This window comes from Thermobia domestica, chromosome 6, assembly GCF_964235325.1.
Source record: "Thermobia domestica chromosome 6, izTheDome1.hap1.1, whole genome shotgun sequence".
In the NCBI taxonomy this organism is placed as follows: Eukaryota; Metazoa; Arthropoda; class Insecta; order Zygentoma; family Lepismatidae; genus Thermobia; species Thermobia domestica.
In genome coordinates, this window is record NC_137459.1 from 98,567,243 (window position 1) to 98,711,421 (window position 144,179).

At 36.9% G+C, this 144,179-nt stretch overlaps 1 protein-coding gene across 5 annotated transcripts; it reads right to left on the reverse strand.

Annotated features, from left to right (window-relative positions):
• Window positions 1-4,470: 4,470 nt before the first annotated feature.
• LOC145688122 (protein ST7 homolog) lies at window positions 4,471-115,494 on the reverse strand. Of its 5 annotated transcripts, none has more exons than XM_081761887.1 (12): window positions 115,282-115,494; window positions 68,810-68,892; window positions 65,778-65,940; window positions 62,563-62,733; window positions 59,343-59,576; window positions 52,059-52,156; window positions 35,251-35,441; window positions 33,439-33,541; window positions 24,473-24,716; window positions 23,745-23,884; window positions 15,071-15,180; window positions 4,471-7,253 (listed from the first exon to the last, which is right to left on the reverse strand). In XM_081761887.1, the coding sequence occupies exons 1-11, from the start codon at window positions 115,421-115,423 to the stop codon at window positions 15,085-15,087; spliced, it is 1,665 nt and encodes a 554-aa protein (XP_081618013.1). In that variant the 5' UTR covers window positions 115,424-115,494; the 3' UTR covers window positions 4,471-7,253; window positions 15,071-15,084. The 5 variants fall into 5 exon arrangements, with proteins under 5 accessions (XP_081618013.1, XP_081618015.1, XP_081618016.1 ...); XM_081761889.1 differs by having other exon boundaries at window positions 115,207-115,344; XM_081761890.1 differs by lacking the exon at window positions 115,282-115,494 and adding an exon at window positions 115,239-115,277.
• Window positions 115,495-144,179: the final 28,685 nt, after the last annotated feature.

Below are 144,179 nucleotides of genomic sequence, written 5' to 3' on the forward strand. Positions count from 1 at the left end.
GAAAAAAAAAACTATTTATTTAAATTAACAAAGAATTGGTTACTTACCAATAAATCCATCTGACACTCTCCACAGGTTTCGGGACCAACAAGCTTGTTCTGTCTTCAGTGGAAAGGTAACAAGGATAAAAACGGATGAGAGAAGAAAAGGTGTAGAGAAAGGAATACATACCATACAATGAATAAATATAACATGAAGGATACTAAAATACCACGAGCAGAGCACAGTGCGAAAGAATGGGCTGAGTTGAAGAAAGCACGATGTTGCGTCACTATTGCGAGATCCAAAATATACATCGAAGGTAGGTAACCAAATTCTATGTTACCAAAATCCAAATTTAAAGTTGGTTTATATTTATGAATAAAGAAAGATTCTTTAATCTCCCATTGTTTGTTTGTTTCTGCTGAACTTATTACATTAACCTGCTTTATACTATATGTTATTTTAAGTGAAGTGCCAATCCCAACATGCCCTCTTCTTGTGACATTTTTGATCGTCTAATATGTTCTTTAATTCGGGTGTTAATATTGCGTTTCGTTTGACCTATATATGAGGAGTCACATTCGTATTGAGCACGAGAAATACCTGACTTATTTAGTGGATCAAGATGTTTTTCTAAACTTTTCGGGGGGATACTGGAAGTAGATACACTGCTCCACAAAACTTAAGCAACTCGAAGAAAGTGTCAGAAAATAAAACGACACGATCACTGTACCAAGTATAATGAACCAACAGACGGTCCAGATGCATCATAACAAGCGAAGACAAACAATACCGTTAGGATGTACAGAGTGACCAAAAAGTTTAGCAGAACGATACCTCAACAGGTGAAGCTGGATTGTGCGGGGGCATAGGCAGTCAATATGGCGTATGACCACCACGAACAGCTATACAGGCACGACATCTGGCCTCCATGCTGCAAATTGGAGTGTTGATCAAGTCTTGTGGCAGATGGCGCCACTCTTCGAGGAGAGCTGTTTGCAGGTCAGGGAGAATGCGTGCTGGTGGACTGCGCTGCGCTATTCGCCGCCCAAGAGCATCTCACACATGCTCGATTGGATTCAAGTCCGGCGAATATGCAGGCCATGCAATACGCGTAAGGTCTTCACTCTCCAGATACTCGGACACAAGATGTGCACGGTGTGGGCGGACATTGTCATCCATGAACAGGAAGTCTAGGCCAAATGCTCCGCGGAAATTGCGCATATGTGTATTGAGAATTTCATCCCGGTACCGTTGTGCTGTCAAAGTGCCATGCTGCACAACATGGAGGTCCGTTTTCACATCCAGCATAATTCCACCCCACACCATAATGGAACCACCGCCATAGGAGGGCCGTTCGGCAATGAAATTTGGATGATATCGTGTTTCTGGCTCTCTCCACACTAAAGTCCGACCAGAATCTGACGACAGGTTGAATCTCGACTCATCGGAGAACATCACACACGCCCACTGGTGTTCCCCCATGCAACATGTTCCTGACACCATGTGTAACGCGCACATTTGTGCTCCAGTTTCAATGGCACACACAGCACAGGCCTTCTTGCATACAGTCCTGCTCTATTGAGCCGCCGACGAACAGTTTCACGACTCACGCGTTGTCCTGTAGCCTGAAACAACTCATTAGAAAGTTGAAAGCATGAAGCTTGACGGTTACGTTTGGCAGAAATTGAGAGAAATCGGTCATCGACGGCCGACGGCTTCCTTCATGACGTCTACTGACTTCACCTCCATTTTGGAAGCGACTCCACAGCCTCGACACAACACTTATGTTCTCGTTGAATTCCTGCGCCACTTTCACTTGCGATCGGCCCAATTACAACCGCCCAATCATTCGCCCGCGGTCAAAGTCACTCAAATGTCGTCTACCAGCCATAGCAAGGTGTTTACCCCACACAAGAACCACTAACTCAATGCTTGGAGCCTCGGACACTACTGGGCTGTGGTGTACGGCTCATGGCATAAGTTGTTCACCGCGCTTGCAACGGTGCTGCTAATGCGATAGAGTGGGTGTTTGCCTTGCCTGTGTGTCTCTGTGTATGTGCATGCCACTAACCAGTGTTGAATGGGCCCCGCACGTCACTTATACCACGTTCTTTCGGGTTGCTTAAGTTTTGTGGAGCAGTGTATGTTATGCTTGGCAAGAATACCTTGAATTTTTGTCGATAATTGTGAACAATAAGTACCAGTGTGTCCATGTTTCTGCTTCTTTGGGAATAACTGTTTTAGAGGCTTGCACCGATCTGCGTGTTTGATTAAACCACTTTGCAAGGTACGCAATTTATATCCCCCCCTTTTTTGTCCTATTTGATATAAAAATAGTATTTCGTCCTTACGATCATTTGGATGATCACAAATTATTATTTATTTAAATTTACTATTGCAGTAAAATATATGTTAGTTATCTTACTAACACAGGTAAATGTAATAAAGCGTTTTAGAATATGCATTATGAAAATTACAATCAATTCTTTATATGTGTTTATATACCTCCACGTGCGGATTTGATAGTGGAAAAGAGGAAAACAAAAGAAGAGAAAACGCGAGCGTTGCGGAGAGAAAACTTCTTGTTTATCAGATTACCTGGAATAAACGTTAATTGCACACCACAGTGTTCAACGGTTCAAAACAGCCGTTTAGTACTTATAAGATTGCACTTCTTTCCTCAACCTTTTAGTGTGGAATTTCTACAATTCCTATAGATAAATGAGCTATTCATATTTTGTGTCAGAAAACACCCATATACCAAATTTTGTACCTGTATGTCGAGTGCTTCAGCAAAACCACGTAATAATATTGAACACTTTTTAGCCTTCCTACTACAATTTTTCGGGGTGGAATTTTTCAAAACCTTATTCCACCTATTGTCTAGGGTTTAAGATCAATTGTATAAAATTTTAAGGTTCTACACTCGATGGTTTTAGAGATCTGTAATGAGAGAATCAGTGGGTTTGTTCTTTAAACGGACATATCTTTACTACATAATACAGAATCATGGGCCTGGATATTACTCTTTTAAAATAACGTCGTAGTTTTTACCCTTAGACCTATTTTCTTCAAAAATGGAACTTAGAATCCTCAGTAGTCTTTCCATAGTTACTTATTGCTTTGAACAACGATTCTCGTTATAATCAACTTTCGCAAGAATAAAATACGAACAATGTGTGCGTTTCGCAGAAAGCTAAGATGAACCCCATTAAATTCAAGTCAAGAAGTTGTATCGTCGGAAGTGTGACTGTTTCCTGTTAGAAATTGGAGAAGTTAAGAAAATTACATACGTCGGTAGCTAACAATGTTTAAGAAAAATCGTTTTCCTCTTCTACCATCGGATGTTTCATTGTATGATCTTCATAAAACAAGAAACTTTAAAACTTATTCACAATTCCATTAAACATAGCTTGACGGCTTTTGTTTCATTTAAGCAATACTTCCTTTCAGTTTATTAGTGTTTGAAACACAAATCATGAAAACAGGTGACGCAATATGATAGCCTACCCTGTTACTGAACTGGCATGAAAAAAAGACATTGCCAGCTACAGAAACATAGTTCATATCATGATACTTTCTCAATTTACGTAAGAGATTGTTTTTGCAATCAACCAAATATTCCTACGTTCCCCTCAATTTTTGTATACATTCAATATAAAAGACTCATTCTGCAGTTATTACGGAAACATTTATGATATACAAACAAAATTATAAGAGGAATTATCGGAGAGCCTCGTCAGAAGAGAACTCATCTCAAAAGTAAACTACTCGTTGTTGGGATTTCTTCATGACAAATAACCTATGCCATATCCTACATGAATGAAACGATTATTTATGAAATGTGAACTTTTTTTGGGGTTGAAAATTTTCCAGAAATAACACCTTCAAGAGTAAACTACTTCTTGCGGATGTTCCTGTAACTAATGGATTATTTCATATTGTAGGGTCGTTAATGAAACATTTATTTATGATACAAGAACAAAATTGCCTGAGTTGTTCTAGAAAAAAGTGCCCAAAGTACAAGTGATCCTCAAGAATAAAACTCGTTCTGGATTTCTCCGAGAAAAATAAATTATGACATACCATATTATACGGTCGAAATATTGATTTATGAAAAATAAAGCAATTTTTGAGAAAATAGCAAACTTTGATTTTCACCCTACAGCAAACCCTTATTTTTAGAGATGGAAAGAAAATTCAATTTTTCCCCCCTAGAAAATCTTACAAACACCTAGTTTAAAATTTGATCTGAATAAGTCGAACAGTATGGTTTCTAGGCGAATGTACATACATTGAGACGAACGGACACACATTAAAAAAAAAAAAAAAAGTTTTCAATATGTAGGGGTAATGAAATATATGCCCCTACTATCTAAGATTTTTTTTTTTTTTTTTAAAGATAATGATACTTTCTTCTCTCTTATCGTCGCCCGAAAGTAAAATAAGGTAAGGGAATTATGAATGAATAATAATATGACAACATTAAATTATTTCAGTCTATTTTATTGCATCAAAAGTAGGGAATTTGGTCATGAGACATCTCGTTAATGTTGTACTTTTATAATTTGATCAGCTTTCACTTTCAAATATACCATTAAAGGATCCACTCTTAGACACACGCATATGAATTTATAGGTTTACATTACATGGAAACAAATTTAAAGGAAATAATGACAATCGTAAGCTTCAAAGTAAAAATGCTGGTAGATTACTTTAGTATCTTGCATCCCAGGCCTATAAAGTTCTGCCGTTTTTGTGAAAATTTTTTCGGAGATATTCCAAACAAATGATGGAATACATTTAGACGAATTATACAGTGATATATTTAAGTTCAAAAAGCCACAAAGAGCGTTCAAACTGTTCAAAACTTAGACAAAACATTTAATTTTTTTGTGAATGAGAGACGGGACTTCTGTGGAAAACTGTACAATTAAAATTTCCTAAATTTATGTGTATATTCGAAAATATAATCCAATATTTTATTTCTTTTAGTTGCAGAAAACTGAGCCAGTTACAATCTTATTAACTGATATTCTTATGAACTAGAAATAGTTTGAAGTTGAAGTGGCTCTAATGACAACAATTCTTCTTATGGTTGTATACGAAAAAAGAAACGCATATATAAGATCAATATGTAGTGTTTAATTAAATACATAAAATTTGGCCACGAAGCATCTGATTCTCTTCAACTTTTTGCTTCAAAGATCTCAAATGAACATAAATTTATACATGAGTATGCAAAACATATTATGTTTAAGAAAGTAAGAAAGAAAATAATAATAATAATAAAAATTATAATAATAAAAGAAGAACATTTGAAAATACCTTTAAAAGGAATATGCTACCCAAATTTTCAGTTCTTCATAATATCTGCACTGTTTCCTTTAAAAGGAAATGAACTGCAGAAGTCCTCGCAGCCAAATACAGGGTGGCGCAGAACCTACCTACTAAATTTTCTCTGCAATCAAGTTGTAAAATTTGACGAAACTTATATAATCATTATGTACACCTGGCGATTTTTAAATTACTTTTAAATAAATAAAGTGTAGAACGTGAATTTTTCACCATTTCAACGAATATTCTTCAGAAAGCAATATCGAATTTTGAGATAAGATCTGTGTAAAATCGTTGAAGTTTACAGAAAACGTACTGAATGCGTTGCATTATAAATCGCAGGGTATGTAGTCGAAAGAAAACTTTAAATGATTAAATGAGAACTTTATTGTTTTATTTTTATTTTTATTTTTTTTTTTTTTGATTCAGTAGTTATTTACAATTAAAATTTGTAGCTAGGCTTTGCGCTATCCTGTGGCACTACGGCAGCATGTGGCTGATTTTGAAGTAAAAACTACAAATTTGTCATGAAATCTCTCTTTCATTAACTTTTGTTACACTTTTAAAGAAAATGAACGTTTTCATTTAGTCATATAACCTAAAATCAAAGAACAAGTACAATCACATATATACGTGTCTCTGTGTGTGTGTGTGTATGTGTTTGTGTGCAGTCATATACAACTGTAAGGATATCTAGAAACTGCAAGCTACGTTACAAAGTTAAAATTGCAGGACTATAAATTTGGTTTTTATTATTAATCCAAATTTCCAATACTAAATAAGTTTGAATACCAACAAGTTTCACTTTTTAAGAATTAGAAAATCAAATTTAAGTACTTTACTCTTCGTACTCATTACATGAATTTGTTCAGTCAAAGCATGTAACTATTGTAAACAGTTGTATTCGATCTGATATAGTATTTGGACAATCAAGTAATTCTCGTATGTTTGCCATTCTAATGTTCTGCTATGCTACATACAGATCTTAGTACACACACACAGATATACGCATATATGGCTACATTCATACATAGTTATAAAAATTCAACTGAAAAACTGAATCATATAACCAAATAAACAAACGTCAAACTCTAAAACAATGGAAATGCATCCGATTGAACATTCTTATTTCTGAACCAAAATTATGACTTCGTTTAGTTAACTTTTATGGTCAATCATCATATATATTAACTATAGAATACAATTTTATGTTCAGTTTAGAAAGGATGCTTTTGTTTAAAACAAGATATGTTCAGTCAACGTATAATAATATACCATTATATAGTTATATTATTTTTATACTCAAAGTGAGAAATTTAATCATAAAACTTTTTTTTTTTTTGGTGATTATGTACTTCTAACATAACCTCTTGTTCTTTCACTTACCAGATGATAACAGCAAAGAACATCTCAAGTTACGTACACACACATACATGAACAGACAATACTAAAATAATATACAACGTATGTATGTGTGTATACTTAGGTACACAAACATAACATAAAACATATTTAGAAAGTGAAAGCAACATCTTTAAATGTACTGTGCTGTAAATAATCTTGCTTACAGCATTTGAAGCATTTTAAATGTCTTAAGTACAGACAATTTTCAAAGGGATCTGAATGTCGTACCCCTTGGAGTCACAGTTCATGTTAATTTTATTACAAAATGCACGTTACTTACTTGCATGACTGTTTGGAATGGCATTGTTTAACAACGAGTTACGTTGAAATAATATTTGTTGGTTCAACTAACCTTCTTAAACTTAAAATATTTAATTGATGGCTCATTGCCACGAAACAGAACTTACAGAAACATAAATTACAATACGAAAAACAAAAAAAGAACTAACACACAAATGTTCAGATCACTTAACGTTTGCACAAAGTACACTGGTTTCGATTGCATAGTAACTGAGCTCTCTTGTGTCCTGAAATCAAAAAGAAATCAATATGTTACGCACATACAATATTCAACTAGGCACATACTATTATATTACCATTCCAACTGTTCGTCTGACTACAATTTATAGACGATATTTTCCTAATACAGACCCACGACCAACCAACATGAAGTATTTCTACAGTGCCTGAAAAATTGCCCAGCCTAATCATACAGTAACTATCTTAGACGTAAATGTCAAAAATCGATTTCTCGAAACCGACGCATACCAACAGTAAGCAATACCTTCACTTTAAGAGCTCCCACCTGCACCACGTCAAACGTTTCCTACCAAATATACCTTGCATGTTCAGAAAACCCTCCATCTTCCACTACATTATCCATGAACCATACGAAGATCCACGTTGGTACTCCAAACATTCTCAATTTTATTAGCAAACAACATCGTGCCAAAGTTCCCAACGAAACAATAAACCCTTCACTGTAAAATAAACTCATTGAAATTTCCTTACGTAATACAATCTCAGTTTGCATTCCTTAGAGAAACGAATGAATTTTGCTTATTCTATCTATTACTTCACCCAAAATCGAAAACATTTCCCCGGACTTCGTTAACCTGAGGTTATCACCTGATTTTTTTCGAACAGGGTTAGTCACCTGGAAATAAATTCGTTTTGTTGGTTATGATATACCGTATTTGCGCGAATATAGGCCGCACTTTTTCCCCTAATGTTTGGCTTGAAAACTCATGGTGTGGCCTATAATTGAGATTTTCTCCCTCAGATCATCAATCGTCAATTTCAAAATGACATGTATATGTATGTTGTGGGTTGAAATGAATACCATTACAAGTTATTGCACTTTTGTAAACCATTAAAAACTTAAGAAGAAAACAGCAGAAAAAATTACCTTGTTTGCAAAAATTGTCACCTACAATGGGTACCGGTAACACCTTATACAGGCACAAAAAACATTTGTATACTTAATACTTTTATTAACAGGAATATTTATCTTTATTATGCAATATATATAATATATATACGGAATATTTATATATAGTAGCTGTTCTTGAAGAAAGAAAAGCAACTTTGTTTCGCAGAACTGTGTCAGCTTGTTTGTACCCACTTCCCACCATTTCAGCATCTGATTGTTCACTCTCGCTAGACGATTCAGAATGCTGCTCAGAGTCACTATTACAAAGAAGGTCATCTTCACGAGTCACTCTTAGTTATGCGGGAGTTAATGAAGGACAGGGAGAGAGATGCATCTCAAGGTACTGTATAACTGAACTTTCTGGAAAATTTAATACTGCGGCCTATATTTGAGATTTATTTTTTCTATAATCTCGTGTCACAAGTTTAGGTGCGGCCTATATTCGCGCAAATACGGTATCTGCAATCCCTGCTTAATAGTTTAAAGTCCCATGTAATAATAATCATAATAATAATAATACAATAAGACAAATTATAGTATCAACAAAAAATTACAAAAACTTCGATTCAGATCACAATGAGTTTTAATATATACCTATCTACAGTACACCGTTTTGTAGACTTCTTTTTTCTAATTATCTATGACGAATATTAAGATTCGAAAAATAATAGACAATCCCTTTACAATATGCAGATTTAGAAAATATGTCTGTATTAGTCACGTGAGATGACTGGACACCCAAGAAGACAAAAACGGCGTCTACTTCCTATGGCAACTGAGCTACGACTGCGTCGCACCACATGAGGTACACCCTTATTTAGAAGAGTATTCGGAGGGAGCAAAACAATAACTTGCCAACTAGAAACTACAAACACTATAATTAAAAAAAAAAAAAAAAAAAAAAAAAAAAAAAAAAAAAAAAAAAAAAAAAAAAAATAACACAGTGTTAAGTTGAAAGCGCACAATATTTACTCTCTCATTGCGAGAACTGACCCTTGAAACATCTCTATCTCCAACGAAGAAATGTGAGGAGCCAAGGTGTAAAAATTGTCCTATAATTGACATCACCTTATGTTCCAAAATCCAGCCCGCAGATAACACACACTTTTCACTATTTGGGCATTTGCAATTATTCCATCCCATTCACATACTTGAATGAATCACTGTATAACCTTCTATGATGGCAAAACTAACTTCTCTTTGGATCCCCATCAATGAAGACTGATACACTTGCAACGCTCTAACTTTCCATCTACCTCTCCCAGAACACAACCCATTACAACAATACAACTTACGCGTATTCTGAAAATTCTTCCTCCACACTTTTTCATGTCTTTCAGAAAGAGGTGGAACGACACTTAAGGTGGCCATACATGTGGCGAATTGGTCGCCGAGCGACCAGCAATTTGGTCGATGGACGATCAAATTGCCGGTCGAGTTTTTTTTTTCCCCTCTAGAAATCAAGTAGGTAATCTGTACGGCAACCTCTACCTTTCCAATTGTGAATTAGAACACAGAACAATTTGTGCTCACTCATAAGACGTCTGCTACTGCGCAGAACATGTGCCTTGGGCTGCTTTGTGTGTGCGCAGGCACTCAGTGATTGCTCGATATCACTACTTGCACATGCCATTTTTCTGGCAACCCCATCACCCGGCGATGCCAAGTTCGCTGTGCAATCTAGTGGTTTGATTCAATTTTTCAGTCGATCAAGCCATCACCAAGTGATGACGAGCTTGCCTGAAATCTGATCGAAACGGCTCCATACACGGGGCGATATTCGCGTAATCTTATTGCCAATCGACCAAATTTTCGATCACTAGACGACCAACTCACCACGTGTATGGCCGCCTTTAGATCCTCATCCTAGCCGTGGATCTCCCACTGGTCTGAACCATCTATAATACCATACCGCAATATACTCAGGCCCTTTTTCATATAGCTATTTTATTTTTGCTAATTTCATTTGTAGTTTTTACTGTGTTTCCTATATATTTTTCCTCCTGCATTATCTCCCATTATATTTTTTGTTACACTAGTCTAGATTTTCGCAGAGAAATGAAAATACCTGATTCTAATAGTATAATTCGAATCTGCAATCAGTTTTTCCCAATTACCCTCAGTTTCCCCGTGACAGAGAGATTTTTGGGAAATTTTGGAATTTTTGGGAATAAACACACAAATTATATTGTATGTTAGCTTGATTTATACTTAGTAAGCCCTCTAAGTTTCATGAGAATCGCATTATTCTTTCTAGAGAAATAAACATATTTATATAAAAATATGCTATGTGTACTATTCATTTTACCATATTCATTACTGCAGATAAAATCACATATAACTTCCACGAAAATTACAATATAAGCACGGTTTATACCTCATTGGATTTGAAATAAAACATATTTTCAATGATGTATACACCGTGTCAACATTTTTTGTATGAGAGAATTTAGAGAGGGATTTTGTGGGAAATTCCCTCCAAAAAGTAGTTTATAAGATTTTTTTTTGTCTCAACTTGCTATTTGTATATAGTGATACAGAAACAGGAACTGCACTAAAACATAATTTTATGTCTACTTAATAAATAATGTTAATTTCATGTGAATCGCATTATTCTGTCTAGAGATATAAACTATTGTGTCTATTTATAGGTAATAAAGAATATAGTATGCAAGACTTTAATCAAACACAAAAACCTAACGTTGACCTATTATTGTCGGCACATAGATGGATACTCAAATACAAGCATGCTTTCTGTGGAAAATAAGTCACTTTTAAATATTTTAATCTGGCAACAATGCATAAAAAAATTGATGACTCACGTAGCCTGATGACTGTTCATAGCGTTGAGTGACGGTCCAAGCTGGACGTGTTTAAGATGTGGCCGCGTGTAAGTTGAAGTGTTTGTGCATTGTGGAGTTCGAATAGATTGTGTTGTGTGGTGATGCACTGAGTTAGATTACGTTTGTGCTGCTTCATGATTGATGGAGTGTAGATTCGTGTGTGTATGTGTGTGTGATACTTTACAGAATACAAGATGCCGAGGAAGTGTGTAAATCACCCGGACAATTTCTGTTATGTATGTGGGGAGCTGACATTTAAATCGCAACGTCGATGTTTCACTCCATTTGTGAGGAAGTGTTATCAGTTATATTTTGGTTGCTGTGTAGGAGACCAAGATAAGAATTGGGCTCCTCACTACATTTGTTGTACTTGCGTGAAACGTCTGACTGGGTGGGCAAATGGTGAACGAAACATGAATTTCGCAGTACCGATGATCTGGAGGGTACCAAAAGATCATTCTTCAGACTGCTACTTTTGTATGACACAGATAAAAGGAATAACCAGTAAATCTAAGCACACAGTACAGTACCCTAATTTGCCATAAGCAATTAGGCCAGTTCCGCACAGTGCAGAATTACCTGTACCAGTACCTCCTGCTCATCTTACGGTAAATGAGGATTACGTACTTGAGGCAACTACTGAAGTTCCAAATGAAGAAGATGATCCTACTTATGTACGAAGCACATCTACATTGGATACCCATCTGATAACTCAGGGTGAACTAAATGACCTCGTACGGGATTTAAAACTCTCCAAGATACAGACAGAACTTCTTGCTTCTAGACTTAAAGGCTGGAATCTGCTCCATCGTGACACTAAAGTGTATGTTTTTCGAAACCGTCATACAGAGTTTCAAAACTACTATTCTCAAGAAAATGATTTAGTGTCTGTGCTGTGGTGGATACACTCGGACATGCACATATAAGTACAGAGTGGAGATTGTTTATTGACTCTTCCAAACTAGTTTGAAGGCTGTCCTTTTGCACAATGGCAACAAGATTCCTTCAGTGCCTTTGGCTTATGCAACTAATATGAAGGAAACCAATGAAAAGATCAAAATAGTGTTAGAGAAAATTCAGTATGAGAAATACAAGTGGACCGTTTGCTGTGATTTAAAAATTATTTCTTTGTTAGTGGGTTTGCAGCTTGGTTATACGAAATATTGTTGTTTCCTCTGCGAATAGGACAGCAGGAACAAAGCGGAAAATTACATCAAGAATTATTAATTCCTGGACAGAAGAATGTTGTTTATTTCTCACTGGTGAGCCCTGATAAGATAATTTCTACCTCCTTTTCACATAAAGTTGGGGCTCTTCAAAAACTTTGTTAAGGCAATGGACAAAAGTAATGCAGGACTTTGTTACCTCAAGGAAAAACTTCCTCGCTAAAATCAAGGAAGGGATTTTTGTAGGTCCCCAAATAAGATGTTTGATTCGTGACCAAAAATTTGAGTATCTCTTAACTCCGGTTGAGAAAGGAGCTTGGTGTTTATCTAAATGTTTAATAGAAATTTTTTTGGGAAACCAGAAAGCCCCAAATTACCGTGAAATTGTGAGTGATTTCTTGTAATCATTCAAAGAAATGGGTTGCAACATGTCCCTTAAAGTTCACTTTCTAGACTCCCACCTGGATTTCTTTCCTGAAAACCTTGGTGCTGTTAGTGATGAGCATGGGGAACGTTTTCATCAGGACATTTCCTCCATGGAGAAGAGATACCAGGGACAGTGGAGTTCACAAATGCTAGCTGATTACTGTTGGACACTCAAAAGAGATGTTCCAGAAGCCAAACACAGAAGAAAGTGGACAACTAAAACATTTTAGTTAAGGTAAGTAAGTGTTCATTTATTAAGAAGATACCACTCGCTTCTTTTGTATTATTTATTAAGTAGACATAAAATTATGTTTTAGTGCAGTTTCTGTTTCTGTATCACTATATACAAATAGCAATTTAAGACAAAAAAATCTTATAAACTACTTTTTGGAGGGAATTTCCCACAAAATCCCTCTAGAAATTCCCTCATACAAAAAATGGTGAGACGGTGTATACATCATTGAAAATATGTTTTATTTCAAATCCGATGAGGTATAAACCGTGCTTATATTGTGATTTTCGTGGAAGTTATATGTGATTTTATCTGCAGTAATGAATATGGTAAAATGAACAGTACACAAAGCATATTTTTACGTAAATATGTTGATTTCTCTAGAAAGAATAATGCGATTCTTATGAAACTTAGAGGACTTACTAAGTATAAATCAAGCTAACATACAATATAATTGGTGTGTTTATATACCTAAGGGTACCCGAGCTACAGGTAAAAAAAACGGAAATTTCCCGAAAATCACTCTGTCACGGGAAAATTGAGGGTGATAGAGAAAAACTGATTGAAGATTCGAATTCTACGTGAAAAGTTCTATTAGAATCAGGTATTTTCTTCCGTGTGCCAGAGAAAAAGTATTCTTTTGTCGACTAGTGTTATTGTTCATTAAGTTCATATATTATTTTCTTCCTATATTATACATTGATATTTTTTTTTTCTGCACTCTACTTACGCCGCAGTGTAATGTTATTTTTTAATAAAACATGCATTTGTGAAATATGAACGAAATCACCTGAGTCGTTTCTAAGAAAATTGTCCCGAAAGAGAACCAACCCAGAAAAGTGATCTACTCCTCCTGGATTTTTCGTACAAAAATGATCTATACCATATTATAGGATTGTTAATGAAACAATTATTTATGAAATACATAAATATATTCATAAATACATAAATACGTAAGTATAAACAAATTCGTTAGAACTGTTTTTGAGAAAATAGCAAACTGATTTTCATCCTTCAGTAACTACCCTACTTTTTGGGGATAGAAAGAAAATGCGAAAGAGGCCCCTAGAGAATCTTATGGAAACCTTAAGTTTAAAAACTGGTCTTGATAAAGCTGAATGGTATGGCCTCTAGGCGAGTGAACATATTTACATCGGAAAGAACGGATATCCAAAAATCCGTTTTCCGACAAGTAGGGGCCATGAAACGTGTAAATCAGTTGACACCTCCATTTCAACTTTCTCTCCATCACAACCACTCGGAAGTAAAAATGACTAGAGAGCTCGCAGTTTTTGAACTTCAGAAAAAGAAAAGGCCCCGATGTGGTCAACCTTTGCGTACTGGCAGATAAAAACATTGCCTATTTCCATAATTAGATAATATATTAACTCCCTGTACTTCTAAAATATGATTTTTATTACAAATATATGATTTTATCTTCGTACTGCAATAACTTTCAAGTATAACCTTTTTCCCCCACATGCTTCCCTGAGAAGTGCTTTTGAAGAAAGTCATGCAGCATTGGCTTAAGGAGTTTGGGTAGATTAGCTAGGAGCATAAATGAAATGTGTGACACAAAACTGTCTTCTTCAGACTATAATTATTTAATTTTGGTCATTAACAGTACATAGATTTATTTTTATCTTAATCTGTCATCAGAACGACCGCGATTGATTACATTCACAGTGCAGTTTAGAATAGGATTAGTTTAGCGTCCCTTTCAGCAGCTAGGCGATACGTGACGTGAACCCATAGCTTAATGTGGGATCCAAACTACATCTGCTCCCGCCAGGAATCAAACCCGGGTCTCTCGCGCCGAAAATGCGTACGCTAATCATATTGCCACGAGGGAGCTCTGTAATTTAGAAACTTGCAATGATCAGACAATACAAAATACTCATATTTTTCTTAACACATCAAGCTTATGTGTGTCCTTAGTATAATTTTCTTCGTTTCTATCTATGGGACACACAACATGAATATTATTTTAGGATTCTCACTTGCAGGAAACTTTCTGTTACTGTAGTCATGGACTCTAAAATCAAGCTAGATATCTTTTAATTGCGAAGCAAACTTACTAACAGCACTGAGGGTTTAATTAATAATTTGAATTTCTTCCGAATTGAAAAAAAAAAAAAAAAGTGCGGGTAACTCATACGAAATTCAAACTATTTGACAAGAAAAATTTCTAAGTGATCGTAAATAACTTACATAAACTGATTCTGATAGAACAAATAATGTTTACCTTTCGGCTGACTCTTAAATCCTAGAAAGCTGTTGTAAAAGGTTGGAAGGCAAAATGGCTTCCAGTTTATCCATCACATAATGAAACGGCAATGACACCCAGGCCAACATCTGTAATTCAAATATTAAATTAAATTTAACATGGTGTAGATCAATTCAGGCAAGCAAACAAGTCTTACTTTGATAGTCTCAGACGTTATTGAATTTAACAGATGTTAGAATTCAAGAAAGAAAAAAAAGTTTTGTCAAAGAAACTAGCCCGAAATACAGGCCGCCAAAGATGGCGCTATTTCTCACGTGCGAATTTCGGCGAAATATTAAAATGAGCCATTTTTTTGCAATACGTTTATTGATCTTCAAGTTGCATATTTGTTGGATAAAAAAACAACTTTCTGGTCAGAGTAATACACTTATTTACTTAAACTAAAATAATATTTAATTTTAGTTTTAATAAATAAGTGTATTACTCTGATCAGAAAGTTTTTATCCAGAGTCATAATGGACAGTTACTTTTTTTTGGAATATACGATACTTTTCTACTCCATTTAACGCAAAAATTTCCGAAAGAGAAATTGTTTTAGCTTAGCTTTTTTCAAAACAGACAGATAAACAAGCGAACGACAATAATAATAACTACCATAATCATCATTATTATTATTATTATTGATTATATGCATTTATAGTATGGCTTTTCTGACAGAGTGAGGTTAGATTTTTTTAGGGAAGGAATCTTGCTGGGGCTTTTATAATGCATCTTCATAATGCACGTCTCATCAAAAACAGGATGGGTTCTGCTCTTTCGCCCAGCAGGTAATTATTAATTTTTCAAGATCCACGAGAGAATATCCTTGTGTTTCTATTAATTGTTTTTAATAATTATTCTAGGAGCAAATATTGATGGCAGAAATTTGGTTATTTAAGAAAATTCTTATCATTAGTTGATTTTTAGTGTCTATTTAATTCATCATGAAAAACTAACATGTCGATAAATAACATTTACTTAATCCGTTTTAATGTTAATCATCTTCCTACAACATTAAGTTTACTACAGCGTTAATAAAATGTACCGCTTTCAACCTTGACAGTACGTTAAGAGAAACCATTTCACATGAACAGAAAGTTAAATTTGAGACTTTCTAATCTAGTCTTTCTAGGCCATTTTCTTATTCCCTTACTGATTTTACATAGTGTTATCGAAGTACTATATCTCATGAATTTTGAACGCCACAAGCTACCCGTTTGTAATACTTATAGATAAAAGAAGATAATACTTATAGATATCTAATACACTACCCTGAGACAAGTGAATAAACACCCGGAAGACACCACGATTTCATAGAAGCACCGAACAGCCGATTAAGTATGATGTAGATGATTCTGTGAATACATGTGGTACCATGGCGCGCGGACGTCGCTGTGAGAAACTTAAGTAGTTTAAGCGAGGTTGAGCATTAGGAGTGTGGTGGAATTCAACGCACCACCAGTGCTGTGTTACGGGTACAGTTGGTAACTTTTAACAAGATTATAGAGCAGATCAACCGCCATGGAAAGCATCCATAGACAAGATCGGGTCGACCAGGGTCAACGTCACATCTGAAAAATACAACCGTCAGGAACACAAGAACCCGTATCTACTAATGACATCGCAACAATGGTTGACAGACCAGTATGAACAGTCAAGCGGCATTTACATATTGCGAGAGTGTACCGATGAGTTCAAAAGTCTCTGCTTACAAAACTACAAATGACACGAAAACATTGGAGAGGACCTTGGGCCACCGGATGTACCCACGCTACAACACTTTTGGAACCACGCTACATTCTCTGACGAAAGTTGATTTTGCCAACTCCAGGCCAGAAATAGGCAGTGGGCGTGGAAACGGTCGACGGACTACGATTCACCAGAACTCAACCATCCTGCGACGAAATATAGTGGTGATAATCAGTGTTGGGTAAATTTCAATTGAATTAACAATTAACTGGGTAAATTCATTGGGTAACTTTAATTGTTAATTGCAATTAGCAATTGAAGTAAGTAATGGTTAATTGTTAATTGCAGTTAGCCATTAATAAAGGAGAATCAATTGCAATTAATCAATCGATTGAAAGTAATTGCAGTGGAAAGTAACTGCAATTGAATTCAGTCATTCAATTGCAATTGGAATTAATTGGCAATTAATTCAATTGCAATCGATCTCCACAATTACTTTCAATTGATTGATCAATTGCAATTGATTTTCACTGATTAATTTTCAACACTGTAGTTCAGAGGGGGCGGTGGGGCAATGAAAACTTTAGCCACGACCATTTGACCCACCACCCACCATGAACTATTCTCACCCACTGTGACCCAAAGACCCACCAAAACCCGTCATCAACTCTGATCCATGATTCACGCCCTCTTCTCTACTGACTAAAGAGTTTAAACTTGTAATAAAACAAGGTTATGAAATTATCACTCATCGGAGTTTGAATTTCTACGATCAATTGTTCAGGCACCGCTCTATTATAATAACGGTGGATCTGACCTTTCTAATATAAATAAAGAGTTTGCTTGTGTGTCTGTCTGTCTATCTGTATGCAAACGAGTGGACCGAAAGCTTTCAAAATTTGGTGACGGGTAGCTTGGTCTAGACTCCAGATCAAGACGAAGAATTTTTTCAAATTTCGAACTAGAGGGGTCTCAGGGGGACGCTTACCAGGACCGGCCTGGGGACCAGACAAGTTGACCGAGAGTTACCAAATTTTGGTCAAAGATACCTTGGTCCAGGTCCCAGACCAAGGGGAAGCGTTTTTGACAAAATTCGAACCAGGGGGTCTCAGGGGGGTGTTTACCGGGACATGTAAAAGTAGTAGAAAATGACCGATATTAGTGTCGATTTCAAAGCTTTCGCGGTCGCTGAGATCAATGGTAAAACTCCGATCGCATTCACTTCCAAATTCACCCTATTCGGCTGCGGGCCGGGGGTCAACGGGGAGGGATACCGAAACGTAAAAGTAATTAAAAATGACCGATATTAGTGTCAAATCCATAGTTTTCGCGGTCGCTGAGATCTATGGTGACACTACCATTAGCGATGACTTTCAAATTCATCCAACATTGTGTGAAGTACCTGTGTATTAGATGTGAAGTGACCATGTGATAATTGTGTAAACTCTTGACTTAATTCGCTAAATTCAATTATTTTATCAAATTACATTTATCAATGACAGAACTAAAATCTATGGGAACAAAACTTTTATTAATGTTGTACATTGCCAGACAGTTTGAATAAGTATGTATTTGTCAATTGTCACTTTCGAAATTGTCAATAAACAGGGTTCCTTCTTCATTTTCCGCATACCTTACGCACAGTCTGATACTTCTTCGTTCATTGAACGCCAGAGTCATCACTTTACAGCCAGACAAAACCACGGAGGACACATCGACAAGGGGTATTCGACACACAGTTAGGATAGGTGCAGGATCGATGAGAGAAGCGGAACACACCAATGGAGAACAGCCAGCTCCATAACTCAAGAATACCATTCTGTTGGTTTATCACCGCAGATACATCGAGCTTAAGTTGAGACTAGTGGAATGAAGGTGTAGGAGAACATCATCGCAAAGACGCATTGTCAAGAGAGAACTCGACGCCCCTTGCAGATCAACAGGATAAAGATCCAGATGTTGACTGACTCCAGTTTATCCAGGCTCCTCCAGAGAAAGACATTCATCGATCAAGATGACCAGAACGACGCCAGTCTTGCTGGAATATCAGGCTAGTGCTCATTTCTTTATCTTGGTTAAAACCTTTATCTCTCTCTCTCTCACCTGTTTCCCACAACTAGTCATTTTTTCAAAATTAAAACATTTGAATTTCATTTAAATTCAACCATAATTTTACAGTTAAGTACCGTGTTGTGCATCAGTTTCATTCCCATTTTGTTGCATTCATTTAATAAGTATTTTGAGCTACGACTGATGGCACAGCACCGGCACAATTGTATGCGGGCTTGGGTCACCAGAGGGGTGTATTCCGAGACATGTAAAAATGATCGAAAATGACCGATATTAATTCAAATCCATAGTTTTTGGGGTCGCTGAGCTCAATCGTGAAACTCAAGACCGCATACACATTTAGCCCCACCAGCTAAGGAACGGGGGCATTATAAGGGGATCACGAGACATGCAAAAATACTCTACAATGACCAATATTAGTGTCAAATCCATATTTATCTGGGTTGCTCAGATGTATAGTGACACTCCCGATAGCGTTTACGTTCAAATTCAGCCCCCTTCGGCCTTCTCAATGAAACCACATGTACGTTGTTGGATATATATTCACAAAATATATCCAATTTTAGAAATGTTTCTTAATTGTTCTCCCGTTGTTCAGTTTGTTTACATTGATATTTTATCTGATCCGTGCGAAGAACGGGCATAACAGCTAGTACGAAATGGTAAAGTGTTTCTCATGGACAAAATTACAATGAATTCAATTATATAGATAATTATTATAATTATCATTGATAATTATATCCTTGTTGAATTATAGATACATTTCAGTGGAAAAAAGAATATAATTTGAAAGTCCCAAATTACTTAAAGTAGACCAACGTAAAGGAAAAAAAGAATAAAATTTTCCATATAATTAAGCGTACCGTACAAACTTGAAATTTCCATGTAATTAAGCTTACAGTACAAATTTTATGTCTCTATTCCTCACAACTTGATTTCCTTGTGCTCTAAACGCTAAACACAAGCTTCAGCAATTATTATAATAGAAAGCAGTGGATATATAATGCGAAGCACTGTATTTTTTGTTTCTCAATTTGTTTCTAAACTAATATCGATAGTTTTCGATTTTTTTTTTCAAATCAACCCATTACCAATTTCCTATACGTAGAAAGTCCTCCTTCCATAAGAGATTTGTTTAAAAAATGCAAGAATACGTTCTGTTTATTTTTAGCTCCATAAATTGATGTCGAGTTTCGTGTCGAGCCGAGTTTGACAAATAGCTCCCTCGTTCAGTTCGTTTTAACTCGTTTTGAAATCATGATCTGATTATACTAGAAAGCGAAAGCCATTATAAATGTAAGCAGTAATGTGGAATACTTTTAGTAGTGCTCACGACAAGGTTGCATTTTGTCTCGTACTTTTAGTGCATCTCGAGGGGTACTTTTAGTGCATCTCGTCTCGTCTCGATAGCGAAACGACTATAGATTTTTATAACAAGACAGCGTCAAATGCCGTGAGCACTGGCGTCATTAACTTGTTCCGCCACCAACGAATTTCGAGGTGGTTTCTTTGGCATGGTTTTGTGCTATTTTGTACGCCTATTCTCACTTTTTGTGCGTCACCGCAAGTGGGTCAAAATGGTCCTACAAATATGGCGGAACAAATTAATGCTGTTCCGCCACCAACGAATTTCGAGGTCGTTTCTTTCGCATCGTTTACTGCCTATTTCGTACGTTTTGTGCGTCACCGGAAATGGGTCAATATGGAGGAACAAGTTAATGCTGTTCCGTCAGGAACGATTTCGAGGTCGTTTCCTTCACACCATCTTGTGCGTGTTTTCTACCGTTTTGTAAGCATATTTCCACGTTTTGTGTGTCATCGGAAGTGGATCAAAATGGGGCACCATGGTGAAACAATAATGACCCACTGTTCCGCCACCAACGAATTTCAAGGTGCATTCTTTCGCACCGCTTTGTGCGCCTATTCCCACGTTTTGTGCGTCACCGGAACTGAGTCAAAATGGGCCTACAAGTATTTCGGAACAAGTTAATGCTGTTCCGCCACCAACTAATTTCGAGGTCGGGGTTCCCTTCAAATCACCTAGTGTCTGTTTTGTGCGTCACCAGAAGTGGGTCAAAATGTGCTTCCAAGATGGGACGAAAATGACCATCAGTTCCGCCACTATCGAATTTCGAGGTCGTTAATTTCACTTCCTTTCATGCTTGTTTTGTGCGCCTATTTTCACGTTTTGTGAGTCACTGGAAAAGGGTCAAAATGGGCCTCCAAGGTGGGACGAAAATGACCCACTGTTGCGCCACTATCGAATTTCGAGAGAGTTTCTTTCGCAACGTTTAGTGCCATTTTTGAGTCGTTTTGTGCGCCTATTTCCACGTTTTGTGCGTCACCGGAAATGGATCAATGTTATCCTACAAATATGGTGGAATAAGTTAATGCTGTTCCGTCAGGAACGATTTCGAGGTCGTTTCCTTTACATTGCCTTGTGCGTGTATTCTACCGTTTTGTAAGCCTATTTCCACGTTTTGTGAATCAATGGCAGTGGGTCAAAATGGGCATTCAATGTGTGAAGAAAAATGACCCACTGTACCACCAGTATCGAATTTCGAGGTCGCTTCTTTCGCATTGTTTAATGCATGTTTTGTACCGTTTCTGCGCATATTTTCACGTTTTGTGCGCCACCGAAAGTGGGTCAAAGAGTAACTACAAATATGTCAGAATAATACATATTTATCGTACTTTCAAGGCTCATTTTGACCCACTTCCACTGATGCACAAAGCGACACAAATCACGCACAGAAGATGCAATACAAAGCACCTCGAAATTCGTTGGTGGCGGAACAAGTTAATGACGCAGTGAGCACCAATATAAGTATATACTGTAGTTCTTACCATCAAGGCTGAGAACTGCACGGTCCAATTTTTTAGCCAAAGCAGAAACCCAACAGGGATAGTGATATCAACCGGCTCGGCTCGGTTCAACTGAGTGAACAGCTTGAGCTGGCTTGGTTGGGATGACCCATCGACTGGGCTCAATTGAGCCGATGGTTTGAGCCAGCTCGGTAGGGACAAGTCATCGACTCGGCTCGATTGGAGCCAATGGCTCGAACCAACTTGGTTGAAACGAGCCCATCGACTGGGTTCGAGTCAGTTCAACTGAGCCGATGGCTCGAACCGGCTCGGTTGGGGTAAGCAATCAGCTCGGTTCGGTTCGGCTCGAGCTGGCTTGGTTGGGTAAGCTGTTGGCTCGGTTCACTTCTCGGTTCGGCTCGACAAGTGAATGAGCTGTGAGCGAGCCGCTTGAGTCGTTGACAACCCTAAACCCGAGTCGAGCAGTTTTGAATATGTTTGGCTGAAGCCCTATAACTTTCAACAATTTTTGGCTCGAGCCCGAATACTTGCTCCTCCTGAACTCAAACCTAGAACCTCATGACTGATGTCCTTGCCTCTTGAAGATTTCTTAACGACCGAGATCGACAGTCAACTAATTTTTAGTATTCAGATACATACCGCCTATATTCCATGTTTATACACGGTGTTATAATAATAATTAGTTATAGTAGAAGTAGTAGCATCATTGATAATTATATTGTCTATGTAGGATACTTGAAGAGAGTAGTACTTGGAACTACACAAAGGATTTAGCTCGAATTGGCTCGTTTTGGCTCGACTCGAGTCGAAACTCGATCCGAATTCGAGTCGAGTTGCGGAAATTTTTTGAGCCGAGTTCTCGAGTCGAGCTCAAAGATGCGTGCTTCGAGTCGAGTTTTAAAGAAAACTCGCTCGAACTCGCTCGTGCCCATCCCTATTGTATGCATGACGGGCATATAGAGTTCTTTTAAGAGGGATAATACCATAAACATAATATATTTAAAAATACTGAGTTTCACGGCTTTCTTCCCAGGGGGGCGAAGGGATGGTAGTCATCCAGCATTTCTTATAAGTACCTTATTTGAAATATGTAAAACAATAACAAGTGGACAACACAATATACACACATCATCTTACCTTCAGTTTTAATTGCTGATTTCAATTGTCAATGCTGATTAACAATTACAATTAACAATTAGAAGTTTCAATTGTCAATTGCAATTAACAATTAAATGTTTCAATTGCATTCTTTGCGATTGACAATTAACAATTAAAAGTTTCAATTGCCTGGTGACTAATTAACAATTGACGAAAATTTAATTGCAAATTTTATGATTGAATTCAATTGCAATTAATTTTCAGAGCAATTACTTTCAACTGATTTCAATTGAGTTTGTCCAACACTGGTGATAATGTCAAGGTGTGGGGTTGCAACAGGAAAATGTAGCAATTTCATTTCTTGTGAATGGTTTATCAATGCTGTGAAATCTGTGGAGGTATTGAAAGATGGATTATTGCTCTTTCCTAAAAGGCAAAATGTGTTACTATTTGCAATCAATGGATGATAGAACACCTTACAATAGGGCAAAGTTGATCACCCTCTGGAGGGGTCAAGATGGGGTTCAAACAAACACGAGTCCTATAGAAAATAAGTGACATAATCTACAATAAAATGACACGGGAATCCATACACATCTGCAAACAAAGTTATTTGTGTCATACACGAATGGTACCATCAGTCACAGGACGTCACTGATAATTAATTGGATACCACGCCACATATGGTTGAAGCTTTACGTGTTGCCAAAAAGGGCTCCACCAAGAACTTACCCCTGCTCCAGGAATGGTTCAATATGTACATTGGTACGTGGCAATAGCCACAGGATTAGTTTTCGGGTGTCGATTTACTTATTCCGGGTAGTAAGTATTTTAAATAAATAAAGGACGAAAAACTACGAAAGTTGAATAAAGTGTTATTGATATCTTAGTTGAATAAGTAACTACTTGACTTATTTCTTATTCGAAATTCGTTCAATTGTTACTATACGGAAGGTAAATAGGTACTTACGGTTTTGGCAATGACTCCCATTGGTTCTGGATATTGATGAGTTAAGAGAGCCAGAAGAGCAGTAAATGAACACAAACCAGCAGTGAAGAGTATGAAAAATGGAAGTTCTTTTTTGGGGTATACACTTACTTCATGGAATGCTTTAAAAATAAAATTTAAAAAAATCTTAATTAGAATTTGCACACATAAAGACATGCTATTACGCATCTTAAATTTTACAGTAAAGTGGAGTATTCACACTCCATTAAACTTCCTTCACTTAACGAACTCGAAATTATTTCATCCTATTGTGTGTTAGCTGTTGCGTTTAAGACTATAAGTTAATTAGAAAGCTCTAATTGTTTACATTTAATACCTTTCTTTTTCTTTTCTTTCTTTCTTTTTTTTTCGATTTTAGTTTGTCCAACTAACTTGGGCTCAAATCTAAATACGCTAAATGTCCTTGTAATAATAAACTGCAAAGCACTTTCATGTTCAGTATCATTACTCTCCATTTTGAAACAATTAAATTGAAACAATACGGTTTAAGTAGCAAAACTAAATTGTTTCAACATATTACTGTAGAAATACACAAATATTAATTCTAAAATCTAAATATGGTTACGACCCTTGTTCTATTTTGAAATAATTAAACTGAAACAACATAGTTTTAGAGTGCACTAAATCATCACAACAGCAAATGTTGTGAACATTATACTATTATTCGATAAATGATACAAATTACTTACCTGGAAGGAGCTCTCTGTCTGCACATTCTGTGCACGTTGGATACGGATAAAAAAGGTGACCCCTTTCAAGGGGATAAGGCAACATACGGAATGTACCTTCCCATGTACAATGAAGTAAATGCAATGCACCTTCAATCTGTTTCCAGTGAGGAAGGTGAAAAAAAGCGTAAGCGATTGCCTCCGAGTCCCCTCGTTTTAGCACATGTTCTGGAGGCAATATAAGAGGTTTCATTTCCAGCAAATACTAAACAAAAAGGAAGAAAAATCGAACTGTAACATAATTAAAATATAGTAAAAGCAGTGTTGTATGCATTAAACTAGAAAAAATCAGCAAGCAAAATAATGATATAGCCACGAGGGAGCTCCTCTAGCTCTATAGCCCAGCAGCTCACTTCATATATATACACACATATCTCTAGAAATCTACTGACTGACTTACTCATCAACAAATCTCATAAACTACTAGGTGTAGAGCCTTGACATTTTGTAGAATTGTTCCTCTTGAACCCTATGTTGCAGATAAGACAGGGCTCTGTCCAGAACGACCTCCTAAAGGGAAGTTCGGAAGTTGAATAATTTTTTGCCATTTACCGGACCTACCAAGTCGTCAGGTATAGAACCTAGAAAACTTGTATAAATATTCTTCTTGTATCCTAGTTCTGGATTAGGTGGGATTTCGTAAATGCGAACCCTAAGTGGGGAATGGACTTTTTTTTTTTTTTTTTTTTTTTATCAGATCACTGAAATTATTGAGCACAGAACTATGAAATTGTGTTATTCTTTTTTATTCATTATCGAAGACGAAAATGAATGGAACGCATGGAGAGGAAGACATGAAAACTATTGTCCGCGGTAACATGCGGGGGCATAGGACAGTTATATATAAAATATCCTTATCAGCAAATCACACATTTTAGGAGAAAGAACTACGTCATATTAAAGGATATCATACATCATAAATTAGCAACTGGCACTATGAACGCAAAACAACGCTTGAGAGACTGCTATAACGGGATTCACATCACTGTTTATACTTTACATCAGATAATATTCCCAAATCTACTGAAGAAGAAGGAAACTGAGGTATTTAAGAATATCCCTTCTATAAACATGTAATAATGATATTATCACTAGATTTTGTTAGAAGGCAAAAAGGAGAGAGAGACAAAACATAATAAAAGTAGACACATGATTTTGGAAGTAGGTGCTTGCCGACAGGAAGTTGTATAAATTTAGCATTCGCTGACAATAAGTAAAAGACTGGTTATGTATTTATAAGCATGGTGGTCACCTAGTAATGCGCTGAACGATTTTGTACATGACAAGAGATAGTCAAAATTACAATTTATATCACTTTAATTTTAAAGATATTGAAAATTAGCTCCTTCTTATATCCCTGTCATGCAAGAATCGAATTCACTATTATGGAGAAAATCTTTACCGAGCTTGGAGTTCTGAATGTTAAATTCTTATGACTCCTTTTATTTATTTGTTTATTTACTTAATTAAATTTTCCGCCAAAAAGAAGCAGAGGACTTAAAACAGTTCACAAAGAATTGACTTTTATTCTCTACAAGAAATGACAATTCAAAGCAGTTTGATGAAAACTATATATATATATATATATATATATATATATATATATATATATATATATATATATATATATATATATATATATATATATATATATATATATATATATATATGTGTGTGTGTGTGTGTGATTCTTTATAGGGTTTACAACTTCAATTTTTTATTGGAACCACATACATACTTGGTTTATATGTCATTATACTGCAAAACACTTAAAGTTTTTGTGATAAATCCATTATGGTCGATGTGTGCACCTGCGGTCATCCTGGACATATCCCAACGAAAGTTGATTTGCTGCCAAACAGTAGCCAGCATTCGGGGGTGACGTCCGCAATGGATGTTGTGACGCAATGTTTCACTTCATTAACATTATCAGGTAGGGGAGGAATGTACACTTTTTTCACAAGCTTCCACAGAAAGAAGCCAAGTGGCGTGTAATCTGGAAAACGTGGCGGTCAGGCAATTGGTCCACCACGACCTATCCACTTATCTGGGAAACGCTGATCAAGAAAGTCCCTTACGTCTATCATATAGTGCGGCGTGGCGCCATCTTGCTGCCATCATAAGCGGCCATCGTGGTAATCTCCATCTAACTGCAGAACAAGGAAGTTGTGGAGCATATCAAGATAGGCGATGCCGGTGATGGTGCTCTCAGCAAAGAAGAATGGTCTATATACCTTTGCTCTGAAGAAAGCGCAAAACACGTTCACTTTGGGGCTGTCACGAACCAGCTCCACGTACGCATTTGGATTTTCCGTCCCCAAATACGACAATTGTGTGTGTTGACTCAGACGGAAAGGTGAAAAGTTGATTCGTCACTGAATACCACATTGTTCAAGAGTGACTAATCACCACTAATGCGATCCAACATCTTATACCGGGTATGTTTATCCGCTTTACTTAGTGCTTGAACCAAGGACAGTCTATATGGCTTCGTGGACAAACGTCTATGCAATACACGAATAAAAGTGGTCTGAGGGATACCAGTTTCTTGTGATGCACGTCGTGTAGATTTTCGAGGTCTGCGGACAAAAGTCTCCCTAACTGCTTCCACCTCATCGTCAGTCACGGGTGAGCGCTCTGGAACCTTTGTGTGTCGCACAGAACAACCTGTTTTAACAAATGTCTGGTGCCATTTGTACACTATAGGTCTGCTGGGTCGTTCCTTGCCGTATTGTGTACGAAACTTAAGCTGTACACTCGTTGCTAACTTTGTTTCTTCAAACCAAAATGCACCTAGCTCTTTTCGCACCAGAGAAAGTCTCCATTTTCAACGACTGACCTGTGGCGACGCGTATGGTCAACTTCGCAACTACTCACTACGGGACTCGAAGTGTTTTGCAGTATAATTACACATAAACCAAGTCTGTATGTGGTTCCAATAAAGAATTATAACTGATTGAAGTTGTAAACCCCATAAAGAATCACCCTATATATATATGTATATATCATACCCCAGTTTCTCTCTCCTTATAAAAATTACGTTAAAGGCATATCGCAGCTACAGTTTACAAAACCAATGCAATATTTCGCCAATGGATTGGAAAATTATATGATTAATTACTCATGTTAATTATATACTGTTAAGTTGGAAGTTCTTTGGTATAAAACAAAATGATACTTCTGATGGTCACTGAAATATCGGAAGGTTTGTAAAGATATAGTGAATTCATGAAACTATCTTTTCCAGCATCGGGTATAGAAGATGGTTTTGCCAATTTATAGGCAGCGTTATAGACTCGTGAAGGAACACGGACTTATGCATCGCTAAACTACCCAAATAAGTTATCCACTTAAGAGCAGTCTCTAACCCCATGAGCTTTGCGTGTTCCCTATCTAAACCATATAAAATTTCACGATAAATATTTCAAAGACCAATCTGAAGATAATGACTGTTCAGTTTCACAGATATCCCGCTTTGTTTTTTAACTAAACATCGTGAATTAAATCTAACAACAGCACAATTAAGGTTCGCTGCTTCTCGAACGGGCAACAAGAAAAGAATTGTTTTTCTCTCCCCGTCTCTTCCATTTTTTCTTTCTTATTGTATTTAAGTTCAATGAAACTCAAGAAGTCTTTCAGAGCCTCGGTGGACTTTTTAAGCCACCCTCAATGAGATTTTTTCTGGGTTTTCCATATTCACACCAAGCAAATGCAGCGATGGTATCTAACATAAAGGTCCCAACTCGCTTCCTTCCTTCTGCACTTTCCCAGATAGTGTGATCACCAAGGGACGTCATCCCTCATACATGAGAAAAGAAATAAAACCAATTTCAAATAATTTCCTTACGTTATTGTAGTACTTGGAAGTGAGTATATGTCAACACCCTCGCATTATATATCCACATTTTGTTTATGTAGTCTGAAAAGTGCCAACTCGTAGCTAGTAATTAAAACATGTGCTTTCTGTGAGAATGATGCGGGGTTGGGTCCCTGGTGAGATAACCTCTATTGAGAAAAAATCCGAGTAGTGATTTGGCCGACCGTATATTGATCAAATGACAGGACAGCCGAGCCGACGTTCAGTACTGTGCATCAAAGCCTCGTATCGCATATTTGCTCGAGCACGTGCTAGACAAAAGCTTTTCCAATGTTGTGACTAAGATATACAATCAATGTACTCAGGTCTCCCTCCGCATCCTCTCCTACTCCTCTCTGCCTCGGCTTAATTCGCCTTCCTCTGGTCAACATGTGGCCGTTCTAAAGAATAGGTTTCGTCTCATGGTAGTCTCGAACTGAAAAGAAAGGTTAAGCTCCAACTAAATGTAGTTCTCACTACAAGGAGCTTCTCTGTACACATTTCAAGCGCCAAACTAAGCTACATTTTTCAACGGATGTTAGAAGCCTGTCATTTATTAGGTTTATACAACTGTTATACGTGTCTTTACCCATATTATACATGGTGGACCATTTATCTTGAAACGCCCTTGTAACTTTTAAACTAATAGGAAAAAAAAAAAAAAAATGTACCATGCAAACGTCGGCTGGGGAACATTTGACATATTCTGTGATATCATTAGATTAACAGTCTGTCCAATTCAATATGTTTCTTCAAATGGCACTATGTCAGGTTATTACACATTTCAAATCTACATGTCAAATGAAAACTTACAATATCACATTTGTTATTTAGTGTTACAAAACTGAGGACGCTACAGCATCACAAACATACACATTTTGGTGACCTTTACAGCTTAAACACAAGTGAGACGGACGGAGCAATGCACATCCAAAATATGTCTAATTCGATAATCATTGTATGATGGATTTCGAAAGAATAGGAACAGAGCTACAAGGAATTAAAAATTTGACTTTTTTCAAAAGGCTTTATTTCAAAATATTTCTAAGATAAGTACCTCATCCAATTACAGAGATGATTTTCAATAGATGTAACGATGATAATGTCGTTCAGAGTAATTTTTGATATCTCAAATCGTTCAGAAGACATGGTAAAGTTTGCTTACTTGCATACACACAGAACACGAACACACACGTATAAATCACTCATAAGGGTACAAGGTAACCAAAAAAGTTCATGCCGTATTTCACGTCCTATTAATCATGCGCTCACAGAGAGGAAATGAAATGTCGCACGTGCCTACCAAGCGATCAAGAGTTAGTCTGATCATCCACCTTCCGTAATACAGTCATGTTATGCACACACAGCAGTCATAGCTCGGTTCAGTATCGAAGAGAAATGGAGGTATCGAAGTAGCCTGTTCGCGTGTGTTTGTTGTATAACTTTAAAGTGGTCCTCTCAGCTGCCTCATCAAGTTGATGCATATGCCAGGTATTTGGGGAGAATGTTGTGAATGAACGCACCGCCAGGCATTGGTTCCAAAAATTCCGTTCGGGAGATGTAAGCCTTTTGGGTGAATCTGGCAGCAAACGAGCACATGTGTTGAATGACGAGTCCCTGAAAGCAGCCATCGTGGAGGACAATGGTCTAGCGTGTGATTAACTTCGAGAAAGGTCCCATGTTTCCACTGAAACAATCACTGAAGTTTAACTTAGGTGCTAGGAGCTAGAGTAGGCCTGCTAATCTTTAAGAAATTAAACATGGATGACTGAAAAAGAAATGACGTAGAGAAGAAGAAAATGTCGATAACTCAGAAGTTAAAATAAAGTTAAATATCCTCTGCAATTGCCCTCAAATACTACATACTGTATGTTTACTTTAATTCATAAAACATGTGCTCCATCCATCATGATGGTGAATTCCAGAGCGAAATATGGTATTTAGGTCATGAAATCTTATTTAAGTTTAGAGTATACTATAAGAAAGCTATTCAAATAGACATATCATGAAAATGAAAAAAGCCAAAATTTCCAAAATTCTCGTTTTTTTTTCTCCAAAAAGCCAGCTTTTTATGTGCAAAAAAACCATCGATTCAAAAAAGCCGGCTTTTTTGCATCTCTAATTTAGAGTAATCCATACACAATAGTTGTATACATGTTTATGTATATTTTTAAAACTGACGTCCAATTTTGTTATATTGACGATGAATGGATGCAATAAATGAATGAATGGACCAAGCTTAATCCTATTTTGAGGTCCAAGAAAGAGCTGACAATACACTTCTTAGGAGGGAACTAAAATGACATTCGATAAGCGTTGTTAGCAGACAGAAGAACCACATAACGAAAGGGGAGGGAAAAAGAAAATCAATTTAATACTTCTCATCTGTTACCAGCAACAAGCCTTACTGCGTTGTTGTTAAATTTAACTGAGAAAAACCAACTTCAAAATACAACGGGATATCTCTGAAACTGAATATTCATTATCTCGAGGTTGGTCTTTGAAATATTTATCTAAAATTTCAACTTAGTGTGTGCAATAGTTCTTGAAATATTCATGATCAACTTTGTTCGGTTTTAGATAGGGAGACTAGCCTTTGGTTAGCTGGGGGCTCCGTCCATAGCCCCCGTATTTGCTCGGCCTACGGCCTCGCATCTCTTATGTATCAGCCTTTGCATCAACAGTGAATTTCGTGCATTTACTGTTAATATCTCTTCAATTTGGCTAGCTGGGGACTTTGCCCCTAAACTCCCGCTTTTGCTCTGCCTCGCACTTCTTAAACCCACAATGCTATCAATTTTCAAGTTTTTATTTTTTAACTATTTCAGCTATCTGAAAGATAAGATTTTGTGTCCGAAGAAAACGATCATTTAATTAACATGGGAATTTTTTCATCTTCCTCTAGACCCCTTAAAAATTAAAAATATTCACTTTTGGCAATTTTCCTGTCGGTTTGTCGCGGAAGGCCATAATTATGCCAAATTTTATCATTCTAATCCTGCGGAAAGTGCCTAAATATTTTGGGGTGTAGAAGACGTCCCATATAAATAACATGGGAAAGATTTTTCAGTTCCCCATAAAACCATTCTGAAGTTGGAATTTTTAATTTTTACTGGTTTACTTAGGTAACGCTAACAAAAACGTACAAGGATACCGAATTTCAAGTTTGTGTTCCAATTCTAAGTACCTAAAATATGAGATTATAGGTTAAAAAAAAAAAAAAAAAAAAAAAAAAGCCAATTTAAATAACATGGGGAATTTCTTCATCTCACCTTTCAGACCCCGTTAAAATTAAAAATATTCAGTTTTGGCAATTTTCCTGTAGGTTAGTCCCCGAAAAGCTACAACCATGTCTAATTTAATCATTGTAGCCCTACAGGAAGTGCCCAATAATTTTGGGGTGTAACAGATGTCCCATATAAATAACATGGGAAAGATTTTTCACTCCTTATAAAACTACTTTAAAGTTGGAAATTTTTATATTTACTGATTTACTTTGGTAATGCTAATGAAAGCATATAAGCATTCCGAATTTCACGTTTTTATACCACTTCCAAGTATTTAAAACATGAGATTATAGGTCCAAAAAAAGACCAATTTAAATAACATGGGGGAGTTCATCTTCTTTTTAGACCCCCTAAAATTAAAAATATTCACTTCTGACAATTTTCCTGTCGGTTAGTCCCGGAAAGCTACAATCATGCCAAATTTTAACTATCCACGTCAAGCAGAAGTACCCCTTTAATTTATGTCAGCTCATGTAGTTTTATATATAGTTAAGATACGCCGAGTTCTCAGGGGGTTGGAGATCTCCTTAATCGTAGAAAACAAGCACACAAGATCTACTAATATATGAACAAAATGAATTACGACACATTACACTAAAATTACACTAACATTACTCTCTGTGATGCTCAAACCTAAGGAACGGGGGCTCCTCAGGTCCCCGTAAATGAAAGTACCCGAAAAATAATAGCGTATTACAAAACAACAATAGTTACATGTCCAGGCAGTGTGCATTTCGAAAATTATTTTAATATTTCACGTAGTGATTCAGTGTCATTTACCAACGTCATCAAAATGCCAATTAAGAAATTCGGGGAAACATGTTTTACACTGAAGAAAAGCGCTGGCAGTGTAAAGCGTGTTATGTGCGATGAAAATTACTGCCGGAGTGGAGGGTGCTCTACAGAGAAGTTGTATCCGGTCAGCATTTCGGCACCCGATGTCACCTGGCACTTCTGATCGCAGCATGAGGATGATTTTACCAGCCTTATAAAATTCAGATAGTACACACTGAATGTGGTCCATGCGACCGATTCGCTCTTTACCAGCTGTCACTGAATATGTGTGAATGCAGACCCTGTACAGATCCTGTTGATGAACGATAAGGGTCATTTCCACCCTTCATCTTCTAGATGTAATTTTTAAACCCAGACGAGATTATTTTTATATCGCAACATATTGGTGTTAAAATTTTAGGGATTCTATTTTTATTTAGTGAGAGTTTTATGAATATAGTAATAAATGTGTGCTTTGTGAAGTTGTATATTACATATTGTAACTTTGGGAATATACAACATATATTAATAAAATAGAACTGATCAAAGCACTAAATATATTAATAGCATTTGTGTAACAGTTTCAGCAATGTAACATTCTCTGATGAAGCAAACGTCACACTGCCGAAATTATTACACAAGTGTTATTAATATATTTAGTGCTCTGGTCAGTTCTGTTCCTTAGGCTGCATTCATAATTGTCCGATTCACTGCCTCACTCTGTATAGACCAAACTTAACACGGATCACAGAATAAAAAATCATTATTCATTACTTTAGTTAGAATTACCATACAGCTTTATATTGAACTGAAGTCTGGCCAGAGTTTTTTTTTTTTTTTTTTTTTTTTTTTTTTTTTTTTTTAATATCAATAGAATGTTGTTATTATTTGTCATTACTTTAACAGTAACTTCATTCACTACAAATTTGGTTATTCAGAATTTTTTACATATTCAGATTATTAACTAAGGCGCTTGATTACTAGATCAACTCCTGTTCACTGATACTTACTTTGGGAACATGAGGATTAAATTCTACTGCTCTGTGAATAGCCTCTACAGCTGTCATTTCGGCTGTTGTTAAACCTCTTTTGCTAGCAATATCAGGTGAGAATCTGCAAGAAAGAAAGAAAGAAAAAAAAAAACTTTTGATTTTTCTAACTCTTTATTTGGCCTTTTTGCTTACAATCAAAATCGCTTTCTATTGCCCTACATGCACGAATGATAACTTAAGTGATCGCTTAACTAACATTATTGCTTTCATACAATATTCATATACGCGATTTGCGGTTCTCGATTTCTGCGGTAGTTTGTGCTATTTGTTGTTTCTCGCTCTGTAGAGAAGCATTTCAATAAAACTGCTCCTAATTAGTACTGAGAAATATTCCTAATTATAATTAACCATATTACGGGCAATGCTGCTCACTAGGAACACATGATTAGCTATTTTAGGTCAATGTTGCTCGGACATGAACATCCTGTACTTTGTATCCAAATTACAAAAATACTTAAAAATTACGAAATCATGGTCAGGAATACGAGTTTTAACCATAATAACAAACCGAAACATTACTGCGGGAATTTCTCGATGATTGCCAATTTAAGGATTAAATAAACAAATAAATAATAATGTGTTCTGCGATTCCAGACATGCAATTGTATATAAGCGATAACCATATCATAGGAACTCGCGCTTTTAAAAGTGTAGCTTCTTTCTCTACTTTGTTATTACGAATAGGAATATATATAACACTATTTGGAGAAACCAGCTGTTGTAGTCAAGCCTTCTTCCTACTTCGAACTATAAGTAAGAATCGTACTTAATTAAAAATTCCAATTGCTGCCCATCAACTACAAATATTAGTACATAAATCAAATCTGGATAAGGTCCATGTCTTAATAATAAATATAGCAAAGCACGTTCATGTTTTATATCATCATTATCCACTCTGAAATAAGTAAATTGAAACAACAGCGTTTAAGATGCAATAATATCGTCACAATATATTACTGCAGAAATACTCAAATATTAATGCTCAACTCTAAATATGGTTAAACCTTTGTTCTAAAACCATTTTTAAAAATAATTAAATTCAAACAATATACTTCAAAAAAATGAAATGAAATCTTTGAGTTTTACGTTCCACGGTTATGCCGGTTAGGCTAAAGAAGACGGTGATTATGGGGAATGGATGAAAATGGTGGAATGAAGAAAGTGGGAGGAAACGGAAGAACCCCGAGAAAACCCACGAGCGCGGTGTTTGTCCACCACAAAGTTCACACGGCGCGAGCCGCGATTGAACCAATGACCCCAAGCACCGGAGGTGAATATACTTCAAACTGCAATTAAATCGTCATAATAGTTTTAAATTTTCAAACTACCTGCACGCTAGCGGCATCTATGAATGCAGATAGGTAGGCAACTATACCTATTAGCATGACTACTATTAGGGTTTTTCAACGTCCCACGATTATGCTCTTAGAACGCGGGAGGAAACAGAAGAACCGCCAGGAAACCAAAATACACGGTATTTGTGCACCACAAAACTTACTTGCCATTATTAGAAATTAGTGTGACGTAAAGAAAGAACGGAGAATTCTTCCTTTTGTAATTACGACATTATGTATGTATTTTTTCTTAGCGACAAAATTTGGTTTCAGCTGTCTCTGTATTTCTAGAGAAGGGGAAAATGCACAAAATCGGGAAAAACCTGTATATTAACATATAAAGGGGACTATAAATTTTAACAGAAAAGGCTATTTAACTTACTAATTTCCTTTTTACCTAAAAGCCTAAAATTTCCGAGTGAATTATGAAACTTACTTGTCCGCTACAGCTCTTGCTTTTAGTAGTGCTGCTGTATAGCATATTGTTGCAGATTTTGGAAGGCTAATATCATCATACTTCGCTAAAACTGCCTGAACATCAGCGTATGCTTGCATTTCTAATAACGCTTCTATTAAATTTTCATGAATATTTAGAACATTCATTATTGGAGGAACTTCTTTTGTTAGCTGGAAAGTAAATAAAACAAAAAAATTAGCATGTTTTTTAAATTTGAAGATAACAAGTTAGCATTACATGAAAGAAACTGAGCGACACTGAATAAATAAGAGGATATAAATAGGATGTAGGAATAAAGGGATATGACGGATTCTATACCCACTTCAGCTATATATCGTGTCTCTCCTTCAGCATCTCTTCATTTCTTATTTGTTATATGAAATATAAAATGTTTTGCCAAGTATTCAACGGAGTTTATATATATATAAATAAGTACTGTATATATAGGGTAGACCATTTATTTTGACATGCCCTTGTATTTTTTTTTATCGGCAAGGGGATATTGTTTGACATACTCTGTGATACCATCAGGTTAACAATGTTGTCAACCCAACATCAAGTTATATCTCTGCAATTGGCAGTACATCCACATTATTCAGTGTTGCAAACTCGGGACGCTACAGTATCACAAACATTCGAATTTTGATGGCCTCTATAGCAGTAACAATGCAAATGAGACGGATTTCGATTGAATAGAATAAGTTAATTTTTCAATTCCTTGTAACTTTGTCTCTACTTGTTCGGAATACATCATACGTTGACTGTAGTATTCGACACTATAATACTTTGGATGTGCATTACCCGTCCGTGCCACTTGTGTAATCACTGTTGTAGAACCTTTCAATATCTGGTTGTTTTTCAATGTTTGTGATAATGTAGCGTCCTTAGTTTGCAACACTACATAACAAGTGTGGAATTGTAAGTTTTTGTTTCATATGTAGATTTAAGATGTCATAACTTGACGTAGTGCCATTTGACAAAAATACAACTTAATGTTGAGTTGACAATACTCAGTCTAGTGGTAAGTTTTCAGGAGAAGCGTTTGAAAGTTTCGAAACGCAGTGAAAATACATGGGGCGCAAGAACGACACAAAGTGCTCTAGCGCCGTTTTGGAAGCACATCTGTAAAATTTTTACAGATAGGTATTGAGATAGGTATCGAGATTAGCTTTCATTTTCTGCCCATTAGTCAACAAGGGCGATTTTTGAGTTATGTCACTTTTGAAATAAACGGGATATATATATATATATATATATATATATATATATATATATATATATATATATATATCCCATTACAATAAGACAAAAGTATTTTCCATTTAGCTAGGAGTAACTTAGTTAACAAGGTACGGCTGTGCCATCAGCTAATATACAAAATAATATCCGCAATGGGACTCCATAGGCAATTTTCAGAAATACATTATTTTCTCGGATCAAATCCTCATTGAGAAGTAATTAATAACATAATTAACGTGATAACGTTGTCCCACGGATACAATTCACTTTCTCTGTCCTCTTCTGAGTACTAACGCATGTTATTTAATTGTTTGCATTCGTTATGAATACTTAATTTAGTAGGGAAGAATTCGTACTGATCGTATCAAGTGGCGCAATTATGAGTTTATCTGTCAAAATTTTATTCTATACATGATGCAATCTAGGATTGAACTCGCGATTGATCAGAGGAGACAATCGTATTACTGACTCACGTAATATGAGTATATTTGATAACATGAACTCATTAGCAAAGTGACATAACGTTTTGTCCTACTATGATGGAAAAAGTCTAAATACAGAGTTAAGTGTGTGGTGGAATATAAACACGCGTAACTCAAGAATATAGGACACCCAAGGAGAATAATAATGTAAAAAGAAATTAACACAACCAACAAAAAAAAATTCATTAACTGACATTTTCCAAGCATGAAAAGGTTGAAGAAACAACGATTTGATATTACAAAGCGGGTATCTATAACAGCGATAAAATTTGTACCAATTCATTCTTCGTATTTCTTTACTACTTCCACTGAAACTGTGTACATTTTAAACTTCGACTGCCCCCATTCCTTTAAACTATATGCGAGAAGAACGACCAAGTGTTGCTCTTTCCAGCACCCACTCACGGAAGACAACGAGAGCTTAATTCAATTTAATATAGATCAAGTAATATGTGATAACTATGATCAACTTCTGAACGTATCATATCCCTCGAAAGGCCTAGATATATGATATCTTTCACCCCTTCTCCTAAAAAAAAAAAAGTACATAGTATAAAACAAGCTACAATAGTGACTGATATTCTAAAATGACACTGATTGTACATGGCTTAAAATCAAATTGAATATCGTAAATTATTATGTCGTAATAGCAAAAGCTACTATTTATTAAGTTTAATTTTTCTAAAATATATTTATGCTCATTTGAAATCTCTTGTAATTAAACATTTAGTTAATGTTCCACAATTGTACTCTATAGGGCAGAAGTATGATCAATCACAAACGAGTTGGTGGCATAAAGAAGTGGAAAGTAATGGAAGACATCCACTTACACAATGCTGTACATACATTCACAACCATATCAAAGTCCCTTGGCACCAAAGATAAGCGATCTACCACCGAGGTATCGTGTCCCATTAATGTGTTTCCATAAAAATAAAAACATGTACTCACTTATTAGAAATAATTCAAATGCAGCTTCGTTCCCCCCCCTGGTCTAGTAGCTAGTGTGTGCCTTTGGTGCACGTGGTTCCGGCTTCGATCCCTGTGGAGGAGCACAAATATTTAATTTCATAATCATTCACTGTCATTAATCATCCTCTCCTTTAGCCTAAAGGGCAAGAAATGTGACGCTAAACTTTTTAAAAAAAAAAAAAAAAAAAGCCTCATTCAATTTATATATCATGTAATGACAAGACAAAATGTCGTAATATATTTACCAATACTAATGTAACCGGTTAGATACCATTAAATGCGTAAACAGCGGAGGAAGTTGGTCAATGTAACAGTCTTAACAAAATTAGTCGATCAATCTAATAAAATTTTAACAGAATCTCAGCGGTATATAAAGGAAATCATAACGCATCCTCATGTGTATTAGTGATTTTATGGATTAAAGGGATGCTAGGACTGATTATTTGCCTAACATATTCTCTAGTATTTTGTATTATCAATGATGATCTGAAATTGAATCCTGCAGTAACAATTGTATTTCAAAAGCATAAGCAAATCAAAATTAACGTTTTCCGATAACTCAGCACATTAACGATGTGCCGTATCAACCTACCTCAAAAATGAAGATAATATTTGTGAAAGACTTTCTCCAATCTTGTCCTTCAGTCTCTCTGAGATGGTACAAATTTTGATTCCACAACATGAAATTCGAGATTGTTCGTTGGGAAGTTGAACATCAGCTTGATAAGTTGAAACATGTCCCAATATATATATATAGATAATTAATATCCAGAAAACAAATGCTTATGATGTAATTTTGTACAAGAATCAACAAATCAATATGCGACGAACATATTTTGTGTGCAAAAAATATTAGAATGTGTAGCTGTCTCTTTAATATTGAAGAATTGTGGAAATAATCTTACTGTCCGCACATGGAAATTTTTTAGAGAACGTGCTTATTACGTGTAATGTACGTGTAACCTGAAAGTTCCATTATATTAAGAGAGAGAGAGAAAAATGTATTATTTCATTGTAGGCACTATTCTGAAGATAATGTGTGTCAATTATAAAGGTGAAGTTTCCTAGTAGACTCATCGTGTACCAGCTGGAAAGCGGGCACACTGACAACCAAAAATCATTGTACGGAGAGGAACAATCACAACACTACTAGAATCAGAATGTATTTCTTGGTGACCTGCAAAGAAAAAGAGAGAATTCTTTACAGATTGTCAAGAAATATTACCGTATCGAAAGAACGAGACACAAACAGAAACGTATTCTTTACAGGTCATCAAGAAAACACCTACCGACTCTTACCAACATGTCGTGATTGGACTTAGGAAATTATGTTGACCGACTCATTAGTGTGATACTCAAAAGACCTTACTCTAGTACAACCATTTTATACATTATTTCCAACCTCGTTGCAGCTAATGTCTACAAGCAGTCCAGTCCGTGTATTTCGAACAATAAAAGCGTTGTAAAAAAATCTTAGTCAATAATCCAACTACTGAAGATATGTGAAAGTTTTGGAACGAGTAAAATCTTCGTAGGTAACATCTGCAAAGTCAATATGTTCCAGTTTCTCTGCAGCTGACATATTTTCAAAGCGAAATAATACACAAAGAATCATTGTCAAACAATTTTCGTTTGTCCCTAAAATATGTAACAGGATGTTACAAATAAATGAAAAGAGCGTAATAATTTTTATGAAGCAGTACGCAACGTTACTCAAAATACTGCCTCTCTTGTAGGTTATTTTTTGTGCTACTCTTTTCTTATAATCCCAATACTAGAACAGCTACTCGCCTTTAGTACTTAACCTTGAATATACACTTACCTAAACCTGAATTTTCCTTCTTTACTTCTTTTCTTACTTTCATAATGAATTGACCAATGAGAATCCAGCCATTTGTGCCTTCAATCGAAACTTTTTATTATTATTATTATTATTTTGCTTAGTGAAAATGTACTGAAATTGTAGTCCCACTCGCAGCACGCTTAAAAGTTTGAAAGTTTGTTTCACTTTTTTTTTTTTTTTTTTTTTTTTAAATTGTATTGAACAGTATAACTGCTTCTAAACAATACATACAAGAAAATATTTCGTTCAAGCATAAAATACAATTTTCGAGTCATCATTTCATATAAGTAAATTCAATTAGTAATAGTAAGACCGAACCACATCTTGTTGCTCTTTGTAATGTCATTGTCACTGCGTAGAACATGTTTTAAATTACGACCAACTAAAGATATTTAAAGAAATTGTTACTCGGAATTCCTCGAGTGAACTATTAGTTTTTACACTCATAATACCTGTATAAACTTCGAACAAATTCAAAATTAATGTTTCCTAAAAGTCAGACATTCGTTACATTTATTTCTTTGATATTCCTTAATACAGTTTTTACAACATCGTGAGGACAAACTGGGAAACTACTTGAAAAATTGAAGTAGCAGACTCGGTCACGAGAACCAACAACGGTAATGGGAATCGTGATGTTCTGACCGCACATTTCTGAACTTAAAAGTCACCGGTTGCTCGGGGTTTTCATGCCCATTGATATGACGGTCATTTCATAAGTAATGTACACTATAGCAACACTGCGGAGTGAATAATGAAATCAAGGTAAACATTTCGTCAGTTGAAGCTGAGGTCTTGAGGCAGCAGGACATGTGCTTCTACTTACATGAAGCAAAGTACAGTAACACTGGGGTTGCTACGTCATATGCGTTCGAAATGGCCGACAATCAAACGTCGAAAAGAATTCTGTTGAGGCGTAGAAGTACTGATGACGAGACGAAATTGTGATAGAGCAATATCTTGTGAATGGGCTTTGCTGGTTTAAGGAGAACATTTGTGCACAATTTTAAGGTTCTGGGTATCTGGTGATGAGTGGGTCAAACGGTTTACTATATATATTAGGGTGTCCCTTATTTTGGGTAATTTCGTGTTGCGATACGCACACCCCCCAAATGTATTCTATGTGACCATAAACACGCATTAGTGAAATAGCAGCTCTCTACGAGAACGTTAACCCGTGCCGACTTGACGACAAAGTCATGAAATGGCGTTTCCACATTATAATATAATTTATAATTTCCAACCGTGATAACGGAGAAACTAAGAGACAGGGAAACGAAATTTTGCACGAAGCAACTAGAGAAAGGGCGACATCTGTTCGTGTATTGACAAACAGCACCGGATGAACAGTATTGCCAACCCAAGACAAAGTTGTGTTTTTGTAAATGGAATGACCTAAACTGAATATCATCATTGGAAGCAGCAATGAAAACAAAGACAAAAGAGATTGTAAAGGCAGTTCAGTGTTGCAAACTGTTCGAGAAATAATGTGTAATATGTGTTGGCGCACACAGGGAGTGAGGCACTAACGTTTTGTAGGCCTCAAATCAGCTATTGATAGGAATTGTTTGCGTTGACTCTTAAGTCTAAAAGGATCCGCTGAACAGTGTTGCCATCAACAGAACGGAGGAATTGAGTTTGGAAGAGATACAATAACTCGGAATAGGTCACTAGTGCTGTATGATTTAAAACCTATAATGCAAGGCAGAAGAGCACGTGGAGTAGCGCCGTGGTTATGAGAGATTGAGAACTCACGTACTGACAGATATATTCGGTATCTTGTTAAAGTAGAGAACTAAGGCTTGTAAAAGATGACAATGCTGCACAACAGCGGCTTTTTCACTCTTCATTTCATCATGGTTATCAGCGTCCTCAAAAGCCCACGAGTACATAAACCCATGCAAATTGAACGCTGTTTTCATATTTTAACCAGGTTGTTGAGATTCTAACCCGCTGTGCAGCGTTGCCACCTATCACAAACCCTACTTGTCAGCTTTTACAAGATATCGTATATCTCGGTCAGTTATCGATCTCGCATAACCATGGTTCTACTCCTCATGCTCTACCACCTTGCATTATAGGCTTTAAAGCATATAGAACTAGTGACCTTTTCCGAGTTATTGTATCTCTTCCAAACTCAATTTCTCCCTTCTGTTGATGGCAACACTGTTCAGCAGATCCTTCTAGACTTAAGAGTCAACGCAAATTCTTATCAATAGCTGATTTAAGGCCTACAAAACATTAGTGCCTCACTCCCTGTGTGCGCCAACACATATTACACATTGTTTCTCGAACAGTTTGCAACACTGAACTGCCTTTACAATCTCTTTTATCTTTGTTTTCATTGCTGCTTCCAATGATGATATTCAATTTGGGTCATTCCATTTACAAAAACACAACTTTGTCTTGGGTTGGCAACACTGTTCATCCGGTGCTGTTTGTCAATATACGAACAGATGTCGCCCTTTCTCTAGTTGCTTCGTGCAAAGTTTCGTTTCTCTGCCTCTTTTAGTTTCTCCGTTATCACGGTTGGAAATTCTAAGTTATATTATAATGTGGAAACGCCATTTCATGACTTTGTCGTCAAATCGGCACGGGTTAACGTTCTCGTAGAGAGCTACTATTTCACTAATGCGTGTTTATGGTCACATAGAATACATTTGGGGGGTGTGCGTATCGCAACACGAAATTACCCAAAATAAGGGACACCCTAATATATATATACAGATATCTGAGTGGGAATTCTCGAGAATGAAAGCTACAGGTATTAGTTATCTTGATAGGTTTTCTACTCTTTTTTTACTCAGTTATATCAGACAAGTGTCGCCTTTAAAAAAATAAAAATAAATAACAAAGTGACTGAGGTAAGAGGCATGTTTCTAGATGATAAGTACATTAAAGTATCATTCAGAAGAAAAAATAGGTATATTGCTTGAATGCTTATCTATTGATTAGTTTTACTAATAATGTTCTTTAACTTGCTGTACCCTTAGAATCTGTATAATTTAAACAAAACTTTAACAATGTCCTGCCGCCAGCAAAGCAACCCGACCGCGAATGTTCAGATTATGGAACTCCCGTCGGACTGTGAATGTCGCAATAGGCTGTACCAGATTCTGATTTGCTTTGGCAGTCACTTTTTGCTGCATTTGCTCCACAGTCCTTGGTGACAATCCTCTTAAATGTTCTGCAATTTCTGCCACTGAGACTTCTGTTCCGTCCACTATTACATTCCGTTCACGTTGTTTCCACGAGAGGTCTCTAGGTCATCACCTCCTTGGACACTGTTCCTCACGACCCAATGGCTACCTTGGATCCACTTGGAACAACTAACCGGGCATCCATTTGACCTATTTGAAACAGAGAGGTCTCCTATTTTGCAACACCACCATTTACCGCCTTCAACACGCATCTTCGTTATACCCTGTTTAACACACTACAGATGCCCGCAGAAACAAGAACACAGAAGTCTCCCATTTTGCATCACCACCGTTTGCCCGCTTTAATACACACACACTTCCGTTCTACCAAGCCTGGCATACTACAAACGTCCACAAAAACTCATCACCTATGACAGCACTAACGGTCAAGCACTGTACACGCATCCTCAGTGTTACACCTTACATATCGCAAACGACAGGCGTTTCCACTATATAACATCTTTGGAGAAAGGGCATTAAGTGGAGACCGTATTGAAGAACGCTTCTTAGAGATAAAGCGTGTTTTTTGTATTCCATTCCGTAAAAGTTTTAATGTGATATATAATATCCCATTAAAACGTTTACGGAATGGAGTGCAAAAAACACGCCCTATCTCTAAGAAGCGTTCTTCAATATGGTCTTCACTTAATGTCCTTTCTCCAAAGATGTTCTAAGATATTTACACAATCATGGAAATTACATTTTTGCTGCAAAATACTCTTGCCTTCATTTGATGAAAATCAAATCACGAAGAAATTCTGTTTTTGAAAGAGAAGACGATCTGATGGAACAAATTCAGGTGGATATAGCAGCATATCATATCCCAATTCACTGATTCCTTTCCATTGCAACGACACACATTTGAGGCTTATCATTATCTTCAAGGATTACAATAATTTCTTGTTTCTTTGATTAACCCAGAGTTTTCTCACATACTTCTTCCTTTAGTTGGTTCACAATGTTCTCTGGTAATGGTTGTACCAGTTGGAACATGTCAATCAATAAGATACCCTTCCATCCCACAAGAAAGAAAGAATGCTAAAGCCTTTATATTTTCAGCCGAATTCACACATTTGGCGTTCTTTGGAGGTGAAGTATCGTCTTGTTTCCATCGTTTTGAGTCTCTGTATTTTTCAACTTTTAACCTGGCAAGGCAATCACGTGACCCTGGAAGGTGATATGGTGTTGGAGATCTCAATCCTCACTTACCGCTTTCCAAAAATATTTTCTGTCACTTTTCCGCTTCGTGATGTGTTGGCAAAGGTGCCTATTCATAATTTACTTTTATTTAACATTCATATTTCGTAAATAACGCTAAACCGGAACGAATCAATTTTCGTACAGTTTTCAGTAACTTACAGACAATGGCTTCTCTCTACTTAAAAGAGACTGAACAAAACTGTCCATTACTTCCGAAGTTTTATATATATATATATATATATATATATATATATATATATATATATATAAAATAGGTACACTATTCTGCTGGCAGTTTTACATTCTAATGAAAATAATTATAGAAACAAACCTTTGACAGTATTACTTAACACTATTGACATTTACACATTGATATTGAGGTTGAGATTGCGTAGAAGGTAATAAAACAAATAAGCAGACACTCAGTTTTCCTCGTCCCCAGTGATTCAGTGAAATAAGTTGATTTTGAGTTTAACGTTCCGTTCAGCAGCGAGGCTATGTGAGACGTGGATCTACTGATTAAAGTGGAATCCGAACCACATGAGCTCCCATCGGGAATCGAACTTAAGTCTTGCACGCCACAGGAGCATATGCTAACCGCTTAGCCGCTAAGGAGCTCAGACAGTGAAATGAGATCCATATGTAAGTATAGGGTGTATACTGAGTGTTTTCCTTTAATGGATGTTCCTCGTATTATTACTAGTATAATATTTATGGACTTATTTAAAGAAATGAAGAGAGAAGATTTATCTTCCAAAATGCTGAAGAATGACACTGTAAAGTGGGCTTTTACTGTAGTACTTTGCAGATAAACACTAGCTTCTACGGAACAGGAACAACTCTCGCTAAGCTACTACTTACTGAATGCGATACCCGTTTTACCACCAATGGTTTCAGCAATTGTCTTGACATTTGTCTTTGTCTTTGCCTTTTGCGAATCGCTGTCTTGGTTCTTGAATACAAGCGTTCCGTCTGGTTGAGGAAGTAGTAGGAGATAAGGTACAAAAATAAGGAAGTTTGGTAAAGGTGTTACATGAAATAAATAAAAAGAAATGAATCACAACTTAAAGTAACAAGGAAACAAAACAAAAACAAGGGAACAATAAACACGTCGTTCTGCGCATAATTAATATATATTTAAAATACTTCCCACCATGTAAAAAAAAAAAAAAAAAAAAAAGAGAGAAATCAACAATTTTTCGGCATAATCAGGAAGTTTAGTTATATTTTGTCGATAATTGAACAGTAACAAAAAAAAAGCACACCGCTCCACTGCATATCTTACAGTAAGCTTCATTAGACTCTTCTGAAGTTTCATTACAAATCTTGAAGATATAAAACTGTGAAATTTGTTTTGAGAAGGTATGAGGCGTTCCGGGTAGGAAGGGCGACTTAATGAAAGTTACGTGCAGTATGTACACTCGTAAATTCATCTGAGATGTTCGAGCACATAAACTTAACTGCTCTATGGAAGCAAGTTCTCGTGGCTATGTGTATAGTTTGTGGAAGTCTTTATTCTTGTTCGTAGAAAATACAGCTGCAAAATATACTGATGATTGTTTTAATTGTTCAGAGTGCATTTTGAGGAAACAAACCTTTGTTGAGTTCGCCACCTTTACTACCCTGAACGCTTCACATATTCCATAGTTCACATGTCAGTTTCACTGTTTAGCTTTAACAGTCATTATGTGAATTTTCTGCCGAAAGACAAGTTCTAGATCGTTAATGTAAACTAAGTGGGGCCACTAAACCAAAAGAGCAGGAATAGAGGAATAGAGTAATTCTCTTTTCCGTGCTTTGGACAGGAACATGGGGAGGAACCACTACACAAGAACTAAATAATTATGGCTTCGTTACACAGATATTTAGTTACACACGTTAATATTCCTCTGATACCAGTGGCGCAACAAAAACCGGTCCGTTGGCCTACGAGCTCGCCTTTTGATAATCGGAAATTAAAGGAGTAGGTTTGTATGTTTATTCGCAGCGTTCTGCCTTCAACAATGGAAATGCAGCAAACATATACCTTGCCTGCGATTATTGCAAACTATCTAGTACAAAAGCTGGGAAGTCTTCGTGCAGACGTATATGATGGAACGCGCCGAAATATATTCCACTGAACACAGAATCGCAATAGTGGAAGGACACATATGAACCAGTTTCATTAAGGAAACGCGGGATATATTTTAAAACAAGGATCCTGGTGTTAGTGTACCAGCAGAGAGCAGCATCAAGGTTTGGTTAAAAAGTTGCACTTGACAGGTCAGCTGCAAACATGAAAAAGAATCAAGCCCCGTCAGTCCGCACACTTGTTTTGGTTGTGAATATTCAAGCACTCAAGCATAAATCAAATAGAACTACGAAATCGATACATAAATTGTAGCAACAGGAAAACATTGCGCATAACGTATTTTACACAATCTACGTATGCAGCCCTACAATATGATGTGTTCAAGAACTGAAGCCGGGAGACACGGCAAAACGTGTTCATTACTGCACGTGACTACTTGAAATAATTGTCAGTGGACTGTTGGATCTGCTGCTAGATTTCATAAATGATGAAACCTAGCTCCATCTGTCAGGGCATGTAAATTTCCAGAACGCCAGTGCACAATCCTCATATCATTCATGAGGAACCTATCCACGATTGAAACCTAGGAGTCTGGTGTGCTGTGTTTGCAACGGGAATTGTAGGTTCAATATTTTTCAAGGCAACAATGAACACTATTGAGTATATGGGAATCCTTGAGAAATTTTACGTACAATTGACGCCTCGTGAACGCGAGTACGCAGTCTTTGAACAGAATGGAACGACCTCTTCACCATTCGGAACGATCAGAACGACCAGAAGGAAGGACTGGGCAGCAAAGGACTGTTGCCACCTCGATCTGCAGACCTACTTATTTGTGACTTATCTGTGGGTACATTTGAAAGAAAAGGCATACACAAAGATACCGAGAACATCAGAAGACTTGAGGGATAGTATTCGTAATGAAATTAGAAGAACTGGCGCAGTAGAGTTGCGTCGAGTGAATGAGTACATTAAGGTATGCGCAAACGTGCATTGACTCAAGGAGAATTTCTGCATCTTCCGTAAACAATGTATGCGTATATGTGCATCATGTGAGTAAACTCATAGGTGCAGGTGATATGCTCAAAGGTGCAGGTTTTCCGTGCGCCATCCAGAAGACACGTTGACCTTTCACGGTCTCAAGAAAGCAAATACTTAAATCAGTTTTAAAAGTAAGTAAGGTAAATTATGTGAACAGAATGGTAGTATGTATTAATTCTCAAATTACTATTGTTTGTTTTCAAATAAATAGTTGTCAAAAAGTTTGAACACTAAATACTTTTCATTTAAAGACAATCGTCTACAGGCCAATTTGCATAGAACTAGCACACAGTTAATTACTTGCTCAACTATATCACTTGAGTTAAATGAAGAAGAAAAAGATATAGATGTTACAGGAAAGCTGAACGTCTATGCAGTAGGGAGAAAACTACGGCTGTTATACACTGGTTGTCAAAAACCTAATTATTTAAATTTATGTAGGAAATGCAGAGTTACATTAGCATTTTTTAAAAGGCATTTTCCGATTCCGTTTCCATTACGTCTGTATCACAAACGAACTGCTCAGGAAGCTCGAGATTAGTTGACAACGTTAGTACAGTATTTCTGATTTTTATCACTAAATCTTAACTAATTCGTTAACTTAACTAAATTCATGAACTTTAAATTTGGTTATATGGATTATTACCTAATTCAAGATTACTAATTTGTATTCTTTTTTAATCCTTGTTCTCATAATCAGAATGTATATTTTTCCTTAAAACTAAGGAACGTTTTTCACATGTTCTTCATATAGTTTTCCAATATTTAAAAGACCAAGTTTTGCTTGGTGAGACAAAACAGTAGTTTTGTTTTCTCACAGTTGTCCCCAAAATGGGTTTCTGCGAAGCCGAAACTAGCTAAATCGCTTTTCCATACTCAAAAACGACGAATTCGCTCTATTTTACAAAAATAGGCTAGTATTCAAAATTTTGTAAGTATGAATTAACAGTTGCTCGCTGTAGAGTATCTGCTTGATAGATATACGGATAGATCACACTATGGAGTTTTAAAACAGTTCGTTTCAATCCGAAACACAAAATTTTTTGATATATTGCGCAAGTCTACACATCGCTCTAGAGTTGTTCCTATTTCTCAACTGGCGCAAAGTGCCGGTTTCCTCCAAGAATTTACGAACAGGAGAGAGAGAATATCTTATAGGGATATGCAATGCAGAACCGAAAATGCGTAGGTGTACAGTTAGTATTCTTCAACAGTAATTGAAATATTGTGAGTACGACTTCTACGAAAGCCATCCTAGTTAGGTCTTTTGCAAGTTTTCTCTTTAGTCTCACTGAATAAATACCGGAATAGCAGTTTTAAATACAGATTCTTGGTTCGTTTCGATCTTCCATGTTAATGTTTCCAGTGTACAATGGCTTTTATTCCATCTTTTTTTTAGAACGTTGTTAATAAATAAACGACTAAAAAATAAAAATAAATAAATTAAGAACAAGTGGAAACAAGTGAAAATTTTATTCTCAGAAAAAACAAAGAAAACACGGGTTATTCCGTTAAGTGACCAAATATTTTACTTTCAGCAAGAGGTGAATACACATTTCCTACCCCCCCCCCCTTTTTTTTTTTTGTCAATAACTTCGCAACAAATGGCGTAATACTGTTCGGTATTCGTTAACTTACAGAGATATACGATATCAGGACAAAGTACCCAGAAGAAAGTAAATTTATTTTGTGCCAAAAGGAAACAATGACAAACACTTAATTTTGGTGAAGCTGTAACTTGATCTACCAGTTAATGGAGATAATGAAAAATACAAATGCATAAGAGTGAAATCACATGTAGAACAACAAATATCATAATTGTAACAAGAGGATTTAGCTACATCCACTGAAAGAAATTTACAGTAGACGTACTGGGTTCAGAAGTAAGAAGAGATTACTTAAAAAGCCTTGAAAGCTACATCTACAATGTAACTCACTTGTCATAATTTAACTACTACTATTGGCTTATAGCTGTTATTGATTCAGTATTTAGGAAGAAAACATAAGAGGTATGTTCTTTATATTCTGTCTTCTCAAATACAATGAATACAAATTTATCTATGCATCGGAATGATTTCTAATTTACATCTCTTTAAACTAGTCAAAAAAAACTTATAGTAAAACAGTTTCAAGTGGAAAGTTTTGACGTGACACATCAAAACACTTTTAGCTTAATTATGTTTAGTGTTAATGCGTTCAAGACAAATATAAATCTTCAAATTTTAAACCAGATCTTACACAGAATCACTCTTTGAATTTCTAAAGGAGATTAGGGGGAACATGCTTATTACACTTGCTTTCAATTTATAGTCGTGGCAATAATCCTACCATACATTGAACATTTGACACACACACCAACGTTTACATTTCATCGTATACCCCAGTCATATTTATCACTTGCTTGCACAACCTTGACGATCTAGCATTCTGCATGGCCAATTGGCTTGATGATCTGGATAGACCACTGAATAACACGAATTACTTTCAATTTTGGAAATCCTATTCTCGTCCTTTCCTTTCTGTGCTACGAATATGGAGAATATTATAGGTGTCTTAGTACCATTTCCGCAAGAGTTCAGCTATAGATGTAGTAACACGACAATGTGCATTATTAAGAATAGATTACATTCTGGAATAGAGTATAGGTAAAGTCATGGCTCGTCCATTGTCAGTCCAAATGTAACTGCCCATTCATGGTCGCGTCAAATTTGTCTGGTCTCTCATGTGGAATGTTTGAAGTAATCGCGCTGCCGTCTATAGGACAAAAGTCAGTTCCCATATGCTTAGCGTAAAGTGCTGTCCATCGGTGAAAATTTGATCCTGAGACACCACAATATGAATCTCGATTTTTTCAACTAACATTATTTTAGCCTTCATTTAATGACCAGAACTTCAAAATGCATGCTTCACAAATATACATTCATGATTACACAACATTCTCGTGCCCATTAGCCAGTCACTTGTTATAAGAAAACCAGTTCATTCATCCAGAATACAGGGGAACACGGCAGCAGTGATGCCACTATTCAAAATCAAGCCAATGTAACTGCAATAACAGTTAAATTTACAGATATGTCAGATACACAACGTATATTGTAAGATCACAACAATGATTTTTTTTTCGTATTTAAATTAATAAACATATTCTATACAAGCTTATATCCTTCTTTACGATCATCAGGTGGTTCATTCGCCAAGCAGTAACTAGCATGGCTGGCATAGCATTGTCAATGTGGAATCTTTCCCATGCACGATAAAACACATTCTGTGAAAGGCACACTCGACTATATAATACCTGAGATAATATATTTTCATGGAAGAAAATTCTTGACACTTATGAAAAATTATAAAGTAAACTTGCACATTTCCATTATCGCAAGCTCATTATATCAATCATCAGATAATTATCAATCTCTGCTTCGTGACAAAAGCAGCCGAGGAATTGTTCGCCTGTAAACTGTGTGAAAAAATTAACATGAGATTTATCACACTTATATGGTCAAAAACTGAACTCGCATTACTAAATGATAACACAGTATCCAGAGGTTTGTATTTGTTTACTGGTGGTAGGTTTCAGACATAACAAATCAGCGTATAAGTTCGTCAATTTAACATTAAAACCCTCCAGAGAACATGCCAAAAATCAATTATCTATCTTTCTTATGCATGCTATCACAAATGACAAACTTAGTTAACAGCTATAATAGGTTATCAATTTTAATATGCACTTATCATTCCAGTAAAAGAGAAACGCCTTAGTATGCTACTGCTGCAATATTTTAATCTACAAATTTATCGTTCATTTAGTAGCTCTTTACACAAACTTCATCAGATTCATAACAAAGGGTGCAAGGTGTATATTTGACGTCCCTTTTCAGCATCACGGCTAAATAAGATATGGCCATGCAATTCAGCGTGGGACCCGAACTGCATGCATTCCCATCAGGAATCAAACCAAGACTGTAAGGAAAAGCTGAAAATTAAAGTAATAATTCTCGGCCTTAACTGGCATCGATTCTTTAAATGTAGAGCACTTAAGTTTTTACTTTCGAAATAATTTAAGCTATATAATTTTATTTCAAGTCCATTCTTCAACATTCCAAACTTGAATGAACGTTATTCTGCGACTGACAATTTTTTTAATACGAAAAATTTGTACTGTTTCTGTTGAACACGGGAAATATAATAAATAATTACATATAGAATGAAATGAAATGGGTGATAATAATAAGCTTAAAAAGTTTTCTACTCTTACATACAATTATAAACGAACCAAGCTTGCTCTGAAACATTCAGAAAGATTAATGAGTGTCTTTATATAACAACACGACTGGAAAGTCGAATGAGTTTTTGCGTCATTTTGGTACGAAAACCAATGAATTGATGCAATAAATGCTTTCTACGTATATATTAAGAAACTTCTGTTTTCTTTTTTGCAATGAATTTGCTTTCCTAACTAATTTTCATACAATGATGGCTTGTTCCTGAATTCTTCGAATTTTTTCGCCATATTTCAAAATAAAACCAACTGGATAGAACACGTTCTGCTCTATTGTGTTTCTTCAAACGTATTTTATGAAAAGTTTTATGTAAATTTTTCAATAACGAAACGCAAATGTATACATATTTTCCTTGTTTTCCCAAGATTAACATGATAAAAGGTTACAAAATAACTAACACATTATATTAATTCTTCATAATAGGCGGAACGAAATATAAATGAAAGGGTATATACTTACATCCCTGAACATTTTCATTGCTTCTTTCAATTTACCTAACTTCCTCGCACACATAGCTAATCTTCTTTTTATATATATTAACACATTTGTGTCCCTCCCTACAAAAAAGAAGAAAATGTATTCATATGAAACACGAGCAATATCTCTAATAACTTGCAAAAAGAGAGGAACTGTGATGTTTTAAACAATAAAAATATATATTTCTATTAGATTATACAGATACTCTGGATATACGCTTGTCATTCCAGCAAAACAGAAACGCTTTAATATGTTATTGGTCCAAGAAACGACTTAATGCTGTGATTGGTATCGATTTTATTATTATTATATATATATATAAAAAAAAAAAAAAAAAAAATGCATGAGCATCTGAATGTTTTGAATTCAACAATAGAGCCGTTCCAGGTCAAATCAACACCAATTTGAAGACAATATTTACCTTACCATCTCAGATTGTCATGAAATTTTGCACAGGGTACCATTCATATAGACTAAGAAAAATATCAAATTTCATCTTTATATATCAATCGGTATTGTAGATAAGGATATAAAGTTTCAAAAAATTGCCCAAAATAGTATGTTCAATGTGGTTTGAAATTGGAATTGCGGCTCTCCTAATTGAACTAGAGAGCTGGTTGAGGTATCATTTTATAGTATATTTCGTGCCCTTTCCTGTGATGTACAACAATTTTTCAGAAAGTACATATTTTACAATTTCGAAATTAATTCCATGACTAGATAGTATTTTTGTAAAGCACCTAGCAAAGTATAAATTTGGGATGACAATGGGTTCATTGTTTAAAAATTCAAAAGTAACAGTAAAGTTTTCATTAATACCCTGTACCTAGCTAAAAAATAGAAGTATGCAACGTTTTTTAAGTTTACTTGTAGGAATAAATATGAAGAATAGAGTAATGGTTTTAAAACATATCATACAGACTTGTAATCTGCTGATTAGCTCATGCTCTAAGAGTTTTAACTTAAACCGAAGTTAAAGTTATGATACTTTTCAACTTCAGTTTTATAAAAGTTAATAAAATGATATCAATGCAAGTTTCAAGAAAATGTTACTGTAAATAAACCTGGTTTGTAAAAAATGTACATCTAGCACTGGTAGAACAGCAGGGTTGACTGATTTAAACCAGGTGTTTTTTTTTTTTTTTTTTTTTTTTAATTGTATAAACAAAAAATGCCTCAAATCGTGTGAATTTCATAGTGACGTTTTCACAAATCTCGAATCATCTGTGCTAGTTGAATCTAATTTTCGCCTTGTAATTAAGGAGTCCCGATGAGCCCACAAAATTTATCCCACCTGGAAACCGACTAGTGATTCATATGCTTCTTCCAGTAATATGTTCAATTCTTCATAACCTCGCTGTTACATATGGACGTTACGCCTAAACAAACCAAACGAACTGAAGCAGCTTTATGGGGTAGGCTCGAGCCAATCCAAAAATTTTGAAAAATATAAACATCTAAAAGATAATAAATATATATTTACTGCAAAGGAACAAATTCTACATATTTATATTTTTTAAAAAATAAAACAGAAAACATTGGTCTACTCAAAATTAAAATCCTGAAGCTGAGCCTGCTAACGAAACAAATTCTATCTTATCTATCTGCTTGCCTGAATGTCTGTTTCATAGTTACCATTATTTTTAACTTTGCTTAAATATATTGACAAAAAGTAGGCAAACTTTATCGACTATATTTGTAGCTTATCAACTGGACTTTTTAATTTTCTTGAATGATATCTCATACTAAATTTTTAATGTGAGCTAAACATTCCAGCATTCGTTGTTTGTATAAACGTCATTTTAGCGCACTGGATATCAGGGACGTACGCAGAATTTATTTCGGGAAATCCACAACTTTTTTTTTTTTTTTTTTGGGGGGGGGGGTCAAATTCAATATGAGGGCAAATTGTATTAAAATTTTCAGATGGTTTGCCGGGTTGGGAAAAGCAAGTGTCAAATTCTCCAAATAAACCTCAATTAGAAGACATATCAGGCTATGTCACCGCTGTATATGAAGGAAATTGGTGGCTCAGGTATGTTTTACAAAAAAGAACTTGATGAAGTTAAAATAACTTTTTCATCCACCTGAGCTATCTCCATCATTCTCATATCCAAGAAATGCTTATATTCTGTGGATGTTAGTAGTGGACGTTCTGATAAAGTGAATCCTGTAACTCCCACTGGAAGAAGTTATGCTCTCCTTGAAAGTGACGTATACTGAACGAATGTATCTTTCTCAAACTTCAAATGATAAACATATCCTACTACTCATTGAAAAGTTTTACTATTGACTCATCTATACTCTTTCTTTCTTCAAGTAACTGTTCATTTTTATTTCCACAGAAGTGTAAAACTTAGCATTCTTGTGTTATTAACCTGTTAGTTAATCAAGTGTTAGTTCTGAATTGTTTTAACAATGAACCCATCATCATCCCAAATTCATATTTTGTCAGGTGCTTTACATCAATACTATCTATTCATGAAATTAATTTCAAAATATGTATTTTTTGAAAAATTTTGAAAAACAAATTCTGTATTATCGTACATAATATTGTATACCACAGGAAAGACCATTTAAAATGCTGTAAAATAACACCTCAACCAGCTCTCTAGTTCAATTAGGAGAGCTGCAATTCCAATTTCAAAATTTATTGAACATGCTATTTTGGTTATTTTTTCAAACTTTACGTAGCCCTATCTTCAATACTGGTTGATATATAAAGTTGAAATTTGATATTTTTTTTTAGTCTATATAAAGGGCATCAATGTACAAAATTTCATTAAAATCTGGGATGGTGAGGTAAAGTCACTGTGTTGAATTGATATGGAATGACCCAATACTAAAATTTATTTCTTTGCGATAGATGTACAGTGAACTTTATATTAGGGTTTAAATTAAACTAGTAAAATTGTCAAGTATAAACACATTATACTCCTACACAATTTCCATACTTGACTTTATTTTTCTAATTTGACATCGAATTATCTGTCAAACCAACTCAACAAGAAACGGAACAAGCTTTAGGTGGACTGTCTGATCTTTGAACTTGTTCCAATTACACTTAAAAGTACTCTACCATAATAAAATTACGCATTAATTTGGATTTTTTTTTTTTTTTTTTTTTTTTTAAATAGCTAGCAACAGAATTCTATATTTTCCAACGAAAGTTTTACTGTAAATAACATTTCAGTTATTGGGATAATTTCAAACGTTCTCGCACCTTGTCGACAGATGCGCATCCAATAACCATTCGCAAATTACTTATCTGGCAATACCTTTTGGCGTCACTTCATATGTTATACTATTGTCGGCCTAAAAGACATTGCACGACCGACAGTCATTCACAAATTGCGTTTACGTTAAAGCTTACGAACATTACAACGGAGATCAATTTCATTTTATTTTACTTTCAGTTTGAAAGTTAGTACTTTAACCATATTGCAATCTCTGTTACCAAATATACAGAAGGCTGTTTCAGCCTTATGGAGGGCGTAAAACCCCGTTTTCACCAGCGATCGTGTTCGATGTGAGCCCCCCGTTGGTGAACGATTCCACAACATCGTAGTTTCTACTGAAGGAGACCTCTATTGAGCACTGCCTGATCCAATTTCGCCCACTCCTCCTTGCGCACTTTCCAAAGGCCACCAAGTGTGGTCGGACGACTCTTATTGATGTTCCGTTTGAGGAGGCCGAAAGCACGGAAGTCCATAGGAGATGCATCTGGTGACTTGACGGGGATGTCTCGAAATGGGATAGCCTTTACATCTGTCTCCTGTTCATACGTGTCATGTAGGCCACCGTTCGTTTGGCAGTATGGCTGCTGGCCTTGTCCTGGTGGATGAACACTCTGTCAGCCGGGGCATGTTGGCGATAGATGGGTTCCAGTACATGCTCGATATAATACGCTGCATTCACTTTGACATTTGATGACAGCCGGCGTATCGGATGCTTTCCTTTTGCACATAAACCCATCACTACCATAAATTCCTTTGAAAAACTCTCCTCGCAGGAGCGAACCCACTTTGCATGATCGGTTCCATCACTGTGACGGTAGTAAATTGCACGCATCTGCTGGGATCCTGTCAAATAGACCCATGCTTCAACTAAGGTGATCACATAACGCCATTTGTCACCTGCCAGGTAACCTTCATACAGCCTTTTGCATGTCACCCGCCGTTCTACGATGTGCGTTGGCTTCAGAACATGGACCCGCCGCTTGTGTGCACTTCTGAGTCCCAAATTGTCGCGTATGATTCGGTGTACAGTTGCAGTTGACCGTCCAACACGCCTCGCTATATCACGTTGTGTGGGTGGATTCTCCTGGATCACAATGACGTCGGCGGACGTTGGTAATGACGTCTTGACTGCGTTGTGGAGCCAGTTGCTTATTTTGCCCCTTTTGACGACGCATGGCAATGGTTTGCTCTGGGTTTGCATTGCGATGGATGACTGCATTAATTCCCTTGTTAGACACTGTGAAACCTTTCTTCTTGCACTGTGTTCTTATTCGGCTATAGCTGTAGCCTATATCAGAAAGTGCTATGATGTAGCCCTCCTGAAAAGGGTCGATTTTCGGCGGCATTCTGCTCACACACGTCTCTCCTCTGCACGGCTTGTACACAAGTGTCTGGCTACTCCGTACTGCGTGCGTTACGTTGCTGACGCGAAACTAGCGCCTCTGGTGGCTACTGCAAATTTCTACCATAAGTATGAAACAGCCTTTTGTAATTCCACTCTTGTGGACGAAACAAGTTTAGAATTTTACAAGTTTACAACACAAATTAAACAAACAACATCAGAAGTTCAGAAACATCTATCTATTAGGTTGTCGAAAAAGTCATGATTTATTTTTTCTGTTTTCAGAGATTATTAATTTACATAAACAACCAAGAGCAATCAATGATATATTGTCCATTTTGTTCGATATCCTCTTGTCATCTTTCGTTCACTCGAACTATCCAAATGCCGACAGTACTTTCCAATTTATTGTTTGGTTCTTTGGTAGCAACTCCAAAAACACGACACCTTTACAATCTTACCACAGTGAGAGCAACCATTACCAGCGGCTTCAAAAAAGAATAGTTTTTCTCACTTGTAATGAACATATCGCAAATATTTATAATCATTGTCAAATGAACTGCTTTGAGTTCATGAGGAAGTCAAACATAGAGCTTGCTTACGTATCTAGACTTCTTATATAGAATGTGAACGCTACAATGAGTGATGTTCAATGTTTCTGCAATGTTTCGTGTCTTGTAACGTAGATTTAACTCCATAAATATATTTATTTTATCATAATCAATGTCGGTGGGCCTTCCTGTCCAAGGAGCGTAGCTGAGATCAAAATCACCGACATGAAAATTCGGGAACCATCGTTATCACTGACGTTCTTTACTTTATGGAAGTAAAATAGTAAAATGTGGCATAAACTCAGTTTGGTTATCCGTCTTGTACTTGTAAAGTCTGCAAAACTCAACCAAATCTATTGATGTTTTAAAGAACAAAGCTACCACACAGCTGTCAGTTGTCAAATTACATACCAATAACATTAATGTAAATGAATCTAATACTTACAAAAATGAAGTAGCGCCATCTGTTGCAACAATAAGTCGTGATTTTTTTTCGACAACCTAATAATTTCAAAATTTCGAGGTACATTCACATTATCTTGGAACAAATACTTCTCATAAATAATATTAACATAATTGAGTTTTAAGTTTCTTGCAGGAGCACAGTTTTATTACTTTAATAATTTCTGAAATAATTACGACCACTCAGACTTTCTAAAAATAACCTGTTCATACCTCTTTGCCCAAAGCAGAGGGGAAAATGAAAGTTAGTTTACTATTGCAAATATAAGTACTATTTTATTAATCGCATCACTTATCAAACCTGGTAGAACGTATTCACGATACAAGTCTTAGTTTTGACAAAAAGCTTTATATTTGAATAGATTGTCATTATTTTTAAAAAAATTAATAACTTATATTACAAGTAAATAAAATGAATGGGTTAAATAAATAGAATAGCTTCTGTCTATCGATTATAAAAAGAAATATATACAGAAAGCTAGCTTGGGAATTGCAATTCTAGAGTTTTTAGTTTGTTTTGCATCGGTATGCAGCACCAAGGTTATGAAGGCAGAGATCTCCTAGCGTGATCTCCGAAGCATGACTGAGGCTTGACTCGTGTACACTGGCAGGCACACAGACCTATTTCCCCAACACACTATTTCACCTCCAAGAGAGTTGAATTACAAAACTACTCTACCGGTTCCGAACTTCAATTCTTAATGCGATTTTTGAATTATTCACGTAATCAAAGGAGTAACATTTACTAACATATCACTTATTGAACTGCAATTACCATACTCCATGATTTTTCAACGTGCGAATTGGCAACGAGTAATAGCTGGCTAAGAAAGTTGATTTCCATCTCTCTCTTTTCACAAAACTACACACACTAGAAGAATATGCAATTCTGATCAAGGTGTACAACAGTGACTGTTCCAGAGAGAAGAATGATAAAAAGGGTGTTCCAGGAATGAACCAACAAACTTGACATACGTGTTAAAGGCCTCAATCTGCGACTTCGGTCGCAAACACTTAATTACGGAGATGGGGCTAATTTAATGTAAGCACCCTACAACCAATTCCACTGATTGCAATATATTGATCCAATTTCAGTAATTAGGCATTTCCAATCGAAGCCACAGATAAAAACTTTTTTCTTGTATTGAGGTCCTAAACATGTATAGAAAGTTTGTCGGTTGTTTCATTCAGTTTAGCCACCCTACGAATAATTCCACTAATTACCTTAAATTGGCTCCATATTTGTAGTTAGGAGTTTCCAATCAAAGTCACAGATAAACTTTTTTTCTTGTATTTAGGTTCTGAACACGTATGGAAAGTTTGTCGATTGTTTTACTCAGTGTAGCCATTGTACGACAAATTCCACTAATTACGATAAATTGGTCCTATTTTCATAATTACGCATTTGCGACCAAAGCAGCAGATAAACTTATTTCTTGTATTGAAGTCCTGAACACGTATGCGAAGTTTGTCGGTTTATTCCCGGAACAAAATGTATAACCTATGTTATCAATAGCTGAAAACTTTTTTGTATGAAGAAATTTGAATATTATAAGACGGACTTATTATATCGTAAACATTACCATTCAAGCCACTATCTTCTACAATTACCTAAGACAGTGTGATAAATTAATAATCTTGAGTGTACATAAACATGAAATTCAAATCTTACTGTGTAATCCTTCCAAGCTAGGACTCTGATGTTGTGTTTGCTGCGACTTTTTGTAATTTGTTTCTGCTACTTTTAAACCTTGTTTTAAAACTCTTTCTGCTTCTACTATTGTTGTCGCTTCTTCTTCCGCTAATAAAATATACGCTGGGGCACACTCTGGATTCTTTTCTAAAGCTTCGTGCGCTGCTTTTATTCTTGCTGCTGGATTTCGTTCCCTCCATGCAGTCTGCATAACTAAACAAAAATACACTATTATTAGGCAAGCAATTTCATAGGTATCAAAGGGAATATTTCTACATGAATAAAAGGTACGAACTACCGCACTAAACTTTCTCGCTCCAGTTTCTTAAATTAAATCGTCATGCTGCAGTTATCACTGAAACATTTATTTATGAAATATGAACAAGAGCTCACCTCAACGCTTTGTCGACTTTTTTCAGGAAAAAAAGCTTATATCACATTATAGCGTTGTTAATGAAATATTTATTTGTGAAATATGACCGAAAGCACCTGAGTAGTGTTAAAATCGTTCAAAAACATCTCCACGTGCAAAATGCCCGTTGTAGATATCTTTCGGAAAAATGGCTTATATCATATAACAGGGTTGTTAATGAAACATGAACAAATTTGCATCAGCACTCTTTGAGAAAGTTGTCGGAAAATAACTCATCCTTCAAGAATAAGCAACCTCTTGGGAATATCTTCAGGTGAAACGGCTTACGCCATATTGTAGAAATGAAACATTTATTTATGAAATCTGAACAAAATCACCTGATTAAGAAAACGGTCTGAAGAAATAAACTACTCCTTATGGGCTCTTCTAGGAGAAATAGCTTAAGTCATATTATACAATTATTAATAAAATATTTATGAAACGGAAACAAAATTGGCTCAGCAGTATTTGACGAAACGATCTTAATAATTACTATCCCTTCTGGATTTATTCTAGAAAATTAAACTTATACCATATTATAGGGTTGTTAACAGTATATTGATTTTTAAAATATAAATAAAATCGGTAGAACCATTTTAGGGAAAAGAGCAAATTTTGATTTTCATTTTCTTCTAAACTACCCTTATCTTTCGCGTAGTAGGCAGAAAATTCGAACTCCCCCCCTTCTCTGATAATTTTATGAAAACCTTATGTTTAAAATTTGGTCTGTATACACTGAACAGTATGGCTTCTAGATGAGTGAACATACCAGTACATCTGGACGAACAGCCCGCGAGGTATTTAAGAATCGAGTTTTTAAAGCATGTGGAGGCCTTCAAACATGTGAATGCGTCGAAATCTGGAATTCTATTATTTCATGATCACTATAGTTTCTTCTCTGCTATCGTCATTCGACAGTAAAGAAGAACGGTAGCTGAATTGAACTATTGATGTACTTCTTTAAAAAAATCGTTATAAGTAAATATTAAATATACCTATTAAATATTAGATACAGCCTTTAAAATATTACTTTGCTATTTACCACACTACAAACGAAATTATAATTACAACTCTCACAACTGCAATATAAATATGAAGGCTAATTCAATCAGAAAACTATATAGCTTGCAACTGAACTACTAATTAGTATTAGAGAAACTTGAGATATATTGCCCATTTAGACACTAAAGTAAAGAATTTAAAGGTTTAACAAATACAAGAACTAGTGAAAGTACCAAATGATATTACTCTAGCACTATTTGTTCCTGTATTCCTTGAACTATTTGCAAGGTAGGTAACAGGTAACTTCTTACCATAATATCCAAATCGACGACGTGCCTTAGCTTTCTGTATAGAACTGTAATTTATCTTAATAAACTGAAAATTAGAGTTCATACTATATATACGAAGGTCAGTCAAAAAGTTGCTTTCCTAAAGAAAATAAAACAGGATAAAAATTTTATACTAACTTTATCTGTATCCTACAGTTTCATTCATACGTAATTACCTCCGTTATTTAAGCATTTGTTGAGGCGTGGTACAAGTTTTAGTATGCCTTCTGCAAAGAAATCTCTTCCAATGCCCGATAACCCCAATAATGTTATGCACACTATCATGAGAAATGCCCAGTTCATTTGCAATTTCGTCTATTGTTATGCGTCTGTTTGCAAGAATGCATTCATTCGCGCGAGTAGCGATTTACTGATTTGTCGCAGTTGATGGTCTTCCCTCGCGCTCAGCATCGTCAATATCTGTCCGTCCGTTCTCAAACATGCTGAATCACTTTGCGAGAGCTTAACGTGACATTCCATTACACCATACACTTCAAGCAACTGCCAATAAATTTCAGTGCAGTTACACCTTTTCGTCCACAAAAAACGAAAATGAAATGAAATGAAATTTTTGAGTTTTACGTCCCACGATTATGTCGGCTAGGCTAAAGGGGAAGGTGATGATAAGAAATGAATGAAATGGTGGAAGGAAGAAAGTGGGAGAAAACGGAAGAACCCCAAGGAAATCCACGGACACGGTGTTTGTCCACCACAAAGTTCACTTGGCGGGAGCAGGGTTTGAACCTGAGACCTCATGCACCAGAGGTGAACGCTCTACCACTGAGCCATTGCAACCCCCCCCCTCCCCACAAAAAACGAATCACTGTACGCATTTCCAATTTGGACGCCACTTGCAGCTGTCAAAACATGTTTACGATGATTATCAGAACACTTACATATGCCTCGTGAAAACCGCTAAGTCTCACGATATAGTTACATGTCTGCAGTGTTGCCACATAGTTCATCAGAATAGCCTTTGACTGAAAATTTTACGAAGGAGTGCAACTAACTTTCTGACGGACTCACGTATATATATATATATATATATATATATATATATATATGTGTGTGTGTGTGTGTGTGTGTGTATGTGTGTGTGTGTGTGTGGCTGGTTCCAGTGAATAACCCACTAAGTTAGGAAAAATAAATTCTACAGGAGAACAGTTTAAAAGTAAATTTTACAGTAGTTACCTGGTTATTTTTGACATAACCAAATGCTCTAATTCCTCAATCTTATGAATTCGCCTTAGCCGCTTTTTCACAATGTAGATCTCACCAAAAGAAGCTTATACCTGTAAAATCTCAATTTTCAAAAAAAAAGTCGACTTAGCCGGTTATTCACTGGAACCAGTCATATATATATATATATATATATATATATATATATATATATATATATATATATATATATAAAAGAAAGAAAAGAAAAAGATTAAGACAAGTTGACGCGACTTACTTTCATATTCTGCTTTTCCTGCATCCGCTTCGCAAGTAAAAAAGGTTTGGTGGTCCTGAGCTGACAGATTCATATCATAGTAAGTCAATGGCTCTTTATTTGTAGCCCAATAAAACCGCTGATACTCTGCTCCCCGAAAAAGATTGAGTGGATTTCGCCAAACTTTGCACTCTGAAAACAGATAATGGTATTAACAATTATGAAATTTACAGTATATGAAGTAAGTTTGAAATTAGTGATGTTTTTCCATCTAATATGACACTTAACATAAGCATATATTCTAGGAGCAAATCGGTAACTTCCATACATTACAAAGTTATCGAGTACCATCTAGTTCCGTACGACAGATTTTTAATCTAGTCTCACTCGACAAGTTTTAAACTCATTCATACAAGGAGCTATCCATTATAAGTAATTTTTGTTTCAATGCATGTGGCTATTGTATATTCGAATGAAATTTTCCACAAATTCTGAAACGATTTCGAAAAAGGAATGGAGATATCACATTAAACTACGTAACTAGTGTTATTTCTTTAATTTATTTATTAAGGTAGTCGCAGTTACAGCCGTAAAACCGTTTTACGCTGAGAACACCACTGGAATACGGGAAGGAAAACTGAAAGTAGCAGGCCAGAGAGTAGATACAAAGTTTACAAACCCAGCACTTCCGTAGTGAGACTGTGAATAAGCTCCCCCGATTTCGATCCCGGGCAAATCTGAGTGCAGAGCAAGAATAATAACAATAAATTTAAAATAATTCATGCATGAAATGATTACATAATAATAAATATGATATGTACTAACTAGTAACCATTCAGACGTTAAATTTTGTAACTTCCTGCAATTATCCTTGTTTAAAATAAAAGCCTGAGAACACTGTAGGTAAGATGAGGTTTTGCGAAAGTAATCTGTTAAAGAGGCAAAATTTTAATTACTATATTATTCTTTTGAACAGTCGGACGTATAGGCACTAGTAATTTGATATATTGCTAAAACAGGGAGTTGATTAATAGATTACAACTATTTCATTTATTTGCACGAATTTTGGAAAGTCTCTCCCGAAAGGACAGAAGGAAAGGTAGAATTTTAAATTATTATATTTGTTCTTCGAACATTGATCACAAAGAAATGAACTTCGGTATTATGAGAACTTCTTGCTTCAGAACACGTACCATTCGTCCATTCTTACCTATTTAATATGGATGACGCAAACAAAGAGGTCGCATAATACTGATTGTTACGGTGACATGTAGTAAATAAATAAACTATACAATTAGCTAAGTCAAACAAATTTGTATTCGTTGATGGTATTCAACAGCATGTCGAGAACGTTCATTATTTATCACAGTATAGAAGAACATATGATATGAAAAGATGCAGCTACGAGGGTGACTCAAAAAGTAAACTAAGAAGAGCTCGATTGGACATAGTTTATTCCACAAGCAGATACAAATTGAAATGAAAGGAAATCATTCAGTTTTACGTCCCATGCTTATGCCGGCGAGGCTAAAGGAGACAGTGGTAATGAGAAATGAATGGAAGGTAGAATGAAGAAAGTGGGAGGAAACGGGAGATCACAAGAAAACCCACGCATACGGTGTTTGTCCACCACAAAGCTCACCTGACGCGAGCTGGGATCGAACCAAGGACTCCATACACCAGAGGTGAGCGCTCTACCACTGAGCCACCACGGCCCCCACAAGCAGATAACAATTCACACACATTACCTTCCAACAAACGTTTGTTCAACTATTTGTGCCACCGGTACATGAACGCATCGATGCTAGAATAAAAAAATCTATGGCCAACTCCCTGAAACTACGTCATCATGATTCGCTGAACGCTCATAGCGGTTGTGAATCGTATACTATCCAGGAGCGATGCTTCGAAGACGGTTCCAGGTGGGGACGATGCTTGGGCGTCCAGTTCGTTGCTCATGGTGTACATTTGTCCTGCTGTGCACCAAACTGACATTATTTCCATGACATGACATTAGCACCAAGTCATGATTACACTTGAACAAGCTGGCAATGAATTTTTCACAGTGAGGTGCTCTTTCGACGCAAAAATATGACCATACTACACATTTCAAGGTTTGGTCATGTCTCTGTGAGCGCAGTCATCTTCCAACTGCTATTTCAAGGGTCTGACGCAACATATGAACCGTTTAATGTCTGTGACAAAGTAGTGGTCACCTGCTGCGACCTGGAGGGAAATTCGAACAGAAGGAGAAATATGACATCGTAAGAGGTTTTCTTTTTGTACTTCTTGAATCACTCCTGTATCAACAAAATAGTTTACATCAAGTATAACTCAGCAGAAGATATTACGATATAGGAGGAAACAATTCATAATAAATACACCCAATAAAGAGAATGTTCATGAAAAAGTAGAATCGTACAGACTATACTGATATGTGCACGTATAAAGAATGAAAGACGTTTCTGTGCAGAACAAAACAAAGAAACTACCACAGGAAGACCACGGAACAGATGCCGACGCAAAGTACAAAATACTGTGGGCTACAACGAAGGGAAATAAGGTTAGAAAAGGCATAGAATAAAGAACAGTGGAGTGAAAGAAATCGTTGGAGAGGTGATGCACAAAGACCAAGTCGGTAGAATATTGAAATCAGAAATTTGTTACAATGATTACACTACCATACATAAACTTGAAAACAATATATGTATTCTATTACATTTTGTCCCCTGCTAATTTTGCCAGTTCTTTCAAGAACGTTGTAGTGAGAAAATAGTTAATTACACGGGTTAAAAAACATCGTTGTAGAATCAAAAGCTTACTAATGAATCCTATCCTCTGCCAAACCAATACTGACTGGATTCATGCTATTTACCTACCTAAAAATTCTGTTTTATGTTATACTCCCATCTTTTTCCTGTTTTATCCAAAGCTCTTTTTTCCCGACTGGTTTCCAAATTAATTTTGCGGTTCACAACTGGTCTTGTGAACACCCATCTTAAATATCTCTGGAGAATTACTAGTATGATATTCGATGACGAGTACAAATTGTAAAGTTCAACATTATATTTATTTCTCCACTCATCTGGTTGATTGTTTCCGTGTGATGAATTACTATGATGAACTACTTAACACAGCATACAATTTCTTTGTTTCTTTTTTTAAAAAAGAATCTATTGTATAACTCTAAAAATTAAAATCATATTTCCATTTCGTTTTTCTCTCTATTCAATTACCTGGAACAGGTTGTTGATTTGAAGTGCTACTGTTGTTACTGTTGTTTCCATTATTACTTTCGTTTGTGTTATCTCCACCTCCAATCCAAGGGCTGATATGATTTAGTGACACCTGTTCGATAAATGACGTGCCATATTTTCTGAAGTACCACCATTCAAAAATCTGTAAAATAAAATAAAATATTTAATGTATTTCATGTTTAGATTCGGAGAACCAGAACTAGACAAATTATATCGGACAAGAAATACAAGATTTTGAAGTTACTAGGCACTCTACGCAGACCTTATGATTATCTTCAAGAGTTCCTTGTATTATTTTAGGACTTGATACTCATAATAAAAGAGTTTATCGTCACCTTTGTTTGCTTGTTTTATTAGATACCCATAAAAGGTCTGTGGGATTTTCACCTTTCAAAGAGAAAGGCGAGATAGTGAAGTAAAACTATGTGGAAAACCAGAAAAAGTCCCCCATCAGCAGTAATAACCTGTTCTCAACTCTTGGGAAGACTGTGGATCTCACGATGGTTGAGTTCAGCGAAACATGAACCAAAGCAGTAGTTCAGTATGTGTGTCATCTTGTCAAGGATTGGGAACCACTGTCCCCGTCGATGGGTGTATATTAAATGGAACAAATGTTAATCCGATGGTGCAATGACCAGGAAATATGAGGAATACATTAGTTTCGCAACAAAGCTGGGTGACCTTATCAACGTGTTTCGCGTTGTTCTAACATCTCTACGATTAACAACTACTGGCTCCAAGGTTTTCTATTTCTCATGCACACGTTTCAATTTCAACGAGTACGTAGTTGCATTAATAGTGTACCTGGGTGGCAGCACTTCGTGATCCACGATACTCACGGCAATCCACCCAACACAGAGCACAAACTTCCGTTGATGTTGATGCAAAATGGACTCGCATGTCATCACATGTTGACGCTGTCGTGTAATATCAAAAAGAATCTCGTTGCACTTCAGCAACCAGTCTACAAACGAATACTTCCCTCACGAGACAATGAAAAGCTACATACATGTCCTTTCCTGAGCTGCAGTTACCTCATGTGAGACTTACAGCCCAACTTTATACCGTTTCCACATTGGTAGAAGTAAAGAAAAAACGAGATTTTTTAGTTTTATGTCCTATGCACAGGCACTGTAGACTAAGGGACACGAATAACTAATGGGGGCACAGTCGCTCAGTGGTAGAGTGCTGGTACGTGGGGACCCTACGGTGGACAACATCGTGTCCGCGGATTTTCTAGGGGTACTCCCACTTCCTCATTACACCTATTATTCCATCATCATTCACTTGAATTAATCATCTGTCTCCTTAGCCTAACGGACATAACAGTGGGATGTTAAATTGAAAGATCTCTCGAATGACCAATGAAAGTGAACGCTTATGAAAAAATTGGTGAAATGAGTAAACAAAAGATTCCTGAGAAAATCCACGAACACGACGTTGTCCACCATAAACTCACATACCTTGGGGTCAAATCAAAGGATCCTTTGCATCAAAGGTATGCGTTCTTCCATTGAGCCACAGGCTCCATACGTTGGTGGTGGTGTTGGCGATTGTTTCTACACTGCGATCGAATGCCTCTAGCAATACCTCACATATTTGGCCATTATCAGTCTTAGCAGCGTTGAGTGCCTTGGTATCTATGGCTTGTGAATGTCTGTAAGTGGCGAATTGCTAAACCACAGTTATACTGTCCGCTCATTTACAACATCCCTGTCGAAAGCCTGGTAAATTTTTCTCCCCCCCCCCCACTTGCCATCATCCTCATGTCTGACCTTCTCTCAATGACATCTCCGATTAACTGTAGCAAACGCAACCAATAGGCCACAACAGAAAACACTTACTAATATGATATCTCTATCTTCTTTTTCCCTTAAGGGAAGTACGGAAGTACGTGCAATATCACCACGTGAAAATACAACACAATATCTTTTTGGGGGGAGAGGGGTATCTAATATTTACGGAGTCCAAGTTCCAGCCATGAGGATATTTTACACCGAAAACATTCAGAATGCGAAGCAACAAGAAAATTTTAGAAGCATGTAGGTCAGAGAGACAGGTGCCATTTCAGGATTCACCTAGTGGGACTGAAAACAATCTATCCAGAACACATCGTGCGGGATTCGGACTCGCACTCTCCTAATTGTGAAACATGATTGCTAATATTTTTTCTAAACTTGACATCTTTGGTCTATTTTCGTCTTGTTCATATAATTTTCAACATTTACGTAACCACAGTTCCTATATTTGTACCGCATATGTCTTCTTTCAAACAAGATTTATAATACAATGTCAGTTTGTGAAAAATAGTGTTTCCGTAAACATTAGTTTTAGCAAAATATACAGAATTTTGCGCTGGCTCTTACGAAACTGAGTGATGGACTGAATGCGGAATAGTGTAATATTTCATTTTCTACCATTCACAAACTCTACGACTTCATTCCACGTCGCATCAGAGATGTTCTGAAGGCGAAAGTTTTTCCAACGCCATATTAATCTGGCAAGATGCACCTTTTTCATGTTCTATTACGAAATTGATAAGTATTTGTGTATATATATAAAAAAAAGTCTCTTGCAAAGTTACGTGAATTTTACAACCAACATCACATGATCATTTGCTGCAAATGCAGTGACAATAAATCTTTTACTCCAAATACTTATTGCCTATGTGCTATTATAATGTGATTTACTGATTACATGATTATATTTAGCCGAAAAATGAGTACACGATAAGTTAGTATTCATAAAACTAATGTACCCTAAAACTTAAAAACTAAATTTCCATCACTGCAAACCAAAGGGTTACGACCAGCCAGATGGCGTACGCTCTCTTTGATGATACACAGTCGCACATCATCTCTCAATGCTACTATTCTTTGTTTTCTAGACCATAGTTTGCTACCTTTACTTTAATACGGCCACGATACCAAAATTACAAGAGCCAACCATTTCACTAGATGGGAGCATAATTCCACTAATTAGAAAAATAGATAAATCTCACTGAAACTTACCAAAATCAATCCTGAAATAAGGGACGAAGTTCCCGTAAGCGCAACGTAAAATTTTGGAGTCAATGTGCTCAGGAACATTGTGGCTGAAATGAAAATAAAAAAATAAAGCTTGAAAACAAGTTTTGCATCCATAACACTCAATACATATATAAACTGCACAGAAGTACAAATTGTGCTCTACACAATACATAATGTTAATGCTGATAGTTTTGTAAGAACAAACACAAGCCGATGGGAGCTGAACTTGGACTTAGTATCGACAGTGTGACTATTCACATCAGCAACACCAAAAATTATGGATTCGACACTAATATCAGTCGTTCTCCATTACTTTTACATGTCGTTTATGTGCATATTTTTATATGTTACCCATCCCCCCTAAAGGATTGGGGGTTAAACTTTGACTTAAACGGAATCGAGGTGTCAATATTCATTACTGCGACCCCGAAACCTGTGGATTCAGTACTAATATCGTTCTCCCGTAGGTTCATGTCTCATATAGCCTTGCTACTGAAAGAGATGCTAAACTCAAATCAACTAATATATATTTTCGATCATTTTTTGTCACATCTTGAACACTTCCAGCTAGGTATGCTAGGGGGGAGGTCTTACCTCCACAATATTCTTTTTCAGGTTGCAAATAGTAGGTGTACGAAGTTTGGTTAAAATTGGTTCAGGTGTTCCAGTTATGCAGAAAAAAAAAACATTTTCATCTCTCTCTCTCCAGATATATATATATATATATATATATATATATATATATATATATATACAGGGTGTCCCAGGAGGAATGGGCAATATTTTGGGAAATGGTAGTATGAGTGATTCTAAGCAAAAAAGTTCATATGAACATAGGTCTTAATCTCAACGGTTTGAGAGCTACAGGTTGTGAACAATTTTTTACTTTATATTGCGTATTGCTCACCATGTAGTTATTCTACAGAGGTGCAACATAGCGGATTTGAAAGGTGATGCAATGACCTTTCCAACGATATGCAATATGTGGCAGTGGTATCTTTGGAAGAAAAGTTATTGAGGGATATTTGGAATCAGTGTTGCCATACAATTTCTTTAGATAACCTTAACTTTCTCAAATTTCCGTCAACAGCTTCCCTTCTAAAGACAACACTGCCACATGTTGCATATCACAGGAAAGGTTATTCCATCACCTTTCAAATTCACTGTCTTACCTCTGTAAAATATTTACAGGGTGAACAATACGCAACAAAGTCAAAAATGGTTCACAACCTGTAGCTCTCAAATCGCTGATGTTAGGACCTATGTTCATACAAAAAAACACATCTCGCTATCTTCGAGTTTCATTCTATAACATCAATGTTAAAACTGGAAGCGGTTGATTTCTACCATTTCCGATTTGAATAGGCGTTAAGCGAGAAAATGGTATATATATTCTAAGAATGCTAAAGCGGACCCATAAAACCGCTTCTCGCTATCTGTTAGTATTTCTGCTCTATGTAGATCAATACTGAAACCGGAAGTCGTAGTAATTTCTACCATGAGGATGGAAATCAAATATATTTTTGAGACGCTTAATCGATTACGGGAAACCCTTCTATCTATTACCGTTTATACTCCATATTGATCAACGTTAAAACCGGAAGTGGTTGATTTTCTGCCACTTCCGGTTTAAATACAGAGATGGAATATATTCTCTCAGGACGCGTAATTGATTACAGAAAATCGCTTCTCGCTATCCATCACTATTTTCACCCAATAATGATCGATGTTAAAATTGAAGTCGTTGATATCTTTCACTTCCGATTCTAATACATAAATTAGAGTGGAAATGGAATATATTCTTAGGACGCTTATTTGATTACAGAAAATCGCTTCTCACTATTTTCACTCAATAATGATCGAAGTTAAAACACGAAGTGGTTGGTTTCAACCACATCCGGTTTGAAAGAAGAGAGGATAGTACCTATTATTAGAACGAAGAATCAATTCAATAAAACCGCTTCTCGCTATCTCCTAGCATTTTTGCTTCATATAGATTTATACTGAAACCAGAAGTTGTAGTGCATTTCTACCATTTCCAGGTTTAGTAGACACTTAAGGATGGAAACGAAATATAATGTTGAGATGCTTAATCAATTGCAGGAAACAGTTTCTCTCTACCTATTACAGTTTCTACTCCATAACTATCAACATTAAAACCGGAAGTGGTTGATTTGTGCAACTTTCGGTTTCAGTAGAAATATTACAAATGGAATATATTTTTGGGGACGCTTAATTAATTACAAAACATTGCTTCTAGCTATATTGTTACGATTGTATTCTACGGCGATGAATGTTAAATCCGAAAGTGATTGGTTTCAACCACTTCCGGTTTGAATAGGCGTTAAGTGAGAAGGTGAAATATATTTTTAGAACGCTAAATCGATTCCAGAAAACCGCTTCTCGTTCTCTGTTATCGCTTTTGTTCTATGTAAACCAATATTGAAAGTAGAAGTTGTTCTGTTTTAGTAGAGTGGAGGTATACTGCATTCTTGGGACGCTTAACCGATTGCAGAAAACCACATATCTACCTATTTCCGTCTTCAATTAATAGTGATCAACGTTAAAACCGGAAATGAATAATTTCTACCACTTATGGTTTGAGTTGAGTTGATTGAGTATTTAACGTCCTGTTCAGCAGCAACACTATATGAGACGTGTACCTACTGATTAACGTAGAATCCAAACTTGAGCTCTCGCCGGGAATCGAATCCGGGTCTCCGACGTCAAAGACGCATACGCCACTTATGGTTTGAATATCGGCTTCAAGGAAGAACGCGGTTCCCATCTTCTGACCCTCTACATTTTCACCAAATTTGGTGACAGTCAAATAGGGCTAGTTCTTGAGATTTTTTGTCTTTCGGGCAGGGTAAATAGATGGAGTTTTGGTAACCTGAACCTCTTAATGACCGTAACGACGTTTGTCCCTCAACTACTTCTAAATTGCGGGATCGATTTTCATGATTTTTGGCAAATTGCTGGACCTATTTTGATGATTTTTGGTAAATGACTGAACAATAGACTGACATAGGTTGAAATTTTATGTGAAAGATTGAATATCTCACAATCCTCTCGATTTTAAGATGATGAAATGTGGTACCTAAATTCTTCATTTAAAATAATAGGACCCGTGTCATAGCGATCTTGAAAATTTCCGTTTTAAGGGGAGACAAAGGGGCTTCTTTATGTATATAGAAAATAATATAAGGATGCTTGTCCACGAACTCCTCCTAGTTGTACCGATTTTGATTATTTTTGGTATGTGAGCGAACCCTGGACAAACTTAGATTTTAGTATATTTTCGGTAAGGAGAGAAGGGGTGAGGATATTACATAGAATAGTGACATTGCAAATGCCGTTTACGATTAAATTAATTTTCCATGAGTATCCTAAGAGGAAGTAGGAGTTCCAAGACTTTACATGAACCTATTCTTCCCGTGTGAAGAACGGGCATTTCAGCTATCAGATTAATAAAATACTCAAAAAGTGTGTTGTTACAATGTCATGGGTGTTCAGTAAAGTGTGTTAACAATAATAAAAAAAAAAAGGAACCACTGTTATACATTATAACTGCCACCATACTCGTCTGTGACGGGCCAAAGGGAAGATAAAGAGTGCGTGTCCTCGCAGTGGCAACGCTTGCCCCTCAGACGTGATGTAGTAAGTAAGGTAATATAAAAGTATCCTTTTAGTATGTATATATTTATGGAAAGTGTCCACAAAGTCTGGCCTCAGGCCGCTTTCTTAGAAACGGTTCGGAGTTGATTTCTGCTAACATGTAATGTATGTAGGACTGTGGTAGCCCACTGTTTCAATGCTCGTGATAAGTGAGTGACACCCGGGGGCCAGGAGGCAAGGTTCAACTGAAATATTTCAAATTGAAAAGTACGTTAAATTGGATGATATTCGAAAGTTCGACGAAGAAAATTGGTGCAAGAAACCACACAGTACATTCCTAACCAGCAGCAAGCTCTAGTCACGAGGTAGTGAACGAATCGGTCCCGTGTAAGCACCAACGGAATGATACCTACCAAGTGCAGGAATGTGTTCGTCGAAATATGTTGCCGACACACACACATGCGCGACGTTGCCGGCATACTCATACTAATGTCAAATCGAATTTATTTGTGCATTGGTAGTTTTCAGAGGTACAGCAGAAGAATCCGAATCAGGTCGTAAATTTAGTATAATTTCGGGCTGAATTCTTCTGTCGATCTTGAATTTTTTTTTTATAGTATAGGCTTCTAACAAACGTAAAAATTACTAGGAATATTCGGCCCATATCGAAAGGCCAAATAAGTCGTGAAAGCCGGAAGATCAAATTGTGGGTTCAATACTGCATCTGTCTGTACGAAAGTGATCCATACAGAAATTCCCGTTCACTTTCGTTCGTAAGTGCGAAATGTAAGGAGCCCCCAGGACTTTGTGGACGCCCTATATATATATATATATATATATATATATATATATATATATATATGCAACCCTGAATAATAAATGTGGTATTTTAAGTTTCTGTTTGACATGTTGATTTGAAAAATATAATAACCTGGCGTAATGCAATTTAAAAAGAAACAAACGTAACTTTATCTTGGGTTAGCAATACTGTTCATTCGGTGATGTTACAAAATACCTAGGACGCCCCCTCTCTGTAATTTCTTGGTGCAAAATTTCGCTTCTCTATCTTTTACGATTTCTGAGATATTTACAACTATAATTATAAAGGGACCACCCGGTACATAGGTATCCCTAAACGTCAACCTCCCAAGAAATGAAACCTGGATTAGTCACTTATCTTCGTGCATTAGAATAATCATTGAACTGAAAATCTTATTGACGATTCATGTTTCGTCAACATACTGTACCTTTAGGAAACTGAAGCGCTACACAACGACATAGGCTATAAACACAACTGTCACGCTAACTGCATTCTACATCTAACAACGGAACAACTACTAGCCATCTGCAGAATACACGCATTGTTATGTTCCAATTATTTTTTGTATAATCTCGTATTTAGCTGATACAGTGTTACGATAAACGAACTCATAAGTTATCAACTGACGTAGGATTTAACATTTCCACAACGAATAAAGTAATCCATCAACATTTAAATATTTTCAATGGTTTTTAAAGAGGGTTTATCAATAATTCTTTATATATTTACCATTTCTGTCCGTTCGCCTGGGAGAAAAAAAAAATCTCGAGAAATACTTGATCAATCCACCAAATTCGGTCAAAATATAGTGTGTCAAAAGTTAGGAATCGATAGTTAGTTTTTTGGAGTCTATATTCAAATCAGAAGTGGCAGAAATTAACTATTTCTGGTTTTAACGTTGATCGCTATAGAGCAAAAACGGTAGAAAATAAGATCGACGCAAGTGGTTTTCTGCTTTCGATTAAAGGTTACAAGAATACTTCACACCTCTATTCTTAACTTTCTACTAAAACCGAAAATACTTGAAATCCGTACAACTTCTGGTTTCAATAGTGAGGAAGTGTTCTGCAATCAATTAGGCCTCCCACGAGCATTTTCCATATCAACTCTAATCTTTGTATTAAAACCGAAAGTGGGAGAAATCAGTCACTTCCAGTTTTAACGCTAATCGCTATAGAGTAAACACGGTAATAGAGAGAATTGATTATGCTTCCCAAATATACATCAAATTTCCATCCTTAACTCTCTACTAAAACCGTAAGTGGTAGAAATCCACTACGACTTCCAGTATTGTTCTATATAGAGCAAAAATGGTAAGAGTCTGCACCAAACAGTGAGAATGGATTAAGCATCCCAAGAATATATTTCATGTTAATCTCTCTCTACTAAAACCAGAAGTGGTATAAATACAGGGTGGCCCAAAAGTAGGTATACGCCCCTGCATTGATCAAGTAGTTGAGTTGATTTTAGTTTAGCGTCCCGTTCAGCAGCGAGGCTATATGAGACGTGGACCTACTGATTAACGTGGAATCCGAACCACATGAGCTCCAGCCGGGAATCGAGCCCGTGTCTCCCGCGCCAAAGGCGCGTACGCTAACCGCTTAGCCACGAGGGAACTCCATTGATCAAGTATAACATCCTAGCTTATAGGTTTATTTGCTTCGGCTGTTCCGAGCTTAAGATATAAGTAAGAACAAGTTTAAATCATTAACAACAAACAATAAAGAAACCAAGTCTACCTGATGGATAACAATAAAAAATAATATAAAAAGCAATGAGTTGATCAGTACGGGACTGTATACCTACTTTTGGGCCACCCTGTACACTAACTACAACTTACGATTTCAATATTAGAAAATATCATGCCATAAAAAAGAAACCCTTTACGCGATGTACACATGACACTGCTATTTGTCTTTTTTTTTTTTAAAGAAAAGACACAGTAAACCTCTCTTCATACCAAGGGGAGAAGATATAATAATTACCGCTAGCGTTTACCATAAGTATACACCGGAAATGAAAATAGCACGTTTTACAATATTCAATCGTAATGCATTAATGGATTATCACACACTAGCAGTGAGCTTTTTGTTTTCTTTCTTCACTAAAGCAATATTGGTATAATGGCCTTAACACAAACTGATGTGTTTTCAACTTGTTTCACCTGCAAATTTTGTCAAGTCTAGAACATATTTATTCTGTATATAGGGTGGCCACAAAATCCCGTTACCCCTTGATACATACTAATTTAAGTTTTCCCGTTACCCGCAATGTGGTCTTTTGGTACAAGGACAAACCACACTTTTATGAAGAGTTGGAACAGAATCCTCCGCATGTGATGATATGGACAAGAGTGGACAACAAACGCGTAATTGGGCTGTTCGTTTTCAACAGTGTTGTGAATCACCAGCGATACCTGGACATGTTAGAGAACTGGTCTGTTCCACTCTTGAAGGAGCACGAAATTAAAGAAACGTGTTGGTTTCAGCATGATGGGGTACCTGCTTATTATGCCCTCGCCGTACGCGAATATCTTATGGAAGTCTTTCCTGGGTGTTGGATTGGCCGTGGTAGTCTGGACCTGCCTGCACCATTTGCCTGACCACACGAAGCTCAGATTTCAACACCTGTGATAATGCACTACGGGAGTTCATAAAGGGCATCGTTGCACAAAACTGTTACGATGCCACTGCCGAACTGACAGAAGCTGTAGAAGAAGCTTTCACTCAAGCTACACTTGTAATGCTCCGCAAAATGTCACACAGAACCTGGCGGCGTATTAACCTTTCTCATGATAATGATGGTCGACAGACTGATTTTTTGGACACTTAATGTTTCCTATCTCAATAAAATTTCTCGAAGACATTGTTGTTCATGTCATTCAGCTCTTTCGGTGTAGTTATTTACGTAAGTTGAGTGGTTTATGTTATTTTCAGGGGTAACGGGACTTTGTGGCCACCCTGTACAAGTGTACACATAAATGCAGCGTGGACCATTTATCTTGATACGTCATTATAACTTTTAACTAATAGATACAAAAAGCAGAAATTTCATACTCTGCAAACGGTAGACTGGGGAGCATTGGCATAATCCGCAATACCATTAGACTAACAGAGTTGCCAACCCAGCAAAAAGTTGTGTACATATTTTTAAAATGGCATTGTATCAGCTTAGGGGCAGCGGTGGCTCCGTGGTAGAACGCTCATCTCTGGTGCATAGGGTCCTTGGTTCGATCCCAGCTCGCGCCAAGTGAGCATTTGTGGTGTACAAACACTGTGTGCGTGGGTTTTCTCAGGGTTCTCTCGTTTCCTCCTACTTTCTTGAATCCTCCATTTCATTCATTTCTCATCGTCACCGTCTCCTTTAACTTAACCGGCATAATCGTCGGACGTAAAACTCAGAGATTTTTAATTTTCACTATATCAGGTTATTACATACTGTATTTCAAATCTGCATGTTAAAAGAAAACTTACAATACTACACTTATTATTCAATGTTACAAACTAAGGAAGCTACACTATCACAAACATCTAAAAACAACCAAACCTTGAAGGATTCTACAGCAGTAATAACGCAAATGAGACAAGTGTGTCAGTACACATTCAAAGTATCTTATGTTAGTGTTGAATACTACGATAATCAGACGCATTTCGAACAAGTAGAAACACAATTACAAGAAATGAAAATTTGACTTAAAAAATACTTCATACGTAAGTGGATGTAGATATGCATTACATCAATTACGTAGGTGGTTTTCAATAGACAGATATCATAGTTTCGTTAATAGCAATTTGACATTTCAAACCGTTCTGCATATATGAACAAATACTGGTAAGGATTGCTATAAATGACACGTTTGTGGGAAATTTCCAAAACAATTGTTGGTTTTTCTTTGCTTCAATAACGTTAGAACAATAGTTTTTAGTACATGTAATTACAACATGTTCTCGTCGAAATTACATAATTTAATGTAGTGTTGCAAACTTTATCAGTGCATATTATATCTTAAGAACAGTTTGATATCAAACTGCTGGAAACAAACATTATGATTTTTACAACTACTGAAAATCATGTATGCACTTATCTAAGAAATTTTACGAAAATCTTTGAAAGCTTTTCAGTTTAACTTCCCACAAATATGCCCTTTAGGCTAAAGAAAACGGATGATTAATTCAAGTGAAAATGAAAGAATTGGTGGAATGAGAATGTGGGAGAAAACGGGAGAACCTCGAGAAATCTCACGGACGCGGTATTGTTCACCACAAACTTACTTGTGCGGGAATGGAACTAGGAATCCCCGCACCAGAGTTATGCGCTCTACCACTGTGCCAACGTCCTCCCCCTCCAAGTAAATTTACGAAATAAAGGTTTTTGGGGAAAAGGTGAAATTTTCAATCCCTTCTAACTTCGTTCCTATTCAGTTGGAATACGCCATAATATTCATGATCATAATATTACACAATATGACACTTTGTACGTGCAATGACATGTCAGTCTCACTTCCGTTATTGCTGCTCTAGAGGTCTCCAGCACCTCGGTATGATACTGTTGCGACCTTTGTTTGCATCAATGAATAACAAATGTAACATTGTAACTTTTTGTTTAATATGTATATTTGAGATACGTAATAACCTGACGTAGTGCCAGTTGCAAAAAAACACTATGATGAGTAGGCAACACTGTTACTTCGGTGGTATCGCAGAATACGCCACACAATGTCTTCCTGTTGATGTCTGATGGCCAAAATGTTAGCGTTTTTTATATATTAAGCTTAAAAATTACAAGGGCATATCGAAATAAATGGGCCACCTTAAGTATATATATATATATATATATATATATATATATATATATACTACTCGCATACACGTGCATACACACATAAAACAACAAAATGAAACAAACTTAATTCCAGTTTCACTGACAAATACAGACTGTAGATCATGAATATTATTGAAGGAAAACAGAGGAGCATGATTAGTTACTTGATTATATACACATAGCGCAAATACTATCAACATGCTTTCCTTACATAATGTACGTACTAACCGGTAACAGCCGAGCACTTTGAATTTTCCCATTATAAATACTGAACAAAGAACTTGCTCTTTTAGTTAAGGATCAGATTCTAGATTATAATTTGTTGTCCGCACTATGCAAACATCTTCAGTTGCCGGCACAAGAAAAACACGCGATTTGTCACACATAATCCTTTAAATATGTATAGTATAACTGTGACAGAGTACTTTCTTTAAAAATATGTTGTATTATATTTGTGTAACTCGAAGATATATTAAACTATCTTCAAATTATATTTTAATAAAATGTATAAAACGATGAAAAATACATAATCGGAATTCTAACATACAGAAATTGAACATATCCCTGACGTATTATCTATTAAAAAGAAAAGGGAGCTTTTTATTGTGTACTGTAGTCCCTTTAACGGACAATTATTATTCAGGTTCCTACTTACAATCCCACATGTTTTAGTTTCCTCTCTTTTTCTTCCCCTCCTGTCAACCACCGTGAATAAGCCAGGCAGACAACAAACAACTGATTCCTGTCTCTCGCAAACCAAGATGGCTGGCTGCCTAAGTATTGATTTTTCTTCATTGAGCCAAAAATAGTCAACTTCCCTGGCAAGTTGCGTGTGGGAGGGAAATTTAACAGGAAGTACTACAACAGATTGATAAGAACATTCCATAGGGTATGTCAGTATCAACAAGCGCAATATCAACAGTACAAATTCGTACATTTTAATTTAATGAGACGCGAAAGAAGAGCACTATTCAAAGAGCAACGCTGTTGCGACTCTCTTTATTCCAGAGATCCCAGTATTCGTTTCGTGAACTGAATATGACTTTCGATTTAAAATCGTAGGAACTAAATAGCATGCAAAGAATTCGGGCTTCATTTTTTTCTCGCTCTCATTTTTGCTAGTTTTGCCCTAACGCACGGAATACGTAAGAAAACGGGCTTGGCCTTTGCTCAGGTTACCGTTACAACAAATTCTATGACTCGTAAAAGAAAAACCGTCTGACATAATTCAAGTATCATGCTTCCTAAGCTAAAATGTTAACAACGAAATGCTCAATAGAGGCCAATAATATTACTATATTAATTGTATTTAAGCCTCATGACTGTATGGTCAAGGTACGCGCCTTTGGCACAGAAGATTCGCGTTCAATTTTCGGTAGTTACTAATGTAGTTTGGATCCCACATTCAACTGTAGGTCCATGTCTCATATACCGTCGGTGCTGAATGGGACGCTAAACTCTAAGTCAACCAATCAAGCATTATGGGAATTCAGCACGTGAACAGAACTGACATTTTTCTATGCCTGAAATCAATCCGGATAAATTAACATGCACTGGTAAATATATATATATATAGGGGAGACACCGTAGTGTAGTGGTTACACCGTTGCACTCACGTCCCCGTGGGCCCGGGTTCGACTCCCGAACAGTGCTTCAAAATTTTCGGTGTCCACTCAGCGTCGTGAGGCAAACTCGGGAGCCACGTGGATGAAAGATGTGACGTCACTAGGTCTAGAAAGCTCCCGATACGCGGTTAGTGATAGGGCGACGCGGCCCGCTGACCATGTGTTCGAGTCTAGGCTGGACGTAGTTAAGCCAATTGCTAATACATGGCGTAGAGCGGCTCAGGCCCACAAATCGGGCCGTTACGCCAAGTGTGTTCTTTTTGACAAAAAAATATAAAAATCAACACTAAATGTTAAGTGACTTCATGAGAAGCATAGAGAAGATGAGACTTGTATTATGTCAAGTATTGCATTCTACAGCAGTAATTCCGAGCGTATCACATACTTTACAGAACCCTCACAACATCGTGACACACTTATTATGTTTTCTTTTCTATTGATGATAATATAAATTGTAATGGGCAGGCCAGGCCTAGACATATTATTACGTTTAGTCAGTTATTTGCAAGTTTCTTGTTTGTTTGTAACTATCTGCAGGGCAGCTGGTGGCCAGCTACGTATTGACACCGTCAGTATCAAAATGAAATGAAAGTTTTTACGTCGCATGGTTACGCCGGCTAGGCTAAAGGAGACGGTGATAATGAGAACTGAATGAAATGGTGCAATGAAGAAAGTGGAAGGAAACGAAAGAACCCCGACAAAAACCACGCACACGGCGTTTGTCAACCGCAAAGTTCACTTGTCGAGAGCTGGGATCGAACCAAGGACCCCAAGCACGAGAGGTCAACGTTAATGCCGTCAGTGTTGCCATAGTACGCCATAACGACAGAAAACAAGTGTTTTACTACACGATATTATCACGGCCGTGGGATGTCTACACTTGGTGTCAATGTGTCGTTTTCGTTTCAAAATGATACATTCCTACCTAGCCTACCTATTAACATTCTAATTTGTCCACACACACGCAAAGAAGCCACAGTGTTTTAAATTCTTGATTTTTCACGATTTATGCAAAGAAAAATCTTTACCTTTGTCTATTTCTGGCATTCGTGAGGAAAATTGTTGAACCCTCAACCTAATGTTTTGTATCTCAAAAATATCTACAAAGACAGGCCTTCCATGGGTGGGAGTTTCATTCCATTCGCACTAACGGTTCAAAAGTTCTGATGATCGATCGGGTTGAACGACTTTATGGGCACACTGTAGTATAAGACTAATTTTTTTTATAGTATCTAAGTATCCACAAGTAGAACAGCATCCTTGCTGCCGTTGACTGATACAATCTATGTCAAAACAATTTTAACTCATTATTATAAAGGTTTCACGGTAAAAATAAAATGTGTCGTATAAAGTCTACAGACTGCCAGCTAAATGATAGAATTAATCCTAAAATGTCACGACACACTCCATGGGGTTGTGCGATTTCGCGACACACCTGTTAGGAATTACTGCTTTACGTTGCAGAAAACTAACTCTATGGCCTATGGAACCCGGAAGGTCAATGGTAAGTTCAGAAACTCTCTCCACTGACTTCTGTCTTTAGCCATCTGGATCCAGTTTCCACTTTGTATTTCTATTTCTACGAGATCCGTCTTAATATTGTCATCCCATCTGCGTTTGGATCTTTCTAATGGTCGTTTTTCGATTGGATTTCCAGTTAAAATTTTCAAAGCGTTCCTATTTTCTTCCATAATGGCTACATGGCCTGCCCACCTGAGCCTCTTAGACTTGATTACCCAATTATGCAGTTCCTCATTAGGAAATTTCCACCATTCCGCATTCCTCTTGGGTCCGAATATTCGTCTCAAGATTTTATTCTCAAATACTTTCAGTCTGCGTTCTTCCCTCAGAGTAAGCAACCATGTTTCGCAATCACACAGCACAACATGCATGATCATCGTTTTAAATACTTTAAGCTTCAAATCCCCGACAAAATTCGCGAAGACAAAAGATTTTGAACTGAATAACAACACGAATTCCCTGCTTTCAGTCAACATTTAATTTCTCAGTGGATATGGTTTGGGTCTGTTAATACTGATCCTAGATATTTCAAATTATCTGCTTTGTCGAAAGTATTATTTGATATTTTGACATATCCCATCCGTAATTCACAGCATTACGATCCCGGTGAATTTCCATATATTCATTTTTTTTCTGCATTTCTTTCTAGGTTCTCCTATCAGATATGCATCATCAGCATACATCATTATCTGGTGAATACTATTTACCTCTAGGCCCAGGTTGCTATCTTCGATTTTCCTTATAGCTACCCCAGAACTAAATTGAATAATAATGGCGACAACGCATCTAGCTGTTTCAGGTCATTTTCGACGCGAAAGCTTGTGGACAAGTATTTTTCTACTCGGATTTTACTTTAGGATTCATTTGAACACATTTTATTCTAACTAGCTATTAATTTAAACACATCTCAATTACTCTAACTAGCTTTCTCGGTATTCCAAATTCTGTAAGAACGTTGTAACAATGCTTCCGTCATAACCGAGTCGTAGGCCTTTCTAGTATCAATAAACAATTGATGTGACGGAGTATTGTATTTCCATTTCGTTTCGAGTATTTGTCGAATAGCAAATATCTGCTCCATAGTTGATCAATTTCGCATCAATCTTCACTGAAAATAATTCCATCTGCGTATGGGATCAATCTTGCTGATCTGTTGGCAGAAGGGAGATGCCTCGATAATTATTACCCTCAATTTTGTCCCCTTTCTTGTGAACTGGAATAATGAGTTTTCCACTCTTGTGGCAATTCCTCCTTGTTCCAGATAATGAGTTTGTATATCTTGTTCCCCAATTTTCCCCTTCCAGCTAAAGTTAGCTCAACCGGAATTTCTTTTACACTCGGAGATTTGTGTTTCTTTAATATTCTTTATAGCAATTTTTATTTCTGGTTGTTTAGGTTCTGAAATATAAGGTTCTCCTGTGTGCATTTCTTTTTCCGCATGAACATTAGTTTTTCGCTGAGTTTTAAGCAAATCGTCAAAGAAATCTTTCCATCTATACAAAATGCTATCTGTATCAGTGATAATTGTTTTGTCGCCCTTCTTTAATATATAAACGCGAGGTTGATAGCCTTTCTTAAATTCGTTGATGCTTTTATACATGTCTCGGATGTTTTTGCTTTTACTTTTACCTTCAAGTTTATTAATTTAAGCTTTCAAAAAACCGCGTTTTTTTTTGTTCTAAAAGTTTTGAAAGTTTCCCGCCCGATGTCAATGAAATTTTGTGTAGTTATATCGATCGGATTTTGCAGCCAACGCAGTTTTGCCTGTTTTCTCTTCTCTGCTGGTTTAGTGCATTTCAGGAGTATAGAAGCATAACCTACTAAATCCATTTTTCAATTTTGTCAGGAGTCGAACCAAAAGTGACTCCCTTATGTTTCAGAATGTTGAACAATTATTTTGTATAGTGGTCACTACTTAATGAAGATGAGTGAAATATACCACTAAAGAAAAACTATTGTTCAACAATTGAAGACGCTGTAGAACACAACGTAAGCGCCAAAAGCAATAGTTAGTGTAACAGTAAAGACAAAAGATAGTAAATTGTGCCCAAGCATCACAAAATAGGAAATGCTACTGCTTAGAAATACAACCTATCATATAACGAAAAAAATGAAATTTTGAGTTTTACGCCCCACCGTTATGCCGGTTAGGCTAAAGGAGACGGTGATAATGAGTAATGAATGAAATGGTGGAATGAAGAAAGTGGGAGGAAACGGGAGAACCCCGAGAAAACCCACGCACACGGTGTTTGTCCACCACAAAGTTCACTTGGCGGGAGCAGGGTTTGAACCCGAGACCCCAAGCACCAGAGGTGAACGCTCTACCACTGAGCCACCGCGGCCCCTATCATATAACGAAGTATGAAAATCTAACTAACAAAGGCTAAAACGTATTAAAAAAATAAAAATAAATAAAAATTTCAAGGTGGCACTTACATTGTTTTCTACAGTGTCTTCAATTCTGAAACATAAGGGAGTCACCTTTTTTTTTTTTTTTTTTTTTTTTCGTTTCCTGACAAAATTGAAAAATGGATTTAGCAGGTTTTGCTTCTATACCCCTGATTTCTAGCCGAACCATAGTATGTTCCTATATATTTCTGCGTGTTCTAATTTTTCTTTTGCTAAAATTCTAATGCTATCCCTAATTTCAACCCAAGTATCCTCAACACTCGTACATTCTAAACCTTTTAAAACCAAAAATCTATCCGACATTTAAATCAGAAATTCCTCTAAGGCCTGGTCTTCCTCTAATTTCTTTAAATTAAAGCCCTCCGTTTTCACATCTTGATTATTTCCTAACGATAAGCTCCCTTTTATTATTGCTACTACCAGATGATTATTTCCTGACGACCGAACATCAATTATGCTAGAATGTATTCTTCTATCTACTAAGACGTGACCAATTTGATTATGTGTTTTTCTATCTAGTGAAGTCCAAGTGTATTTATGAACGTCGCGATGTGGGAATTTTGTACTCTTCACGATAAGGTTTCTGCATGTTGTAAAGTTCACGAGTCTAACACGCCGTTGTCATTTCCTATAGTCGGTTTGAAAAAATCCTCCCGTCCTACCTTCGCATTGAAATTCCCTAATAGAATTTTCACACGGCATCGCGGGAGTTGGTCAAATACACGTTCTACTTCTTTATAGAAACTGTCTTTTATATAGTCATCCTTATCTTCTCTTGGAAGATGTACATGTAAACCAATACCACTAAATCGATATTATTAGAAACTTAAACACGACGCAAAAAGAATAGGGTTTCAAAGTATGGGTGTAGAGAAGAATAAAGAAAACGAACTTGGTCGAACAGAATAAAAATGATGAAGTAGAGAATAGTAGTAGTGGAGAGAAGACTAATTTTAGATGTGACTAAAACAGAAAGAACAACTTGTTGGGACATTGGCTAAGAAGAAATTGTATCATAAGGACGAAAGAGGCTACAATTGATGGAAGGATTAAAACAGGAAAGTGCTATGTCAAGACGAAGAGTTTATCTAAGGACCGTGGTATATGAAACCTTCTGAGTCGGCAGCAAGTGACCTGTCAGTAATAGCAAAATACCCATCATGATTCATTTAAAAGACAAAGTAACATACCATATATATGGTGTCTCAAAACAACACTGACAACGTTTGGGAGGTGATTCCTGACACCACGATAAAACAAAAAGTATAGACTAACCTGGTGCACAAATGCTTCCTTTCGGAGTTATAGGCTGCCGAAAACATGAAAAATTGAACTTCAAAGGCCCACAGCTCCAAATCTATGGGACCTACTATAGTCAGGTCAATACATCATATAGAAACCAATTCGTGTTTTATTCAAAAATCCACGTTTCAGAATCCTAGGGTACTTACGCAACAATTTTTATAGAGGAAGTTTGGCTTCGGGCATATATTTTGAAGTACTCACCAACTACCTCTATAAAAATTATTGCGGAAGTACCACAGGATTATGAAACTTATCAGAAAACGTCCTAAATGATCAACATACATGGTGTCCTAATGTTGCACAAAAATGCATGCACAAAAGACAGTGCAGATTCGCCACAAAATAGCATGAAATCCGTCCTTACCCATATCGCAATCTGACGGTTCTCCTGCTGACTACCACCTCTTCCGTTATCTCAATCACTTTTTGAAAGGAAGAACTTATCTGATGAAAGGGTGGTGTAAGGCGCGATTGAGGACTACTTCTGTCATGAAGCCTAATCTTTTGCAAACATATGTGCATCAACCGGAGACTAGTTTGATCAACTAGTATTCTAGTTTTCATTCTTTTCTTTGACAATGTAACATGTCGGTTGGACATTTCAATCGCACCAACACAATATATATACAAAATAATTCAAAAGTCTAGATACACCCTTGTAAGTTTGAAATAAATAGAGTGATTAGGATGAAATCTGCACTGTCGCTACTGAGGATAGGCTCCATCTGAAAGGGCATATGACCGTTGCAGTGCCCATCTTGAATTTAACTCCGTCTCCGTTAGCCTCAAAGGGCATAATTGTGGAACGTTAAACTGAAAGATTTTCATTTTTATAAATTCTACTGCTTTTATACATATATATATATATAAGGAGGGGGTTATACCGTACGTCATTTGAGGCTGGAAAATAACCAAAACACGATTCTGATACTGGTTTCCACCTAAGTTTATTTCAGTAAGAGTTATTTACATGTCAATGTCGTAGATTAGCATGCTGAAGTCTTCCATGTTTTTTCCTTGGTACAGCCTTCCAGCTAAAATGGTTCTAACATTTCAGGATTGCATTGAGATTGTATTACTGAAAGGTGGATGAAGTATCAAGTGGCTGTGGTCGAGTTCAGTGCACTGGGTCCAGAACACTTGCATATATTAAACTGTATCATGAGAACAATTTTGTCCAAATCGCAGGAAACAGGTTCTACGGAAGGACAAGTCACACAGCAGATTTCTACGAACAAGAAGACATTAACTTCTGTCTTGGCAGCATTTGTCAAGAGCCCATCACAGCACGTGTCAGAGATACCACGAGTAAAATTAAATCGTACGAACTATGCGATACAACCAACTGCACCCTCACAAACTGCAATTACAGCAACACCAATCGAGGACGACAGCGACAGGCGATTGGAGTTTTGTCAAATGGGCTCTGTAACAATGCCACGTTAATCCACAGTATACGTATGTGCTCTTCAGTGACGTGGAACTTTTCTTCCTGAATGGCGAGGTAAATACATAGAACCATTGATACTCGTCACATGAGAACAGACACTGGACAGATTCGTGTAAATGTGTGACTGGATAGAAACTTATGGCGGGGTGCGGTTTGGAATGTAGGATACTTCCATTTGGAACCAGTCTTCATTGAAGGCACATTGAATAGTAACCAATTTGATAATCTGTTACGCGAGGTGTTTCCCTCATTTCTGAAACCAGAAGGTGAGTTTCCAACGCACTTTTAGCACTTTATGGTGCGCCTCGGAGCTATGAGGTGCAGGTCCAATGAATCAACAGTTCTTTCACCATTAAACCAAAGACGAGGGTCAGTGAAATGACCATACTAATCCCAGACTTCATGCCCCTGATCTTTTATCTGTGAGAACACGTAACATCGATTGTGTACCAGTTCAAAATCAACAGTGACCGTGAACTGAAGCAACGGATAGCACACACCTATGCCAGCCAGAAATGACCACTTTGCAATCGGGGTTGACTCGGACTCAGGCTCATTATCCTCAGTGAGGAACGCACTGGCTCGATCTCGTGTCCATTTACCTCACTGAGCTTGCGCTAGCTCGATATTCATTTCTAGCGCTCGTGCTAAATCACTGAACTCGATACTGATTAAGTTTCATAGTCAATCTCGCGATTTTGGGACATCTCTGGTACACTTCTGGTCACGAGAACCTAGCCTGTCTTCCAGAGTCTCCAAAAAACTGAACCTAGATCCTTACTTCCCTTGGATATCCTTATAAGGGAAATATATTTTCCCTCCACTCTGTTACAGAGCAACATGCATATTCTCTAATAGAAATAGATCATATGGACATTGTCTTGAAGTAAATATTCAGGTGGTATGTAGAAAACAATCATAAAATATGACAAATAAATAAAATAATAAAAGTAAAAACTTGCATTCTACATGAGATTACGCACTTTGTGGATGATTCACCAATATAATTTTCCACTGCACAAGCGAAAGCAAAAGATAATGCGCACATCTACAGAACATAAGTTTATTACACGTAGTTAGTGGAAAACATAGTTTGAAGTTGTCCATTAAAGAACAAGCACTCAACCACATCGGAAATCGTCTTAAAATTTCATTTCAAATGTATTTAAAATCTCATTCTTAAATTGATATTTCCTGACTATTCCAGATCTTCCCCAATTCCCTGACTTTACCCAGTTTTCCAGGTTTGTCGCCACCGTGCACAGGGAATGTAGATAGGGTAACGTCGGAAAGCTGTAGGATACTTATATTGCTAATATGTTGATAAATATTATTGAAATACGTATACGGTATATATATACTAGCAAATAGTCATTACTCTAAATGTGAATTACCAATCGGTCATACTTTGAGACATTAAGTGCATCTGTGGGAGTATTGTAGACCTATTTGTGTCCTATGTAGATCAGCAGGCAAACAGAAAAAGTTAGATTGGCATGACGATTGTATTTTTATATGACATTTTCTACATTTTAACACAATGGATCAGTGCAAGGTTCCAAAACTTACATTATCACTTCCAAACAATACGTCTGCTAGGTAAAGAGAGAACTGACCGCTGTGTGTTTTACTTTTATTTTCATATAAATAAATTTCCTTACTTGGTTTATCTGTAATTCATTTGCTCTTTAAAGTGCTTTCTTTCGGAGTGCAAAAAATGCAACTCCCTCTTTCGTTATAATATTTATGTCATCGCAAAACCTAACTATTGTTCCATATGTAGCTCATATCCTTGGAGGGAGGAGCACGGTTGCTGAGTGGTATAGCGCTTACCTCTGGTGCGTGGGATCTCTGGTTTGATCCCAACAAAGTAAGTTTGTGGAGGACAACATCATGTCCGTGTGTTTTCTCCGGCTACCCCCGTTTCCATCCACATTCTAATTCCGCCAATTCTTCCATTATTGTTCACTTGCTTATAATCATCTGTCTCCTTTAACCTAAAGAGCATTATAGTGGGACGTTAATCTGAAATATTTCTTATATATATCACTTTGGAAGCCACTGAAAACAAATAAGTGGTTCAAATTCACTATTACTTACAATTTCAATATTGATTACCACAGATTAAAAATAGTAAGAGATAACGACGCGTTTTTTTTTTTTTACTTATTTTTTCAAACAATTCATTCTCCCAAGAATATATTACATGTTACCTGTTATTTCTGTATTCAAACCGTAAGTCGTTCAAATTAACAATTCCGGGTTTAACACTTATCCTCATAGAACAAAAATGGTAATGAGTAGAGAGAAGCTATTGTTCACAATCGATTAAGGGTCTCTAAAGAACACAATCACAACACTACTACAATCGTAAGTGGTTGACATTTACTACTACTTCTGGTTTCAATACTGATTTCTGTAGGCACAAATTACAAGAGATATCGAAGCTGTTTCTACAATTTATTAAGCTTCCCAAGAGCAGATTCTATCTCTTCTTCATCATCTATGCAAACCGGAAGTGGTTCAAATTAACGAATTCAAGTTTCAGCTTTTATCGTCATAGAAAAAAAAAAAAAAGGAGATAGCGAGTAGTGGCTTTTTTGATATGAATTCAGCATCTGAGGAACAGATTCTATCTTCGATCTTACTACTCTATTGAAATCAGTAATTATAGGTGTACTACTTCAAATTTAAGTATTGAATTACCATAGTTTTGAAGTACACTGTAGTTTCACTCTGCGAAACGAAACTTACTTGTTTATTTAATCTTATGTCTCATAAACTTCTGTACGCGCATTTATTTGTTAATACATACATTTTACATTGTATGCATTTTCATTAAATAGCTCAAAGGCTAGCAATCTTTCAAACAGAGCTACACCCTCGGTCTTGGTTTCAAAGAGACCTTCAAAGAGGGATTGGTCGCGGGTAAGCTTGCTTGAATTTTCCCCACTCCAAAAATCCCCAATGCTTTTTACTTGGGGGGGGGGGCAGGGAGGGGAGATACACGAAAAACAACAAAAAACACCTCCAAGAATACACTTCAAAACTTGGATTAAAATAATAACCTTAATGTGTTTGTAATAACGTTCTTCTATTGTGTTTCTTCGTACACGTCTAGTTTCAGAATTGGCTTAAAACACGCACTTATCAAGACATCATCATCAGAACAGAATACCATTGAAAAAATGTCTGAAAATCATGCATTACGAATTTTGTTCGCGCTCGATCAATTTCACAGTAACAGTGTTTAACTATATCTGTGGTCGTATTACGCGCAAACGGCTCAACCGTTTCAACTAATTTTTTTGGATGTAGTTATCACGTACTTCGGACTGGGTTCTTATTTCCTTTGATTAAAATGTGTATTCTAAGGGAGAGAGTGGAAGGGTCAAATCTGCGAAAAATTTGGTATCTCACGATTCAGTCATGTAGGAAAATGAAACTTGGTACATAAACTCCTTATTAAAAATAAGCGGACCAGTGTCCCAGCGTTTCTGAGATTCCTGTTTTAGCAGGGAAAGGGGCATTTTCTACTTCTGTCTTTACACTGAAAATGATACTGGCTGTTGTTTGTGATCGTACCATAGAGAAACAGTTGAACAGTTTGAAGTTAATTTTTGAAAACAGTTAGTACCCATCTCGAGCTGAGTTTTTTTATCATATTACATTAATCCAAGGGTACATCCTGGGAGGGGGTACAATTTTGTCAGGAGTCCGCCAAGATAGGAAGAGGAAACTCAATATATAAGTTCCTCGTTAAAAGTAAGTGGACATGTGTTCCAACTTTTTTGAACATTTCCGTTTTGAGGGAAAGGGGGATTTTCTATAATTCCTTTTTTCACATTTAAATCGATGTTGCCCGTGGTTTGTGATCATGTCACGGAGAAACGGTTGAAATCAATTTTTGAACATAGTATCTACCTCAATCTGGAATTATATTATGTAACTTTGCTTAAAAGGAGTATCCTAAGGGAGAAGGGGGTTTAAAATTTAAGCCAAAAATAAAATGTCTTATGGAGTTGATATTACTGATATGCGTATCCTAAGGGAGAGAGGAGGCTCAAATACTTCCCATGAATCTAGTTTTCCTTGTACAAAGAACGGGTATTTCAGATAGTCTGGACTAAAAAACAATGTGACTACAGTCCCTCGTTTGCTTTGTTCTTGCAGTACAACTTTCATATTAGTACAAACAAATAAAATGTTTTCCTCCATGTGTCAGTTAATTAAAAAGCGAAAACCCAGCACTTAGAAAAGGATATTACTAAATATATACCTCGATCATCCCAACACAAACTGCAATCAAATCTTGAAAATCTTGACTTCTTCTTATGTATCTGTTGGAGTATATGACGTATGTTACAAAGGCCCCTTAATCGTAAAATCTATTGTAAGAAAATAAATTGGCAACTAGAAATGAGAAAATAAAGAAAAAAGATCATTTCCAATTTTTCACTTCTCAAAATAATTCTTTTTATTGTTTTAAGGAAACACAATCCATTTAATGAAGTCGCTTTCTATCTCTCATTCTGAGTCGCTTTTTATCCCACTATTTGCGTAGCGTGTTTTGAGGAAAACTAAAGAAATCTTCAGTCAGGATGACTGGCTCAGGGATTTCAATCCTCAGTGTAATTAGGGGATTTTATTTCTATTCTACATTATATAAAATTAGAAGGAGTTGAGCATCAGTCTTATATTTCATTTTTATTTATATAGAAAATGGCCTCTTCCTCTTGAAAAGGAAATTTTCGAGAACTGTAGGACTCATGTTATTTTTAATGAGTACTTTATATACCAAGTTTAGTGTTCCTAACTTGACGGACTCGTGAGATACTCAATTATTCGCATAAATAATAACCCCCTCGCCCCTCCCACTTTCCTCCTCTACATATGCATTTCAATCTAAGTGACATGACAAGAACCAGTTCGAGGTAGCTGATAACTATATCCATAATTTCATTTCAAACGGTTCAGTCGTTTTCCTGTGATTAGATCACAAACATGATAACTTTCTCTTTTATATATCAATTTCTGTTTCCTATTTACTTACGAATGACTTAAAAGTGCACTATTTAAGCCAATATAAATTACTTCTTTTTATTTACAAAATAACTTTGTCAATAATCTTCTGAACAATAATAAATTTCGTTATAAAATTTTCCCTTCTTCGTTCGTACTACACTAGTGGAAAATTGTATGCAGTTAATTATGGTATCGACTTGGAAAGTCATTGTTGCTAGCTCGGTGACTTTTTTAAATACATTTTTTGTACAAAATTTCGGAACGCATTTCCGTATAATAAAATTCCGGTTTACTTACACCTATCTTTGACTTTATTGGTGAAATCTGTAATGTTTTCATTAACCTTATAAGTACAGAATTACAAATGTATTTCAAAATAATAATAATAAAAAAAAAGCCCCTTACAACGTAGGCTGTTTGATAATATAATTTTCGTTAATGAATGATTAATAATGTAATACGTACCAGTTTTTGTCCAGATTTACTTTTTCTGTATTAAGACGGGTTCTTGGCTCTGATGTAATATGTTTTAAGAACACTTCTTTCAATTTGAGAGATTAACAATGCAAAATGGTGACATCCTGGACAGTATCTACTGATTTTTGTAGATATTTAGAAAGTCCTGCAATGGCTTCTTTCTCTTCCCCAGGTTTCCTATTATACTCTTTCCCTCTAGTATTAATATTTTCAGCAGTGAGATTTTGGCCGCGCTGCAAGCTAACTTTACACGAACGACTACATAGACCGAAATTATAATTTTCATGACATCACTGTTGAGTAACTAATGTTAGTAACGACAAATCACAGTTACTATAAATGACATGTTGTACAAAAGTGCCAAATGTTAACATGTGGGGGACCATCGGGGATTGAGGTAATGAACCCCTCTCAGAATGCGCTTTTCGTCGCTGACACACACTGACTGACATAATTTTTGAAATGTTCACGCCTAGCAAGAAATAAAAATTTCGCGCACTGATAGAGTAACATTTAAATCTCCAAAAAATTATAGTATTTCGGGTACCACTGCTGTGTGTGTCAAGTTGTGACGGGGACAAATAGCCTCGATGCTGACGTCCCCATTAACTCTTACTTAATCAATCAATCAATCAAATAGGCCAAGCAGCTCCATCAACCTCCCACATTACCCCTGTTATAGAAAAAAAAAATGATCACTTTTAATAAGACATGACTGCTGACTATAATGATATAAGCAACACCAACTAAGAGACAGTTACTAACAAGCCCGTATTAAGGGCTGAGCAATCGTAATGAAATGAAATCTTTGAATAGAATGTCCCACGGTTATGGCGGCTAGGCTAAAGAAGACGGTGATGATGAGAAATGAATGAAATGGTGGAATGAAGAAAGTGGGAGAACCCCAAGAAAACCCACGTACACGGTGTTTGTCTACCACAAAATTCACTTGGCGCGAGCTGGGATCGAACCAGAGACCCTATCACCAGAGGTGAACGCTCTACACTGACGAAGCAATCGTTTCAGGGCCTCGCAACTAGGGGGGGGGGGGGGTACGAATATTTTCAAAAATTATTGAAAACGTATTTTCAAACACCGAGAAAATCTGCTCTCTGCCATTGAGTCCCTGTGGCCCTCCACTTCCTAATACCATGTTCTACAAAACCACTATTTTTCATGTAAACTGTGGCCAACATTGAATCGATCATTTTCAAGAGATTACTGCTGACTAAAGAAAAAACTGCACAACTGTAGAATATTTTTATGTTATCTTTTTCCAGACTATTTACTGAAAACATTTAAGTTCACAACTAACTAGAAATACAAAGTTTAGCAAACTGACATATCAAGAAAATTTCAACATTTCGAGTACCACTGTTAAAGGGGGGAAGAACGGCGTCACCAACCACCCCGAATACCTCTTTAGTAGAGCCAAAATAAAAACGAAGGTGGAACTAATTCCCACAAAAATGACTTACTTTAAAATGAAGCCAACACTCTTGCAATGAACATGTTAAAAATATACATAAGCATAGTGATGTGAAATATATTTTTCGGACGCCATCTTGAATAAATGGCGCCAAAATATGAAAAAAAAATCATAAAAATCATGTGGGGGTACCACACTACAGGAAATTTAAATGCTGAATATGATTTTTTAAACCTTGTCTTTTCTTACACTATTTACTGGAAAATATACTGAAGTAAGCTATATGGAGTGAACAACAAGTCAAATTAAATCTACAAAATGTTCTGATACCCCAATCCAAAACACTTTGTGTCAAAAACAAAACCAAGTTCAAAACTAATACAAAAAAAGTAATGTTGTCAATACAGCAAAATTCTTCAGCCGAGGCAAGTTATATCGATTTTGCCAAGTTCATGAAATACATTTGATTATTTGAAATTACTTGAAAAACTGGTCCAACTGGTTACAACAGATAATAACTTACCTTGGCTGAAAAATTTGGCTGTATTGATAACATAACTTATTTGTACGAGTTTGAAAGTTAGCTTTCTTTTTGACACGGAGTGTTTTGGATTGGGATCTTCTTGTCATGCCAATGCAAGAATCTTTAAAATATATGTACTTGATAAATGCCGTCTAACGACAGTTTGTCAACAAAATAACTTTTGCTCTCTCTGCTGGTCAAGTGATGGTTTCTAACATATATTCAAGTGTTTTTCTTTCTTTCTTCTTTTAATCATCACCATTACTTACACCAGTATTGGAAATGTTATGTAATTCCTCTACACACCTGAAGGCGATGTCACTTAATCTACAATCTCTCAAATATACATTGATTTTTACCTGCCAAGGATGAGCCAATTTTTTATGTACCTAGATGTTACGAGAGGTGGACTTTTTGCATATTTTTGAATGGAATTTACTCTTGGTCCTATGAAATATGAGAGCTAAAAGATTAATTCTAAAAGATTAATAGTTGTCTTTTTCCCATTCCATCGTAAATTTAACTTTGAATGAATTTGTTCCAACTTTTTAAATAAAGTTTGTAACTGTTCTTCAGACCGTAAAACTATTATTGTATCATCAACGCAACAGAAATACTTAATGTACCTCAATTCTTGTTTTTTTCAGGAATTTGGATGCAAAATGATCAACTGCCATGTTGGCTAACAGTGGCGAAAGAGACTTCTCTCCCTGAACTTGTTTTTTGCAAATATACATTGTCTTGAAACTTAAACTATTTTCAAGGCACACATGGGTCAATTCATACGAATTGGTCCAGAGGTGGTTGTTTGACCATCGCCGAAAATTATAAAACTTTGAGTGCGATGAACCTTGTGTATGAGAAGGTCAATAACATTATTCAAGTTGACGTATGTACAAGTGTTCCTGAATGACGGCCATCTTTGTTGTCGGTGGATTGTCATTTTTTGCATTTGCAAGCGTTTACGAAAACCACAGTTGCTCAGGACGTACATATCATCATATCACACGAATTCAAAACAAAAACGAATGTTTAGAGGAGAGACTAAGGTACACGGAGAACATACAATCTTGTTTCTAAATAAATATGCAGGGTAAACCACTACATGAAATTACCAGAAAAGGTACAGAAAATTACATTTTTAAAGGGGCTGTATTTATGAACTGAGGGGTTCATAAGTTTTGTGTTTAATACTATTGCATGTAAAGAGTCTGCAGAAATATCCACAGCTATGATACTACTGGTATCGTAGATTTATGGGGATCCGAAAGTTGAAGTTTGTGATTTTGATGCCATGTTTGGGATGTAATATCTCAGGAGGGCAAAGTGGTAAAAATTGCTGTTTAGGCCACAAAGTAATTCTGTATGTGAATAGACTATTGCAAAAAATCATGACTGATATTACATGGAGAAAAAAGTGAGGACATGGTAAAAATGCGAAAAAAGCACGCGCGTCACGATGGTCGTAGCCCGGAAAAATTTAAATACTTTGATATGTTTCATGCTAGATCTCAAAAACTACGCATGGTTCAAACTACGCATGGCCCGTTTTTGGTTGTGTTCAGTTGTGCATCCATTTCAGCAGCGAAGCTATACGAGAATTGGACCTACAGCTTAGCTTAACGTGGAATCCGAACCACGTGAACTCCGCCAGGAATCGAACACGGTTGAGTTGAGTTGATTTTAACGTCCCTTTCAGCAGCGAGGCTATATGAGACGGGACAAACTGATTAACGTGGAATCCGAACCGTATGAGCTCCAGCCGGGAATCGAACACATGCCAAAGACGCGTACGGTAACCGCTTAGGCACGAGGAAACTCACGCCTTTTCGTATGTTCACTGCCTGAACAAGGAACAAGTTTTACATGTAAGTGTCTCCATTCATACTTTGTATCCACTTGCTGTGAACATGTCTTTCCATGTTTTAAATGCAGGCGATGTACAGCGGATATTTAAAACTGCTCTCCATAGGAAAACAATCTGCATGGAAATTACCTTTCCCCTCTTTGAAAACATGCTGTTTATAGCACCTGTAAATGCCTTCTTTCATCTTTGTACCCATTTGCCGGGAACATGCCTTTCCATGTTATACTTACAGGCCATGTATAGTGCATGTTTACAACTCCTCTTCATAGTAGATTAAAAAGGTACATTTTCGTCCTTGAGAATATGCTATATACCGCACCTGTAAATGTTATACTTTATCCATTGTACGTATTTACCGGGATCATGGCTTTACACGTTGTCAATACAGCGCATGGCTAAAAGTATTTACACCTGAAGAAATGTCATACCTGTATCTAACATGTACCTAGGTATTTTACCTAAAACACGCGTAGTTGAGCCCAAGTTTTGAAAATCTCACACACATGCGCAACATGAATGTAACAGGTGATGAACAGATAATTTTTCACGTAAAACTACATGTTTCTGTGTAAAAACATGTAGTTTTTATCCGAATCATATCGTACATACACTTCCCGGCAATGCACATTTACTTTTTTTTTTCTTTCTTCAAAATTCTCATAAGAGGCGACAATATTGGATTATTGAAAATTTTTCTTCGTTATATTACTAAATACATACATTTAATGTGTTTCGACATATATGTACAACACCACGGTAATTGAGAAAACTTTTCAGTGCTGTATGTACGTTGATATAAGAGTTAAAGTGGACCGTATATATAAATACATTCCTTAAACGTCACTTTTACTTTGTGAATTACCCAGATTTTACCTGCAATTTTTCCAAAAAGTGGTCCTTATATTCTTGATCTGCATGCAATATTAACATTACTTGCAATATCTCAGGAAAAAAAAAAAATCAAATAGTCCATTAAAGTTACAAATCACGGCATGACAGAAGCTTACACAATGTTTAAAAATAGTACCTACATTCTAATTACCATCAAGAAAATATCACTTGCATTTATGTTTATTTGTTAACTTAAGTATCCTTAATACAATACTTTAAAGCGATGAAAAGTCTAATTTCATCTGCAAATTAAGAAGAAAGTGATGCATTTCAAATTTTGCACTAAGTCACAGTATTCCCTTACAATTCTGTAAGACATTATCTTTGAAAAATTACTTCACAAGGCAAGGATTTCTTTGGTTAAGGTTCCGCTGATGACAGTCTCGGATGACACCCACACGAACCTGTTTTCAGCGTTGTATACTAATCATTTGCTGTTATTTTAATATACCTTATCCACAATTTCTCTTATTTCACTCCTAAATGTTAACTACAATACCGTATTTATTATTTTCATTCTATTTTTGCTCTTCCCAAAATACGTATACATGTATATTGCATTACTGCGCAAAATTAGTACTTTTAAACCGGTAAGTGTCGCAAGCTACGCACTATTGACTACTAACAAGGACAATGAAACCTTACCTTCTCAGTGCTATGGAGGACGTAGCTTCGAAACTGCTCCTAAAAATTCGTGAATGATGTCGGTCCTTCTTGTTGTATATTTAAACAAATATTCTGCCAAATATCAACTCTTACCGAATTAGAATGTATTCCTTAAGGAAGGAGTTGGATTGATGGGTGCATATTAACTTTAACAGGGCTGACTAAGAATACAGCGTGTGGATACATAGCATAAGAACTACAGTGCATAAAATACAGAACTACCTTGCGCTAAGCAGGGTTGGCAAAAACCATGGTTTTTATTGAAAAAAAAAAAAAAAAAACAGGCTTTTTGGTTTAAACCCGTTTTTTTTTTTTTTTATTTGTTTAAATAATTTGCTATATGTATTTATATCACATATGGACAGAAATAAGTTTGTTTCGCCTTGGTGTTATTATGCAACATCCGGGTTATACTGGAAGGGGTTACATAACGCTTAAAGCGGAATCCAACCGCTTCTCGGCTTACATTCGAGGGAAATTGTCCTTCATTTGGACTCGAAACCGGGACTAATTGGCCACAACTGCTATACGTCTGCCGACTCACTCACGAAGGACTCCTGATAAAAATACGTTGTACTGATCTTTACATACTTGTTAATATAATTGTCAAGAGTCATTTCAGAAGGACAAAAACATAAATAGTTGAACAAGTGAAACCATTATACAGATTTACACATGGACAATTTCAAAATACTGCAGAGTACAGAACTAATTTAGTCCAAGTTAGTTTCCTACGACTTTTATTAGTTCAAGTTAAAGAAATACAAGGACTTAATTGGCGTATCAGTACGAAAATTGAATAAAGATACGAATTATTTGAGTCCACTTTGACCCATTTATACATAAATAGATATCAAAGATACTTCTGATTTCAATAAATGCCTCTCGTGCGGTTTGTATGACCCCCCCCCCCAAAAAAAAAGTACGGCATTTCGATGTATTTTATCAATAGTAAACATTATTAGAACGAAACAATGTTTAGAATTTTTCTTTGACTGCAAATGCATAATAATAATAATAAACTATTTAAAATATTAATAATAAAATATTAAAAAAATCACATAAGAAACATTCATAAACTTATACAAAAAACATAAGTTCCTTTTGTAGTATAATCCCTTTGAGTAATGAATGGGGAATTTAGATCTGAATATAATACGAATAATATAAGGGAGTGAAACGTGATAACCCACAAATGTGTGTCCATCAAGATTTTACGAACACACACTTTTACGAACATTCCCCGCTTTTTGGTTTAAACCAGTTTTTTTTTTTTTTGAAAAAAAAAACAGCTGGTTTAAACCAGCCAACCCTGGCGCTAAGCGGCCAATAGAAAGCACGACTTGTATCAAACCGAGTCAGGCAGGAGTGAAGCAGGGCACCACGCGCGGTACTATAGGGAGAAGGCGCATTAGCGACGGTGGATATACCAATCAATGAGTACTGAAAAAATACTTTATATGGCATAAAACAAATGCCTTGCGTATGTGTGTAAGGGGAGGGGGTTAATGGTTCGTTCAAGAAAATTAATCCCAGAAAGGCTTTTTTGACATCAATATATTGTCCCCTTCAGGCACATTAAACTACATTCACAACGTAAATTATTTTAATCATAGCTATTTTGTTAAGATGCAATTTCGGTTTCATTCCATTTTGCGGTACATTTCTGTTTTTTCCTCCATTATTGTGGCATACTCGTCTTAGGTTAGTTATTAAGACAGTGATTTGAAACACGAACACATTACGTTCTATTGCTTGTTTACCTGATATCGCTTTAATACGCGAATTTATACACTTCACAATTTAACTTTGTTTTTGTCAATTAGTATTCACACCACAGTGATGACGTATATTACATTTTCTTCTTTGTCTCATGCTGACATTTCCTCTAATCCTCATCATTTCTCCGTATCTTTTGTTTTACTTCAGGGCTGCCATGTGCAGAAGGACTCACTCCACGTCAAATCACCCAAAAAATGTCACCCACCGATTCAGATTTTAATGAAACTTCGTGTACTTGTTAACACTACTAAGGTATGAAGACCTGTAAAATTTTGTTCCGAAATCGTAATAGTTTGTGGGAAATACGAGACCAAAGTTTTAGAATTTCAGGCATCCCGGTCACTCTCGAGGCGATTTAATATTTCGTAGAGCTTAATACAAAAATTCATATCTCAGTATCTAAGCAATGTATCACTTGGAAATTTCTACGCGAGGTTTACGTAAGAAGAAAAAAAAAGTAAGGAAAAAAAAAAAACATCAAAATTGTTGTACATTAAGGTTGAAAAATGTACCCTTGCACTTCAAAATAGTTAATTTTTTGTGTAAATTTCTAATTTTACGTAATGCGCATAATCGTTGTGAGGCGGACCAATTACCTTGCCACTCTTTTTTTAAAATTGAACCTTAAGGTATGTTCTAAGATTGTAAACTGTAAAATAAAATTAGTGGTTTTTTGAATGCTTCGGTTAGTAATTCTCGTTTAACCCTTCAAGGCCAACGCGCCAGCTTTTCGTGTCATCTGTAAAGTGTTATTGCCATTGATGCAAGCAAGGTTTTGACACATTATTGCTCGATTCACTCACACAGGTCTGAAGTAATTACTAAGTATACGTATTGTTTGTGCTGAAATGTGTGGGGGTTCAGAGAAGCGGGATAACCAGGCTAGAAACATTCATGTTCGATTTTTTTTTTTCTGTTTGCCGAAAATATAATCAAAGTAAATTTAACGTTAAAATTGAATTAATGTTACAAATCTACAGTCCATTATCTTTCAAATAAAGTAGAAATGAAGATTATATAACAGTCAAGGGGAAGCCAGTGCCAGATAAAAGTCCTGCCAACCAAACTTAACCTAACCGTACAAGCTTTTAGTCATAATGCAAAGTTTTGTATGAAAAATGAAATGAAATCTTTAAGTTTTACGTCCCACGCTTATGCCGGTTAGGCTAAAGGAGATGGTGATGATGAGAGATAAGTGAAATGGTGGAATGAAGAAAGTGGGAGGAAACGGGAGAACCCCGAGAAAATCCACGAGCACGGTGTTTGGCCACCAGAAAGTCTACACGGCGCGAGCTGGGATCGAACCAGGGATCCCAAGCACCGGAGGTGAACGCTCTACAACTGAGCCACCGTGCCCCCCTAAGTTTTGTATGACTTGAAGAGTATACATTTATTTATTATATCTGTTGATATATGTACCTATTGTGTCAAACATCTTACGTTCGTAGTTGTTAAATATACAGAGTGTCTCAAAAATCCTCTGACATAGGGTAACAGTTATCATCATAGGTACAACAAAATGTAAGAGGAAAAAAAGTTTCCAAATACGATGTTTTCAATGTAAAGTGAAGGATTTTTTAAAAGTATGGTGAATAGGGGTCATGTTTTAAATGGGGACTGGCTATCGACACGTTAGCGTAAAAGACGGTAACTTCATTCACTTATGTTGTGGGTCCAGGTAAACGGCAATGTTGCACTTTCATTTAACATTAGGTACATAAAGAGTGTACAGCCCAAACGGCTAGTTCGATTTTAAAAATTCCTTCACTTTAGATTCAAACATCATATTTGGAGACGATTTTCCCTCCTTCATTTTCTTGTAACTCTGATAATAACCCAGTTACCCTATGTCCGGGGACTTTTGAGACATCCTGTACACAAGGACAAATGTTCGTTTCATGAGCACCCGAATAAAATACTTTCTCCATCTGAAGTTGTAAACTCACTGTCATTCTTATAGTTCTTGTGTAGCTTTCAGTATTTGAGACGAAGTGAGAATAACCGAATTTGCAACTGTGGGAGGGGAGTAAATTTCATTTCTTCATCTCAGAACTTTTAGCTGTGAATGTACACGATGCACAATAGAATATCAAATCTAATGCACGACTAGTTACGGATTGAAAATCGTTTAATTAACGCGAACATGCAAGGTGTCTCTTGAACTACCAAGCTGACGTGAAAAATCTTGTCTGAGCAATGCGAGTAGGAACATGTCTAATCTTGCCTGATTCTGCATTGTGGAAGTACAGTAACTTGTTCATTTCGGTTTCAGCTGTGCTTCTGTGCAGATGTTTTTGTCGTGTTGAGTGCTTAAGACTGAATACTTATTGGGGTTGCTGCAAGACAGTGTTGTTCATCCTGTCAAGTGATAATTTGGCCTACAACGATGTCGCGAAGTGAATTAGAACAGTGCAGTGTAGGAAAGGAAACAAAGTGAATGCCACAAAAACAGCTATACACGGGTGGTCAAATTGCATTGTATTATCAGTGCATCCGAGAAAGAATTGTTATCCCAAAGGAGTGGAATCAGTTCAGATTTGTTAACTAGTGTTTGTGAACATCATAAAACATATTACTTGAAGAAGTATAAACATTGAACATTATCAGACAAGTTGTTTTGATCCATTTCATTGCCACAAAAAAACAATCACTAAGGCTTCGCGAAAAGTAAGTGTTGATTTTGCTAGTGAAATTAATAAAAACATTGACTCTGTAAAGGCTATTCCTGGACAAAAGATATGTGGTAATTGCAGAAACAAACTTGGTATTTCCTTTGAATGCAAAGACGTGGGTGGATTTAGTGAACACGATGTATCTGTTTTAGAAGAATTTGTCGCAAAAAACGAAACTGTAGAGCATCTTAATGTTTCATTTACAGCATTAGGGGAGTCACCTCTAAAATTCCATGCCATTCCGTCACACAGCAAGCCTACATATGCTAAAAGAAAGCTTGACTCAGCAAGTTCTACTCTGAAAAGTAAAATACGCAAAGTTGTGGGAAAAGAGCTTGTCTCTAAACAAGATTCTTGTAAAATTTCAAAAGATGTGAAACAAAAGGCTAATGATATGGATAAACTTCTTAATTTAACAAAGGCCAAACTCCGAGGTAAAATCACTAGAAGAGAAAAAGTACAACTGTTAACTTCAGTACCCTCATCCTGGAGCAGAAAACAGATTGTCGATGAATTTAATGTGAGTTAATATGCCGTCCGGCAAGCAACGGAAGTTCTGAAGAATAAAGGAATTGTAGCTATTCCTGAATTCAGAAAGGGAAAACAGCGGAGTGAAGATACAATTCAAAATCTTTGTTTTACGTCCCACGGTTATGCCGGGTAGGCTAAGGCCCTTTTTAGACGTTATGATAAATCATCAAGGGTAGAGATATTTTTATCATATGCAGGTGAGATATTTTCTATTTACACACAGCGATATTTTCCGTAGATATCTCTAGCACATGGTCTATAGGGTCTGACATCTTTCGGAGATTATGCGAACTACTTCAGAAACTTTGAGTGTCTCCTAGACAAACAAAAGATGACCACGCTGTTTGTGAGTGTGTGTGTGTGAGCACCGTGTCAGTCAGAAAAGGACAATTCCTGTTTCTCGCTAATTTGTTCCCGCCGTAGTGAGATAAAGACCTTGGAATGGAAGACAGGGATGCTGCAACTTTTAGCTTGTCTGTGGCAATGGTATCATTGTATTTATGTTTAAAAAAGAAAAGAAATCGAAAAGTCTGGGTAAAAGATTGGATTAGAAGACGATACGGACATGGGATTCATGCTAACCTCGTACAGGTAATCAGGACTGAAGACAGTATAATATACACGAACCATTTTAGAATGCCGGATAAATTATTTGAAGAATTACTTGAAATGATAAAGCCAAAAATTGAAAAGAGAAACACGGTTATAAGAACCATGTGTCCGTAGTATACGATTTCCTGACGTGCTTACAAGTGCAGTATACGAGTAAGCTACTGCGTGGAAAGCGGGATCATACAGTTATTGTGGAAGAAGTAGGGAAAATATATGCTTTTTTTTATGAATAAAGAAAACATTATTGAAACTTAAAGGTCACCTATTACACTTTTAACTTTTAAAATATTACTTCTCATTAAGATTTTTTCGTTCGTGATACCCGCGGCATTTTCCATTGTCATTTTGTGTTCGAGTTGGTTTGCTTAAGTGGGCAGAAAATATACAGGTAACTTGTATGTGTGATTTTATGCTATAAAAAGAGTCCAATTTGTTTTATAAAAACGCAAAAATCTTTGATTATATTCCGGTGATGACAAAACAACAAAGTTATATCCTCAATCTGGTACACTGACAGACGATATTCATTTTCACTAGATTCAAGATTTAAAAAAAAAAATTAAAACATTCTTCTACAATAATGACAAATTCCACATTAATTGTAAAGCATATTTACCTTCTTCCCGTACGTCCCTGCGAAGAATATTTATCGTAAATTGCATGAATTTTGAAAGGGTGGCTGTAGCCCAATATCAGTCACTGGTACATGCAAAAAGCATCGGAATATTAATTTTGTATCATTTGTGATTAATCTAACGCTTCCTGAAATTTCCAAAATAAAATTTGAAATTTTTATAAAGATCCACCAAATTATGCTTCGCCCCCTCTGCCCCCCTAAGATGGTGCGTTACCAAAATATCATTCCAGATTTGAAAACCGCATACTCTTTTGCTACAGTGACGCCAAATTTCACATCAATTAACAAAAAATACCTTCTTGTCGTATGTCCCTACTAAGGATATTTATGGAGTTTTTTTTTATATTTTTGAGAGGGGGGCTATAGCCCCATATAAGTCCCTGGCACATGCAAGGAGCATTGGAGCATTAATTATGTGTCATTCGTGATTAACCTGACGCTTACTGGCATACCGAAAATAAATTTTGGGATTTTGGTAACACATCACCCACCACCTTTTTACGCCCCTTGCCCCCAAAAGGGGGGCCTTCCCAAAATAATGTTTGAGACAGCTTTATTAGCTTTGTTAATGAGTGTTTTTGCATTTTGTAACAAATACAATTCATTTGCCCCAAAATCTTTACGAATAATTATTGGAGAAAACTGCTTCCAAAATTTAACATTGAATCTCCCATAAGGAAAATGAACTTTTGTGTTTACACCTCCAAAAGGGGGGCTAAACAGAAATTTTCTCTTATTTCCTTTAGAAATTCAAAAAATTAAGATATTTCTCAATAAGAGTGCCAAATTTTACATTAATAGTGTGAAAACTTCATATTCTCCCAGTGCTGTAGAAAATTGCATGAATTATGGAACAGTATGTTATATATATATATATTGCAAATTTTTTTCCCGACCTTAATTTTCAAGATACAGGATTGAAATATTGCACACGTATTGTCTACATAACTACGTTTTAAAAAAAGAAAAAAACATATCCCTACCTGAACCCACGCCCGGGCCAGAAGGACGCAATAATTTCGAAAAAATCGAAAAATCTCCCGTTTTCCTCGATTTTTTTACAGTTTCTGGTGTATAATACGGACAAATGAGTGGTACTGTTGAAAATGATGCTCTATCAGTGGCGGATCCAGGATATGATAAAGAAAGGGACTAAATCGTAGTTTGTAGCTTTATCCAGTGTAAATCAGAATTGAACCCCATTTTATCCAGTGTATACCTGAGCGTCAAGGCTGGGCTAGAGCCCCTATAGCCCCTCCTTCCAGTGTGCGAATTAAATAATCTATATTCGGGGGAGATAAAATTAGGCCAAAGGACATAGTCTGAAGGTTCAAATTTCAAAATGAGACAATAAATGCCCTACCCCCATATATATATATATATATATATATATATATATATAATGTATATGTCTGTGTGTGTGAGTGAGTGACATCTGTAATAAATAAGAGATTTATTAATTTAATAAATCTACCGACAATAACTATGCACATATATATTGTCTGACATACACACACCCCACTAAACCTTTCTGAACGTGTTTTAATGTTGTACTCACTCTTGTCCCCGTAGCTCTCTAAGGTTTATTTAGTTAATAATTCGGCTCGAGCGATAGCCATGATCACAAGCATATGTTAATTTTTCCACTCATATTGAAAGCTTCCACTTTGCATTAATACATACAGGTTGCGAAAAGAAATCTACTTCAGTCTTGTGAAAACCACTAAAATTATCAGTTAAACCAGACATTTTTTTTTTTTAAGAAAATCTAGATATTAGCCTATCAAATAAGAAATGGATTGTTGCTGGTCCCGATTTCTCACATCAAGGTCAAATCGAAGGCCAAATATTTAAAATCTCTCAATTCAAATTTCGAGCTTGTGCTTCTACTTCCAGCTAAAGCTGTGCTCATCACGACTTTTTTTTTTCTCCAAATATCGATTCCGTGATGGGCACAGAAAGTCAACACTTAAAAATTACTTTACTGTTAGGTTGAAGATGATTTGATTCACTATGGGCTACGTTACTCAAATAAAGTAAAACATTGAAGTTTTTCAGATAACATTATTAGCGTGGACAGCAAAATGTACAGAGAAAAGATGGAAAAATGAAGGGTTAACTTTAAAAAAAAAAAAAAAAAAACGCTCCAGTTGAAATGCTTATACAGAAACGGACAATGAGACGGAGAACCAGTCGTATTAACAAATGCTGAAACAAATCTTGAATTATTCGCTTATTCACCTAAAAATCACCTTCATTAACATGTCTGCTCACTACGAGCGTATCCCCCAGCGTGTACGTTAACATATACTTACGAGAGAATACTTATATATCAGATTTTGAGTACAGTTTCAAAAGTTCATTTCCGTAAACTGTAAAAGCAGTGATTATTATGCTAATTATCACAAATTAAATGCAACTTTTGAGTTGCATACACACAACCTACTAGGGAATGAAGACCATGTGCTAACAAAGAGTACACTTAAAATAAGATGATAATCGATACAAATATAGAGGATGAATATGACATATCCGAACTTCGCCAAGTATGGTAGAAGAAGCTATTTGTTTACTTCTTCTTGGCCAACCGCTAAGAACATTTATGAATCTATATGTGGCTTTGTTATACGCAATTAGTATATTCAAATTCACAAACGATGACGAACTGAAGAGTACGAAGGTACAGTTGCAACTAACAACCGTAGTCATAATAATATAGTTCAACTAAACAACATTGAAAATAGGTGGAATTAGGTGGTAAGTAGAAATGACCAAAACTGAACAGTTTACATCGATCATTTCAAAATACAGCTAGAAGATTAAATTTACAAGAAACAACAAAAATCAGTGAAATTTGGAGTTATACTAAGCATAGTTTGAGGGGGAAAGCGAGCATCCCCGGTGGGGATACTTCAGCCGACTTCTTTGGGGGGGAAAACAAAATGTGATTGAGGGGGAAAATCCCCCCCCCCCGGTAATTCGCACCCTGCCTCCTTCGATCCGCCACTGTGCTGAAGAAAATGAAGTATAAACTATGATCCTACGATAAATAATCCCATGATCTTAACATATTTCAGATTCTATCGAGAATCAAATTCATGGTGTATATTTCAAGGCGAAGTTTCCCTATCTGATCAAGAAACTTGTATTTCAGCATATAGGGGCAAACATTTTTGTTAACTTCATATCACCTGCATTTCATTGCAGTTTTATTTTATTATAAATTATTGCTTAATTCCATTATAGAATTGTTCATAATATTTGTCTAATTATCTTCGACATTTTCAAGTATAAATGTACTTTTTTTTCATTTCTTTATATAACGAAATGTAATGCCATAGTGACCTTTTGCACTATGCTCTCTGTTTCGTTCAGAGCTAAAGGTGACTATTTTATTTCTAAACGAAAAATTAAATTAGTTATATTTAGTTCCAGAATTAAAGATGATGGATGCCAATGTGGGGACCACACACAAAACAACTTAAATCCATCTTCTTGACCATAGCTAATTATGGACTATAATTGAAGAGCATTCAATTTATTTTTGAGCTGTAAACTTATTAATAGTAAAATCTAGAACAGTTTTACGGTTGTAAAATTCTACTTCATTTTGTTCGCTTGACAATAAATATATAAATAAATACTAGCAGAATATCGAATCACACCTTTAACTGTAACAATATTTTCCTCTTTACTGGAGTCCTATCTGATCGATGAAAAAATAAAAATAAAAAAGTAGTAAAACGAAAACTCGAACACTGGTCGCGGGAATGGGAATTTGCACGGACCCAATGAGCTACGGAATAAGACACAAATCATACTATATATATGGCAATAACCCTAAGCTTCACGCTGTGAAAGAACGTTGTCACTTTTTTTTTTTTTAAGAAGGAATTCAAACCTTATAAAACGTTATGACAAGTGCCTCAATTTGAATGGTGAATATGTTGAAAAGTAATGTAATGTGATATTTTTCCCATGTGTATAATAAACATTTTGTATCTGCGAGTGTGTGCCATTGATATAAAACGGCAGTCCTTTTCCGAATTGACCTCATAGTATTTAGTACATTGATCTTAATTTCAATGTGATTGATTACTCAAGCGACTCTCCAAAACCAGAACTGGAAGTCAAATTTATCTTGACATAAATTTGATTTCTCCAGCCATACAAACAAATGGCACAACCGAACAGTGGCGTCTAAAAGCTTGGGCTCTCCCGTAGAGAGCGTGGAGTGGGACCCCTTCTCTACGTCCCACTTCACAATTTTGAGCTCCCTGATGGTGTGGGCCCCCCACAATGCGGGGTCCGCGAACCCCTTATTTACGCCCCTGCAACCGAATACTGGAACTACGATAAGCGCATTAATTAGATTAATAATGCTGTGAGTTATAATGTAGATAGATATAGATATAATCTATTTAAAACAAAACATTTTACTTGATTTTTCATTTCCGAAGTTTAGAATTTTGCAGTATTAGTTTCTCAATGAATAACTGCAAATTAGAACATTAACTTTGAGCATAGAAATGAACTATGACTATTCATTTCTATGAACTGAACTATGTAAAGCTCTTCAAGCGTTGTGAGATAAAGTTGTAAAATAACCACCAGCAGTGTTTTGTCTAATTCTGTTAATTTTGAGGAGAATCTAACACTCTAGGGGATATTCATGACTTTTAAACTTTTGTTGCAGGTATTTTCAAAAATCTTTAGAGAAATTCTACAACTTGGGGGGGGGGGTCGTTTAGAAGACACTGCACTGTAATATATTTGCAAATTGGGTAGGCTATAAGCAATGGCAATAAATTTTTATTTATAAGTTATTTTATACTAGATGGAAAATTAATCTAACAAATCTGTTTAATTTGAATTATCTGTATTATCTGGGGAATCAAAAATATTATATAAAATCATGATAATTATTATTTACAACCGTTGTCAATCCAATGTTTGATAAAGATCTTTCAACATTTCTCCAGAACATTCCATCTTGGGCAACCCTCTTTCAAATCATTCCTCAGTGCTTCTTAATTTGACCATACCATACGGTATCAGGGCCTCTTCTAGGTCACTTCTTATCATTTACACAGAAAATAACAGAAGAACATATTATTGAGAGTGGTCAAAAGAGCAGGAAATATTTCAGCCCAAACTAATGGAGGAAGTGGCCAGTGGACATCTTGACAGAGGACGAAATGGCAGGTGGATATAATGATGGTTTATAATTACAAGTACATTGTTATTTAATTGAATTTTACATTATAAAATTTCTAATTTACTGTATGCGCTCATTTAATCATTGTATATATATCTATATATCTATATCTATATCTATCTATCTATCTATCTATATCTATATATATATATTATGACATGAAATTGCATGAATTATGGAACAGTATATTATATAATGTTATTACATATAATCTTAGAAGTTCTAGGGAGAAGATTAACCCGACTAACATAATGGTTAACGCGGTGACTTTTGGTTCAAATATTTTAATACGATATTTAAAATAAAATACAATTTATATAGAAGTAAAGTAAGTATGAAATAACTATACATAAATTCAAAATTCGAAATTTTAATTATGAAGTATCTATATACAATTTTGGAATTCGAAATTGATTATAATAACATGAGATAAGCACTAAAGCGCTTGATTGACAAACCAGAGTAAGAACCGAAAATAAAACAATATTGAATAGGTTTACAACAGGAGTGGCTAGGCTTTCTAAGGTTTGAGGGCTACTTCTCATTTCCGAATTCTCTAGTGATCTACTAATCAAAATATAGATTAATAATGAGGACGTGATGGACAGTAAAGAAGAAGTAAATACGAACAATAAAATTAAGATTAAATATTTTTAAAAAAAACCTAATTAATTCATTTTTATTTTCTCAGAAACGTTCATTTGTTATCAGAAACTAGAAATCAGTCCATCGAGACTGATTGATACAGATAGTGTGACACAGACCACCGCGGGCTACCTCTCACGATTGCCGGTAGGCTAGAGACCATGGTTGATGTGTTGGCCATCTCTGGTTGGTTATAATGACTTGTTTCGAAGACATGAAAAGGGTTTCAATCAAGGACGTGTCGCTTCTGATGTATGTGGTCCAGGTTTCAATTCCCGGTGCTAGTCGGTTTTATCTCATTTTAAACTATGGATCTACCTTTGCTTTAGCCGAGGTTAAACTTCAGACATCAAAGCAAACCAAATTGAAGCGGTTAATTTGTTGTAGCTTTCGTAGTTTGGAAGTCTCCTCGCATTTCATAAACAGAAACCGGGGAAAAGATATTTCTTTCCTTTTTGTCAACAGAACAAACCACTGGACGACAGGTATAAGCAAATTCTTAACAAAACCTGTTTTTAACCAGATATTTCCCGCTTTCCTTCCAAGAAGCTGGCAGCCAAGGAGGGTTGGAAGCGGTGACCTATTCATTCCTTTGTTTCTCTACGGGGGGCTATACCTGGCTTGCATGCGATAAGTTGAACATGTCGAACTTATCGCATCGTATCATATGCAGGAGAGATATCATGAGATAAACTAATTTAGACGTTATGATTTCTGAAATTTATCTCTACCCTTGATGATTTATCATAACGTCTAAACGGCCTCTAAAGGAGACGGTGGTGATGAGTAATGAATGAAATGGTGGAATGAAGAAAGTGGGAGGAAATGGGAGAACCCCGAGAAAACCCACGCACACGGTGTTTGTCCACCACAAAGTTCACTTGGCGGGGGCTGGGATCGAACCCAGGACCTCAAACACCAGAGGTGAACGCTCTACCACTGAGCCACCGCGGCCCCAAGATACAATTCAAACAGTAAAGAATTTCTACGTTGATGATGAATATTCCAGAATTCTATCTAGAAAAACAGTGAGTATTTCAAAAAATGTACACATGCAGAAGCGATTACTACTTGCGAATTTAAAAGAATTTTACTCCTCATTTAAACATCAACATCACAACATTAAAATTGGATTTTCTAAATTTTGCGCGCGATGTCCTAAGTGGTGTGTATTAGCAGGTTCTGTTGGGACACATTCCGTGTGCGTGTGTAGAATACATCAAAACGTTATTCTCCAACTGCATGCATGTCATATAGAAGTGAGATATCAAGACTTGATCCGTAAATCTGGTTTGTTCTGTGTACAGTCGGGATTGCATGCTGAGGCATTGTCCTGAATGTCCTTCCAGTGAAAATTTGAGGCAGCTTCTGATTGCAAAATTCGAGGATTTTGATCCTGGGGAGGAAGTAACATATTACCAGTGGGTATCAACGGACAGAACAGAATTGATGAAAAGTACTGTCACACTGGACGAGTATGTGCCAATTTTGATACGAAAGCTTAAAAAGCTTGTGCCACATTCATTTATTTCGAAAGCACAGTCACATTTCTTAAAGGAGAGAAAGAAAAATCTTGAGCCAGAGACAGCCGTCGTTCTGATGGACTTCAGTGAAAATTATTCCTACATAATTCAAGACGAAGTTTGAGGGTATCACTGGTCTACTGATTCCTGTACCCTACACCCAGCAGTACTATAAGCACGTCTTCCTGGATCTGTAGACCTGACTGTTCCTAGTTTGTGTGTGATATCAGATGACTTGGAACACGATGTCGCATTTGTTTATGAGACTCAGAAACAAATAACTTCTTTTCTGAAAGAGCAATTTCCATATGTCAAAAATGTAAATTACTTTAGTGATGGATGCGCTGCGCAGTACAAGGATTGTAAAAATTTCATGAACTTGTGTTACCATTATGAGGATTTCTCCTTAAGTGCATCATGGTCATTTTTTGCTAAAAGTCATGGTAAATCCCCATGTGACGGTATTGGTGGGACAATTAAACGTTTGCTTACTAAAGAAAGCCTTCAAAGATATTCTGATTTTTTAAATACGCCAGAAAAAGTTTTTACCTTGTGTAGATCTCGCATTGAACTTATAAATTTCAGCTTGCTGAAAAAAGAAACTCTCACAGATACACGCAAAAAACTACAAAATAGTTTTTCTGGTGCAAAAACAATTCATGGAACACGATCATATCATCAGTTCTCTCCTCTAAGCCAAACCTCAATTGGGACAAAGCGAATCAGTGCTGATCCAGATTTCAGTTCCATTTTTCATTTTAGTGAAGAAAAGACATCTTCTCGAATGAACATCGCGGACATCATCACTAATTCGTATCTTGCATGTGTTTACGATAACCATTGGTTTTTTATGGGTTAGCGTTAGTTAAAGATGAAGAGAAAAATGATGTTGAAGTCAAGTATAAGCACCCCTTTGGACCGGCTCCATCCTTTTTCTGGCCTTCTCCAGAAAAAGACGACGTGAGCCATGTTCCGATATCCAATATTATTTGTTCTGTGTGCGCCCCCTTTACTAAAGGTACTGGAAGAGTATATTATTTCTCAGATAAGGAGGTTCGGTCTGTGGAGGAACAATACAGGCTGCGTTTTGCTTAAACGAAGTAGCAGGTTCCTTCAGTCTCAAATAGTGAAATCCAATCACTTGGCAAATACTGAGGTAAGAAATTGATTTCATGCATAAAGAGTTTTGCATATTTCTTTGGTTACAAATTTTCAATTTAATGTAGTGGAAAAGTTCAATCATTGTTTTCATTTCGTTTTGAAAAATGTAACTGTCGTAAATGGTGATAAAAAGAAGTACGAAATTGAGTTTTGATCTGTACTTTGTATTGGTCCTGTTGTTCCTATTTGTAAGTTACGTTTATGAAAGTGCGTCTTCCCAATCGAAAAATAATCCGGTACTGCCTCCCCCCCCCCCGGACTGTCATATAGCCTTAATTTCTACGTTATTTGAAAAATAATGGTCTGTAGATTTGGAAAATTGATTCAATTTTAACATTAAATTCACTTTGATTATATTAATAATTCGGCAAACAGTTTTTTTTAATAAAATTTCGAAAGTGAATGATTCTAGTCTGGTTATCCCCCCTATCTGAATCCCCACACACTTCAAAACAAACAATAAGTATACTTAGTAATTATTTGAGACCTGTGTGAGTGAATCGAACAATGATGTGCCAAGAGCTTGCTTGCATCAATAGCAATAACACTTTACAGATGACACGAAAAGCTGGTGCGTTGGCCTTGAAGGGTTAAATGAGAATTACTAACCGAAGCATTCAAAAAACCACTAATTTTATTTTACAGTCTCTTAGAACATACCTTAAGGTTCAATTAAAAAAAAAAAAAAAAGAGCGGCAAGGCAAGTGGTCTGCCTCACAGCGATAATGCGCATTACGTAAAATTAGAAATTTACACAAAAAACTAACAATTTTGAAGTGCAAGGGTGCATTTTTTACCCTTAATGTACAACAATCTTGATGGTGTTTTTTTATTAGCTCTACAGGCTTTACGAAATATTAGATGGCCTCGAGAACGACCGGGATGCCTGAAATTCTGAAACTTTAGTCTCGTATTTCTCACAAACTATTAGGATTTCGGAAGAAAATTTTTACAGGTCTTCATACCATAGTAGTGTTAACAAGTACACGAAGTTCCATTAAAATCTGAATCGGTGAGTGACATTTCTGATTTTTTCTGGGTGATTTGACGTGGAATGAGCCGAAGTTAAACCGACTATCCTTCCGTAGATGGTGGCCTTGAATAAGACACACACGGACCTGTTTTCAACATTGTATTACTACTTATCTGTTGTTATTTTTGTATGCTTTACCTACAGTTACTCCTGTTTCATTTCCGGCGTTTACTTATAACTGTTAATTACAAATATATATATATCTTATTTTTATGCTTTCTTTGTTTTTTCTACATCCGTAAGCATCTGTATATAGTATTACAGGGCAAAATTACTATGCACTACTCACAAATTACTAAAAAAAAAAAAAAAAATAAAAAAAAATAAAAAAAAAATTCCTAGCGACGGTAGGTATACGCAAAAGAAACGAGGATACTGGTAGAACAGTTTATATGGCATACAATACAGGCCTTGTCTTTTATACAGTTTCGCAACTCTGGCATTATGATTTTGTACACTGCCCCGACATAGCACGCAATCAGGTTTTTCTTATGGTGTACTATGTGGTAAAGAGCAGAGTTTCCATGTTGCACTTCTACCTTAGTGTACATGTAAGATCCTGATGTGTTTTCATTACTTGTGCAATCCTATTGTGAAATCAACTAATATATGATTTCATTAATTTTACAAATTTACGTACCCTTCCCCAAACACACACAAAATGAGAAAGCACTCAAAATTTTATCCCATTTCAGTACATTAAGTTCAAATGCAACTCCCCTCTTATTAGCCTCCGCTCTACATTTCTGTATTTCCCTCCATTATAGCAGCATATACGTCCTAGGTTAAGTAATAAGACAATGGGTTTGAAACTTTGTCACATTATGCTGTATTGCTTGTTTATCTAATATCGCATCAATCCGCGAACTCATATAGTGTAGAATTTAACTCCGTTTTTCTCCCTAATTAATCACCCTACACTGATGACCGTTATTGCCTTTTTTGTTACACTCATGCTGACATTTCGTCTAATTCCGTCGATATCTCAGTAAATTGTGTATTTTTGGGCCGCCATCTGTAGCAGTTAACTCGTTAATCCTGTATTTTAAAAAAGTCATCAGAGTTAATGGGCGCCCATGTGGCAGAAGGGTACTAAAGAGGAGTATAATAGAACAGAATAGGTTAGGTCCAGTTACGTTTATGCACGTCAAAATTATTCAATCTACGCTAATACAATAAGAGAAACAAAACAGTGCACTGTGGTCCAATGATCCGTCCACGTCATTCTTGTTGCTCTCTACTCTTTGAAGAACTTCTTGTCAAACAATGCATTAGATACATTAATACATTAGAACATCATGCAATCTATATTTAAACTTCTAAGTATGTATCACCTAAAGCACACTGTTGATATTAGATTTGTCCCACATAAACGCATCTATAAGTTCCGTTGTTGATTATTCAGTCCCACATTTATATTTAAACTTTGGTGAAAACCTGCATCAATGTATTACCCATGACATCAACTCCATTGCAAAGCTATCGTATTCATTTAATAGTTCGCAAGTTGGAGTCAGTTTACTTCTTAATATTTTGTATACATATTTACATTGAGACGTATATCATTGCCTGTTCGGAACGTCTAATTCCGATTGCCAAATTTTCAAATGTGAACTATCAACTCTGGAACTGACAAGAAAATACCTACCTTGTACTGAATCGTCATGCAACTCTGCACTTTAAAAAACATCAATATTTGTCACTGACCGAGCAGGGCAAGCACATTTTATGAACATGTAAGTATAGAACCTACTAAATAATGTCTAGACTTCAATGTTTGTATTAGGTGATGATACAACTCTCAGATCCTAAGATTGTAAACCCTACAAAACAAGTTTTCCTTGAATTCTTACTTAAAAATATATGCACACTAGGTTTCTGCAAGACTTGTCAGCAATTAAAATTAAACATATCTTACACTTTTCTGTCACGGTAAAGATAAAAATCGTATATGATTCGAAATAAAATCAGAATTATATTTACATCTGCATTTCTCTTTCTATTCTATATAGTAACTCGTGAGTAATATGATAACATTCTGCAAGCGCTGAACATGAAATTTTCTTAAAACAACTGGGGAAACAACAATAAACATACATTATTTTAATATAATCTTACCAGTGTATTTACAAACGAAATTCGGAACTCACAAACGTAAAATAAAAGGACATGTAAATCCTTGTAAATAATTACCCACGCCAACGTTTTCACTTATTTTCAAAGGTCCTCGTAAATAGTAGACAACAAATACAACCAAGAGAAACCAAAACGCCCATAAATATGTCCACGACCATACAATCCAAGATTTAATTCTGCTTAGCAAAACTAACACCATGCTACACAGTTGAGAGGTAAGGACGGACACGATTCAAGCTTGGTGTTGCTTTAGTCGACTAACAATATCGAGTGTATATATCACCACAGTATAGTCGATTATAAATATGATTTGCTTACGTTTCTAAATCCATTCTCACTTCGCTCTGCACACTTTCTCAGTATATTTCATATCGAAACGATCAAGTGCTTCTTTCCATACTGGTTTGCGTCAACCCAAAGAACAATTTTCGTTTCAGTTTAATATAGTCGATTTTATATTAAATAATTAACAGTTATAATTATTTGTTGGTTTATTTGTGTTCCTTTCTGATTCTCAAACTATGCCGATATTGACACTAAACGAGGCAACAGATTTTAGTTTCTAAAAGTATCGTATTAATAGGCTTTCCCTTAGTTTGTTCGGAGTTGTAATGCCAATTTTCTGCAATGAAGATGTGTGAAACGTGGAAATATAGATAACTATGTGATTATGCTAGTTTACATGGTCAAAAAAAGCTTAAACAAGACCCTTCAATACCTTAAATTTACACATTCAAAGGAATATTGTTCAATACACTTGAACAAGAGTCTCGAAACAATTTTTACACGAGCATAGAGGTATTGAATAGTGTTTAGTACAATTGTTAATAGGTGACAGTCCAAAACAAGTGATCGAAACTTTGAAAACAGGTGAAAGCGAAGATGTGTACTGATTTAGTTCAGACCTGTACATGAATATATATAATATTAGCATTTCTTACCTAGCTTTCTAAAGGCATTTGGAATTATATATATATATTAAATTATTCAGAAAACAGATCAAATGATATTTTAGGAAAGTAATCGGATTTTCACTAAGCATTTTGTCCCTTTTATATTAAATGCTTATGTTAAAAGAATAAAGTGCTGCTTAGATATAAATCGTTTCCTGTACTAAGCTTTTTAAAAAAATGATTCTTCATTTGACGTACTGATGACAGAATGACACTCAAGAAAAAATCGAACTGTTTCCCAAAATTATGTGTATCACTAGGCTAATACTGCCATTTGATGTTATCTATGCTATGGCATCGAAGACTGTTTGAAGGAAAGGCTGAAAACAGAGCAAACCAAACCAAACGAAACAATGATAATATTTTTTTCAGCTACTGGATCTACCACCCATATCTGCATCAGACATTCTTCACAAACATATCCCATATTTGGTACTTAAGAATAACCAAACAAATAGTAATTCTACTGATAAAATGTATGAGTGAATATAAAAGAGGATTGTCTGGGATAATAATTTCCACTGTCGGAAGAATGCCTGTAAATGAAGGAAACCAGTATTTTATGTTTAGAAGTTTATTGTCACCAATATGAAACCATTACAAGGACTATAGTTGAGTTCAAATGAGTTAATACGATATCAAGAGTTTGTTGCACTATTCTTATTTATGCATTGTTCCTATTATTATGTTTCTTGCACTATAACATCCGTCGATGACGCGCCTCTTCCCTACGGACGTACTCTATGTACTTGCAACAGAGTACGCCACAGATGTGGTAATACGCACACAGAGGCGTGTCCCCTGCCAGTAAATAGAAATTTCTGTGCAACATGCAAACTAAATGGTCACAGAACATGAAGTAGTGAATCTCCTGAAAGACCAAAAATCCTTAATTCAAGTGACAAGACCGAGGCTCAACACAGAAGAGAACTTCACAACTTCAGGCCCTTATCAGGGACAGGAATACACCATACATCAACAAACGAAAACAGACGTAGCAGAAAGACAGGAAGAAACCCACAATCACATAACAAATGGAGCAATAGATCAAGTCATAAAAAGAGCAACAAAGCAAATAGTAACATGGTTAACATCGGTACTAACTATGACAACACCACCAGCAAACAGACCTATACTTACATGTGCAATAACGATAGTAACAAAAAATTTTTCAATTAACCATAAACATGTCAACCACGACGGGTCAGTTATATGTTACCAAACCACAGATAGCTACTAGAAGCAACCAAGGCAAGGGGACCGGCCACAAATCAAAACAATCCAAAAGGAATGAGCGAAGTTAAGCAGCTGCCACCACTGCACACTGATGACGACCAGGCGAGGCCAAGGACCGAGTTGCATGGTTCAAAAATAATACAATGTCCCATTAACTAAACTTGCCCACCAAATGTAGACATTAACAAATTAGTTTAACTCACACCCAAGTTAGAAAAATTACAGATAGCAAAATTTACTTTTACATTTGTGTGGTTTACCATTAAGAATTTTCGTATAGAGCGTACAGGAGCAGTACAAGACTGGAAGCAAGCAGCAGTAGAATAAGTGACCTCACTATGTCCGAGTAAGACTCTTAAACCACAAAGACAATTGACTGTCACGTTCGACTAACAGACATAACTAAAGTATCGTGCCACTCTTAGAAGAGTAATATCATCCGGCTGTTATTAGAGCCACCTTGCAAGACAACCTAAGGTGTGTTATTACTGTGAGTGTTAATATCACCGTGACTGGCCCTTTTTAGATCCATTTCTAAGAGATTTCCCTCCCAAACAATATTGACGTTAAACAAACCGAACGAAGAGGTTTAACTATTTGCTTCCCTCTCCCTCTTGAGTGACCACGCTTAGAGTAGGCACTCTTGCATGCACAGCCCTTGCCGATAGTCGGAGAGCCAATAGGATAAGCTTATCCCAACGGGACGACACTCTACTTAGACCATTAAACAACTACATGTACACACACCTACAACATTGTAGCTCTGGAAACCTTGTGGTGTTATGCCAAAGAGCTGCTTACACCAAGAAAACAAACTAACACCTACCCACCTTGTAAATTACTGGAAGTAGAACGACAAAATGTTAAAGCCCTTTTTAGGCCCACGCAGGAATAAATTAAGAAATATGAAAACGTCTCGGAACAAAGGAGTAGAAGCTTCGAAGCAAAAACAGACAAGATATGTTAGCTACCCCCAGAAGCTAGCTTCTCTCCAGCTACGCGATCACCTAACTCAGTTTATAGCTACTCTGATGCCGCAAAATCACCTACGCTACGGGATCGAAGCAACTGCTCACTTACTAGTAGAAGAAATACTAAAAAATAGCTGCAAATAACTGCTGCTTCTCAGATATGCCCATAAAGCGACACACAGAGAGATTACATAATCAAGACAAGATACAAGAAGAGGGTAGATGTAAAGACGGACAGGAAGAAACAGACAGAAAAGAAAAGAAGAAACACATGCTATAGAGAGAACCGGAGTGCTATCCAGGGAAACAACTACACTTCATAATCAGAAGAAAACAATCAACAGACAATATCGATCACAAAGCAAAAAAAAAAAGTTTTTTCAATGATCATTTTTAGAGCAGACCCACAGAATCCGTTATCTGTTAATACATCAAGGGTGTTACTTAATTAAAAACTGGTTCGGAGTAAGGCTCCAGCTATCTGTTAATGAAAACAACTCAAAATTAGCTTACGTATATAATATGGGCTATAAAAATCACATTTAAAGTCGTCGTTAACCGTTATCGCGTTAATTACAAGGTAGTTAAAACGTTCTTGACGTTTCTGATGTCCCAATATTCATGCACCCACAGAGAGGAAACGAAATGACGCATGTGTCTGCTAAATAATCGGGAGTTAGTCTGATCATTGACCTTCAGTATTATAACCAGGATGCGCACACAGAAAATTAGGCCGTCCAGTATCGAAGAGAAATGGATTTATTGAAGCAGCTTGTTTGCGTGTGTTCGTGGTATGACTTTAAAGTGGGCCTGTAGCTGCAGCATCAAGTCGTCGAGTATGCCAGGCATTTGGGGAGAATGCTGTGAACGAACGCACCTCCAAGCGTTGGTTCCAGAAATACCGTTCGGAAGATGTGAGTCTTTCGGATGAACCTCGCACACGTGTTGAATGACGAGACCCTGAAAGCATCCATCGAGGAGGACAGTGGTCTAATGTGTAATGAACTTGCAGGAAGGTTTCGTGTTTCAGCTGAAATGGTCAGGCTGCACCTGGAATAGGGAAGTCATACAAGTGGGAACCCCACACATTGTCGGAGCCAACAAGGAACAATGAATGACAGTCTGTTTGTCTCACTGAGCACTTGAACACACCCATTTTCGGTCACTTGCTCACTGGTGACGAATAATTGGTCCTCTATGACACTCCCGAGCGTAACAGACATTGATTGTTGCTACGTGTCCCCACGGCTGTTCCTCAAACCTCAAGGCCATTTTTGCACCCACGAAAGGTTATGCTATCTGTATGGCGGAATTGTCGGCAAGTGGTGCTTCATTCCTCCTGTGTATGAGCTCATTCCTCCTGTTAAGACCAGTACTGCTGACCTCTAATCTCAACAGTTGCAAAAGGTGCACCGCGCAAAGGTTGAATCGCAAGGGCGTGTTGTTCCTGCATGGCAATGCCAAACCACATTACGACCACCGAGTTTTCTCGCTGGAATATTGTACAGCTGCATGAACGTTGATAAAAGTGTTGGATGTTGATGGAGATTACCTCGAAACGTAAAGGTACGTACTGTCCACTGTATTGCTCTTTGTTTATCACTGCTCTTGAACTGCAAGAACTTTTGTGGTCATCTTGTATTAAATTACTTAATTAACGAACTCGGGCGAGATAATTGCTCTAGTTATCTATTGCAGAAACATAATTTAAAATTCGCTTATATGTATTAAATATGGTGTATAGATAGCCACGGTTAAAGTATCCGTTTTCCGTTAATACGTTAACAAATTTACTCTATTAACGAACTCGACCGAGATAATCGCTCTAACTGTCTATTCAAAAAATAAAATTAAAAACATTATTTTACATGTATGCAATGCGGATTATAGGTAACTACTGTTAATTACTGTTATCCATTATTACGTTAACAGATTCACTACGTAAGCGAGCTTGGTGGAGATTTTTGATCTAGCTTTCTGTTGCGAACAGATATAATTAGAAATAGGTTACTTGTATGGAATACGGATTATAGAGTGCTGGCAAAAAAATCTTTACATTGTGTGGTAAAAAAATCTTTACATGCAAAATCCACGTTACGGGGTCAAGCGCCGTTCCCGCCATAAAAATATGACAGGAGCCTGATGATGACGTCAGTGATTAGCGCGCCACTTGCAATCTTTCCTCACCCAGCAGAAGCTCAGTGTGCTTCGTAGCGTTGTACAATGAGATAATTCTTTCTTTGCTCTATGCAGCTGGATTTTTGTTTAAGTTCTTGAAATTAAGTGGTCTTGTAACTTTGTTCTGATTACACACAATGGGTCGTAAAAAGCTGACAGTGGCAGAGAAATCCCTGGCCTTAACTCTTCTGGAGAAAGGTGATTCGGTAATCGTTGTATCCAGGGATCTTGGAGTACAAAGAGAGACAATTTACTAGCTAAAGCGTTCAGCGGCGTCATTTCCTCCTGGAACTGTACCATGTAGGAAGTCCGACTCCGGTGCACCTAGAAAGGCTTCACCAAGGAGTGATAAACTTCTAAAGCGTGAAGTAATGTCAAATCCCTTCAAAACAGCTGTAGAATTGAAAAACAAGTATCCTGAGCTCCTCCAGAATGTCGCAACTAGGACAGTTCATCACCGTCTACAAAAGGATCTGGGCTTGCCAAGTCGCCGTGCTGCGAAGAAACCCCTTCTCACAGCAGCAATGAAGAGACAAAGGCTCGACTTCTGTAAGAAATATCAATTGGACACCTGAAGAGTGGAAAAAAGTGATGTTTTTGTGATGAGAGCACTTTTAGGTTGATCCGGGATGGATCCAAGATGGTGCGCCGTCCGAGTACTGCTTCACGGTATGACCCGAAATTTACAGTTAAGACGGTTAAATACCCTGATAGTGTGATGGTGTGGGGGCATTTTTTGGCAACAAGGGCAGAGGAGGATTGTACTTTCTTCCCAAGAATGAAACCATGTAAGCAAGCAATTATATTAATGTTTTGGAAGAACATTTACTTCCGTTTTGGGACATTCATGAGTGTAATTATTTTATGCATGATGGGGCCCCGGCCTTCTCAGTGACCATAATATTCCTCTGTTAGAATGGCCAGGTGATTCTCCTGACATTAATTCAATCGAAAACGCCTGGAACGTCATGAAAAACAAGATTCAACAGACACGAATAAACAACACCAAGGATCTAAAGGAAACGATCAAAACACTGGATAACCATGGACTCTATATACTTCGCCAGCCTGGCTGAATCAATGCCCAAACGACTGGAGATGGTGATAAAATGTAAAGGTGATATGACAAAATGCTAATTGTACAGTATTAGCCACAATAAAATACTTCAATATTATGTATTTGTAATGATTTCTGATTTGTTTCACAATGTAAAGATTTTTTTGCCGGCACTGTAGATAACACCCGTTAAATTCACTAATATTCATTAATACATTAACAAATCGACTCCATTAACGAATTATATTGAGGTAATCGCTGTAGCTATGTGTTGGGAACAAACATAATTTAGAAAATGGGTTATATGTATGAGTTATGGGTTATAGATAGTACTGTTAAAATCGTTGTTATAAGTTAATATGTTGACCGATTGACTTCATTAACAAAGCAAATCGAGATAACACAGGTCTGCAACCAAAAAGCTGCTTGCATAAGTTTAGCTGATTTTTACGCTTGTTGGTGCACTGAAGTATACTAAACGCGACCTTATCCTGATAGCCGAGATACGCAGCTTCAACTCGAGCCACTCCGCGCACGTTACATAGTTCTTCACGTTACACACGAAAAATATTACTTAGGAGATCAATTCAAAGAGCTAATTGAGTGTAAATATATAAAAATGCCAATACAGGAACAATATTTAAAATTTATTTATTTATTTATTGAACAAATTCCCAGATACAGCATAACTTTGCCATTTTACACAGGGACATGCTAACAAAAGAAAGAAAAAAAACACAACAGTAACAACAACATAGAGAAAAAGAGTGTAAAAGTAAAACTATTCCGTCAAAGCTCGTTTAATTGCTCTTTCAAACACTGGGTAGCTCGAAAAAATGTCCACATCAGTTGTTACTTGATTATAACAGTTTGGTATTCTATAAAAAAGAGACCTCTGTATAACAGCCAACCTAGGACGGGCAAGATGGAATAGGTGGGTATTCCGGGTGATGCGGGAAGGGACACGTAAGGATAGTTCCTGAAGTAATATTTCCGATCTTAAGCTTCCATTAACTATTTTATGTAGATATTTCAGGTCAGAGATAATTCTGCGTACTTCAGGAGTCTGAATATTAAGATGTCGCAAGAGCTCCTTCTTAGATAATAATCGAAGTGCAGGAACACGAAAACGGACTATAGCAATGAAGAAATTGAGAACAGAATCAAGTCTGGAGAGATGTGTAGGTGCTGCCATGGCCCATATGGGAGAGCAGTATTCGATCTTGGGCGCTATTAAAGTCTTATAAAAAGTTGCTAATGAAGAAACAGTGCGCAGTTCGGTGAATCGATAAAGAAGTCCCAACATGCGCATTGAATTCTTTAGTATTGAGGAGATGTGGTCAGAGAAGGTGAGTTTTGAATCAAAGATGACACCAAGATCGTTGTGACTAGCAGAATGTGTGATAGGGGAATCGTTGATACGGTATGTGGAAGGGACAGGATACTTTTTCAAAGTAATAGTAATACTGTCACATTTCTTACTGTTGAGTTTCAAGTGCCACATTTCACACCAGCCTGTAAGGTAATTTATGTCTTCCTGTAGAGCAATTGTGTCATGGAGACACGATATTTCTCTGTATAACTTACAATCGTCAGCAAAAAGCAGAAGGCCACTAGGTTGAGCTGATAAGTGCGTGTGGAGATCATCCATATACAGGACGAACAGCAGAGGCCCAAGTACACTCCCCTGAGGCACCCCTGAGATCACGGGTTGGGGGTTAGAAGTCGCCCCTGAAAGAACAACTCTCTGTTTACGGTCCTTCAAGTAGCTTGTGATTAGAGAGAGAAATTTGCCATGTACATTAAATCTATTGGAGAGTTTATGAAGAAGATGAATGTGACTGACAGAATCAAAGGCCTTCGAGAGATCAAAGTAGATAACGTCTAATTGAGTATTGTTATTCATACATTTGACTGCACAGGAAAGAAGAGTACTTAAGTTTGAGAGACTTGAGCTTTTCGGTAGAAAGCCGTGCTGAGAACTATGGATGTAAGGTGAGGTGAATTTAAGTAGCCTGTCTTTGATTATTTTTTCGCAGATAATTGATATTACAGAAAGAAGAGATATTGGCCTATAGGAGGACACATGATCTTTAAGTCCTGATTTATATATTGGGGTCACGTGAGCTAGTTTCCAACTGGTGGGATAATACCCTTCCTTGAAGCATCTATTGAATAAGATAGATAGAGGAACCGCAATAACTGAAGCAGTTTTGTTGAGAAAGAGAGGACTAATTTTATCAGGTCCAAGTGATCTATGTGGAGATAACGATAGCAAGAGAGCCAGAACTTCGCCCGGGGTGGTAGAGAGAATGGATAAGGTGTCCAAACAGATGGGGTGGAGAGGGGGGAGATGGGTTGTAGAGGGAAGGGAAGTAAATGTTTTGCAGAAGTAGTTATTGAAGAGGTCTGGTCTTTGATCATCACTCGCTTCAGTATTTTCATCTTGAACTGTTGCCGGTATGCCCGGAGATTTTGTTCTAGATTTAATTACAGACCAAAAGACTTTAGGGTTACCAACAGTAAAATCACCAATTGAGTCCATGTATTCAAAATATTTACGCCGCTGTACCTTCTTGGCAAGACTTCTAATTCTAGCAAAGTTCTTGTATGTGTAGTCACTCGGATGTGATTTCCATAGAGTCCAGGCACGCTTTTTGTTTTTAAGAAGTTCACGAAGTTCATTGTCGTACCAGACCGGAAACCTGTTCGATGTTGATGCTTTCACCGGCACAAAGTCCTTTATGGCTGAGTGGACAACAGATGTAAATAAGTCCACAGCGTCGTCAACAGTTCCTATCTCTAACAAACACCAAGGAAACAGTTCAATAGCCCGGCAGATGTCACCCCAGGGGGCTTTCTTCCAAAGAAGTTGTGACCTACTTTTGAGGGGCTGGTTTGTAGTAGTGGAGGGGAGGAAATCGAAAGAAACATCCAAGGAATCGTGATCCGAGGGAAAAAGATTTCTGCATGGGACAACACAACGAGGTTCTAAGTTAGAGAGAATATAGTCAAGATTGCTATTATTGCGGGTATTATGCATATTATGTTGACCTAGACCAAGTCCATGAATAAAATTGTCCATGAAATAACTGTCGTTTCCATCTTTAGCGACGCCATGCTTGCTATCCTGCCACGTGATTGAAAGGTTGAAATCACCCAATAGGATGACGTCACCGTGTGACAACGCATGTAACAGTGAGTCATGGCAAGCTTCTAAAATGTGTTGGGGGGTGTTCTTGTGCGGCCTATAGAAGCACCCAATAAACACAGAACGATGCTTTGGAATAAATACTTCCACCCAAATAAGTTCACAATCCCGTTCGAGATCCAGTCTTCTCTTGCTCTTCCACTTATTATTTACACAAATCATCACTCCACCTCCACGAGTTATGCGGTCTTTACGATAAATGGTGAAATTATTAGAAAAGCTAATTTCACTGTCGTTCACTGATTCATTCAGCCACGATTCGGTCACTGCGAAACAATCCAGTTCCCTTATCTCACCTAGGTTCAATGAGCACTCAAGTAATTTGTTTTTAATGCTACGAACATTTTGATAATATATATTGAAAGCAGTGGTGTAATATGGACAGGGTGGGCCAGGGTTTACGTGAATATCACCACAAAGGAGGAGAAAACAAACGAGAATGAGGCACTGTTTTTTTGCTTTTGACTCATACCTTGGCACAAAATCACTGGTAGTTCCTCCGTCACTGTTAGCAGTACCAGAGAGAGCACATGGCGGTCCTCTTGGTAGGAAGGCAGCAGCAATAAAATGAAATGATCTTCCACTACACTTCAGTCCATGTTTCATTGGCAATGCTTCACTTGGGAAAGTCACAGCACCGATACTACATGAAGACAGTAAAGCACGCACATAAACACTACACACAACCACGAAAAAAAGGTAAACAATCAGAGCACCACTTTGCATCGACTTCGAGCTTGACGCCGATACTAGATTCATTAGTAACGGGTTATGAAAATGACGTCACGATTCAGAACTGGAAAGAGAGAAGGAAAGAAAGGAGTGAAAAGGCGACATCTACGATGCGAGTCTCTTGCAAGTGTTTCAAAATTATAAACTTGAAAAATGTTATATCAAAAACATAAGACCACTAAAATTAGTTGATTGATCCATGTTGGAAATCGTCCACAGTGGATAGGAAATGGCTTAATATTTTTTTATATATAAATTAAGTAGAGTAGCTACCCCGTAACAAACTTCTTTACCTGCTGGCAAATGAAACAAAACAAAGAACGGAAGTCACCTTTAACGTCTGCAATTGTTATGCAGATGGTAACACTACTCTGCTAAATATCATCTGCATGCGTTCGTTAGTGTGAGTACGTGGGTGTAGTGAAACAAACAATGGAGAGTGTTGAGCGCGAAATTGAAAATATGAATGAATCCGAATCACCTTCTCGGTATTATCGCAAACACGAGAAAGGGAAACCTCTTCAAAGTCAAGCAAAGCAAATTGTCATCAATGTGTACTCTCGACTAAGATAAAAATATGCAGACAAAACTGTTGAGGAAATTGTAGATATGACAGCGTACTTCACTGGTGTTAGTGCCGCAGCAATATTTCGCGTGAAACGTAAATTCAACAGCGCAGGAAAATTTACAACTCCGGGGAAAAAGCGGCCAAATCGAAGTGATCGTGGGGAAAATAAGTGCAGAAAATTAGATAATTTTGGGAGGGGTAGTGTGCGGAAGAAAATTCATGATTTTTATAGAAGAAATGAAGTACCAACTGTAAAAAAAATGCTCGTGCTATTGCTGAAGATGAAGAGTTGCCTATTGTAAGTAATACTACAACCGGAAATGTAATGAAGGAAATTGGTTTTAAATATGGTCGTATAAAACACTCATCATCCATGATCGATAGGGAAGACATAAATAATTGGCGACATAGATATCTTCGCGAAATTAGGCGGTACAGGGAGGAGGGTATACATATTTATTATTTGGATGAAACTTGGATCAACGAGGGGCATACAGTATCTTATGTTTGGATAGACACCACTATAAAAAGTAGTAAACAGGTGTTTCTAGAAGGATTAACAACTGGATTTAAACCACCGTCGGGAAGAGGAACTTAACTTTTTGTGCTCAAAAATACATAGAAATCGTGCAGAACTCTATTTACACCCCCAAACTGAAAATCCTGGCTGATCCCTGACTCGGTAGAAGTTTTAACAACGTAATGCAACTCTCGTTTTGCCGGGTCGCTGCTGCTTTACTCATTGCAAAGGTAGGAGTTGCAATGCTTCGTAAAAAAAAAAGTGTTTTTAATTTATTGCTTGGGAGGGTAGTTGCTCGTGCGTTTCTGTTTACGATTGACCTTTTGCAGGTAGACATATGAACATAACTTAATTTCTTATGCTTTCTTACCTTAATCAATGAAAACGAATAAGCAAAATAGTGCTCATGCTCTCGGGTTTTAATTGTGAGGATTACAAATAAATCACATCCAAATTTCCAATACATTTATTCCTCTTGTTGTGTTCGTGTCTTCATGAATTATTAAAAACAAATAGGGCAAGAAACATTTTTTGTTAGCGGCAGGAAATGGACAAGAAATCACCGCTACCTGCATATCAGCTGAGACCCAGAGCAGCGCCAGTCGAAACAATTGGCGATTGAGAACCAACCTACCAACTAAGCAGACGATGCAAACCAAAACACACACACACACACACACACACACACAAAGGCTTCCCTGTGTAAAGGTCCGCGCGCCAACAATGTAGTAATGCGCTTGTGATCCGGCTCTCAAGTTAACATTGCGTTTAGTTATAGATAATGACCCCCGTTTTTTGCTCAATCAAAATATAATTTGGTTAAACTCGTAGTTGGAAATCAGTAAATTGCAAATGCATCACACGAAAATAAAAATTAACATGAAATATTAAATGTATTTGCCCTTCCCGAAACATGGAAATACATGAATATCAGTCCGCATAGGGATCACTGACACATATCGTAATGTGCCTTGAATGAGAGTACGAGATTACAAAGTAAAACCAAAAACAATAAATCTGTTCATGAAACGAATTTAGTAAGATTACATCTTAGATTTGTAAAACGTTGATAAGTAGTTCTGGCTACACTGTTTACTGCTCAAATACGGGGGTTTTTGCTGGCCCTGATATTAGAAAACTCATATCCGACAAAGATTTCATCAGTTCAATGACTCCAATCCAAAAAGAGGCTTGAGTTGCCTTTACTGTGTTCATAAAAATGTTTTGGGGAAACCGGAAGGACCCACAGGACAAGGAAATGGTGGAAAAAATATTGCACGCATTCCGAAAGCTTGGTTGTTCTATGAGCTTAAAAGTCCATTTTCTCAACTCCCACCTTGACTACCTTCCTGTCAATGTGGGAGCAGTGAATGAAGAGCAGGGGAAGCGTTTCCATCAAGATATCAAAGAAATGGAAGACTATTCTAGCGGGACGAAATTGTTGAGGAGCTAGATTCGGAACCAATATGCGTGAAATGTGACTGGTGGACGATTTCTTGCTCGTAGAGTATAAACCAGCAAGTACTGATATCAGGGGCGTTATATGAGTGGGTAGGGGGAGGCAATTGTCAACACGAAATAGAAACGTGTTTCAATGAACGGAGTTTGGTAATAAAAACGTATGAACTACATTTGCGAATGCCAATATATTAGGATAAACAGTTAGGAAGTAAAACGTTAAACAATTACCAAACAAATGTAAAGATACTAAGTATTTGGAAGAATTGAAGCTGGTGGTGTAAAGGGTTATCGTCACCTAACGAATTAAGAGAATACAGAATTAGAAGATTACGTTAGCCTGTGTCGTGTGCCTTTCTCTCCATTTCCCTATGTTCTTCAGCACACGTTAGTAAAATATGTTCAAAACAATTGCGAATGATATATATTTAGGTATATTATAATCTTTGCATTACACTGTCAATTAATTAATGTCCCTTTGACAAAATGTAAACTCACATACTGTTTATCGACATTTATTAGATTGTCAAACACAATTCTATAAATAATGAATTAACATAAAGATAAATGCAATATTGATATCTTAATTATTGTGGCAGTTTTGTTCTACGATTCACAAAACAACATATAAATGTATTCACAACAAGGAATATAAAGAAAAACTTTACAATAAAGTAAAGATCCGGCACTCTTGCAAACACCTCTTGCTGTGCTACACACACTTTTCACACTGTGCGATCGACTAAGGATTGGACAGAATTTCAGCTACACTTTAAGTGACTGTGACATTTAGGGTATAACATGAACTCTTTGCTTGTTTCACAGCGTTATAAGAGGGATATGTATTAGGAGTCATATTATTCGTTTGCTCTACTAACATAATGTATTGTTGAGTTGAAAGATTTGCATCAACAATGAGTGCCAGAGCTAGATCTGCAGACGTACTCTTCTCTTTATTTTCATCATTAGACACTAAACTGCGCATCTTTTTTTTATACTGGTGTTTCGACGAGGTGAAGCCCGCGATAATTCTTTCACTATGGTCGCAGAATCCTTTCTGCCCTCTTCGTGAAGCTTCATTTTCGCAGTAGTGGATATCCAGTCCAAGTTAATTGATGCGACAAAGATTCTGAGCTTCCTTTTCTTGGTTTTCTCGTAACTATCTGAATGTCTTGGATGGTCCTCCAGAAGTAGCAAATGATTTGTCAATGGATGGAGAAGGTAGTTAGTAGCTTTCGAACACTGTCTGGTAAACTTATGTTTCCACATAACTAGTCTGCATTCCATGTAAGGATTCGTTCACGATGATGATGAGATTTGTCCCACTTGTACTTAACTTCCTGATATAAGTTTCTTAAAAAGTACCTTTAAATGTTTTTCAAAATTGTCAGAAAGGTGTTCCACGCCGACTATTTTCGAAACAAGTTCTTGCACCTTATCAAAACGCCCAGTTTCCCGGTGAGGAGAAGAAACATCAAATATTGCTTGCCAGAGAATGAGGAAGCCATGCTGAGAAAAATCTATAATTATTAGAACCGCAAACATGCGCAGAATTTTTCTTTATACTATTTTAGAACACATCTTAGTGCATGGACTAAAATTAGTCTGACGTCAGTATACAACTGTATAAGAGACTTCCAATCTACACTATATTAATGTTAAATAAGACATGATGACATTGTTACAGATCAAACGTAATTACTGAGGGTTCACAGACGCAAGACACTACTAGACGTACATATGAAACTTAGTTCAAAAATACACAGTAATGCCACTCCAAGCACACTGCAATGTTTGGAGATAATACATTTAGTTTGTGACTGTCATTTTCAACGCTACACACCATGAATTAGTTTGGTCGACTTTGGGACTTTTATGTGACTTAACTGTTGCAGATAATGATATTTCTTATTGATATTTTTGTTCATAGGACCCTTGTCTTCCAATCTACTAAATACTACGTTTTTTCAAGGACTTCAATTTTTCCCATTAAATCCTCCTGGATTGATCAAACAACACACTGTGCGACGGTATCAAAAGAGCTTTACTGTTACGATGATGGCAGACTACTGCCGGATGTAGTTTAGGGATCTTCCTACAAAAGGACAAGCTCCAAAGGAAAATTGACCTTTTTAAAAAAAGACGATTTCACAAGCAATCTGATTGAGTTTGGTATTACTTTTTTTGTCTTCACGTGTGTGCGTGTTTCTGTACATTAATTTGTGTTACGCTGTTAATGGTGTTTCTTTAAATCTCATATTTGTGTTTATATTTTTGTTCAACGATGACCACCCGTTTGTTCGAAACCCAGACGTCCCAGGACATAACGGTTGTCATTCCTGGATTTAGCGCACACCAACACATACGTATCAGTTAACTTAATCGAAACAGCTTAGTATTGTTTTATTTTTGTAGACCTGTGTAATCGTTCTAGGTATCTGTTGCAAAAAACAGAATTAAAGAATCCGCTTATACAGGGTGTTTCAATACAAGACCGACAATGTTTGGGAGGTAATTCATGACACCAAGATAAGACAAAAAGTATACATCAACCTGGGTGCACAAATGCTTCCTTTCGTGGCTGAAAGTATGAGAACAAAGGAACTTTAAAGGTCCATAAGTCCAAAACTATGAGACTCATCGTAGTCGGGTCAAAACTTCACTTAGGAAATAATGTGTCCTATTCAAAATCCATGTTTCAGTATCATAAGGTACTCATGTCACAATATTTATAGAGGGAATTTGTCTACGGACACATACTCACCAACGGTTTGGGTACGAAACTTCGCGGACCAAAACCTCGCCTGTTCAAAACATCGCGGCCCAAAATCTCGAATTGCCGAAACATCGCCTAGACAAAAACGTCGCCTATCCAAAACGTCGCCGCCCAAAACCCCGCGGTTCAAAATCTCTCCGGGCCAAATCCTCGCTTGTCCAAAACCACGCGGTTCAAAATCTCGCCATGCTGAAACCTCGCCATGGAAAAACTTCGCGTCCCAAAATCTCGCCATACCCAAAATCTCGCCATACCCAAAATCTCGCCTGCCAACACCTGGCGGTCCTAATCTCTGGACACAGAATCTTGTCTTTTCAAAACTACGCGGGACGTAATCTTGCCTGGGAAGAAATGTCGTCAGTACAAAACCTTGTCACAACGATTTCTTCGATGTAGAATGATATATATATATATATATATATATATATATATATATATATATATATATATATATATATATATATATTGTAATAACACATAATTGCATTAAAATAATGACAATAAAATATTCTCTGCGTGCTTTGCAAAGCTGTATATATAAAAATGAAAATTGCTATGTTTGTGACATCATACCTCTTGAGCCATCCGACCAATCTCGATCAAATTTTCAACATATAGATGGTGATCAGAAAAATGGAAACATCTGAACGAAATTGCAACTTACCAGATTAATATGGTGTCGGGAAACCTTTCGCCTTCAGAACAGCCTCGATGAGACGTGGGATGGGGGCATAGAGGTTGTGAATGGTAGCAAGTGGAATTTTACACCATTCCTCAGGCAGGGCATCGGCCAGTTCTGTGAGAGAGGATGGAGGTGGAAATCGTCGCCGGAGTCGTGTTTCCAAGACGGACCACAGATGTTCAATTATGTTGAGATCTGGGGATAGGACGGGCCAGGGGAGGTGTTGAACCTCATCCCGATGCCACCATGTTTCACAGTTGGGCGGAGACACTGCAGATCATAAGTTTCTTTGGGCGTTCTCCACACATAAACACGGCCCGTGGTTGGGAATAGGGTGTAGGATGACTCATCCGACCATATCACACGTTTCCAGTCCTCAACGGTCCAAGTTGCATGGTCGCGGCACCATTTGCGGCGTGCAAAAGCGTTATGGTCCCTGATGAGCGGTTTGGCCCGTGCAACACGACCCCGTAAGTTCATGTCATGTAATTCGCGGGCGGACTGTGATTGTCGAAACAGAGTGGGGGAGGTGCTGATTGAGTTTCTCCGTCACTTGCTCCGCAGTGGCACGACGGTTCTCCGTGACAATGCGCTTTAATACCCGGCGTGACCTGTCACTCATGATTTTCTTCTGCCCAGTGTCCCGCTTCCCCGATGTGGTTTTCCCGTATGTTGTGTAGGCCGTCATCACCTTCGACACTATCCCACGCGACACACCTAGCACAGTAGCTATTGCCGTCACACTCACTTCACATAACCGCTCACCAACAATTTGCCCTCTTTGAAAATCTGAGAGGTCTCCCATTTTACACTACCTCCGTCTGCTGCAGCCACTGGACACTGCTGTTCCATTGCGCCTGACGTAGTATGGAGACCGACCTAACACACCACCACCAGCGGTCCGGCGCTGCGGGCGCCACGACACCACTGCCAACCCATACATCTGACGTGTTGCCAACTACATGTGTTTCCATTTTTCTGATCACCATCTGTAGATGAGGTTCGAACCTGGGATGTCTTTTGTAATTTAACTTTGACGGCATAATGAAGTGGAAGGGGAGATATATAAAAATAAATAAAACTGGATAACTCTTGAACCAAGAGACCCATCTCGATCGAATTTGCCAGACAGATCAGGTTACCGCCTGGGATGGATTTTATCATTTCACTTTGACGGGAAGGCGGAGGGAAAGGGAGAAACATATAGAAATACATAAAAATTAAATTGGATGCGTTTGTGACTTAATAACTCTTGAACCACCCAACCTGTCTCGATCAAATTTTCAATATGGATGGAGTTTGAGCCTGGCATGGTTTTTATTTCAGTTTGAAGGTGACCTTAGGAAATTCTAACAAAATCGAATAAGATTTATGAAAGTATGAAATAATATGTGAGTTTTTGGGTCCCTCGATTATGTCCTCTAGGTTAAAGGAGACGTAAATGATCAGGATGATGGAAATAATGGAACGAAGAAAGTGGGAAAAAACGGGAATACCCCAAGAAATCCCACACACGATGTTTTGTATATTATTATTATTATTATTATTATTATTATTATTATTATTATTATTATTATTATTATTATTTGTAATATGGAATTGCATATTAAGAAACTCATTGAGTAAATTTTAAGGGTTTCATTCCGAAAATTTTTGGCGAAGCGAGATTTTGGTCCGCGAGGTTTCGGACGGCGAGGTTTTGACCAGGCGAGATTTTGGCTCACGGGATTTTGAGCGGCAAGGTTTTGGTCACGCGAGATTTTGGGCAGCGTGGTTTTGGCGAAGCAAGGTTTTGCGCTGCGATGTTTCGGCCGGGAGATTTTGTCCGTATCGCTCACCAACTACCTTTATAAAAATTGTTTCGGAAGTACTGCAGGAATCTAAAACTGGGATTTTTGTATGGGGAACATATTAGTTCCTAAGTGAAGTCTTGGCCGACTGCAATAGGTTCTTTAGTTCTGGGCCTATGTACCTTTAAACTTCATTTTTTCATGTTTTCAGCAGCCTATAACTCAGAAAGGAAGCATTTGTGTACCCAGGTTGGTCTACACTTTTTGTCTTATCTGGCTGCCAGGAATCACCTCCCAAACATTGTCGGTGTTGTTTTGAAACATCCTGTATGTAGGGGATATGGGCTACATATAGGTGATATGGGCTGGGCTGACAAAAACAGCGCATGAACAAAAACCGCGCAAGGACAAAAACAGCACATGCAAATACCACGTGAACAAAAACAGCACACGGACAAAAACCGCGCAAGGAGAGAAACAGCGCATGCAAATACCGCGTAAGCGAAAACAGCCAATGGACAAAAACCATAGATGAACAACTAGGACTAGGCTCGCTCGCGCTCGAGTCCACTTTTTTCAAGTGGGCTTGCGCTTCCGACTACTTCCCTCGACTGTTCTCGCAATCACTCGAGCTCGCGGTCACTTGTGCTCGCACTCACCTCTCTCGACTAAGCTTGTAGTCACTCGGGCTTCCACTCACACGAGCGGGTCAAGATAGGAATTAGGTTGAGAACCACTTCCACAGACTGTTTACAATTTTTATATACATCCTTAGGAAAGATGAACCAGGAACAATTACAGCAGAAGTCCCTTTAGTTTCACAACACAAATGTATTTAGTGTATTTCAGGTTGCATAATTGACAGGTACTCCCCATCAGTATCCTGCCACCTACAGTCGGACAATTTGTCCATGCCGACCAGATCCGCTGTCGGATTGCGGGCGGCGGACACCGACGTCTTTCCGCGTGATTTTCGACCATGACGAATAGTTGCCTTACCGAGCAGTCGGCAAACTCGGCAAGGCCCAGTAAATGCGTCGTCCCCGCCGTCGAAAAGAAGCCGGTATAAGGAGTCGACAGAGGGTCGGAAAAATCCTTTCCGACTGTTTTGCTGACTCTGACGGTTGGCAACACTCGGCAAAGAGTCTGCAAAGTTCATTTTATTTTACGATATTCGACCGCTTGCCGCCTGGGGAAAAGGAGGGCAACTTTGAACAAGTAGATCGTCGTGCCACTGCGGACGAGTGCCGGCTGCCTCACGTGGCCCGCCACCGTGGACGATGGCAATCCCTCTTTCTGACTGATGGGCTCTTCCTAGTTAAATAGATATAAGGACAAAACAGCGCATGGACTAAACCCGCGCGTGGACACAAACAGCGCATAAACAAAAACAACGCTTGCAAATACCGCATGAGTGAAAACAGTCCATGGATATTTTGCCATGGACCATAGATGAACATTTTGCAATAAGCTCGCTCTCACTCGAGCTCACTCCTTTCAACTGGGCTCCCGCTCACTAGAGCTCAAGTTCACTTCTCTCAGCTGAGCTCGCACTCACTCGGGCTCCTGCTCATTTCCATCAACATGGCTCGAGCTCGAGATCGCTTCTCTCAACTGGGCTCGCGATCACTTCTCTCAACTGGGCTCGCGATAACTTCCCCAAACGGGGCTCGCGCTCACACGAGCTCGCTTTCAATTCTCTCGAGTGGGCCCACGCTCAATAATCGTAAGTAGGCTCTTGTTCACTCGGACTCGCGCTCACTTCTCTCAACCGAGCTTGCGCTCACTGAGGCTCGCGATTACTTCTTACAACTGGTCTAGCGCTCACTCGATCTCGCATTCATTTCTCTCGACTGGGCTCACGATCAGTCGAGCTCCCGCTTACCTATTTCATTTAGGCTCGTGCTCACACAGGCTCTTGCTCAATTATTCAACCGGAGCCCGGCTGGGCGCGAGTGCCGAGCTCACGAGCGTCGGGCTCGCTAGTTCGACACGTATGATAAAAGCAGCTCATGCATGGCCTGCAATGCACATCCTTCCCCAAAGCAAACATTAAGGCAATAGTTGTAAGACTAATCTAGCAAAACACAGTATCTCTTGCGTTGAACCGGACTCTTGGCTGGATCACGCTGACTTGCAGTATCTCAAACTTTACTATAGACTTCGTCTTACTGCTGATGCCTACCAGTCAGCACTCTATTAACCAGTAACACTTCCCAATTGTAACACTCAAATTTTGACAAATCTTGGCAGGTAGATATTACAAATAAAACAAACGAATACTCGTTTTTTTAATTTTCTGCGGAAAAAACGGATTTATGGGGCAACAGCCCCCACCCAAAATTTTAGAAGTTGATGTTCGAAAGGCAAAAACAAGTGGACCGAAGTGAACGAAATTGTGCGCAGATATTGTAGACGTAATATGAAGGAATATGGGTTTCGTGTTTTCCTGAAAAAATGGTTAGATGTGGCACGGACCCCTCCAAACCTTTGATCACGAAATATCAAAAGTGAAAATAACCGTATGTCAGATGTTTGTAAAGGAAATGAAGAATTGTAACGAAACTTTGTGTAGGGACAATACGCAAAAATAAACGAACATATTTTTTATTTTCTGAGAAAAACCGGTTTTAGGGGGCAAATCCCCACACAAAATTTAGAAATGTGACGACCGAAAGGCAATATGAAGCGCACCAAAGTGAAGGAATTTGTGCACAGATATTGTAGATCTAAAATTAGGGTATACGTGTTTCGTATTTTTCTGCAAGAAACGGTTGAGTTGGGCACGGACCCCTCCAAACCTTTGATCATGAAATATCAAAAGTGATAATAACAATATATCAGAAGTGCCTAAAGGATATGAAGAATTGCAACGAAACTTTGGTAGTGACAATACGCAAAAAATAAACGAATACGAGTTTTTTATTTTCTGAGGGTTAGGGTTACAGTGCACAGATATTATACACGTAAAATGAGTTAATATATGTTTCGTATTTTCCACAAAAAAGAACGGTTGGGTGGGCCAAAGACTTTCTAAACCGTTGATTTAAAATATCAAAAGTGCAAATAAGTATACGTGATAAGTTCCTAATGGATATGGTGAATTACAACGAAAGTTCATGTAGGGACAATTTTCAAAACAATAAACTTAACGTGTTTTAATTTGTGCCGTAGAACAGTGTTGGGGCCAAGACCCCGTCCGAAAAGAAGTAAATATTACCGTATTGTTGCAGGAAAGAGTAGAGAGAAGCAAATGAAATTGTGCGTAGATATTATTATAGGTAAAATAAGGCGTTTCGGCTTTCTCAAATATCCCTATCCGATTCACTTCAAATTTGGCACATCAACTGCGAGGAGGAAATAAATCGACACGTGTTTTTTGTTTGTGCGGAAAAACATTGTAAAGCTTAAAGCCTCTCCTGAAGTACTATAAAATATGCTATACTGTTTGTGCTTACTGTTGATCTGCCAAATTTGAAGAAATCGGATCGGGACACTTGTGATACACGGAAGGTCTTATTTTACATATACAATATCTACACACAATTTCGTTCGCTTCGGTGCACTCCATCGGCCACCCAAACTCCTCTGTCCCACGAACAGTTTTTTTCTTCAGAAAATACGAAATACACATTCCCTCATCTTATCTCTACAATATCTGTGCACAATTTCATTCACTTCGGTTAATTTCTTCTTGCCTTTCGGATCTCAAATTTCAAAATTTTGGATGGGGACTTTTACCTCTAAAACTGTTTTTCTGCAGAAAATTAAAAAAAACGTATTTGTGTATTTTTTACGTATTGTCACTAAACAAAGTTTTGTTGCAATTCTTCATGTTCTTTAGACATTTCTGACATACTGTTATAAGCATTTCTCATATTTCGTGATGAAAGATTTCGAGGGGTGCATGCCCCACTCAACTGTTTCTTCCAGGAAAATACGAAACACGTATTCCCTCAATTTACGTCTACAACATCTGTGCACACTTCGGTCCATTCTTTTTTGCCTTTCAGGTGTAAACTGTCAACATTTCTGGGGATGGCTCTTGCCCCCTAAAACCATTTTTCCCGCAGAAAATAAAAAACACGTATTCGTTTATTTCATGCATAGTATTTACCTGCCAAATTTTATCAAAATCGGTGTGTTACACTTAGGAAGTGTTACTTGTAAGTCACGCATTACGCAAAATGGGACAAAAGGAGCATCCACGATGTCAATACGAAGAAGTAGGCACACCAGAACATCGCGTGTTATGGTGTCTATTACTGGATGGACGGCTAGAGGGAAGAGATCAAATAAAAAGGAAAGAAATAAACGAAATTATAGCTAATAAGAAGGACTATAGGATATTAAGCAAAATATCAAATGACTAATCAGATGTAATAGGAGGACAAATGATTAAAATTTAAACAAAACGGAAAATCACCGACATAGGACTGATGTTTATAATAGTGTAGCTGAATGAATGGAGGAGTGGCTGTGAATTTTGCAGTGCTGGAGGATTCCTCGAAGAACGTCGGCATTCCGTGTGTCCCAGAAAGAAAACGAACTCCGGATATATCGAGAAAGGTGTCGGAAAGCGAGTTTTGTGTAAATAGTAAATTTATAAATACCTTTAATGAAAAAATGTCTCGGAATGGAAACACAATCCAGTATCCGCATTGCCATATTCAAATGACATGTGAATTTCACAAGGAACATACATGAACGTGGCCTCCAGACACCCGAATAAAACCTAGTCCATTCGATAAACATAACAAAAATATGTTCATGCACTAAGAGTTAGGTGCCATGGGTGATGGAATAAGTCCCTTGTGCCCATTAATCCTGTTAGAGTTAAAAAATGTAGACTCGCAGTGAAAAAGATATTGCATCAACACTGTTCATGGGAAAGCTATGTATTGGCCACAACGTATTTGAAAACGGAAAAATTGGGAAAAATTCCCTCCAAAAATACATCCCATCAAATTTGGGCCCCTCTGGAGTGGTCCCAGATAAAAGCACACAATCCAAATGTATCTTGGAAAGTACTACAGGGGTCAAAAATGAGTGTACCAAGTTTCGTTTTGATAGACAGAATAGATATTAAGGGAAAGGTTGTATACCAATACGCTATACATATAAAAAACCGAAACGATGACTTGACCTATAAAGAGAACACAATATAAAAAGTATAAACGCAATACTACTTATTGAGATATCAAGAATTGTACAACGTTTGCTTTGGGAAAGGACGTGCATTGCGAGCCACGTATGCGCTGCTTTTGTCATAGGTATCCAAACTCACGAGCCCGACGAACTCGGCAGTCGTGCTCAGCTGCGTTCGGGCTCAATAATTAAGCGCGAGCCAGAACCTCAATTATATAAATGAGCGCGAGTCCGAGTTAGAGTGAGGCCTGTCAAGAGATGTAAGTGTCAGCGCGAACCCAGTATGGGCAAGTGTTCGCGAGCCCGAGTGTGCGCGAGTCCATTTAAGAGAAGTGATCACTAGCGCGAGCTCAGTCTAGAGAAGTGAGCGAGAGTTCGAGTGAAAGGCAGCCCACTTAGAATTAGTGAGCACGAGCCCATTCGAGGGAATTGAATGCGAGCCCGTGTGAGAGCGAGTCCAGTTTGGAGAAGTGATCGCGAGCCCAGTTGAGAGAAGTGATCTCGAGCTCGAGTCCGGTTTGGGGGAAGTGAGCGCGATCCTGAGTGAGTGCGAGCTCAGTTGAGAGAAGTGAGCGTGACCCCATGCGAGAGAAGCGAATGCGAACCCGAGTGAGCGTGAGCCCATTCGAGGGAATTGAATGCGAGCCCTTATGAAAGCGAGTCCAGTTTGGGGAAATGATCGCAAGCCCAGTTAAGAGAAGTGATGGTGAGCTCTAGCCCGGTTGAAGGAAGTGTGTGCAAGCCCGAGTGAGTGCAAGCCCAACTGAGGTAAGTGATCGCGAGCCCCAGTGAGCGCGAGCGAGCCTAGTGCAAAATGTTAATCTATGATTTTTGTCCACTTGCATGAGCTGTTTTTGTTCATGCGCGGTTTTTGTACCTGCGCTGTTTTTATACATGCACTGTTTTGTCCTTGCGCGGTTTTTGTCCATGAGCTGTTTTTGTCCTTATATCTATTTAACTAGGAAGGGTGCCTATCAATTATGCAATCTGAAACACACTAAAGACATTTGGGTTGTCAAACTTATTGGACTTCTGCTGTAATTGTTCCTGGTTCATCTTTCCTAAGGATGTACATAAAAATTGTAAACAGTCTGTGGAAGTCGTTCTCAACCTAATTCCTATCTTGACTAGCTTGTGTGAATGCAAGGCCGAGTGACTACGAGCCTAGTCGAGAGAGGTGAGTGCGAACCCAAGTGACCGCGAGCGCGAGTGATTGCGAGAACAGTAAAGGGAAGCAGTCGGAATTGCGAGCCCCATTGAGGTGAGCTCGAGCCCAGTTGAAAAAAATGAGCTCGAGCGCGAGAGAGCCTAATGCAAAATGTTAATCTATTGCTTTTGTCCATGCGCTGTTTTCGCTCACACGGTAGATGAATGCACTGTTTTTGTCCACGCGGTATTTGCATGCGCTGTTATTGTCCTTGAGCAGCTTTTGTACATTCGCTGTTTTTGGTCTTGCGTGGTTTTTGTCCATGCGCTGTTTTTTTCCTTATATCTAACTAGAAAGAGTACCTGTCAATTATGCAACCTGAAACACAGTAAAGAAATTTGGATTGTCAAACTTAAGGGACTTTTGCTGTAATTGCTCGTGGCTCATCTTTCATAAGGATGTTTGTAAAAGTTGTAAACAGTCTGTGGCAGTGGGTTTCAATCTAATTCATATCTTGGTCCGCTCGTGTGAGTGCGAGCCCGAGTGAATACGAGCCCAGTAGAGAGAGAGTGAGTGTGACCTTGAGCGCGAGTGATTGCGAGAACAGTTCAGGGAAGTGGTCGGAAGCGCTTGCCCAATCGAGGTAAGTGGTCGTGAGCTCAGTTGATAGAAGTGAGCTCGAGTGCGAGCGAGCCTAGTGCAAAATATTCATCTATGGTTTTTGTTCATGCGCTATTTTTGTCCACGCGGTATTTGCTTGCGCCGTTTTTGTCCTGTGTGGTTTTTGTTCATGCACTTTTTTTGTCCACGGGGTGTTTGCATCCGCTGTTTTTGTTTTTGCACGGTTTTTGTTCATGTACTCTTTTAGTCCTTGCGCTTTTTTGACCGAATACCGTATTTTGACACCAGATCGAATCTCAATCCATTTTCTTTATTTGTTTTATTTGAGTTATATATATATATATATATATATATATATATATATATATATATATATATCTTATAATAGTAGGATACCTGTAAGATTTTCATATTCATAAGAACTGAAACAAAATAGCTAGAAAAAATGCTTTGGATGATAAGTTTGGCTACGGAGTGAATGATGTTTTTTAAACAAATAAATATAAAAATTCTATAAGTTTATGTACGTGAAATATGAGTACTTCGAAAGAATAGCATACGTATGAACCAAAACCATGCCTTTGTGAAACAGACAGAAGAGTGAATAACTGATATGAAAAGACTAGAACGAAATGGCGTGAGCATAAGAACACATTATCAATATTTCATGAAATTTTTGGCTTACAGAATATCAACTCATGTGTCGGTGCGTATTCTGTCTTTAAGTATATTTTAAAGCTTATTCCAACTCACAATATTCCTAACCAAATCGCCTTCGGTGCGAGCGGTTCCTGGTTTGATTCCCGGTGGGGACACTCGGTCTAAAATGTGTAACAGCTTTTTCAGTCCAGCCATCTTGAGTGAGGCTTTTCCTCGGTTTGCCTCATTCACAAAAGGCAAATGCCGGGATGGTACCTAACATAATGGTCCAGGCCGGTTCCCTCCTCCCCAATCCTTCCTTTTCATTGGATAGTGTGCTCGCCGAGGGACGTCATTCCTCAATAAACGTGTCGGGCTAAATGGCCTTAGATGGTGGCAACTCAGAAATCTAATTCCTAATCCTAATTTTTAACCAAATCGAAACGAAAAATTCCAGGTGCTTATTGTGGTCAAGCGGGTGAAGTACATTGTCCCGGGCTTGATTTGGAGCTAATGTATTTTGATTCAGCGTTAAGGTTTAGATATCACGTTGCACACAAAAAAATGTTAAAGGAATTAACCCAAACTAGTCAAACAAACAACGCAGTGTTACAAAGATACGTTATCAAAATAGTCTTTGTGTGACTAAAATGTCAAAGTGACTAAAATGTAGATACACAGGTAAACAGACACATTTTACTGCTTCAAAGAACAACATACCAAAACGCAAAGCCAATCATTTCGAGATTAGCAAGAAAGCAGCAGCTGGAGAACTTAAGTATGATAATGCAAAATATGGATTAAGAGTTCAAACGAGCAGTGGATGAATCTCAGAAACATTCCAAAAATTTATTACTGCCTAAATTTCAGTTTTCAACCTCATGTAAAACATTATTCTCCCTTAACTTGTTCCCCAAGATATTTTGTGACTGTAGAGTGAAAACCGAGGATGGACCGCCGGTTCTAAAATGTGATTTTAACAAAATTTCATTAAACTAGCATCGCCTTACGGTTCACCAATTGCCATTTCCTCGAGCAGTAGCAGTTTTTACAGTCTATTAAACGCATTACATCTTGAAAGTAGATGCAGTAGTATAGTCAGTAAGACGTATACCTATCAATTTGGTGGCCCGAGTTTGATTCCAGCTGTGGACTGGAAATCTTCGTTCTTGTATCGTCGTTCCTTTGCGGAAGAATAATCACTGTCTAAGATAACTATTAGATTTGATTTCGTGTGACAATACAACAAGTTAACCGTGAATTTTAGAGCACCTAGTTGATAATGACTGAATGTGGAGGATATTTAAATTCATGCCATCATTCTTTACTCAATTCAACTCCTAGTAATGCATTGTGAGGAAGTTCTCTGAAAGGAAATATATGTTAAATACGGAAAAAATGGATTGTAGCTTTTGAACTTTCCAGAATTGAATTAAGAAATGGAGTGAAAATAAGTCTAATTTTTATACGGATTAAAAAATAAATCATAGGTGTGGACCACCATACTAAACTTTCTTGTTTCTATTCTGACAGTAAATTATGTTATGCTGTAGTTATTAACGAAACTTTTTTTTTTATTAAATATGAACTAAATTATAAGGCATTTTCAGGAAACTTCAAAAGTAAACAACTCCTTATGAATTTTTCATAAAGAATGACTTATTCCACTTGTTAGAGGTATTAAGTAAATATTTGTTTATGAAATATCAACAAAATTCATGAGTCGTATTTGAGAAAATTGTCAGAAAAGAAACACTCGCCCAGAAGAATAAACTATCTATTTGGATATTTTCATAGGAAGTAATTTATTTATCATTATGGAGTTATTAATAAAATAATGATTTATGAAATGTGTACAAATTTGCCTGGGCCGCTTTTGAGCAAATCGTCTAAAACAAACGCACTACCAAGAATATAATATACTTCTTGGACACTTTTTCTGGGATAAATGAGTTATATAGCATTATCGACGTGTTAACGAAATATTTATATGTGAAATGGAAACAAAATCACTCGAGTTACTTTTGAGAACGTATTCCAAACAAAACCACTAAAACCTCATAGATTTGTTCATAACAAATAAGTTATGCATTGTCGGATTATTGATGAAATTTATATTTATGATAAATAAACAAAATCATCTGAATTAGTTTTGAGAACATCATCCAAACGTACTCACTGCCACGAACTATCATTTATAGATTTTTCCCAGAGAAAATGACATATGAAATATAATTTAAAAAAATGTTAGAGCTGTTTTCGAGAAAATGACATACAACAGTATAGAGTTGTTAACCTAATATTAGTATATGAAATATAATTTTAATAAATGTTAAAGCTGTTTTCGAGATAATCACATTTTTTTTTATTTTTACCTGTCAGGAAGCCACCCATATTTTTAGGGTTAGAAGAAAATTCGAGAAACTCCCTTAGAATAGCTTGCGTTTAAATTTGGTTCAGATCCTGAAATATATGATTTCTAGGTAAGTGGACACGTTAGACTGTGACGGACGAACGGATATTCAAAATCATCGTTTCGGTTTGCTGTGGGCATGAAAAGTATAAATACGTTGAAATCTCGAATTCGATTTTTTTTACTTTCATTTTACTTCCTTCTCTCCTGCTTCATATTAGGTTTTGTTTACTGTCAGGCACAACTAAATTTGAGATGAATAATTAGGGGTTGTAGCTTTTGCAATGTATAAACGTAGTTTTCACTCAAGTAACATTTTATTTTACGTAACAATAGTTTGTGTAAAACACTTTGAATCTATGAACTGATGGGGGTTTGGAATGATCGTTAATAATAATAATAATAATAATAATAATAATAATAATAATAATAATAATAATAATAATAATAATAATAATAATAATAATAATAAATCAATAATAGAAGAACAATAATTACTAAAGAATAAAGTTTGATGAAGAATATTGATTAAATTGATTGACATTGAATGAACCGGTGTCTGCCGCTTGGTAGTTTCTTACAATACCACCACGTTATAAATCCCTTGATTAGAGCTAACAATGTAAGAAGTAAATTACTATCTACGGAGGACATAGTTTGCTAAGTATATTTTATTTTAAAATATATCGAAACCTAACTAATATTCCTGCTCCTCTTAATACAATTTAATGAGTTGCAAGACAACGCCTTTCGTCTTTTTCTTCCTAGATTGCGAAACTTTAAGACTTTTGTTTCAACTTAAGGAATGTTTCGAAACATTTCCCTCATTGAGGAAAGTCTATTTGATCTATTTCT

Excerpts from the sequence above, each read along its gene's own strand:
- LOC145688122 (XM_081761887.1), bottom strand. The coding sequence starts at position 115,423 with ATGGTGTTAGTTTTGCTAAGCAGAATTAAATCTTGGATTGTATGGTCG. Across the intron at positions 35,442-52,058 it reads CAATGAAAATGTTCAGGGAT|CTAACAAAAGAAGTTCCTCC; the intron begins GTAAGTATATAC and ends TTTACTTTCCAG. Across the intron at positions 24,717-33,438 it reads TTAATCCTCATGTTCCCAAA|TATTTGCTGGAAATGAAACC; the intron begins GTAAGTATCAGT and ends CTTTTTGTTTAG.